This window comes from Anser anser (genome assembly GCF_964211835.1).
Source record: "Anser anser genome assembly, chromosome: 2".
NCBI lineage: Eukaryota > Metazoa > Chordata > Aves > Anseriformes > Anatidae > Anser > Anser anser.
Window position 1 is genome coordinate 118,892,565 of NC_139721.1, and position 123,034 is coordinate 119,015,598.

Sequence of the window (123,034 nt, forward strand, 5' to 3'; positions counted from 1 at the left end):
AAAATTAGTCAACCAATGCAAAATTTTAAAGAATAGATCTAAGAATAATGTGCTTTGCATTTCCCTGTCCTCTTGAGTTGTTTAGACCCACTGAGGCTGAAACATCTTTAAAAACGTATAAACAACTCAAAGAACTAAAAATAACACAAAATGATTAACTCATCCAGCCATATGTTCACAAGTGATGCTTACTTTCAAAATAATAGAATCAAGATTGTGTTTTTTTAAATCTTTGCTACATTATTTAAGTACTCCATAGACTGTGGTTAGCATACATATCTACATCCTTCAACAACTTTGCTTTCTAACTTTCACACTGATTTCTTTTTCCTCCTCATTTTTGGTTTCTGCTGTTTGGAAACTGAAATCAGCCAGGCCAAATAAGCTTTCTGGTTCTTCTGCCCTGGCACAAAGCAGTCTTCACTAGCTGGGAGTGCTGAGCAGCCCGAGAGGTAGGATGTGAGGTTCAGAAGATGCTCGTGGAGGGCAAGGACAAGGGAGCAGGGCATGGGAGCAACTCCCCTGAGTTTCACTGCTGGCTCAGCTGCAGGACTGCTGAGTGTCCTCGGGAGGTCCTGGGCCACTGTTCCAGAGCTGTAAAATGGGGGTAACGCTTTCAAAGTTTGCATGGCTATTGGGAGGATAGTGACTATTAATGGTCATGAGAAGCTCCACTACTGGGAGATGTGGGCCTTATAAGGGCTGTTGTCTCTCCCTTGAGAGAAAAAGCTTAAGTAAAATCAGCTGTCTCCACTGGTATTAGAATCGTTATCACATCTTTAAGCTGCCTGGGTGTAATCTTTCTCCTTTTAGAACTAAAACTGCATTTCAAAGCTCTAAACTGCAATTTGACCTTCACAACTTGGCCAGATTCCTTGAAAACAAGGGTTGGAGCTTGCATTTGATTTTCTTCTCACACTCCTGGCCACAGCTGGGTTTGAAAACATAAATACCAGCCATCCACATTCAAATAAAAATGACTCTGGAGTCCAAGGAAAAATGCAACCATTATTTGGAAGCTGTACCAAAAACTGCCAGTTGCCCTCCTTCAGAGTAATAAAACACAGACAGTTTTAGTGAAGAGGTAAAATTAGTTCATGAGTTTCTGGCCTGATACAGCCCGCTTCCTACCCCTGACTGCTATTCCAGACTGCAGTTTAATTCAAGTGTTTATGTGAAGATGCCCTATTGGGATAACGCAGTGAATCTCGCCAATGTTGCAGAGATGAATGCCTTTATTCTTCTTGAAATAAAAATGGTGCCATGGGATCTTTCATGCCTCCCTGCAGACAGGAGCTTGCTTTAAAATGTCATCTGAGGGATCGCATCACTAGAAGCACATATTACTTCCTAGCTCGGTGCTAGGGTGTTGACAGAAAGCAATAAAGTGTCCTCAGCCATGACATGCAGTAAGATGTTGTACTCTGGAGGCAAAGCGAACGCTCAGCACCCAGGCACCTGTGCTGTGGTGAGGGACGACCAGGCTCTCGGGTCCCTAGATGACACTGGTAGGATTGTGCCCTTCGCTGGAGATATTTTTCTACTCTGTTCAATATAAGTATGGTTTTGTAGAGAGCTAATGAACTTGAAACATCCCCACTGCAGCATTTACTCAGCTCGGCTTCTGAGAGCGTAATTTACTTTTCCCCATCCACGCTGCTATTTTCAGACCCAGTTAGTACCGGTATTTCAAGTGTAAAGATCCTTGTTAAGCAGAAAGCTCCCCATAATTTATCTATGATTTAAACCATCCCTTGAAATGTGTTTGCTCAGTGGTGTCAGCAACCTCCACCGCTAGGACCCCCATCATGCCCCCAAGAAGGGCTGGAGCCTGGGGCAGGAGCAGAGCCATGGACAAGCAAACAAAGGTCCCTGCATCATGAAGTGGCAGCAGGCACCACCATGTCTTCACCCAATACCTTCATTAAATAAGCACATGGGCACATGTGTGAGACTGTTAATCTGGGAGGGATGAAGCTGAGACGATGAGTGGCAAGACAGCATTTATCACGTGAGAGGTTTCAACGGCTGGCACCAGCTCCTCAGGCACGTGAAATCTGTTTGGGTTTCTGTGCAGCTCAAATTGCTGTGCTCACGGACATTTCTGCAGGCGATGAAACCCGCTGGAGCAGCTTTTGCTCTGGGTCTGGTCCCAGGAACACCTTCTGAGCCTAGTCCCAGAAAGAGCTACGTGCAACGCGTGCCGGCGGAGGCCGAGGTGGCAGGCTCCCCTCTTGCCCTCCTACAAGTGGTTCTGCTGAAACACAACCCTCGCATTAAATCAGCTGCAGTGAAACGGAAGGCTTTGAGAAAACAAACTCCCTCCAAACATATCCTTAACTTCATTTCCTCTGGTGGCCCTCCTTGTTTCTGTGCTAGGTTTCATGGGTCACTTTGTATTTTTTTTTCTTCTTCTTCTAATTTTAATTCTTGTCCCACCAGGGGTTGTTCTTTCATAGGATTCCAGCCATGAATTCTCAGATGGCAATGAGAACTGAGACAGGGACCTGACTGTGTTCTCTCTTCTTTTTCCTTTGCTCTGTTCTCTAGTTTTTAAGCTGAGTTCTAACATACCCCATATTTTATTCATTTAGGAGGATTCTCTTACACCACAAGAAAAGTAGATTGTCTGCTGCTCTGTAGTCATGCTAAAAAGATTAAAACCAATAATAAATATAGTTTTTCTTAAAACATTTTTTCCACCAAACCCCACTTGTATTGAAATGCAGCCATTTGAGCACCATTTATTTATCACGTTTCTAACAACACAGCCAGATCATCCTTGTCAAGAGTCTGTCCTTACAAAGACAGCAACATCCTGTGCACTAAATAGGGGTAGGGCTGAGGTCTGCTCACCCTATGAGTTCAGCAGGAATTAAAAAAGGCAGAATTTGGCAGTGTTTCTGTTGGAGCTGTCTTATGGATCAGACCCACAGAGGAAGACGAGTGATGGGCCAGATCCTGCTCTCCCTCCTGCCTGGGCTCCATGGCCCATGGGCTCCCGCGGCTGCGTTGCTCTGGCTGTTTTCCACACCTCCAGCAGATACCACCAGTGCTTGCTGCAGGCTTTGGGGCTGGTTCACGTGGACTTGCAGACCATTGCTTGCTAGGCATGATTAATGTGGTCTTTGTTACTCTAAGGCAACGGGTTACATGATTTTTGCCAAACATCTGTTCTTAAAGGCAGCAGTCTCAGCGCAGGCACTCTGACAGGATTGGCAGCTCCTGATGAGGATCAGGAGTTGGGGTGAAGTCTGACAGAGTTTCTTTGCAACTACCTCCTCTTCCATTTCTCTTGTTGGCAGACAAAATTTCGGTTTGTGTCTTGCAATCCCATGTCCCCGTCTCGCATGGGTTTCCTCAGAACAAAACCAAAGGCTGGGAAAACCTCTCTTTCTGGTGTTCGCAACGGTGGTCCCCCCTCGCCCACCGCCTGGAGAGGCTGAGGGGAAGATCAGTGTGATGGAGGAACCAGCCACTGGGTGCCACTCTTGTCCTACCAAACCCCGCCGGAACAGCTGCCGAGGAGGAGGAAAACCCCAAAAGCAGCTTCTCGAGGCCGCCATGCCCACCGGGTGTGGGTTGGCAAGGCATGGATGGAGGCACTTTCTTCTCCTTGGGCTGGCAGGGAGCGGGCGGCGGGCCTGTCCATGAGGGACGTGAGGTGCCGAGGCGTAGGCCACCAGGTGATGCTTTCCTTGAGGAGATTCCTGCGACCACCGTCCCAAAGGGCTCTCGTGTGGTCAGGGCTGTGGTGTCCGGACTGGGGAGCAGCTACGTGCTCTGTCGTAGCTAATAAATCTGCACAAATGGGTAAAAAACCTCTTTGTCTTCTCACAAGGATGCACAGACTGCAGTCTGCGATGCACCCACTGTCTGTTTTGCTGTGTGGGGTGGACATCGTCTCGTCAAGCTGAGAGCACTGTCAGGTTTGCACCTCTTGTTTTCCATACAGCACCCACAGTTCCTACTGAAAGTACATAACTGAGACTACAATATCAGAATTCACATAAAAAATGGGAAGCAAGTGCTTACTGCAACTGTCAAATAAAATGTCTTGTGGTAATTATTGTTAAGTTCTATGCCTACCAGCAGTATACACAGAAATTTCAGATTATTTAGGATATTTACACTGATGGTTGAAAAGAAAAAACAAAAAAAAAAAAAAGAAAAAGAAAAGAAACAGGACATGGGAATGACTCTGTAAGTACAGATTTCAGATTTAACATCTACTGAAAAATTCATTGGTACCTACCTACCTCTCTGTTTGACCCCAAGACTATTAATCCCAGAGTGAAAGCCCTGACAACTACCTCTTCATGCAGGCTTTCAGAGCAGTCTTTCTTCTTGTGCCGCATGATCCCCCACAAAGGAAGCCCCCATCCCACACGTGCACAGCAGCAGGGTCCCCATAGCCCGCAGCAATGTCCTCACGGCAGTGTCCCCGTGTTGCTTTTATGACTACTGGAGATGGATGGACCTAGGTCTCCACTGACTTCTAATCATTAAACTCTGAGACACCTTTCTGTGTGTCTGCGGGCTATGCTCAGTCAGATGAATCCCTCCTGGAAATGTGAATATTGAGGGAATGTGGATTGTATGGGATTTCATATGCTGTGAAATTAATCTCTAGTCAGCCCCTATGGGGGAGAGGAGGGTTTAAGCAATGCGCTGGAAAATGTTGCCTCCTGAAGACACCGATCTTTCTCCTTTTTTTCTTGCCATATTTCACTTTAAGCCTTCTTCAGGAATTTTCTTGTGATTTTAATGTGAGATCTCTGATCTACCAACAAATACATCTCACAGTGGCCAGAATCTGCACTTCACCCACAAAAAACACTTTAGCTATCTCAGGTGTTTGTCAAAGCACCAGTATGTAAACCAGGGTAAAAGAAGAGATGCAGAGAACTAAAAAAATGTGTTCCTGGAGCCAAGGCAGACGAAAGAGCCCACCTCTGGGGCTCAGCACAGAGCTCTGAAAGCCAGGACATGGCATTAGGGAAAGCACCACCAAAAACAGTTTGAAAGACCACAGAAGAAATTATTTACCTGAATAATGATAATGAGAAGAATAAAGTATATTGAAGATTAGGTATTCCTTTTCTTGAGGAAAAATGAATGCTATTGTTTGGGTTGTCTGAATTTCTGAAGACTGTATTTACCAAATAGTCCAAATAGAGCATGAGTGGGAGTTCTGCCTTTTATTGCCCTGGGACAATAAATCAGACCATGGACTACACCTAAACTGCTCGTTCTCATAGGATAAGCATGAACTTGAAATGCACTTATCTGCTTCAAAACTGCAAAACTAGCAAGGCAGGCCGAAGAGTAATAATTATCCAAACTCCTGCAAAAAGCTGTGAAGATTTCAGTCATATCCAAAACAAGTAATTAGGCCTTCTATCGATTTTTGGTAATTAGAATCTTCCCAAATATCTCTGAGCATTTTCATTACTTTGTCAATTTTCACCAAATAGTTTAGACAAATTATTTTCAGCAGATGGCTTGTTATGAATAGCTTGTGAATTTTTCACTTTGACATCTGTACTGTGTTTATTGGGAGGTTTAATCAGTTCCTGGGCTGAATGACTGAAATGTTTGCAAGGGAGGAAAAATGAACACAGGATACTAAATAAGAAACAGTGCGTTTCAAGGACAAACATATTAAGCTGACTGTAGTCACAAGCACTTTCAGAGATTTCCAGCCATCGCTGACTATATTGTGGATGCTGGATGCCATGATGTGTGTGTCCCTGCAAATCAAACTTGTGTTGCTCATTCACAAGTGTAATTGTGAACCTCTTCTGATTATTTAACAGCCGTGTTGTGTAGTCAGAACTCATTAGCAGAATTTTTGTTCCAAAGAGTTATATTTTAACCACATGCCCAATCCTTTCTGTCTCAACACTGACGGGAGGGTATTGTTAAGCAGAGCTGCGAGTCAAAATGGGCTGCATTTATCTCCTTGCTTTGTCTTTCTCAAAATAACATTGGAAGATAAGGTACACTCTTTCTTTGATCAGTAATCTCCTTCTCTTGAATGGTGACCACAAAGGATAAGTATGCATTGAACAGAAGTTGTAATGGCCAGCACATGATTACAGTTTCAAGCAAGGAGAAAACTAAAAGAGAAAGGAAGAGCCCAAAACATGGGGGAGGGTGGAAAGGGAGGAAAAAGGGCCAGTATAAAAAACTTCTAATACCTTCAACGGAGCAGAAACGTAAGACAAACATATGCATTTAAGGGTGGGAATTAGCATACTCTTGCTTTAGCGCCTCTCTTCCCTCAAGATAATTTTGGAAGAAAATCACAGTAATAGAAGCTAACTATTGAACAAGGATTGCCTCTGTGGTATATGGCACATGGTGCCATGGGCTCTTGGCTCCTAGCACTGCCATCATGTGAATATTACATAAAAATAGCATTGGGAGGAGTGGTGGGAGGTTGTGAGACTGCAGCAGAGCCTGCTGCAGCAGCGCAGGCCGCAACACGCTCCAGGCGTCAGCCATGCCTTTCCTCACGCCGACACTGCTGTGCCGACCACCTCAGGCCACCCCCGCGAGGCCTGGCAAGCCATGGCCAGCCTCAGGTTTCTTGAAAGGCTTGTGATTTTCTGGGCTGAGTTGCCATCCCAATGGTAAGTAATAAACACTTGAATAATTCATAACCAGTCAGCAACATCTTAAATAATTTAATAAACTATTTGTCATCTTTCCTTGTGATGGAAGGTGCTGGCTGAAGAGTGGCTGCGAGCAGGTTTGTGTCCACCTTACCTCCTCCCCAAAGTGTGCTTTACCCCAGCCCATTCAGCGACCTTCTGCCATCACTGCTCATCATACTCAGAGCCTTATTTCTGGGGCTGTCCTCCTGCCCACCAGCCTCGGAGGTGAGACTCTGCCCTCCCAGCTCCCTGGTGCCCACTTTGCTCCAGTTACTCATTTCACTTCTCTGCAGAGCAGCACAGACACGGGACACCCCGGGAGCTCTTGTTTTGTCACCCAAGCTGCTGTGCTGAGGGATGGCAGCAGCCCTGGGGCAGATGGCCCTTCATTCCCACACAGCCCGAGCAGCAAGTCCCAGCAGGATGGATGTTATCTTCCAAAGGCGTGGAGAAGTCCTTGGAGCGATGCTCAGTTCAGAGAGCCATGCTGGAAGATAAAGCCCCAAGAGAAGTAAGAGACCACCTACGCTCGAGTCAAAACCAGTAGTTTGACTTGGCTGGACTGTAGCATGTCAGCAGCATAACCGAGGCGTTGCGTTAAACACAAACACCACCCAGTGAAGCCAGCCAAGCTCTCCAGGTGCTTAAAATCATGCAAGTGCTTAAGATGGTAATTGAGCAAAGCGCATAAGGATCATGAGTGTTGTCAGCTTAGGCAAAAGGAACATGTAATAAGTCACAGAGAAGCATTCTTTTTATTACTGTTTGAAAGAAGACTGCTATCACTTCCAAGTAGTTCCAGTCCTGCTGATGGATACAAGCCCCGGCACACAGGCTTTTTTAGGATAAATTATTGCATTGCCTTCAGTGAAGTTATACTGACAGAAAATGTGGCTCCCTACAATGTAGCTGTTCCCCAAAACGCCCCTTTGCTAAGACATTTTCCAGGTCTAAGTATGTATTTTAACTGTAGAGGTGAACGCTGAGCTGCACACCGGGGTTGTGTCACTACATTCACAAGTGCTGCTCTGACTGCAGCTGATGCCCTTGGAGAACCAGCCACATCTCGCTGCAGCCACCCACTATTAAAAGCCTTTAAGATGCCCCCACTGCAAGCACAAGGCTCCACAGGGACAGCCTGGCAGGGCTGGTGGTGGAAGAGCTGGTTGTGGAAGCGTGAGGAGCAGTGATGAGCACCATGAGAGATGGCAAGGGGAGCAGGGCAGAGCATCAACGGGCTGCAGTGCCCCCAAACCATGCCCTTTGCTGCCACCACAACATCCCCCATGCTTTGAGGGCGAGAGCTCAGGCATTTTGCAGGAAGTTGTCTAGCCCGGAGAAGCAGGTGAAACTCCAGCAGCGTCTTTCTTACCCTGCAAACACGTCTGTGGCTAATTGGCATGGCACAGCACTTTCAAAAGCACCAAAGTGAGGCTTAGGAACTTTACCCGTACCCTGAACAGGTGTAAACTTCTAAGCATTAAATCACTTTGAAAGTTCCTCTAGGCTTAAAAGTCACTTTGGTGCTTTTGAGAATTTGACTCGTGACAGGAAGCCTCTGTTCCTGGACCCTGCTAGTGGCAGCTCAGGGAAGGAGCCTCGCCTGGCTCGGGAGGGTGCTTGTCCACCACCCGCAGGGATGTTCCCTCACACGGACACATTTCTCTTGTCCCAGGCATGCTGAGGCTCCTGGGCACAGGCTTGGCCTCAGTGGGAAAAGGTTGATGATGAGAGGATGAAGCAGCTCTGGAGGTCGCCTTGAACCATGGGACTTGGACTTTACCTCATAGAGTTGTCTTCTCTGGAACGGCTGGCATCTAAATTACCCTTTGTAGCAGCTAGTAGGTTTGTCAGCGGTGGCTTAGTGCCATCATTTGCCAACGGGAGTTTCTGCTTGATCTCATCAGTACCCTTACTCACAGGTCTGCTCAGCCACAAACACAAACAGAAGACTAATTAACTTCTCCAAAGTGCTCTTGTAGCCCTCCGTTCCTGCCGTCTCTCTCTAGACCTGCTGATGGTCTTTTGATAGATTTTACTGTGCTCAGGAGAATCCCAGCTCTGCAGATGCTGCATAACAGCAAGGCTGCCCCGAGACTCACTCCTGCTTTATAACTGCGGTAGTTTTTGACTTCTTTTTGCTGTGGTCCTCCCCCTCCATACAGGTTTTTCCCCTCAGTAATCTCAGAACCCTTTTTGACAAGATACAAGTTGACATGCTTGGTTGATGTCAGGAAAACTGCCAGTTAGTGTATGGGCAGGAACCAGCCTTCTGGGAGATGCAATACATTATTCATCATCCTCCGAAGATCATCTAAAGGTCAGGCTATTTTGGCCTCAAGGTGGATAAGATATGCATTCAGCCTCACGGGCTGGCCACGGTTCCTATACCTGAGAGCCAGGGGTATTACACAATGTGCTTTTATCAGAAACCTGTAAAGCAGAGATGGCTTCAGAACCTTGCAGATCACTGGTGCTGGGATCAGATAATTATTTACCTTATCTTGAGACAGCCCCAGTCTATCATGTCAGGAGAGAATCAGCACTTCAGGCTTTGCTAAAAGGTAGGGCTTTTCTCTTTAGCCACTGAGGAACCACCTCTTGTACTGGGGTTTCTGCTGCAGTTTGGATCCACACAGTGATAGAAGTCCAACAAAACTTCATCATAAATGACAAATATGTGAATTCAGTTCAGAGCAGCTCCATGCCACGGCCACCATGGCAAGATGCCCAAGGGCAGTCAGGACAGGGCAGAAACTGCCAGGACTCTCAGCTACTGCTGCGGGGCTTGGAAGTTTTAATTTTTCTGAGTTGCACAGGTTCCCAGGGGCACCGGGAGTTTTATTTTGACAGTCACGTAGTCAGCCATCCCCCAGCCAGGCCTTTGACCAATATTCAAAGTATCTTTGGGAGGTGCTTAACATTGCAGGAAGTTTAAAACTTAAAACATTTCCATCTTAAAAACAAAAAGTAGCTCCCCAGTTAGGTGGAAGCTCTCAGGGTGCTGTGTCAAGCAGTGTTGAGACAAAATACAAAAAGAATTTAAGTTTGTCATATCTGGGGTTTAAAATAGACAATGAAAGAAAGGTTGGTTCCCGTATTGCTATAGCTGAGTAAAAATAGTCTTTGCATCCAGGAAATACAAAGCATTCCCTGGTACCTCCAGAAATACCGCGGTGCTCTCCGTCTGCTCTGATGCTGCCTTTGTTTTGAGGGGTGAAGGTGGTCACATCCCAGGGGCTTAAACTAGACCAGCTTCTCATGTCCAAATTTGTGTCTCTCACTCTGTAATATATGTGGTGATTTTCTCAAGTGTTTGTTTGACAAATAGACTGCGGCACGGTGGATTGGTCATAGAGAGTTCCCTGCAAAGTTCTGCCATTTTAACTGCAGTCATTCGCTGTCACCATAGCTTGGAGTTAAACTGGGGAGCACTCTGCTATGTCCCAGCATCTGAAGCACACAGCAAGAGGGGGCTGGGTGCTGGGGTGAGACCCAAGCAATGAATCCCCTGGTGCCATACCAGCTTGCAGTAGGAATGCCCTCAGCCCATATATGAGACGTTTTTATTCCTCAGTAGCAGCTTTAACTACCATCTAAGAGAAAGGCAGAGTTCACCTTTCAGGCAAGAACTCCAGTGAGTTACTTTGTATTTAAATTACATCTAATTTTTTGGCTTTCATATGGAGCGAGGACCAACCCCACCAAGCTGTGATGTGTCCAGGCACATGGCTTCCTACCTAGATGCCATCTGACAATGGATTTGGAAAAAAACTAATTCAATACTTTCTTTTCCTTGCCTTTACTGGCAAGGTCTGAGCTCAGTGCCACAGACAGGGGAGAGGAGCACTCCCCACACTGGAGAATGGTCAAGCTAAGCACCAAAGAAGCAAGCTGGATGCACATATGTCCATGGGACATATGGCATGCACCTGAAATGCTGGGGAAGTTGGTCAATGTTGCTGCGAGACCACTCTCTTATATCTGGAAGGTCATGGCAACCAGGAAAGGTCCCTGATGACCAGAGAAAGATGCCTGCCTTCAAACGAAAGGCAGAAAGGAGAATGTGGGGAAGGAACAGCCGATAAGCCTCATCCCTGTGCCAAGGAAGATTATGAAGCAAGCTCTGAGGGACTCTTTCCATGTCGTGGAGGACAGGAGAGTGACTAGGAACTGCCAGCTTGGGTTCTTCAAAAGGAAAGTGTGAGGGAGCAGCCTGCCTGCCCTCATGATGGAAAATGTGACCCATCTGTGTGGTAGAGGAGGCAGTGAAGGTAGATTTCTTCAGCTTTAGCAAGGCTTTCACCATGGTCTCCCATAGCTTCCTTGTAGCCAAACCAAGGTAGTATGGGCTGCCTGGATAGACTACAAGGTGAACAAAAAACTGGGCTCCAGAGGGAGTTGTCAGTGGTTCAGAGTCCATCAGGCAGCCAGGTATGAGCCATGGGCCAGAACCACTTTATACCACCATCACCAAAAACCTGCACAATGATGAAAGCTAACTCCATACTTGGTGGATTGGCAAGCATGTCAAGGGAAGTGATCCTTTCCCTGTTTTCAGCATTAGTGAAACTGCAAGTGGGTACCATGTCCAGTTTGGGGCTCCCAGTACAAAAAAAAAAGATACAGGCTCAGGGGAGCAAGGGGTCTCTGAGGTGGTTAGAGGACTGGGGCATGATGTGTGAAGGAAAGGCAAGGGAGCTGGGTCTGCATCGCCTGAAAAGACTGGAAGGACGAGAGGCAGCGGTCACGAGCTGCAGGGAAGGAAATCACGCCTGGACATAAGGAAAAATTCTGTGTTGGTGGAGGGGAGGCAGCAGGGGGCAGAGAGGTTGGGGACTTCTGTCACGGAGATTTTCAACCCCCCCCCCGCCCCCATAGCTTTTTCTCTGCCTGCTACCAATGTAACACCACTCTTCCAGGGACTACAAGAAGCAAACATTTTTACCCAGCTTATTCTTAAACGCGTAGCCAGAGCAGAGCAACAAAAAGTGCCATTTACCGAGTGACGAGCTGAACACCTCTGGGGAATGGAGAAGCTGTGACTGGCCCAAGGGTGGCACGAGGGCAGGAAGGTGAGTGCCTAGGGCTGAGACAACACTCGGTCTCATCACCTTGGAATGGGACTTTACGAAACGATGGAGAAAGCTGCTACTGGCCACAGCATAGCTGGAATTTGGCCTGGAGTGAAGTCAACAAGAAAGAAGAAATAAAACCCCCAACATCAAAGCTTTCCTCTCAGGGTCAATTTACACCTTGGAGTCGTCTGCCGCCAATGTATGTCAATCTAACAGCTCGCTGCTGAGCAGGGAGGGGCTGCGTGGCTCAGGGACCCCAGCCCAGGACCTCAGCCCTCCACCTCCTGTCACCTCCTGCGAATCCCCAGGCAGCTGGTTTTCCTCCATCCACCTGGCATCGAGGAAACAGGATCTGCAACTACGTATTGATGCCTGGCATAGCGACTGGCCAGGGGAGATTACTGACGAACCATTTACTTTTACCTGCAGGTCAAACTGTCTTTCTGCTTCCTGCACCGCCACCTTGAAGGCTGCCTTCCTACCACCACAGAAGAGCTGCTGCAAATCAATCATTCGAAAAAGTTTCCTGGCGCAGCCTCCAAATCACTTATCTTTGATTATTTCTAGTTCCACCGTGCAGTCCATCGTGTCTTGAGGGCACGGGACAGAAGCCAGGAGCCCTCCAGTGCAACCGCTCGCTTAATTCCTTGGGTGTCTTCCCTGCTGATACATAGCAGAGATTGGCAACTAATCTATATATAGTACAGCGCCGCGGCCGAGACACAATGGCTGCATTCAGCGTGCATACATGGTGATGTCAGCAATGGATGTTTAATTGCATCATGGGAAGTGAGGGGAGAAAAGAATTGGGAGAAAAAAAAAGGAAAAAAAAAAAAAGGGGGGCCCCTCGCCCCTCCACTTTACATAATTTCCTTCGCCGCCAGATGGGAAGGCATGGGAATGCTGTCCCCGCATCTCGGGAGCTCCCTCCCCTAAGCCTGGCACGGCCACATCTGTTTCCCTGATTTCCTACGCTTCTGATCTTCTTCACCTGCCCTGCACCCCACCGCCTTGGGAGAGCTTCCTGAGATGCTGCCTCCGCCGTTTGATTTGGCTTCCTGAGGCTCGCTCCCTCCTTCCTTATTTTTACCTCTCCGCCTCGCAGTAGCATCCAGAGGCTGGTAGCTCTGAAATGCTGAGGAAGGGTAGGGTCCGCACCGCAGAGACCACACAAGCCCCTTGGCTGCTTTTATTTAAACAAATGAGCATCTGTACGGCGAGGCAGTGGCTCACAAAAGGGGCTGTCAGCCTCAACACAACTCCAGCGCTCCGTGGCGAGCAAACAGAAGACACACAAGCTTCTCTTCCCAGCAGCCATCCATCATCCTAACGTACGTGGGTTTTATTTGGAAGGAGAGACAACACCCTGCTTCAGCAGAGCAAAAAAAGGAAAAAGATACTCAGAGCTGTGGAGTTCCCCTGTGTGAGACCTTCAGCATCAGCCAAGTCCTGGCGTCCTGGCTCAACGGCTCTAAAATTTCCCCGAGTCGCCACCTTCCCTTTAAAGTTCCCGCTCTTGCAAACAGTTTCTGTGGCATCCTCTGCTTGAAGAAAGCTTCCCTTTGTCTTGTCTCCCGGCCTATTTATAGCTCCCGTGATGGAGGTATACTGGGAAGGATTTACACCAACATGCCCTTCTGTGTGCGGACACGAGGCGCACTGCAAAGGGACACCAGAGAGCCTCCAAGAAACCAAAGGCTCCTCAGGGCATGTTTTTGGGAAGGAGGGTGTAGCAAAAAAGGGACTAATCTGGATGTTTCACCATCAGCATGCAAGAAAGGCATTTATGAAGGACCGTATGAGTGCTGTCAGGGTCCCATGTAGGAGAGGAACCACCCCAAGAGCTTCCCATGGCCAGGGAGAGCTGTCTGAGCAAGAGCTTCTCCCTCCTTGGCAGCCTCACAGGGCTGTGAGGAGGGGAGCTGCCTCCCCCGGGGCGTCGGAGCCTTCCCAGTGGAATTGGGGTCTGAGACTCGAATCTCTCACACGTCCCACGGGTGCACAAGAGCCTCATCGTGTAACCTGAGTCTGGAGGAACCGCATGATGCAAGGTAGCAAAAGCTTCCTCTGAGCCCATCTTACGGCTTTCCCTACAGGAAATGCAATTATAGCCAATTACAATACTCGAGTGAAGCAGAAACTTCGATTATCACTCTGCGGGGCTGCCGGCTTGTTCATTCCCTCTGGTAAAGGAGCATGTTACCATTGCTGTACTGTCACTGACCAGTTGGTTTCAACACATAAAACCCTAAACGTTTGAGGTCTGGGTTAGCTCTAAGACTATTTTTCTGCTAAGGACACTGCAAAAATGCCTCCGCTTTTCTCTCTCAGCATCCAATTCACACCTCTGCAACATTGGTCAGAGCTCCTCCTGTGGTAGAGTGGGGTCAGGATCGGTGCCACGGGTGTTTACACAGGTCGTGGTCCACCCATGCTCCAGGAATTGTGGTCCCTGGGGAATGATGAGGAGGTGTAAGGGGATTTGCAGCACTCTATCTCAGTTATCCTGGAGATGTAGGGGACGTCTCTTTGCTGACAGCTGGAGAGACCGAAGATGGGAGCATCCCCCTGAGCAGGCTGCACAAGGGCCGCATCCTGCCCTGCACAGGGCTGGCTGTGGCAGTGCTGCGGGGTGTTTGGGGCCAAATCGGGGGCTGGTAGCAAAGAATCGAGGTGCCCAAGCATCCCAGCTCCTGCCGGCAGGTCTGGAGGGAGCAGCTGCTTGCACCCTGAGTTTACACAGCTGCGTGGAAGTGTTAGCAGCTGGCAAGCCATTCTCCCCCGAGCAGCAGTGTGTACCACCCCATGCAGCTGAAAGTGTTCCCCCAGCCCGGTAAAAGGGTCCTGGGGACATGCAGGAGAGTGAAGGTGGGGCTGAGTTGGGAGTTACAGCCGAGTTAAGCACGCAGAGAGGATAAACTCTGAGGGAGGTATCGGGGCAGCGGCGCTGTCATGAAACAGGAGACTAATAACGAAACGTTTGCAATTATTAGCCCGTAATGTTGGCACCTGCTTTCTACCCCCAGCTGCGCGGAGCTTGTGTTCCTTGACCTGCAGAGCGTGTTTACAAGACGTGTCTATTCTGCCAAGATTTTCCTGAAGGGAAAGGGGACCCAATGGGACTTTTCTTTGAAGGTGAGTTGAGAAGCCGTTTTAATACCACTTCAGCATCAGTTTCTGTGCATGTTTTATATAGTCCAACATCCAGTCACTTTCTTGTGCACCCAAACCTGGATTTAGACCATTCTTAATGGCAAGCATCACCTTTGAAAACCATGACAGGATTAGGGCAGGGCTAGGGTGAGAACAGACATTTTCATCTTCTGGCCTTGAGCCCATCCTGGAGGGCAATAGTTGTGCTGTCAGCATGAGATTAAAACCAATGCAGGTACTCAGTGGAGCAAGGGATCTGATTGAACAGATGGTGAATACAGAGAGATTTGAGAGGTCTGGAAGAGGAAACTAGTTTTTGAGACGCAGTTATTCGGAGAAAAAGGTGCTAAAAGTCCTTGGTATGTAAATCCCTTTGAGTGGTTAGAAATATATGATTTTCAGCGAGAATTTCTGAAAGGAAGAAGAAAGGAATCAGAATGCATGGGGAAAAAAAATGTTTTCAGGTTCCTACCGAGTAGCAGGAGAGCTAAGCATAAAAGGTGAGACTATCAACGCAAGTGAAAAAAACTTCTTTTATCAAATGCAAAAATGACACCTTTTCATCGGCTCTGTGCTCTCAGGCATGACAGTAGGGCCTTACTGCTCTCGGGAATGGAGAGAAGAACATCGATCCCCTAATCTGGTTGTGTCTGGGGTTAAAAGCATTGTCAGCTGCTCGAGCACAATATCCCTGCTTCCCAACAGCCCTTGAAGGGTGCAGAGACGCAAAGTTGCATGCACACCAACAAGATCTAGAGATGTCACTGGCACATGTGAACAGGGGAGGCTCTCTGTTCCCCTCTGGATCCTACCGCATCCCAACAAGCACATCCTTAAACTCAAGGTGACCCTGCTGTAGGGGAGATGGATGGGTGGAGGAGGGGGCATCAAGAGCTTGAATTAAATTGCTGCGCAAGCCAGTTCCCAGTGATTTATACCGTGGGGACAACACTTTACCGCTTCTTTACTCCCCAGCCCTCCACCCTGCTCAAGACCCAGCATACCATACAGGAAGCTCAGCAACACATGCAGAAAGTTGAACTTACTACTGTACTTACTAATGGATCCAATGACAGATATATGGTTGAGCGAGAGTCAGTGTGCAAGAGCAGGCATGGCAAATTTGGAATCTGAGGCAAATTTAGAAGTTTGTGCTTGCAAGAGGAAAAATGAGGAAAGGGGGGGAAAAAAAAGCACAAATCAGTGCTAAAGTGGCTGGATATAAGTGGCACAGTTGTCCATGGAATACCGTCATGGTGAAAGCCAAAAAAAAAGGATGGGTATTCCTCTGAGTGTAATGAAAAAGCTGCTAACAGTGAGCTAAGGAACAACAGCAAACCCTTCCCCTTTCACTTATTTGGGACTATTTGACAAATGTGAAATCCTCGAAGACGAAGGCAGCATCAAAGCCTTGCCGAAGCCTTTACTGGGATAGATCTGCTGAAAGTGACCCCCTCACACCCGGGTTGAGCGCAGGAGGCAAAGATCCATGGAGGATGCAGCACTGTGTCTCTTACCTCTTCGTCACTGTTAACAAATGAAGAAGGAAGGGGATTCTCAGGTGCACCGGGACAGGGAGTGTTTTAGGCTTTTATAATCCCTAGAAAATCTTACACAATACTTAAAGTGATGAACTACTGGCTTGGCTTTTTATGTCTGTGTACTCCTTTGGTATAGCAATATCAGGGATAGAAATGTTTTCCAGGTCCTTAGGTGCAAAAAAAGCCACAATGACAGAGAAGCTTGGTTCTATACGTTTATTATTATTACCCGTACGTGTTCAGGGACTTTCACCAGCTACTCATCCTCTTCTGTTCACATGCCATAATGAGCTTTGAGCTTGCGTGCTGCCGTAGTGCTCAACACAGCAGGGCAAAAACCGCCCGGCTGCTGGACCGTTTCACGCAGGTGGTATAGGGGAGAGCTCCTTATGTGAATGTTTGCCTCTAAAATTACAGTAAAATATCCCCAAACCCACAATTACTGTACCTGGTTCTATTTAACAAAGCTTTTAACCTTCAGACCCCTGGCTTTTCCAGCTGTATTGCTTTTGGCAGGAACACTGTTCTGTTTGTCCTGTCGTGCTGCTGGCAGAAAGCAGATGCTTTCCTTCAAGTAGACAAAGTTTCCAAGCACGGACAGTGTGGAAAGCACATCCCGACATTTGAAGCAGATGCTAGGGAATGATTCAGGTGCAGTCTTCCATCCTAAAGTCTTATTTTCTTCTGAAATAAAAGGGGAAAAGGAAAAAAAAAAAGTATTTTTAATGCATAGGTCAGCTGCAGTGGCTGGGCACTTAGTCAAAGGCAGAAAAATGTTGCCAAATAGAGATTTTCCAATTAGGCAGAAGTTGGCCAAAATCCTTAGAGCTGTTTTGAGGCTAGGTAGGTGTCTCTGAAGATCTGGCCAGCAGTCCCCAGATTTTCACATTGTCAGAACGTTTTAACATTTCATATCTTAACACAGCTCCGATGCGATCACAGCAGAGTTGTGATTTCAATGCAGTCTAAGTGATGGACTTGCCCGGAGAACAAGCTACGCCGTTTCAAATTCAGATGGCAACAGTGTATGAATGGGGGACAAAAGAAAGATGGGAGAAACGGGCGTGAAAAATACAGGAGAGAAGGGAAGAAATGCGAGAAACCTCAGCAGAGTGACACAAAGGAGAATGAGCAGAATGCCAAGAAATGCCTCAGACACTCACGTAAGCAGTAAGATTTCATTTATTTGGCACGGAGGGACAATAGCCCTGCTAACCAGGATAGCTATTGTTCTTTTGTTTTTAGGAAACAAAAAGGGTAGATGCGAAGCATGAGATTCCCAGGGAAAAATCATAAAAATAAGTTCTCATCCTGCTGTCTACCGAGGAACCAGAGGACCCTCATACTTCACCTATGGCCCTCGCGCTGTTACTCACCCCCGTGTTTGTCGGCTTAGAAAACAAATGAAATATATTGAGGCCTTGCTCTGTCTGAGGAGAGCCAAGGGTTTTTTTATAGTAGAAGAAGTTAATAGGATTGAAAAGCATCGAGTCAATGCACTAAGCAGAAAAATGCTCAGCGCTGTCTGCAGTGACGCTGAGCACACAAGTGCTCCAGCAGCTGATGTTTCAGAAGCGAGTATGAGGTGGTGTATTCCTTTATTTCAGTGCTTTTCATAACGAAAATAGAAAGGCATCCATACTCAAAAGAAGCCTCAAAACGCTGCATTCCTTCGGGGGTGGTGGAAGGAGGAGAAAAGAGGGACTTAGATCTAGAAAGACAGAGGTGCCCAAACACGAGGATGACAGTCGGGGAATAAGGACCCACTGTCTGGGGACAGGGATTTGCTTATAGATTTTTACAAGCTCGGGGAGGGTTTAAGCGGTACACGAGGTGCTGGAGCTTTGGCGCAAGCACAGTGGATCCTGTCAGCAAAAAGGACCTTCCACACGCAGGTAGCCTCGTGAACCCGCAGGAGCCATTTGAAGCATGGAGGCGCAGAATTTCCCCCTTCAGCCGGCTAGCTGAAAAGCAAACAGCTGTCACCGAGGAAGGCAGGGGTGTCAGATATGCCTGGAGACACGCATCTGGGGATTTCTGCCCAATTAAAATATTTCTGAATGCAAAAGGCGAGGATTTCAACCGAGGGGGCTAGCGGAAGGCACTATCTGGGAAACCCAAACAGACCGGCTGGGCATTTGTTGTTCGGGGACTTACTGCTCTTCGCAACTAACTGGCTTCATCTGGAAAAGGACAAGCTCCACAGCATCATAATCCTCTGCGTCAACCACAGTACAAATAAACAGAGTCGAGTCAAGGCTCAATGATTTTTTAACCTCTGCTAGTCAAAGCCGTGGTGGGTTTCACCTGCACGTTCCACTGTGAACATATGGATACGGGATACAAAGAACAGAGCCCCCGAGCCGAATCCTTTACTGATAAATAACGCAAGTTCCCAGCTGCATACACTACTGAGGGGCATGATAAATATTCATGCTTGTTTATAACCTAATGCATGGGAGTTGCCCCGTGGACTTCTTCAGCGATTCCCAGTGCACGGTCTGGCATAAGGACACTGTGCTCTTGAGTTTCTCGGGTCTCTGAAGAGCTTTTGGAGATGCTCGCAGGCATGGCTCAATGCTGTGTTTAGGACCTGTCAGTAAAAGACAAAAGGCGTTTTTATTTCTAAGTAGACAGTTTCAGTCAGTGCCTCGTTTTCTGTATGTCTAAGGCCTAAAGAGAGGAGGAACGGCATTCCGTGTAGTTTGATAGACTGTTTTCCTTTTCGCTCTTTTTTTCCTTATTTATTATCACTACTTGGCGCGCATTTGCTTTGAGTTCATTTTCCTTTTTCTCGTTTGTTTTACCACCTCTTCCATCCGCAATCCTGTGCGTACCCTTCCCACCCTCAGCTCTTCGCTCTCCAACCCTCGGCCGGTTTCACGTGCCCGAGCTTCCCCTGGCGAGGGGCGCGACGCCCCGGCAGCCAGCCGGGATGGGCGCAACTCCCCCTCGCCCCGCTGCTGTCACGGCCGGGATTTCGCGGCGGTGCAAGGGGGGTGGACGCTGATTTTTTGCTAGCTTCGTCGGGTCGGCGTCGGGAGGGGAAACGCCGCTCCCCGGCCAGCAGCAGAGCCGGGGCTGGCCGCAGCAGCGCAGAACGGGCTGGGCGCAAGGATGGACCGAGCGATGTGGCAGGTTTGAAGCCACTTTAACGCCCCGATGCCTTCGCAAAGCCCCAGACGAAAAGAAATACGTAAAATAAAAGGAAAGAGGGGAAAAAAGGGCTGGGGGGCGACCGCGGCTGGGGGTTCCCGGCTCCGAAAGGAGCGATGGCAAAGGGCGGGGGGTCCGGCAGGGCGGATGGGGGCAGGTCGGGCGGCGGCAGCAGCAGCAGCAGCAGCAGGAGGAGGAGGAGGAGGAGGAGGAGGAGGAGGAGGGCGAATGTTTCCTGCCCGCCGCCGCCGCCCCCCGGCCGCCCCCCGGAGCCGGGCGGAAGTCAGCCCGCGCCGTCGGAGCTTAAAAGGCTCCCGCACGCCGCGCCGCCCCAGTGCCGGCGGCCGCAGCGGGGCCAGAGGCAGCGCCGCCAGCCCTGCCGAGGCCGGGCCATGCGCTGCCCCCCGCCCTGAGCCGCCCCCCCCCCTCTCCCCGGACCCTTCCCCACCTCCCAGCCGCCCGCCGGGGCCGGGCTCAGCCCCGCCGCACCCCCGCCGGGCCGGGGAAGGCGCCCGGCGCGATGGCTCTCCCCGGCTGCCGGGACGGTGCCGCCGCATCAGTGAGTAATTGCTGCTAATTCGCCCCCCGGGGCCGCCGGGCTCCGGCCCGGCGTTTTGCGGGGGGAGGTGGGCTTGGGGGGGGGGGGGTTGGCTGTTTTTTTTTTTCTCCCCCTCCTCCTCTTCCCTCCCTTTGCCCGGGTTTTATATTATTTTTGTTTTCTCAATAAAACCCCACGCGAAGAGGCGAGATGACAAAGGAAACGTGATCCCAGGCGCTGCAGGGGCTCCGAGCGAGCGAGAACCGAGGAGGAGGAGGAGGGGGCGAGCGGAGCGCTCTCGGATAGCATTGCACAGCGGCTCCAATTTGTGCGAGCGAATATAATCCACCCCCCATGAATAATTCAGGGCGGCCGGCGGGGACCTGCCGCTGCTCCTCTGCCCGGCCGCGGCGTGTGCGAGCCGAGCCCAGCCCGCGGTGCTGAGCGGGGGCCGAGCACCGCGTGGGGGCTCGCCGCTGCCCTCCGCGGGGGAGCCCCGCTGGGAAGGAAGGAGGGAAGGAGGCAGGCAGGGTCCTGCGGGAGCCGGGGCTCCGAGCAGCCGCCGGATCCCGTTCCCTCGCCGTCCCCGGAGCCTTTTTTTTTCTTCCTCCCTGCCCCATCCATCTCCTCCTCCTCTGGGTCCCGCCGGTGGGGTGGGCACCGAGGCCGCCCTCCATCCCCACCCCCAGTCATGCGGTGGTGGAGCAGGCGTCGGCGGGGGAGGACTGGAGCCGGAGAAGTCTGCCCGGCCGCTCTGTTTCAGTGCCTCTCTCTCTCCTAGAGCTGCTCTGGATTGCAAAAGTGGAGGGGGGAACTGAAACGAAATTTCCCCTTCCCCCCCGCCAAGCACAGGTTTAAAGGAAAAGAGGACAAAACCCAACGCCCCAAGAAGAAAGAGCGAAACTCGCGGTAAGCCCCGCTGCCCCCAGCCCGGAGGGAGCCGCAGCGGACAGAGCAGAGCAAAGCAGAGCCAGGACAGAGCAAAGCAGAGCTGAGCCCGGGCCCCGGCGGCCGCGGGGGGACCTGGCGCCCGGCGCCCATGCACTTTCCGTTGAGGGAGAAGACGGGTAACCAAAGCGCCTTGTCAAACTGCTGACCCGAGGGGGAAATGAGAAGACTGCGTGAGGTATTGACTGCTCTGGGGATCGATACAATTTGTCTAATGCAGCGGGGGATTGGGGGTTAAGTACATGGAAGGGAAGAGAGGATCCATTTGCTGAGGGAGAGCGGGACGGCTACACCTTGATACCAAAAATACCCCCCCGGCGGCGAGGTACGAGGCGAGGATCCAGCAGCTCCCTGCGGACCGCCAGATCGATGACACCCTATTTGCAAACCCGGCCAATCGATCCCACTTGGCAAAACGACTGATCGATGCCAGCTTGCTCGTAAGCCGTTTGCAAAACTACCTTCGGCACGCCCCCCGCCTCACTTTTCCTTTTATTATTATATTTTTTTTTTTGCGTGTGTGTGAGGGGAGATAGGCTTTTCTCCCCCTTAATTCCATCCGGATCAGGCCCCTCGCAAATGGCTTCGTTCCCGGAGTCCGACTTCCAGATCTGCCCGCTGTGCAAGGAGATGTGCGGCTCGCCGGCTCCCCTCTCCTCCAACTCCTCCACGTCGTCGTCCTCCTCGCAGACCTCCAGCTCCTCCGGGGGGGGCGGCGGCGGCGGCGGCTCGTCCTGCGGGGGCCCTCCGCGGCGGCTGCACGTCCTGCCCTGCCTGCACGCCTTCTGCCGCCAGTGCCTGGAGGCGCAGCGGCACCCCGGCGCGGGGGACGCGCTCAAGCTGCGCTGCCCCATCTGCGACCAGAAGGTGGTGATCTCGGAGCCGTCGGGCATGGACGCGCTGCCCTCCTCCAACTTCCTCCTCAGCAACCTGCTGGACGTCGTGGTGGTGGCGGCGGCCGCCGACGAGCACAAGAACGGGCGCCCCGCCGGCACCGGGCCCGCCGCCGGGGCGGCACCGGGGGTGGGCGGCGGCAACAACCGGCACCACGGCCGCCCCCCGCCGCACCGAGCCGCCGCGCCGGGCTCCTCGCCTGCTGCCGCCTCCTCCTCGTCCTCCTCCTCGTCCTCCGCCGCGCCTTCCTCGACGTCCTCCTCCTCGTCGGGCGGCGGCTCCTCGGCCGCGCTCCTGCTGCGGCGGCCGCACAGCCGGCAGGGCGAGCCGCGCTGCAGCTCCTGCGACGAGGGCAACGCCGCCAGCTCCCGCTGCCTCGACTGCCAGGAGCACCTGTGCGACAACTGCGTGCTGGCGCACCAGCGGGTCCGCCTCACCAAGGACCACTTCATCGAGCGCTTCGCCGCCGGGCCGCCCCCCTCCGCCGCCGCCGCTGCCGCCGGGCCGGCCGCGCCGCTCGCCCTCAGCCCGCCCTACCCCGCCTCGCCCTACAACATCCTCTCCGTCTTCCCCGACCGGGCCAGCTACTGCCAGCACCACGACGACGAGGTGAGGCCGGCCGCAGGGGGCCCCCCCCGGGGCGCTAAGAGCCGTTAATGGACGTTACGGGGCCCGCGGGGTGTGTGGTGGGGGCACCGGGTGGGCGCGCAGGGAGGGAGGAAGGGAGGGGTGGGGAAAATGGCCGCGGAGCCTCCCCGAGCCCCTCGGGGGGCGGTGGGCACGGAGCACATCCTAACCGAGAGGGTGAAGAGGGGACGGTAACCCTTTGAGTCAAAAAAAAAAAAAAATTTCCTTGTGAAGTTAGTAAAGTCGTTCGTATTTTTTGACTCGAAGTTGTCCGTCGCTGTGCATCCCACCTCCGTCTCCCGCTGGTGGTTAACAGGAGAGTTTTCTTGTGGAAAAATGGGAGCTTGCTTTATGTGGTCGCTTCTTAAAGCGCTTTGCCTGAAAGCTGCCCTCCAAATGATTTTAAGCACTCTAATGCCGCTGCTTCTTCAAAATGTGCTGGAAGTGTGTTAAGTCTTGGGATGTGGTTTCTCGCTGCGATAATTTGCAACTTGGTTGTCTTAAAGTGGAAAATAGTGGTTTGCTGTCCCCCCCTCTGATTTGGGGGAGTGGGGGGGGTCAAGATGGGGGGCTTTGCTAGAATTTTCCAGTCGTTTCAGCGCTAGAAGTGGTTTTCCTCCTGGTACAGGATCAGCACAACAAGCTGCTTCAGAGGGGAAGCCTGGCTGAAGACAGGCTAGTATGAGAGGTATAAGAGTTTTCTGTGGGATGCTTGTTTAATAAATGCTCAAAAGCATTTAATGTAGTGAAAAGTGGTGATGTCCTTAAGGGCAAACTGAAAGCAGAGGCACTTCTAACTCCTCTAATGCTCCTGTATCTTGAACTTTCTAGAAAGCTCTGGAAGACCTCTTCTTGTTTGTTAAAGCTCCCAGTGACTGAGGAGGGAAAGTAGGATTTTACTGGAGAAAGGGGAAAAAACTTAAAATAGCACTGGGGGTAGAGGGCATGCTTGAGGGGCAAGGAAACTTTTTAGGTTTTGTTTTCAAAAACCAGCTTACTGGCCACTGGACTGCTTTTACAGCTTTTTGTGGCATCTTTCTGGCAGTGGATTTCCTAAGGAACTATATGTAATAGGGAATGCTGGAATGAAGGGACACAGGGTTCTTAATAAGCTAAAAAAAAGTTGCAGTTTACCTTCATTTTGGACTGCAGCTTTGGGCTAAAAACTTTTCGTTCTTGTGTTTGCAGAACCCAAAACTTCTTGTTGGAGTGTGTGAAGTGACATGCTGGAGCATGAGCTGTGGCTGTATCACAAGTGTGCAGCTCCTAGAGTAGATGTTGAATAGTCCTTACCACCCAACAAAAAAGTGGCAGGGGCAGGAGCTCCAAGTTATTTTGTAGACTTCTTAAGCATAAACACCAAAGGGAAGACATCCTAGGCTGGCTTCAAACTGTACAGCTTAACTAGAAGAGACTTCTAAGGAGGCTTGTTAACTTTTATGTAACTTTATTTTCAAAAGTGTGCTTGGAGAAGAGTACATGTGTCAAGACTGGTCTTGGGTGTCCTTGTGTCCTGTAGACCGAGAAATTGTTTTAAAACAAGTGAATGTTTTCAAGCCTTCAGCCCCTGTTGAGAACCTTTTATTCTGCAAATTAATGATCTATGGCTGTTCTTGATTGGTGAGTTTTGGTGGTTTCTTAATGTGGGTGTGCCTGATTAGTATTTGCCAGTATTATTAACTCAAGGGGAAACTTTTGGGAGGGACTATGAGAACAGTTTATACTGTAAATCTTTCTCACTCTTTTTTAAAAAAATCTGGGATGCAAGATGTACAACTTTTGAGAGAGGGTGGCTGCAAAACAGTGAGGGTTATTGCTTGTTTAATTCAAAGAATGCTATTTACAGCCTCATAAAAGGTATGATAAATAGAAAGGCAGCCTTCCAAGAGAGTGCTTAAGTGATGCACTAAACGCACTATTAGACAGCCAAACAAAGTAAAAGCAAACCTAAAATGCGAGGCTGGAATGGTAGCTTGAAGTGTTGGTCTCCGTAGCTATGAACTGTGGTTCTACTTGGTATGCAAGTAGAAAAAGCTGGTGACAGAGCAGGATATTCCCTCAAAGATGTGTGTCCTGCAGGTAAGTTTAGGCACAGGCAATCTAATCTGTAAGCTGCTAGAACAGTAGTTCTCAGATGTAGAGTGCTGCTTCCCTAGGATATATCCTTCTCATCCTATTTGAGATAATTTGCAAAGAGTTTGACTCTGACCCTGTTCCTGCAGCTTCTCTGGGCCAAAGCAGCTGGCTCCCTTATCTTCTTCCTCTCTTAACGTGATATTCCTCTGTCCTTCCAACATCAGTATATCACTTGTCACCTTTTGTTTCTAGTCTTCAGTGTTTTTTCCTCCCCTTCTCCTGGGAAGTTCTGTGTAGTTCCAATCCTCCCTGCTTCCCATATCCCCATTTTGAGACCCCCTCAAGTGAAAGGAGGGAAACAGCACTGTCGATGGCTGCTTGCTGGGTGTGTTCCAAGTCTCAGAACAAGGCTACCAATACACATTTACTAGACAAAATCAACATAGTTGCTTATCCTTTCAGTGCAGAAAGATGAAGATTTCAGCTCTTACTTGTCAGTAAATTCTAAGTGACTGCAGGCACTCACAGAACATGAGTTAACAGCTCAACTTCACTCACAACAATAGTAACAGTAACAACTTATTGTTAGGAGGCAAATATTTTGCTTTCCTTAAGTAAAACAAAACTCCAGGCACTGCTTTCAAGGTGGATAGTGCCTGTAAATACTAGAGATGCATGAAAGGAAAGTGAACTGTGTTCCTGGGGAAAAAGTAAAGGCCAGTCTTTCTGTGTTTGTTAACAGAGCTTCTGTTGATACCTGGTCCAGTTGGGCTAGTTAACACTTGGAACCTCATTGCCTGGTATAAAATGCTTTTGGGACAGCAAGGGGAATACTTAATTTCGGTCAGATATTTCAAGGCATTCTACAAAGGTGGCAATACTTCTGTTGCAGCCCTGAAGCTTTCTTCTGTGTGATCATGTTTGTGTGGATAAAACTGTTGCAGTAGTAACTGGATGATGTGATAAAAGCCAGTAGAATAGGACTTTACCTTGAAAAAGGTTCTACCTCAATCTAATCCATAATTAAATCAAATAAGCTGATTGGTTTTCAGTGTACCTGATTGTCTCATATCTTGGCATGAAAGATCACATCTATTTTTCTTTTTGTAGAATTATCAATGAGACTGCAAACCAAACTAGGTGCTTAGAAAATGCTGGAATTGCTATAGGACGTTTGGCTTCTTAAGATGAAAAAGTGGATTCAAATGACTTCACTATTGCAAAGAGTGAAAGACACAGCAAGTATCAAGTCCAATGATGCGGAGTTTCCTTTATGCCAGTCCTCAGCTGTGTTACATGGTTTAGTTAGTATCACTTGGTGCTTGGTCAAAAGACTGCAATAGCAGACTTCTAACACTTTCTAGGGAAAGTGCAGAGTGGCTAAATTCAGTCAACTTAATGGTCTGTGACCCCATGGTTCTCATATTGCTTTACAGGTTCAATCTCTGAAGTGGTTCAGAGACCATAGGGTAAAACCTTGTAGCACCATGGCTTACCCCTGCATCAAGAAAGGATTTCAATTTTTTTCCCCTTTTATTTAGCCATGCTGTTCCTTCTTTTTGCTTGCATCAGTTATGGTTTCGCTGTTCCTTCTTTTTGCTTGCATCAGTTATGGTTTCGGTCAGGTTCTTTAATGATTTGGATTAATTCACAAACTCATTAGCAGTTTCTTATCAGTTCAGTGAGTTGAAATGGATTCATGGGGATATCAGTGCTCTTGGGCAAGACTGGCTGAAATTAGGCAGCTATTTTGAATCCTAGAGTTGCGTATATTCAAAATTTGTCTCTTTAGACAACAAAGAATTACATTTATTGTTCTGCAGGTTGTAAAAGAAAATTTTGAGAATTTGTGTATGCCTAGGGGAAGGAATACAAACAACTGTCATCTCGGCTGAAAGTCTGGTACCTTGGTTAAAATTGCTGATTGAATTCATACCTAAGCTGCTCTTATTAGTGTACTTCTCTGATTCCACAACAAGATCGAGCTGTGTCAGAACATCTCATGGTTGCTCAAAGAGAATCTCATTTCTTCCTCTTCCCACCAGGCTTGGTTATATGTGCTCAGCAGGTGAGTCTGAGCTAGTTTAGCTGATTAACGTGGTAGAAAACTTGTCTTCCTCCTTCTAGCATTACTTCAAATTTGAATCACAGAAGAATCTGGCTAAAACTGAAACTTTACAAGGGAAAAGGAGGAAGAGTGATCCTGGGAAGGAAGTGTAGGTTAGATATGGTCCCCCTTTGTAGTGGTTTGCCATTGCTGCCAACACTACTGAGCTTTGCTCTGTGGCACTCTTTGTTGTCCACCCTCATGTCTCACCAGAATGGCTGGCATAAAGGGAAATATGCCTGTCCCCCCACTTCTCTCTCAAAGTCTATTTGTATGGAACTGCAGTATGTGATTCAAATGCAGGATCTTCCTGTCCGTTTTTTGCTGATCATTGGGATTTTTTTTACCTCCTAACAAATAATTAAACTCTTAAGAGTACATCCTGGAGGCATCAGTTTTAGTATGTACTTTATAGTAGTGCCTGCTGTACCTTTAGCTTTATAGGACAACTCCTACATGACCTAGAGAAATGTGTATTTCCACTATATAAATTGTGCACAGACTTTATATATTGCTGCACCCTTCATTTATCATATTTGCTGCATCTCTTCAAATATCAAATGCATGTGCAAGTGTCCATCTAAAGATAATAATTTAGATTAAATTCCTGACACTTGTTTTCCTATTCTTTTTTTCCTAGTAAAGAAAGCAGAACATGCCTGAGTTACTTTGTTCATACATGGCCCACGTAATGGGGACATAATATCTTCTGGATGTTGAAGGGCTTTAAAATTTCTAATTTGACACAGCTATTGACATGTACCTATTTTTTTTACTTCCAGACAGTGTTCAGATACATGGTGCTAAGCAGCTCACCTCTTAAATTGCCTTGCTTTCCTTCCAGTTGCACTTTCCCTCAGTAAGCACTCAACTTCTGTCTCTTCCCTGTATGAAAAGGTATTTTCTTCAACTGTTTTCTTTGTAAGAGAATGTAATTCCTATTTCATAGCCAGTAAAGTTAGCAATACCATATGGGACAGAATAAAACCTACCTTCTTCTCCTCTACTTTAGTACAACTGACATTCAAATACCCACAACATTTAGGGAAAATACAGTGAAGCCTTTCCTGGTGATAATCTGATACCATTATGTTCCTGGCCTAATTAAGCATGACTTCAGATGTTTTCCAGTGAGTTAACTGGAATAAATATAAATGCCTTGTCTGTTTGAGGGACTTTCATGAGCTGTTTTTACTTGGAAAACTTCTCAGAAACCAACAGTATCAGTACAGTAGAAGCTTGCATACAGACTACAGCATAGATTTATGAGGTTATAATAACTTACTTTAGAAAGTATGGCTGGATGCGTGCATATAGAATGGCATGAAACTAATCTTCTCTATACTGAGGGGAAAATTCCTTTTGTAATTTCATTTTCACCCTTGGAGACATCATGGTTACAGTATCTTGTAACTTCAAGAGCATCTGAATTTTGTATCAGTTTGGCAAACAAATCTTGTAGCATGCTTAGGAGTATCCTTTCAGCGTGTAAACATGCGTGCCAGACCATGCTTCCTTAGAGGAAAACTACCTAGTTATCTCTTTTAAAGTTAAGAAGGTATCACTCTTCTTTCCATACTGTCTTGACCCTGTTTCTTCCTAGTTCTCCTGCCATGCTCCCTTCCTTCCTGCAAAGCTGTTTGTGTCTTTCCAAAGGATCTTGATGTGTTGAGAGCACAGATCTTAATTTGTATGAATGATGTGCTGAACATAGGACTGTTACCAAAGATAAGATTTCACAGGGTTATTGTCTTTACTTGTAATCCATGTTCAACAGAGTAATTAAAAATATAATCTTGGATCATAAATATGTAGTACATAATTCTTAGAAATGCTTGTACACTGTCACTAAGTTTTAAAGTGTAGAAATACTGGATGGGAATGGAAATACTGCTTGGTAATGCAAGAACTCTTTAAATTTAAAGAATGGACATCCCTGATTCTAAAACATTTAGAGTATGTCCGTGTTGTACATGGAAGGAGCTGCAGCCAAGTGCATGTACAAATCCATTGACCTGCTCTCTAATTTCCATTCCTGTGCTTGCTGAAGGGCTATGGGGAAGGGATGGTATTGTCCTCTTGTGTAATAAGTTGTTTGTGCATCCAAATCAACTTCGCAAGTCACAGAAATAGAAGAAAGATTACTAAAGAATCAGTGATGCTGTCTGACTTCTAACTGGAGTTCAAAAGCTTCTTTACAGTGCAATATGATATTGGACAATTTTAGTTTTGTTCTTCCTTCTTCCTTTTCTCAATTTAAAGACAAATTGTATGTAGTGCGTACAGTAGTCCTTTTGCTGAGTCTAAGTTACTTCTCCCTTTTTCCTTTACCAACCTTCAAATAATTTATCAACTATGGCATCTATAGCTAATCACTTCATTTGTGAATTAAAAATGCCGAACAGTTTTGAATGCCTTAGTTCTTCAGTGTGAAAAGGAGTGAAAAACTTGGTACCCACAGATGAGGCTTATGAATGTATGTTCTGTGTTGTATTGCTGTGCTACATTTTGGCTATGTGGACAATACTGACACTTCAGAACAATTAATTCATAGTTATATGTTCAGCTGCAGGAAATAAGAGCTCCAGCCCTCTGTTTCACTTGAGTGTATAGCATGCATTTCTAAAATCTCAGATGGTGAGCATGGATAGGATGATATATCCAGTCAGCAGTCTTCAAAGTAGGTGAATTTTTTTAAAGTGACTAAGACTTCAGCTGGAAACTTTAAATGAGAAACTTCTCATTAAATGATTCTGCTTGCTTTGTGCTATGCATTTGCTTTGGTGCAACTCAGAAAACGGCTTGCTTTCCACCTACGTAGGCTTTTCCACCTACCTGAGGCAAGCTCTAAACTTGTGTCACTAGCAATAGGCAAAAATAACATTTCAGGGCTGAATACTTAAAATCTGGGGAAGGGTGAGGTATGCCATCAGTACTGTTGTGAAAATAGTCTCTTCTAACCAAAGAAATGTGGAAAAATGTGGAAAAATCTTTTCTGAAATAAGCAGCAAATGAATAGTCAAAGGCTGCTGCATTCCTGTAGCTACCTCAGTAGTCTTCCTCCTGTCGGTTACCGTGTGGTATGATCCTCACCAAGTTCACGCCATCACCACCAAGGCTGGTCCCGGTGTTGTCCAGGACTGCCAAGTAGCAACTGCCAGCCCTTGCAAGGGTCTTGGTGCTCTGGGAAGAAGAAAGTGTATGCTCTCTGGTGATAGCTCTGGTGAGCTAAAGGTAATAGATAAGCTTGTGTTGCATCACTTTCCCTTTAATGTTGGCCTGTGTGCATAACCAAAATATTTAAAGGTATTTTGTCAAGTTTGCTAAACCTTATGGTTTTCTGTTGGTCTTAAATGTTCATCCCATACATTTTGTGGGTAGGCAGTGTTGTTATAAACTATAATTCACTGTAAATATTTCCTTTCCCTGGTTAGGGTGTTGTCAACATACCTAACTACTAGAGGATGTTTGGCTGGGTTAAAGGACTGTCGGGGACTTCTGATTCAGAAACTACCATCTTATAATGCCACCAGTTTAATGTTCCAGCTTGTTGCTGTATCTTCCCTTTGTCCTGTGCCATCTTGGGTTCTGTTAGCACACTCGGGTACTTGTTGTCCAGAGTGGCAGGCATATGCTAGAAGACTTTTTTTTTTTATACAGCTTTTTCTTCAGCTGATCTTGGTGAACAAAAGGCAAACTGTTATTTAGGAGAACACACCCCTTCCCTTCATTTCATGGCTTCTTGTTACTCATGCCATCCATACCATCACTGAAGTGTACAACATAAAATCCCTAGGCCTGAATGTTCAGTGCAAGCAAAGCTTGAAAGCTGTCTGCTCTGTAGATGCCTTTAAGCTTCGGAACCCAACCCAGTGTCGCACCAAGGAGCGAGAGGATGCTGCCCTCCTAGGTGAGGGCTGGTAGCTGGACTGGGAACTAGCTGGTACCGGTCCCTGTCAGCTGACCAGGTAACTAATCCTGATCTTCCCTAACATTGAGTAATGCCACATCGGGTGATGGGGGGTGCAAGATAAAGATCAGGTAGCTTCCAGCATTTTGCTGTGTCTTTGTCGTTTGGAAGTCAACTATTGAGCTCTAAAATGTCCTAGTAAGCACGTAGGCGCACGGAGCAGAGTGCATCTGTTCCTTTGAGGAAGAACCTCAGAGAACAAAAGGACTCCTCACGCCTCCGAGCCGCCCCTTCCCTTCCCAAGGCCTGCTGGTGAAGGGTTAAGCTCCCCCAGCAGCGCCCCCGCCCCCACCGCTATATATGGTGTGCCCAAAGGCGCTGGGGATTTAATACATTGAAGTCGGAGCGTGAAGGGGGTCTGCAGCCTGCTAGACAAAGTCACTCAGATTTCAGGAATACTTGATCCATACAAGGATGTTACTTGAGAAAGGCACTTCTCTGTAAGAAACGGGTTGCCAAAGGAGCTGCCCGAGTGTGTCAGATGCAGCGTTCCTCTGGCTACGTGGGCAGCTTGGCAGCCGAGCTTTCTGTAACTGGTGACTGATAGGTAGGACCGCCAAAACTCCGGTGAGAACCATCTCTGCAGAGAGGTCATTATTTGTAGGGGTAATAAAAACTGCTTCTGCCACTGACATGTTTGCAAGTAACAGAAATTGTTACACAGAAATTCTCCTGAGTTATATTGAATCAACTGAATAAAAGACCAAAGGAATGGCAAATATAATTTCCAGTTCTTGTAGAAGAAGCTGCAACATGACAAAGGTGTCCCGACACAATGCATTTGGTGTCAACTTCTGCTACAGGGGTTTAAGTGGATGGACAAATATTTTTGGAAGAGAAGGGAGGGACTGTTATTTAAAAAAACAAACTAAAGCAGAACTGGAGATCTGGCGGTGGTCTGGAGTAGATGAATTTCTCAAAGAAATAATCAAACTAACAACAGGCAATCTTAAAATTGTAGACAATGAAATAAGAATGAACTACTGGAACAGTGAGATCCCTGTCTTTTCCAGTGCTTCTCTTTTACATAATAAAATGGCAACTGAGGATGGGTGGGGATGGACTGTAATACTTTCTTGCTTCCCTTCCTCCTCCCTTTGGAGTATTGTGGAGGTACCAAGGATTAAGCGTTAGGTCAAGGTTAAAGCAGGGGCTGTTCACAATGTCCAGAAAGGTAACTGCGTGCCCTTCCTTAGAGCTGAGGTGTCTGCTGCTTTTTACATTCTAGACGATGTATATTTTAACTAGCAATACTGTTTTGTGGTAGTTCTAGCATCACCTGTTTTCTCAAGGAGTGTGGGTCTCTTACCAGAGCGGAAATAACTGATAACTGATGTGTATGACCCTTGAGCTCTCTGGTGTGAGGCATGGCTCCTTTACTTGAGGTGTGCTGTATAGCTGTAGGTGGAAGGGCTAGTATAGATGTTAGCAGGCAGCCTAGGCAGGCTGCTGTGAATGGAAACAAGTCTGGAGGGTCTTGAACTGACTCTTTATGCACATCTGGCATGCTGCTGGATGGCCATCTGCTCCAAACCTCAGGCCGCTCTTAAGGTCTACTTTTGCCAGGGAGAAACTGCATACAGATGCCTATGAATTTGATATACTTGCTGGGATAGGTTTTGGACAACTGTCACTTGTCAAAATAAACATAATTTATCTTCATATTGTTGCCTTCCTAGTAAATGTGATATCTCATTTTTGCATCTTGTCAAAGTAGTTCAGTAAGCACCTCTGAATTTGAACTGCTAACTGTAGCAGTTGAGTCGAGCCAGCGTAAGTGATCAGACACGCAGTAGTAAGTTATGTCTTTGTACCAAGGGTAGGAAATCTCTCCTCCATGTGGGCTTGAAGGGAGGGAAGAGCTGCTTGTGGCAGGAATTGCTGCAGTCTTAAGGTGAAACAAGGTGACTAAATCCTTGGGGTTTGCTTGCAAGGTATGTCTAGCTAACTATGTCTGGCACCTGCTCTTCTCCTTACTTAGCTCTTTTTGTCCTTGCTTAGGTTGAAGGTAACCAGTCACCACAAAAACACTTAGCAGCCTGAGAATTACCAGTGCTGGCATCTTACATCTTTGTCACTCAAACAGCTGAACTAGATGGGAGGGAGTCACTTTGGTGTGAAATATTTTTCAAGGAGTGATTGTAGGTTTTAGGTTTTAACTGAGTGGTGCTGTTATAATAATTCCTGTACAATCCAAGATGATAAGCCTTCAAAGGAATGTTAGAGAATCTGCTGGAAACTGTATAGCACTGAATTAACAGTGCACACATTTGTTTTCCCTTGCATGAGCCCTTGGCATCAACTGGATATAGGTAAGGTGGGGATGTCTTTGTGAAGACTTGAGTAGTTGGGTTCTCTGGCCACTGAAGCTTGTAGTGGCATACTATACACTCAGGTTTGGATCAGATCCAAAGGCTGCTCTTCTACCTGATCACTTCCCTGTCTGTTCTCTCATTACTGCTCTGCTGTCTGAGCTAGCAAAGTCTGTAATCATAGAGTACTTCAACTCCAGATACTTACTGGTGTTCCTCATAGCTTGGTCTCCTGGCAATGATGCCAAAAAACCTTGTGACACTGAGCAGAAAGGGGAGAACCTTAGTTTTATAAGTACAGGTGTTGCAAAAGTATGCTTTTTGTCATTAGAACACAAATTCACCTTGAACCACTCTTTCAGTTAATAGTTTTGCTTTTATATCTCAGTTCATAAATGCTGCACAGTAATTGAATGTCTTGTATTGGCAGAAAGGACCATATTTTAGTTCAAGAAGTCATTATGTTAAATAACTTAATAGCTTCATTTTGTTGGTAAAAACAACGAGGATATCTTCATTCTCTAAATGACAACATTTTGGAAATCTATTCTTAGTACCAGTGTATGTATTCAGCAAAGAATAGGACTGCTGAGGCGTTCAAGCTGATGAAACCATCCGGTGAGTGGACTCCAAGAGGAGTGTGGGAAGAGGAAGCTGTGTATTTTCTGGGGAGGAAAAAGTGAATTGGTGTTTAATATGCAGGCAAAGCAAGAAGGCCAACACAGAACCAGCCAGTTGCCTCACTTGGCACAGGTATCTCCTGTCATCTAAATCTGAACTTCCTGTGCTTCAGCCTCTTTCAGTCTGTATATCCTGTATCTGATCCCTTTACCCATTCATTGGCAAAAAGCAGCAGGGTGAGCTGGCTCAAAACTAGGAGGAAGGAAGCAAACGCCAGGCTGACTGAACTCACTGGACAACAGAGGTAGGAAAACCCTGCAGCTGTAAATGTGGTATGGAAGCAGGACAAACACGTACTGAAATTGTCCCCTGTCTCTTGTCCAAACTTGCTCTTCTTCCCTGGCTCTTCCATGAGTCTAGCCACCCAAATATTGAAATTGAATTAAATAACTAATATATTTTGCATGGATTTTTGTTGAAAGCGGTAACTTGCCTTTTATTATGAAGTGTGATCAAGTATCTCACTGCTGCTTGTGCTGGGCACTGTCTAAACATGGAACACACCACTTCTATTTAGTAACATGCTTTTGTTAATCTGTCTTGATTGTATATTATCAGTATACCTATATAAATATTTTATATAGTATTTATGAGGATTTGGCTAGCATAGTAAGGCAGGCTGATTTTTCTTAAAAGATAAAATTTGATAGTTAATCAATCTAAGAGTAGCATATTGAACCAGAGTCCTGTTAGAACCATTCTTCTGTCTTAAATCTTCAATGCAGATGCTTCAGAAGAAAATATGGGAAGCTGTGAAGTATACAGTTCTAAAGTAAATAGTTCACAAGGCGTCCTTCTGTTGTAACTTATTTGTATCCTAAATTAACATTGGAAAGTCTTTTGTATCAGTTTTCTGAGCAATAGCAAAAGACATAGTCTCAACTGAAAATACCATACAGCAAACGAAACTTTATCTTCTCTAGAAGACAGCATTTTCATCTGTTTTTACTTTGAAACTTAAATTCCTTTTAATGCCACGTAAGGTGGAAACAAACTGGAACATTTCTCATAAGCTAGGGGGTAGATTGGAAAGAGGAAGTGTTGTATTTAAAAACAAACACCAAAATAAAGAATGAGTAGAGAGATGCTTCCCAGCTGAGATGACTATGTGCTATCCAAATATACTATCAGCAGGTGAGAGAGATTCACTGAAATGCTATGCTGTCTTGGAAATCATTTATTCTTCCAGGTATTCCTTAGCATATGAAAGAGCAGTTACTGCCTTCCTGAAATTCATGTGCATTTGGATATGGCTTACCTTGGCATGAAAGTCTGCCAAACTACTCATTGTAATGAAAATATACTCTGTCAGTCCTGACAACTTGGTTTATTCCTTGCTTTGAAGAAAAATTGCATTCTATGTTGTGGCTTATGATTTTCTTGAAAACTAAAGGTTTGTTTGTGTAAAGAAATAGTTGCCACCTGTATTAGTGGACTCTCATTTTAGAAATGTACTGGCAATTTTCCAGTCGGCTCCTGTGGCAGAGACTGGGTTTGATAGACAGCTATATAGTTCCTTGCCCTTAAAGAAGGGGAAATAACCAAGGTGACTACCACAGCTGTAGATCTAGTTACTTGGTTTGGGTGCATGTATTCTAGTGAAGTAGCATGTGCCTCTTGAGCAGTATGATGTGAAAAGATATAAAATACTACACATGCAATCTAAGAAAGGAAACTCCTGTCTTCAGAGACCCCTGTCTGACCCAGGCAAACTGCTGCCAACAGTTCACTAAGAGCAAATGGCTGTTGTTGAAAGATACTCTCCTAAATTGGTGAGAGTTAGAATATCATGGTGTGTGGGTTGTTTTTCCCTATTCCAGGTATCTGTTTTTCTCCAAGCAGGGGAGAAATTCCTGCCGAATATGTATGGCATGGCTTTTTTATTATGATTAGGTATGTATAAATTTTTTTTAGCATGAAATATCTTTATAAATCAAAGTTTAAACAAATAAAAAAAAAAATCAAAACCAACCAAATAAATTCTCAAAACACCCAGTGCTCATGTGGTCAAAGATGCCACTTCTTGGAGTAAGCTGACTTGTTTCATGTTTGATCCCATATGGAGTTACGGAGGGAAACCATTCCTTGAGTGCTTTTGTTAAATAAAGCTGTTGCCATGAATTAAGCAACACTGCCCTGGAATGTTTCTGATCATGGTCTTGCAGAGCTTGTGACCTTTGCACTGAACATGTGAACTGAAACTTCATCTTCCAGTGTTCAATAACCGTGTTAAAAATTCAGAGGTGAGGCAGTCTTGGGATTTCCTTAGGCTAGCTTAAATGCCGAGTGAAATTTAAGTACCGATTTATACAGTTCCTCTTTCTTTTTTGTAACCAAGTCAAAAATGAAAAAGCTAAAATCTGATTACTATAAAACAGAATTTTGTCATGTTAAAACTACACTGACAGCCTTCTGTAGCCCTAATTTATTGGTACACACAAACTTAAAATATCACTGCCATCTCTAGAAGCATCCAGTTACTATAAACCTAGATGTTTTAAGTAGTAGCAGTAGTATATCACTATGAACAATTGCTTTTAACTGACTAGTCTCTTTAAGCTCTACACCCAGTTCTTGGTTAACTGGTCTGCAGGTGAAAGAATGGGAAGAAGAGCAGTTTAAAACTCACACCTCATGTGCTCAATCACAGCATTATGTAGCTGGCCTTCCTAACCTACTAGAATGCTAACAACAATTAGTATTCTTCTTTACCAGATAGAAACACTGCCATCTCTTGGCTATTCTTTGTCCCAACCTTTTAAATATTTTTTCTAATTTCTTGCAATGTTTTCTGATATTTCTGAGTAATTGGATGAGGATGACTGTGGAAGGCTTAACATATACTACAGGCTTGAGATTTTGTATGGAAATCTTAATCACTAATCTTACCATGGAACAAAAGGAAAGAGGGAGTGTTACCTCTAGCAACTCAACTTTTGACATACCTGTTATCTCCTTTAAAAACATTAGGTGAGGATGGGCTGTGTTCTTGTTAAATTAGATGACCAAATAATTTGGGCAGTAGTGCTGGCATCTGAAAGTAATGATGTCGGGCATAAGGGGATCTGGTCTCTATTCCCTAAAAAGGGATTGGAGAAATATTTTTCAGTGATCTTGTTTTCACCAAATTCAAATAGTGTTGATCACATACTAAATTCTGAATTATTTAGAGTTGGGGAAGGAGGCACATGTTAAATTCTAATTGTTTCTTATGGCCAGCCTCACTGGAACTGCTTGAACTGTTAAGTATAGTACACTTCTAGTATTGCATGTGTTGAGTGGGGTTATAATTGGCTCTTCATTCTTGAAGTTTCCTTAAGTGAGAGGGAAGCTGCACTTCTACCCAAATGCCTTTGTTGCTGTGAGCAGCAGCATCTTTTCCTGTATGTGTCCAGTGTTGTGCTGACCCAAGTGTTTGGTTGTGGTGAGCCTTCTTCCTGAAAATGTATAGAGAAGGGTGACTTCAGGCCGATCTACCAGATCTGAAATCAGCCTTGAGGAACAGCCGACACTGGCTCTTCCTGAGTAGCCAGTCCAGCTGGGTGCTGGGAAGACTTAATGCTTGCCCAAGTGAGGGAGAAGCATGACATACCACTTCTGAGGACTCTACTATGTTAGTTCTTCTATGCAAAGAACAGTAATGCCTGTATCCAAAAGGGAATAGGCTTGAAGGCTGTTATACCAGTCAGCGCAATCCCCACCCCATGTAGGAAGTCTTAGGGGAATGCAGAAACTTGAGAAAGAGACAAGGTGCTTATAGAACATGAGAGGACAGCACTGGTGGAGTGGGATTGTCAGGTTGCTAATAACATCCTGACTTCTGTATTAGCAAATGGAATTAATTTCTTGATGTGTAACTTAAGCTCTGGGATGGGGAATAGCGGGTATGGGTTTCCAGCATCTGTTCAGAAGTTGCATCTTAAAACTCTCTCCCAAAGGTAGTCAGGTCTCCTTCTTACACTCCCACCCCCTTCAAGTGTGTGGGGCTTGTGGGTGGGAGGTCATGGTGGAGAAGTAGCTTTGTTCTGTTGTATCCCTATTGCATGCACTTGTCAAAGATGGGACAGGCATAAATCAAATTTCCTGTTCTGTGAATGAATTTTCTAGTCTAATTTCTGAGGTGGTGTCAGGGTCTCTTGTGGGAGATCTTCAGTGCTGTAGAGCAAAACCTCAGGAACTTCTCCAAGAGAGCAAGGATGAGCATGGTTTTCTATCCAGAAGGAAAGGAGGGTGTCTAGGTTGGCACTCTGCTCCAGTGGCTCTTATTTCACATCATTAAATTCTTTAACCGGAGTTAAACAAAAAGCATGTTACTACAGAAAAAACTACAAAATATGCAGGAGTTGCTATTTAAAAAACCCTATGGCCATAGCAAACTTGGTTTCACTCAAAGATGTATGCTTTTTTTGCAGATTTAGAGTGAGGAAATTGTAAAGGGTAAAAGATACCAAGTTCTACTAAGCCTTCCCTCACATCTTGACTTTTATTAAGAGCTTAGTTGTCTGTCTTCATGAGTCATAAGGTATAGGAGAGCTCTGAAATCTCATTCTTGGATTTAAATAGTAAGTCATATGATGGTCCCAATGGTTCCTAACATATTTGTATTGTGTTTAGTAACAGAATTGTTAAGTTTTGATGGCATAGAGTAAAAGTGCATTATGCAGAGTACTGTTGCCACGTCCTTAAAAACTGCTGTTCAGTGTGCATTTCCCAGCAGCATTATTGCTGAGTCAGGCATACTGTGTAAGCAGGATAGACTGATTTTTGAAATGGAGGCTTACTGGGGAGAGGATTGGCAAAAATTGCATTAAAAACTAGTTTTCTGGAAATGCTTTCCTAGTGAGAAATTCACTAGGATAAAATCTTAACTGAGTAATTCTGGTTCATTTGTGAAAGTAAGCAGACCACAGAAACTTCAGAATTGCTTGCAGCTATTCTGGTGGCAAGTCTTCTGAATGGAAGAACAAAAACCTACCTTAAGATTTCTTTGCAGTGTTCTGGCAAAGCTTGAGAGTTTTTTAACATCTCAAAACACGTTTGACCTCCCCACCCTTAAGCCATTCTGACACTCTTTACCCCACTGCATTTCAACAGGAAAGAAAGATCCTTTTTATAGCCAAATGGCTTCCTCTTCTCTTCTCCCTCTTTCCCCTTCCACCCCCCACCCCAGAGTGCCTTTCTAGTGTTTAGGCTTCAGCTGCTGCCCGGATACTGGCTACATCTGTCTTGCTTAGATGGTCATAAGGAAAAACAGCACAGACCATGACCAGAGGGCCAACAACAAGATACCTTTCTTTTCAGATCTGAAAGGAAGCCCTGCACTTGCTTCTGCCTGTTTGCCTAAACTGTTTTTAAATCAATCACAGCTAGGGCTGGTAAATGCCTTCTCTTCCCTCTCTCAAACTCCAAAACACTTAGATCCTAACGAGTTAAGTATGGTGGTGTTCACAGGGCTATTTCCCCTTGTACCACTTCACATTGGATGAAATAAACTCTTTTTAAGGGCTCTCTTTGAGACAGGCATTGGGGAAAGCTTGAAAGCGGAGTGGGGTGGGACTGGGAGGTCTGGAACTCCACAGAATGTTTGCACTTAACAGTAGGCTGGGCTTTTGTAAGGGCATCAAAAAGGGCTGGATTAAAAGATGATTTTTGGGTATGAGCACTGCTTGATGTTTTGTGGCGGGTTGTGTTGTAAGAAAGATAGTGGCTGTCAAGAAAATAACTGTAGGGGCTGATGGAGGACAGTGAGGGCTGATGGAGGACAGCGTGGTTCCTTTTTGGGGGAGTCTTCTGATTTTTGAAGCCGAGGATGAAGGCTGGGACAATGACAATCTGTGGCAGTCAAGAATGGTGTTAGATGTTGGGCTGGGGGGGGGCTGTTTTTTAAAGGTAAATGGCTGGGGTTGGGGCAGCAATGCATCTTCATGAAATGTAGTTATGTCACAAAACAAACCCATTTCAACTATATAAAATCTTGTTACATATAAAATAGGAGGTTGTCTTATAACAAGCCTCTCAGGCATTTATTTACCTCCCAACTTGCACGTTAGTCTGACTCTTCTGAGGTGCTAGCTTTTGGTTAGGGTCACTTGTTAGTGTGTTACTCATGGAGTACGAACAAATTACACAGGGTTAGGAGATACAGCCTAAATGGTTTGTGTGTTACTTGGTTCTTTAAACTTTGTGCAAACCATTGCGAGGGTGAGACTCTTCTGGGTTTCATCTGTAGTAAGTGCTTGAACTTTGGAATCCACTTTCCCTGCTTTTGTGTGGGGAGGCAGAGCAAAATGGATGTTTGCACTGAACTCAGCACGTGCACCGAGCTTCAGATAACAATTTGGCTTTTTAACATCTGTGTATTTGGCGTGTTGAACCAGCAGTGCAAGGCTGTCTTATGTATTGGCACACTAGGTGTAGGAAAAATAACCTGGTCAGCTCACAGGTGCTTTACCTTTCATTACTGTGTGTTGCTGAAAAACAGCTTGTGATTCTGTGCTGGTGCATAACCTAAATAACCTAACCTTGCTCTGAGGCTTCTTGCTTTGGTGAACAGACTCTGAAACTTGTGACTGGAATGTGTTTAAAAAGGCAGCCTCTCCTAATACATGGTGCAGAATGTTGTAAACCAGTAGTGTAGGCATAAAAATGCTTTTTAAAACGTTTTCCTAATAAAATGTGGATTAAATAGGGAATTCGATTCACAAAAAGAAAAAAAAGGATTTAATAACTGAGTCAACAGCCTTTTCACTTGAAGGGGTAAATTTCAACTTAATTCACTGATTTAATAAGAATTAGTGGCCTGACATCTAATTCTCAGCAGACCTGAGAGGCCACAAACTAGAATAGGCTGTGCCCACCAAACTGGCAGGATTCAGGTGCTGGCACAAACTGATGTGTATACTACCTGGATTTTATCATGACCAAGAGACCTGTGGAGCCCACAGAGTCACACATGCTTGTAAATAAACTGGAGCTTTGTCTTGACTGCTCTTAAGAGGAGTGGATTTCCCCATCTGAAACGACCTGTTAATCCCCAGGACCTCCCCAGTTTGAGACTTGTGCACTGTTTTACAATCTGTGGCTTTGCCCTGCAGAAATAGTGGGATGGGGTAGCGAGTGCAGATTAGAATGGTGTGTATAAATTAAAATGATTAGCACTTGCTTTCATTTTCAATTTAGTAATGTTTGCGTTTCCTGACTTAGCAAGAGGATGCTGTAAGGACTGGTCTGGCTGCAGAAATCCTGCTCTCCTTGTCCCTTAGCCCTGTGTGCCGCCTTCTTCCTCTGGTGTGGGGTGGGAGGAGGGGCTCAGCACCCAGGTTGCTGGAGAAGTGGACCTGCAGGGTGAATGTTCCCTGTGCACAGAGGCAGCGTGTGACTGGAGAGAACCCCCCTGGCAATAATGATAGCCCGTGTGGGGAAGCATGAACACGGACCTGCCATTTGTATTCCTAGCCACTGAAAGCTGATGTTTGGCCTCTCCAGGCTGCCCCCAAAGCCTCCAGCTCCTCAAAATGGAGGCTGTTTGCTGATACAAAGGCAATCAGCAATGCTGCCGGAGGGCGTTCCCTCCCCACCACTTTGCTCCTTCAGGCTGTGGTTCTGCAGTGGCCGGAGCGAAGCGCATGCTGCTGCGGGAGGAGGGGCAGGGCAGGCTGGCCCCCTGGCTCCTAGCTGCCTGTTCACACAACTTGCCTTTACTCTGGCAGCTTTTTGTACCTGTAATAGCATTCCCCAGTACTTCCAACAATCAGTACAGCAAGCCATATCAGGGAACTGAGCTGACTTGTCAGCAACTCATAGATTCAGGGCAGCTTTCAGCCAGATCAGTTCCTCGATGGCATTGCGATATGCTAATGCCTGCATGAGGGGATTCACTAAGAACTGTGGGGCTGCTCTTTAATAGGAGAGTCATACCTTGAAACAGTTGTGAAACTTCAGCTGTGTATTTGCAAGCATAAATCTGAGGTCATGCTTTCATCATGAAATAGAGTAATGTTGTTTTATAGGTTCATGATCTCTGAAATTAAAGCTGACTTCCCTGACTGCTTCTACATAGCAGCCCTAGGAACTTGCAATGCTGACGAAACTAGACAGAAGAAACTGTGGGACTGGGGTAATTGCCAGGGGGTGAGAATCACTCAGGATTGCATTGGATCTGCTTGACACCACAAAACCACAGGAGTAAAAAAATATCTCTTAGAGTAAACCTTGAACCGCATTCACCTTCATATCCAAAGCATTGCCTGCAGTGAATTTGCTTGGCCTTTTTTCTTCCACATTAAGCTGTGCAGTTAACACAAGCTCAGTCTTTATGAAGCAGCAGCATTGGTCCAGTGCATGAACAGAAGTGTTACAACTGAAATCTATACTGGTGGGTTTTCCCCCATTTGTCCATTTACATAGGCTCTCTGTAAGTAGGTCTTACAATGTCGCTATTAACGCTTAGTTGTTAAGTTGTTGTCCTTTATCTTTTAGATTTGTTGTTTGTGTCTGGCACCACAGCTTTTCACCTGTCTAAGTCAACACTTGTTTTATTTTTTTGAAACAGGCTTTAATGAACAAATGTAACTTTGGGATAAGGGAAGAATATTAATGTACAGTGTAACTGGGGCTTCTGTTCACTGTAAGGGTCTTTTGACCTGCTTTATTAGTGGGGGCATTGTTCTGGTAAGCCATTCCAGGACCCATCCTGCCAGTCTTCTGCACAGGATTAATCATTTCCTCTTGACCTCCTGCTCTCTTTTCCCAACATGTTGCATTGATCAGAATCCTTAACTCACAAGTTTGCTCCTGTTTTTTAAAAATGGGAGGAAAAGGAGGGGGGGAAGGAATGCAAAGAAATTAGATATAATGTCTGCTGTTAACATTCTTAGTAAGCTTTTTTCCTTTTTTCTTGACTCCTCCCTTCTTCCCCCAAGAAAAGAAATCCCTTCCTGGTCTGTATTAGCTCCAGATCTCAAGCATCTTGAGTGCCTCTGTTTCACTAGAATTATGTTTTCTGAGCATGCAACTTCCTGCAAGATCAGCTTTGCTTATAAAGGTCACAGTTAAACTTCACTTAGCTGAGGCTATCCACTGCTGATCTACCAGATTAGAGCACTATGTTAATGTTCTCTATCTGCAGTATTTCTACCATAGGTAAGCCAGCATCAAGAATACTGCATGTAACTCATTTCTGTTTTATTTATGCCAGCAGAGAAGGGTATTAATGAGGTCGTATAGGGTACCTCCTAACAGAAAATTCGATGTTTGTTTTTGCTGGCATCTGTTAGGCCTTTAAGGGAGCTGTTGACTTAGATACAAAGGTCTGCTGCTAGCCAGTCCCAATTACATCAGTAGCAGGAAGGAATACTTGCTCTGTTCATACTGCCCAAGGGTCCCTGTCTTCCCCTACTGCCTGTTACTGGTGGCCAAACCAAGCTCCCAGGAGCAGTCCTCTTCAGGCTTAAGACTTCTTGGCTGAGCTAGTTGTTCTGTTCTAGCTCACTGTCTGAAGTGTTAATGGCAGCTTCACGGAGAGAAAGAGGCTTGAAGAAAGCTGGTGTGGTTTAAAAACAAAGCTCTGCTTCTCATCAGAACTCTTTGTGCAGCTGTAATGTCCTAGGTAGTCTTCTACTCTTAGCCTTTGAGGTGAAAGCATCTTGGCCTTTGCTCTTCTCCAAGCAGGAAAGAAGGCAAGGTAGGATTTAACACTTCCTGGAAATAAGTCACTGTTTCTGTGAATAGTGATGCCAGCTGGTAAGCTGTTAAGTTCATGGCCTTGATAAGATCAGTGCAGTGCTAAATGCCAGTGCCACTCCCAGGACCACTTTGTGCTGCCCGGACTATGTGGGGATCAGTCTTGGCACTCCAGTTTGGCCTCCTCAGGGGAGCGGCTCCAGAAGAAAATGTGACAAAGCATATACCTGAAGATACACTTCTGAATGTTGGAAATGAGCGTGCCCGAAGTGGATCATGAGTTGAGAAGTAACTCAGTGTGGTTCTAATAAAAACAGACTGTAAACTCTGTCTCTAGTGAAACTGTTACTCCCATGGAGCAAGGGAGGTCAGTGTGACTAGAAAGCCCATCCTCTAAGGCCATGGAGTCTGCTGAGGCTGAGACAATAGCCCTGTGTTCCTGAAACTGTGGGGGTTATTAGCTTTTATTAACCATTTGTTTTGGAGGAATCTCTGAATTCCAATTTGGTTCCTGCCCTGAGGTAGGGTTATGGGATCGTCCTTCGAGTAAAAAACAAAACCCAAAAAACTGTCTTCTCCTTTCCAAACAAGCAGCGTGTTCAGACCAAGCAAAAAGACCACATTACAAAAACAAATTTTTTGTTGCTTTGTGTGCATTCACAAAGGAGTTAGAGGTAAGAGGTCCTTTCATAAAAGCACCTCTGTGGAGGAGGAAGTGGGCCTGCTGCCTGCTTGGTAGTAGCCCAAGTAAAACAAGCTACCTGCACTGAAGGGGAGTTCAGGCTGATCACTGTGCATAGGAGCTCTGGGGGAGCTGCACCTTTCCTGCTTCTTGCAGAAGCTGTTAAGAGTGTGAGTGGAGGGTGCTTTCAGCCATGCCCAAGACTTTGCGTAAATAGTTGGTTTTGGTTGCTGTTGGCCACCACACCCAAACCTCCAGGCTATTGTCCCCGGCTTCTGCTGCCTGTTGTTCTCTCCAGCAGCTCCCCGGTATCTGGCTCTAGTGATAAGAGGCATAGTAGCAAAGAGGAACATGCAGTTGCAGAAAGGGGGCCTCTTTGGTCACCCCTGGTCTAACTCCCACAGGCCTGTCTGTCTTCTCCCTTTCTTCTCCTGTAGAAGGCTACAAGGTCCTTCATTGTAATTCGGTGATAATGGACTGCTTCAGCTGAGGAGTGCATGGGGATACTGCATAACATTGTGCCCTTATCATGTGTTATCTCGATGGCCTGTATTGGCAGTCATTACTATCATCAGTCAATCTAAGAATCTCCTATTGGCTTTTCTATTTTTTTTCTTTCAGAGCAACTTCTGTAGGGGTATGCATAGATTATTTTCATCCTTCAGACTGAGTGCTTGACAAAGTCATATTACTGGTTCTCTGGGAGTTCCTTGTGGGTGGTCTTGAGTTTTAGGGTGTTTTCTCCCACTGTAAACTTGAAATGTGAACTTGAAACTATCTTGAAATACTGTCTCTGATCCCTTTGTAGAGATGAGAATGGAGGTGTAATGGAAAGCAAATCTTTCTAGTATAAGTAGAAAAGTTATCTTTCACATAGCAGCCAGAATAGGGCTGAGGTAAGGTCAGGGCAGTCAGTCACCTGGATGACTACCATCTCATTGCATTCCCATAGCACCTTCTGTTTAAGAGCAAATGGCTGCCTGTAGTGTTAGGCTGCTCCTTGTGGTCCACAAGGCATACCTGAGTCCCTGGAGAGCTCTTGGGCATAGTTTTGTCTTGTATCTAGCTCAAACAGAAGGGCCTTCTCAGGAAAGTATATTAAGTAGCTGGATTCTGTAGGTTTTCTACAGAACTGTAGAATCAGTGGTTTGGGGACTGGAAGGGACCTTAAAGATCACCTCATTACAACCTCCTGCCATGGGCAGGGACACCCCCCACCAGACCAGGTTGCCCAAAGCCCCATCCAGCCTGGCCTTGAACACCTCCAGGGATGGGGCATCCACAGCTTCTCTGGGCAGCCTGTGCCAGTGCCTCACCACCCTCTGAGTGAAGAATTTCTTCCTTATACCTAATATAAACTTGTCTCTTAATTTAAAGCCGTTACTTCTTGCCCTATGCTTACACTCACTGACAAAGTGTCCCTCCCCAGCTTTTCTGTAGCCCCCTATAGGTACTGGAAGGCTGCTCTAAGATCTCCCTGGAGCCTTCTCTTCTCCAGGCTGAACAACCCCAACTCCCTCAGCCTGTCTTCACAGGAGAGGTGCTCCAGCCCTCTGATCATCCTTGTGGTTCTCCTCTGGACTTGCTCCAACAGGTCCATGCCCTTCTTGTGCTGGGGGCCCCAGGGCTGAATGCAGTGCTCCGGGTGGGGTCTTACGGGAACAGAGCAGAGGAGGAGAATCACCTCCCTTGCCGTGTTGGCCACGCTGCTTCTGGTGCAGCCCAGGATAGTTGGCTTTCTGGGCTGCAGGTATGCATTGCTGTCTTGTGTTGAGCTTCTCATCAACCAGCACCCCCAGGTCCTTCTCCTCAGGGCTGATCAGAAGCTGCATCACAATATGGTACCCACTTCCAGAATTACAATTCTAAAATAGCTGTATTATCCAGTCCTACATTAACATAATCTGACCTCTTTATACAAGAAAACTTAACTACAAGAGGACTACAAGTTGGAAAGCTAGAAAAGTGGGGAATGGCTACTTTTAGCAAGGCCTTTTCTAGCTTTGCTTATCTTACACTCTTCTCAGGACCATGGCACAGGAAGGCAGTGCAGCAACAGCCATAGGAGTTAGCTCTTGTTTCTGCTGTAGCTTGCAGACCTGATGTAAACCTTGCTCTGTCCCTCTTAAAAGGAAAGCAGTGGTGGTAAACCTATTCTCCCTCTAGCAAACAGTGGGTGCATGTTTCACTCACTTCAAACAGCCTACCATGGTGTCTCAGGAGTGGGTTGGAGCATGTGCTAATGTGGTTAAACCGGAGTGCTGACCAAGTAAGAATCTCAGATGACCTTTCTCTGAGATGTCTTGACAAAGTTGTCCCCTCAAGCCTCTGTGTAGGAGACATCTGTTGTGGTATTCTGTTCCTTCAGTGCTACCCAAATTGGGTACCTGCAAAAAGGTTTAAAAGATAAACAGCCCATCTGTAGCTCTTTAATTTACCAGCTGGATGAACTTTGAAGTTGTTTAAGAAATTACTGGTATGGTCTTCCTGCGTTCTGTTCTGGTAGGATTTGTTACTAAAGCAGACTTAAGAAAGTTAACAGTAGGTTTGGATAGAAGTCTCATTTCCTGTGATGAGCTGTGTGACCTGCATACACAAACCTGCGTTCAGAACCAGTTATATGCATGCTGGCTGTCTGAAAGTGAACCTTTCCTAGAAATAGTGTGAGCAGAGGGGTTGATGTGCCTACCCTTAGTTGCTCAGGTGGTGTGCTTTTCCCGTTGCAATCAGTATTTTCACTGCCAAAAAGACCAAGGTAGCTAGCAGCAAAGGGTATATTTTCACTCAAGTCATTAGTGCCTACTTGCAGTTTTCTGAAAATATTTCTCCCATGCCATTAAGGGTTGTGGATATGATTCAGTCCATGCCTAGAGACACTGCTGTGACTCTTAGGTTCTCGTGGGAAGAGTTGGCAGTGGCTGATCCCCAAATGCTGGGGAGAGGGCTGTTTTGTTTGGACAACTTGCTGCTCCCTAGAACAGAGGAAAGCAATAGCTTTTATTATGACAACCGTAAGAACTAGGGTTTGGGCTGTGTGGCCTTCTAGACTAAAATTGATTGATCTTGCTTTAAAACTGTGCAATGTGTAGACATATTAACAATTGATTGCCTGCAAAGTGTTTTGTATGTGTGCACGTGCTCAGCTGCTAATGGAGAATCAAATATGCTTTTCAAATATACCTCGGGTGTGTCAGAAACCCCTTTTAATACCTGTGCTGCCCTTTGCCAAGCAGCAGTAGCACCAACCCCATTCTAGGAACTTGGAAGCTGACAGACCAGAGCTGAGCGTGCACAGCCTTGGTGTTCAGTGAGGCTGTGTGTAAGGACCAGGTTGGGACCTCTTACCAGAGGGGGCAGTAGCAGATAAAATTTAAGGTTTTGGATACTAGAGAGAGATGATAGCCTTTGTTTCTATCTTTGCTACTTTAGCTGTGTTAAATGAAGTGTTCTAGTTCTTCAGTCCAAAGAACCATGGTTGGCCACAAATGTATTTTTAAGCAATACATAGCCAAGTAAATGACTTTAATCTGTGACTTCTGAACTTAAATCATTCCAGGAAAGAAATGCGATATTCTGATATTCTCTAAAATGTATTAATTGCGGTTTTAATTTCTCCTTGCTCTCTCTCCTTGCTCTCCCTACTAGATGAATACAAGCTACTTGAATGATTCAAATGCTTGACTGTCTTTGCCTTAAAGTTTGAAAATTTTGTAATTGCTCTTACAGCTTAGCAGAGCAAATTTTGTCTGGAGAGATGGAAGGGTTTGTTTAATCTTTGCCTGCAAGATGTAAACTCCTTTCCACCCCCACCCCTCTCAAGGATAATATTCCACTGTGCCAGATTGCCCATATTGCCACCAGAAAATTGCTTGGACCACTTCTTACAAAATCAAAGGTCAACTCCATGCCTTGGTGGCAGCTGGGAAACTAATGATTTAATGCTGCTTTGACCTTTGGCTTCCTAGTCCGTTTGAGCCTGACCCAATGTTTTAATTTTCCAATACTGCTGGGCAGTTGGCTTTTGTCTGTTTCCAGATGTAACTTGCATATTGAGGCCTGTTACTGAAGTGAGAACAAAACAACAAAACATCTCAGCCTAAAAGGGGAAGGAAAAATAACAGCACCTAAGTTCTTTTAAACTACAAAATACAGCTGCCCAGTGAGGCTTGACGTTGCTGGCTGTAGAAGAGTCGGGTTTGTCATAACAAAATGTGAATATTTGTCCAGCATTTGCATCTAGACCAAAAGTATTTTAACTGCAGTCTCTAAAAAGCCACTTTTTACAGCTCTGTAAAAGGTAACAATAAAAACAGTAGCTCTTTCCCATTCTGTTCTCAATCTCTTCAAATCGTTTTTTTCTTCATGATATTTATTGGAAGAAAAATCAATGTTTGATCTGATAGTGGGAAGCACGAGAAACCAGTAGGCTCATGAAAACGTGTGTGCTGTTTTTTGATGGGGGGGAAAGTGTGAGATGGAAGGCAGTGATGACTTTGCTTTTACTGATTAGGAATTTCCTTTTTTCAAAGCACGGCAATGCTTGATCAAGTATCAGTGCTTTGTCATGGATTTCTGGTGTATATGGTGAGGTGAAAATTGCACTGTTTCTTTACAACCACCGCACCGGGCACAGTTTGAATTTGCTATTAATGGTGTGATAATGTTGGGGAAAGTACCCTGAATTGACTAGTCTTTTATTGAAAAGAGGAATTTCCATCAAGCACTCAGCAATCCTTTTTGCCTGACCCGGCTGCCCATCAGGTACCAGGACTTGCTTCTTGCCTGAGCTTACAGCACAGCTTTCAGAGGTCGGTTCGTACCCGGCCTTGTGTGTGAGAGGTTAGTTTTGCAGAGCAGATGGGCTCCTAAAACTTTTATGGTCTCCAGTCAAATCACCTCAAGCTGTAATCTCATTAAATCCTAAGTGAATCAGTGGTCTGGTTATTACTTGAAAGGGGAGTTACAGGAAGCGATGTTCCTGATGCAGTAGGTCTGTCTTGGTACTAAGCTACCAGAGGTACTTGCCTGTGTGTGTGGCTCTTAAAGTTGCTCCATTACTTTGATTACGGTGAAGGTGGTATGCAGGGTGCAGCAAGTTAACCTCTTGGTAGGGGACAAAGGTAGAGGCGCAGCGTTTCCTGAAATACCTATTGTGAGCATCTGTTAATTTACAGAGTTTAAATTCTCCCCCACACTTTTGATCACGCACCCCCATTACACTGTCCCAATAAGCCTTTTGTCTTAAATTAACCTCAGAACTGACTGAGGAATCACAGCAGAGTGCTTAATGCACAAAGTTGCTGTGAAAGAGCTGCATGAGGACCCTGTCAAAAAACCCTGGAGCTTTCCCTTCCTCCTTTCTTTCATCAGCATGCTGTCTTTAGGAGTTCCTGTGCTAGACTTGATTAAACAGATGAATAAGCTAAAGCAGAGGAAGGCAGGTAGCTTCCTTGAGTCTTTTAACCAAGCAGACTTAATTTAGTAAATTAATTTACCTGTGCTTGGAAATGTGGTTAAACACGTTTTGTTCTTCTGCCAGGATTGCAGAAAATCTTTGTACAAAATCTAATCTATCCCCTGAAATTTTCTTCTTAGCAGGCAGGGTACATGTAGGGCTAGCTTGGCAATACACTACAAAAACAGAATCCTGGCTTTTGCTTAACTTGTGTTTTACAAATTGATGCATTTGTCAAAATCTTTGTAACTGAATGCCAGCTATGCCTGGCTGTAGTGCATGATGTGTGTACGTGAGCATTTGTAAAGACTTCCCACTTGATTGTGCTCAGTCTTTAAAAATTATTCAGCATTGCCTATCTGGTTCCCCCACAGGACAAAACCCTACTTTGTGTAAACCCAGTCTTTTGGTGAAACTGGGTACCCCAAATGCAGTTGAACTCCTGGTGCTTGTCAGAAATAGTATATTTGACATAATGTGGATGTTGTGCTTCCACATCTTCCACGTCTTTGCTCAGTAGAAAAGGCCTTTTAAGAGTATGTTAGATAACATTTTCATCATAACATAGCTTTTTTTTTGAGTTAAGACTACTACCTCTGTTCTCTTCCCAGGCTTGAGCAAGGAGTTAACCGTGTCAGTTATCCCTTCTCCCCTCTTCCTTTGAGCCGCATCTGACTCTCCTCCCTAGTTCTGCCTGGATAGCTTTTCTTTTGTTTTTACTGTCGCCTATTGAACAAACCTTCTATATTTACATTCATCCTGATTTAAAGCTCAAACAAGGCTACAGTTGAAGTTTAGATAAGGTTAACTTGCCTGAACAATACAGAAGCAATCTAAAGCTAGTAAGTGTTATGTGGAACAGCCGATGTTGCTATTGAGAAGGTCGATGCTTTCACTTAAGGTTTCAAAGTATTTAAGCATTTTAGAAAACCAAAATGCTTTCAAATTCTTAGTCTGAGGTATATTGCTGAAGTATGCCAGGGTGGCCCTAAACCAATTTTAGCTTGGTTAGGCCAAAACGATAATTCTCTATAACAATTTATTTGGCAGCAGTTTGAACATATACACTACATACTACACTTACATATTTGATCCATGAGAGCCTCATGGAATGGGTTAAAAATAGTGTGTGAATCATAACTTAAACCTTGAGTGGGACAGAGGCTTGTCTTTGGTCTCCCCAGACTGAACATACTACTCAGTACCGTATCTGTGACACAATGACAAAACACAATTATTTGTTTACTGTTTGTAAGCACTTCAATTCAAATCTTCTCTGTAGTTTGAATGTGTTATTCTGCTTTCCTTCCATTGTTTAATCATATTCATCTTGGGATACGTCTCTATCCTCATTTCCCAAATTCAAAAAGAAAGCATTCTTAACCCTCTCCATGAGGGCAAATAAAAATAAAATTGCAGTACTTACTTTCTGTCCTTCTGTCATAGTTGTCTCTTTAGTCAAAGAAAAAAAAACTTGGAGGGGGGAAGGGAAGCCATAGGATTTGAACTTGTTTGTTCCTGTATTTCACCAGTTTGGAAAGAAGAGTAGGGCAGGTAAGTGATTAATTTAGAGTTCTGAAACTTCTGAGGTCTTGCTTCTGCTCTGTCACTGGAGAGACAAGCGGCTAGAGGAATATAAAGACATGCTTGAATTCTCTATCAGGGCTTGTCTGAAGCCTTCAGAAAGAAATATGTTGAATTCTGTGTTAACAGCTTGTAAGCAAAGGTTTCGGTTCTTACAGTTCTGTAATGGAGATAAAATTATTCTGAGTAAACACATCTGCCTTCTAGGAACAGATCTACTTATTCTTAGATCTGTTTTTCTTTTATGATTTACAGTACCTTTTTGGCAGCAACTGCAGAGCTGTGTCATTATATGATAGATGGACAAGAATTTACTCATTCACTCACAAGGGATTAAAGAGTAACCTGCAGTAATGTTTGTTATATGATTATTGAAATGCCCTGTGGCTGTTAAGACAGCTAGGTCTTCCAAAACAAACACTAAATACTAGAGTTCATTTGGAAGTAATAGTGCGCTAGCACCCAAAGGGTAACGCTTTTGTGAGGAGTCTTTCATAAAACGTGATTGTATAATCCTCTCTAAAATTAAGGGGAATTGTAACAAGCATGCTCATCTGATAAATTTGGTCTTGGCATTCTACTACTAGCAGCAAAGCTTTGATCCTCAAGTTCAACATCATTTCTCTGAATAAGATACACAGACATGTGCCAAGTCATATGCTGAGAGCAGATAATGATTATTTTGACGTGGATGGTACAATTAGATGGCATTAGCCGAGGAACCCCGATACGGTGCCTATATAATATGCTGTTAGAAGCTACTGCCTGGCTCTGCGACTCACCACTTTTTTCTTTCAACGCAGTCCAAATTTGTTTTTGCTTAATTAAGTTTCCTCATTTATGAGGAATCCCAACCAAAACCTCAACATGTTGTAATCTTTCTTCCTGCTCTGAAACATGTGTACGTAAGCTAGTAAAGTTTTTACACTTGCATATTTTTAGTGTGAGCGTTTGGAAGGATGATGGTAGAGAGGGAGAGACTGAATGCTTTTAAAGAAGATTTCTTCCAAATGTTCATGTTAGCAATTTTTAGGTTTCAGCGAAGAACAGTAAGTTTCTTTAAAGACCTCATCCAATAAGGACTTTTTGTATGTGGGTATACAGTTATAAAAATAGTGATTGGGACAGTGTGAGGCAAGAGGAGCAGAGAAGGCAAAGAACAGAAGAGTGGGCCAATTCAGTGCTGCCTTTGTGCTTTCCACAAAACCTGTTCCACATAAGCAGTAACTAAAAACATTGCAGTATAAAACACTTGGAATGGGTTTATATGTCAGTTTTCCCAGACAAGTCTTGCCTGTATTTCCTAATAAAAGGCTACAGTCGGTCATATTTGCTTCGACCTGAGTTTGATGTGCATATGGCACTTGGAGGTAACTGGACTTGTTTAATAGGCATGGATTGTTTCACAATTAAAGAAAAAAATTAACAGCTCCTGCTGTGTGTGAGTTCAGTACCACGGCCATTCTTGTTACAGCTTTCCTCTAAAGAGAGCCGAGCTGGAAGGCAGAAGCAGGAGGAGCAGCCAAATTGTTGTTCCCCATCAGGTGTCCAATCTGCAGTAGCAGACAATGCCTAATGCTGAGAAGAAGAGAAGGGTGAGACTTCCCCTTCCCCTGTCCACCTCAAACATGTGCACACTTGGCCAACCAGGCAGTTTCTCTCTGAGAATGTGAGAGGCAGGAGGAATTCCTTCCTAATATCCAGGTGATCAGCTTATGCCCTAAAGCATAAATCAGTAGTGCTGCTCTTTGTTTTTTACTCAGCACAGCTTAAATTGTCATAGGGTAGCAATAGGGTGTTGTTTGTAAATTTAAGCTGATGGAGGTATTTCTTTCTTGTATATGCAAAAGTGTTTGAGTCTTACCACAAGGCGTCATTGCAAGCAGCCTAATCCCTTCAGTAATTGCTATCTCTGTAGTGATATTAGCTTGCATAATGCTAGGTAAATCTGTTGGAGAGCTGATAGTGGAAAAGGGGGAAGGGACAGTGTCGTCCACAAGTATGTGGGCTGATACTGCCTACAAGGCTGTTACTCTTAGCAGAGTTTAGTAGTGGTGGTGTTAGATAGCAGAATTGCTTCATTTTGCTAAATTTATATCAGCAGTCCTCTTTGTTAAAACGGCTTTGAGGTTAGCTAGCCTAAAAGTTGACACATTTTTCCTTCCATCCTAGCAGAAATCCTCTTTTTAAAAATCCTCCTTTTAAAAAGGCACAGAGATGCTTTTTGAATTCTCTAGAGATTACATAATATTATTAAAAATATTTTTTAAGAAACTGGAACAGACAAATCTCCCTCCAATTGGGAGAGAGAAATTTCAAGATAGAAATTAAAGATGTTGATACTTAGATTATTTTTCAATGTCACTTCTATATGGAAATGTCATCTCTGAAATTTGTTACTTTGGATATCTGTTCTTAGTTGTTTTGACTCTGGGTTCTCTTGCTCGTTATTGCCATACAAGCAAAGAGGGGGGAACCACTAGACTATAAAGCCACAAAGGAGGCTAAGAATTCAACTGGAGATGGGAATTTATAGTTGCATAGTTTTCTAGTATTCCATAGCTGCTGTAGTTTGAGTTAAAGGTTAAATTCATGTGGTGTTTAAACAGTTGGATTTTTCAAATATGCACTACAATATTCTGTCTTGCAACAAATATTATATGCTGTAGTTGAAGCGTTACAGTGTGAAAGAGAAAACACAAATTTGTGTTCTAAATGCACTTCTGAATCAAGACTCCTAGTACTGCTTATTTAAAAAAATGGTGTGGATCTTTGTCAGTATTTTAGAAAATAAAAAATCTGCAAAGCCACAGTTTCTCTGGATAAATGTTCTTTTCCCTCAGCTGGTTTCCTCAACTACCTAACAATTGAGCATTATGAAATTAAGAAGTCTAGCCTGGTAGGTTCTCTGCCATGTGTGCCCACCCCCCCAGTGAAGCCCACTAAAAATATTAATGGGAATCTGTTGTGTAAATAAGACTTAGCTCACCAAAGAATTTTCTTAGGTAGCAGTGGTTTGACTACAGGCTCGCTCTGTAAGAAAACCCTGCAAAAGACCTGTTTGTGCTGGGTCTGGGAAACTGCTCTGGCAAGCTGTGCACAGTCCATCAGCTTAAGATGTTCCCCAATTGGCTTGTCTCTTGCATGAGGAAGGGCTGGCCTTTGAAGGAAAGCTGGGAACTTTGGAGTTTGTCTTCTCATCATCTCCATCAAATTAAAAGGGGTAAGGTGTTTCTCTAGTACATCGAGACAAAGCTTTCTACCTATTTGTTTGCAAGGCATATAATAGCATCCTTGCTGTCGGCCCTCCATAATGGCCAACAGCTGCCAAGGACCTGAATGGAGGTGGTGTTCTCTGTAAGGCAAGGAGCAGGACAGAGCTGAGGAACACAGATGTGAAGGGGTGAGAACTTTACTGATGTTACCCACAGGTAAGGAATTGGGAGCTCCAGCATATCTTGACTCCTATTTCTAGCTCTTCCTGGGCATGGAGGAGAACTTGAAAAGCTCTGATGTTGAGTTGTGCATGAGAAGAGGGAAGTGTGTTAAGTTCATAGGGATGTTGAGATTTGTGGGTTTTCTCTTAAAAAAAAAAAAAGCTTCATGTGTGATAGTAAAAGAATAATTGTCAATCCATTGCAACTTAAAGCATCACTGAAATCGTGGGCAAGCTTTGGCAGAGAACAAGGCTCTCTTTTTAGAGAGCTGAAGAGGCAGGGATGCTGAGTGAGTGACCTGTAGGGACTCATGACAGTGGCTTGGACAAAACAGACTTGAAGTGGAACTGGGTTCTGACCCACTCTAATATCTGCGTCCACAGCAGGCACTATTAATGTGCTTTCTTGAACTGTTGAATATTTAGATCCGCCCACTGTCCCCTGTGCCAAGACCACCCTGCTGCTACTCGTGTCATGTAGATTTGGCATAGAAGCTGCATTTAAACAGCTAATGAGTTGCATGCTGAAGCACAGGCTGGTCTACCCTATTGAAAGCTCTAAAAGAGCTGACTTATCACTGGCTGCATAATCTACTAGCTATTGATACTATTGCATTTGCCCACAGACTGGCTACTTTACCTGCTTTACTGCCGAAGCAGATGCCGTGACTTTTTTTAAGACAAAAGAAACGGAGTTTTCTTACCCCAAACAATTTCTTCAGAAGAAAATTCTGGAATGTAGATTTACTGTTACACACTGATAACCCACTGTGATAATTGTACCTGTGCCATTTCAGTATTAATATTAGAACAACTTTAAGCCTAGCTTATCCCTGTTTAGGAAGAATTGGAGCAAAGAGTTTAAGGCGGATGTGAAATGTTCTTTCCAGTCTATCGATGACCAGAATCTCAGAGGCAGTATGTTGGCTCAGATGTCCCAGTTAACCTGCACCCAAGGGCTTTAAGGAAGCTAGGTGATGAGATGTTAATCTCCAAATGCCAGACAGATACCAGGCAAGTGGTGTGGTGCTGCCCATGTTTGGAGTGGATGACCGGGGTCCTGCAGCTGGCAGAGGCGCTGCTGTGAGGTGCTTGGGATGCTGCGGTTCCAGGGCTTCAGGCGGGTGGCTGTAACTAAGTTCTAGTTGTAAGATTTTGGTCTGAAACACAGGATTAAATTTTGTAGCGTGCTGGAGCCAGCGGATCCTTAAACTGGCTTTGCCAAGGGCGTGACTTGCTGCCTCCTTGTGCAGACCGTTGTTGTGCCACTGAGGATGTGCCCTTCAAAGTGGAACTTGGTTGTTGCTTCTAACACTTTGAATTTGCAAATGCTGGTTTCCACCACAAAGACGACTTAAATGGTCTTTGTTTACTCCCAGCTGACTATTAATACCAATGGATTTTTCTGACCTTGGTTAGTGGAACTATGCATCTTCCAAAAAACCTTTTAATGTAAGTGATTTAACTACCAACATTGTCACATCGGCTCTCTCTAAAATATGCAGCTGTTTTTACTGGCTTCAAGACACAGTAGCAAGACTGGAAAAGGTAAAAATCATGACGTGTAGGGGCACGGTAATACGTTTGGTTTTAAAACCTCTTAGTTTGTCAGACTCAAATCTGGTTAGCTCGTGTTCATCTCAAGTTCACAAGGTCAGATTGAATAAACCAGTTTCTAAAACTAGTTTTCTGCCGCTTATAAAGATCCCCTCATCTCTTAACTGAGATGGAAGGCATGAGCGGTGAAGGGGGGTGGAGGTAAAGGAGAATGCAGGAGGTACGGGGCTTCCTCTTACAGCGGCTGCCAGCTACCAGGGCGGTGTAATTGTAGGGTGAAACAGCCCTGAGCTGCGGCTCCACACCGGGAGGACTGCTGGTTAGGCAGGGCTCGGTCTTCCCCCTCGTGTGCTGGGCCACAAGAGCTACCTGTGTATTTGTTCACTAATCATGCTGTTGTTCGTTCACTGGTACGCATACATAATTCTTAAAAACCTCTCTGAAAGCTAATTATCCCAAATGCAGCGGGGAAATGAGCAAGTTATTTGATACGCTAATCTTCAGTATTTATATTTAGTATTCAAATTTCAGGCGTTATTAGTGGAGAAACTAAGGTACCTAAAATGCTACTCCGACCGTGGTGTGACACAAGCTAATTTTTGCATTTGTTGCAGGTCCATTCTCCAAAGTTGCCATTAAAATGGGAACTAAGAACCAGGTTTTTGTGCAATGTGAACAATATTACCTCTTTCCACTTAAACTCCGCAACAATTGTCTGCATCAGGCTCTGATCCAGTTCTCCTGAGTGATGTATTTATGCTGTGAAAGCCTGTGTGTATTTTATATGTATGTATATATATTGCTGCTTGAATGATGTGGGGCAACAGTTTTTTTCTAGATCTTCTGAAAAAAAAATAGTGGAAGAGAAGGACTGAAATTCACTGGAAAACGAGTTTATGCTAAATTCATAATGCTCAAAGCCTCGCATAGTACCTAACAAAGCCACTGGTGTTTGAGTTATTGTCAAGGGAATTAAATAATAAAACACCTTTACTAATGGAAAATTTCAGACTGGCTACTTTTTCCAAAAGGTAAAACCAAGAGGCTACTGTTTTGTCTGTAGGGTTTTTTGTTTAAGATTACAGGGTAGTTTTCAGAGCATCAGACTTCATTTGTGCTTTAAAACATAGCCTCGTGTGTTGCTGCCTTGTGCTAATTCCTAACACTGGAGGCTTAAAGAAAATCTTGTCAGGGCTCTGAAATGTCGTGACGGCGTGTTTTTGTGCAATGCAGCCATATTCCACATGTTTTGCCGACAATTGTGTGCATACATGCTCTTAGGGGCTCTAAAATGAGAGAAATCAAGTGTTCGCAAGCAGGGGGATGAACGGCACCGGCAGGATCGCTGCGAGGCCGTTTATTTAAATGCAGGTTAAGGATAAGCCTCCTCAACTGCTGTTTTTGCTGCATTTTCTTCTGTCCCGGTGCCTACTACATTCCACTGCTTTTGTCTGGCCTTGGTATTTGGGAAATTTTGGTGAGGGCTGGAAGGTGGGGGCGGGGGGGCGCGCTGGAAGCTGGTCAGCAGCGAGGAGAGGAGCGCTGGTGTGGGAATTGTGGAGTGGGGTCAGGGTTTAACTTTAGTGGCCATTCATCAGATGATGATTGATTGCTGTGCAGTCCCAGGGGACGTTTAACAACATCTCCGCCCATCCCCCTGCCCCCTTTGAAAGCAGATGGACCAAAAAATGGGGAGAGCGACACCCAGGAATTCCTGCTGTTGTAAAATGTTTTTACGGTGCACTGTACAGCCTTTCCTGAAGCAATCACATTTATGGCCTTGCTGTTGTATTTCTTGGGCTGCTGTGGCTGTAAAAGATGAATAGCCCTGTAATATGGTTCACTGATTCTGTTTAAATTGAAGTAGGCTCCCTTTATTGTTTTGTGTCTAAAATTGTGTGCCACCAATTCAGGAAATATTTCCTGTTTGGGAAATAATCAACCCATAGCTGATTTACTTTAAAATAAATCACTTTTAACTATCTCTGAAACTATTCTGGTTTTGCTTCTGACTTTTATCTCTTCATTTAATTTTGATGAAACTCTAAAATACTATTTAATGTAACAAAACAGCTCTTTTAAAATATACTAAACTTGCTTATGCATCTTACTGGAAAGCTTTACTGAAATGAGTGTTGATAAGGTAAGTTTTCTCCTAAAAACAATTGTGGTAATTATATAGGAGAAGAAAAAAAAAAACAACTAGCACAACTCAGAAATTCTTTGAAAGCAATCCGTTTCTGCTTTCTCCTCGCTTATTTCCTTCCTATCAGAACACTCGTGTTAGAGGAAAAAAAGTACGGTTGAAGGGCTTCACTCTCAAAATGTTTTCATACATTCAGGAAAATGCTGAAATTAACAGGGCAATGGTTGCTTAGTTTAGATCTTTCTCCTTAGCTTGCTTAGTATTGTCCCTGCCTCTTCAGGTGGAGGGGGGGATTTTTCATCTTTGCTCTAAGTGCTGTTTTCCAGGCTGTGTGTCATAAGCAGATCCTGTTTTGGAGCACTTGGCTGTACTCTTCCCTTCCACTACCCCCACCCAACCACAGTTCAAGACTCTTCTCGCTGTTTTAAAGGCGGTGATCTGGGCATAGAAGGAGCTGTATGTTGCTGTATTAACAGCGCAAGTGAAATTCAGGGTGGCCTTGCTGCTGAGATAGGCAGAAGGGGAGGCTTTGCCAGCTTCTAGGTACACTGCAAATGCATTGAGGCTGAATTGAGAGCAGAGTCCTGTATTGTCCTAATACCAATATCAAGAAAATACAAAATCAGTATACCGGTTTTTGGATAGGCTGCTTGTTTGTGTTTTTGCTTTTCTCCCCGTTCTACTTTGAAGCATGCATAGAAGCTTTACCTAACAGTACCCAACCTTTGTTCCGTGACCTAGGGACTGGGATGCGAAAAGACTCGAGTGTAACAATAAATGAGTGGCTGTGGATGTGAGCATAGACAAACTGGATGCTGTGCTCCAAGCTCTGTTGGTCTGACTGGCATAGATCCCCCTTCTCCCTGCACAACTGAGTACTTCCCAATTTAACTCTGGATTGCTGAGAGTCCTTCTGCTTGGTAGAGCCGATGTGCATCCTATTGGGTGCTCCTGTTGTTGTTTTCTCATTTGGGGTTGGTGTGTCCAGAGGGGAGCTTCTGGGCAGTTCCCAGTTCATCTAGGAGTTGAGGGACTCTTCCAGTCTTTTGGTGACCAGCTTCATTCCCCACTGAGTGCCCTAGGGATATTAGGCAATTGTTTTTTCTCACATGTGTATTTAAGAACTGTTTTAAACAACAGTATACTGATGGAGATCAGTCCATCTGTCTGCTTCTTCCCCTTCTCTTTACCGAATCTTGTTAACTCCTTTGCTCCCAGACTTAAATCTAAGTAATTTCACCATTTTCTATTTACAAATTTTCTACTTACAAAGAAACAAACAGGAGGCTTTGTCAGTGACTTTGTAGTGTTTACCCAAAATACTGTAACCCACATCCTACATAGTCTGGACACTTCTGAAATGAAATTATAGCTCTTGTCACTCCTCGTTCTAAATTGAAAAAGGGATGTTCTCCACCACATGATGGTGGGTGGCAAGAGGCAACTGTAAACGTTAAATTGAGTTTCTCTTTGGCTTGAACAGCAGGATGATTCTTTGCAGTGGACGTGGTCACCTTACAGGAATGCCTGGCTGGCGGGACAGGTCTGTGGTGTTTACCCTAGCTTTTGCTTCTGGTGTTGCCTACTTTGGAGGGCTCACAACAGATTTAAATTGCTTTTGGACTTCTGTTCATATGGTCACCATTTTCCTTTCAGCTGCTCTGCTTGATTGAGGCCCCAAATCCCTCTTGTATGTTTTTAAAGTATATCGGATTCATATGACTTAACTTGATACCCTGTCTTGGTTTTCATTCTCTCTCAACTTCTCAGTTGCTTAAGTGGAGTCATTCAGCAACATGTAATAAACATTCCCTGTAATTTCAACAGCAAAATTACAGAACGGCATGAGCAAGTGAACATTGTATACAGATTTAGACAACCACAGTGTAAAGACAAGGAACCCTGTAGTTGAGGAAGATGTATATAGAAAAATGCATTCCAGAACCGAGGCGGCTTTTACATCCTTAAAGACAGAGGATCTGAGACGCTGCTTAAGGGTTTAGTATTTGAACAGAAGCAAAATGAAGTCTGTTCCAATTTCCCTACAGCAAAACTTAACTTGCAAGAAAAGGATTTTAGTAAAATCTGACACGTGCACAAATGCACACATACCCCTTTGAGAAATTAATCCATATACCACTTCAGCTGTTGCACTTACAGGAGCTTAAAATGGCAGTTCATGCAACACAGGAAATCTGAGGGAATCACCTGTCCCCCTTCCCCCTTTCTTTTGTGGGAGAAGGGAAATGGGGATGTCACGCGCTGTATCACAGGCTGTTAGCTGGAGTCAGAGGGGTTGGATGACAGCTGTGAGGAGACAGGCATATCGAATACTTGCCCAGGCTTTGTTCTACTCTTGCTGCCTTTTGTGAGGTAGACCTTAAATAGCTGGTGATGGAAAAATTATTTGTACTGTACAGTGGCAAATAAGGTTTCATAGTGGTTTTCTGACTCTTCTGTGGTAGCCTAGATTTTTCTAACACTATTCAAAGTCTTACTCCTAGCAACATACACTTTCTTAGAGACTTTCTTGTGTTGAAGTTTTGTATTTCCTTACTTGTGTCTTCGGAAACAAACCAGCTGATGTTTTCTTCTAAGAAAACAGTTCCATGGAAGATGCTATTTTTGTGTGCTGCTTCCCTCTACTGGATGGAATGGAAACTGTTATGGCTGGTGAATGGATTGACCTATTAGGCTGGGCTGATGTCCTGTGTAAGACTTTCATTGTGAATTCAAAATACTTTTTAAGTGCTTTGTGAGTAGAATGGGATTTAGTTATTACCCTGAGTTCCCCGTAACACAAAAACGCTCTGGGCACGCTACTGTCTTGTCTTGTTCTCCTCCAACTCAAGCATCTCCAAGTATCACTAGTGTAGAAATACTGTGGCAGAGCAAAGGTTTTGTTGCTTTGCAGTTGGGAGTGGCAGGAGGGAGTTCTGCCTAATACTGTCGCTGCCCTGAGTATGTATAAGTGGTTTACATGTTTTCAGAAAACAGAGGATGGTTCTTGGCATGCGTAATGTTTTTCCACTGGGAGGGGGAAAGGTGGGGATGCTCTATTTATTCTCCATCGCAGCGATTATTGTGACCACTTCAGAGAATGTAGTGTTGTGTATGCAGGAAAAGTCTTCATCTGAAACTTGCCATAGATGACATCTCCAATCTGTAAGTGTTGGCAGATGGCTTCCGTTCTTAAGAGGAGCTGATGTGGACATTCTTCCTAGTATTGTATTGCAAAGAAAACAATGACACTTCCATCTAACTGTTAAAGTACAATTTGGAGCTTACTAGGAGGGATTGCTCTTCCTCTGTGGAGAAACTATTGTGAAGTCTTTGCCCATTGCTACTGCCTTCAACCACCTTTTTTAAATTGTCTGTTTTTTTCCTGTCCCTTTTTTTTGCCTTCAAGTCTTCATCAGACAGTGATACAGGTTTTTCTCTTCTAGGTACTGCATTTCTACTGTGATACTTGCTCTGTCCCCATATGTCGGGAATGTACCATGGGACGACATGTGGGTCACAGCTTTATCTACCTCCAAGATGCTCTTCAGGACTCCAGGACTCTTACCATCCAGCTCCTGGCAGATGCTCAGCAAGGACGACAAGCTATTCAGGTAAGATACTCCCAACTGAAGTGCTTGATTTTTCTCTTCTATTCCCCCACAGCTTGTTTGTTACAGGGCAAGGTGTCAGGCAAAAAGCTCTCTGCTTCTTCTGTCAGTCTTCTCACCCCTTCTGTTCTCCCAGAACTGACAGAAGTTGCTGTGTAGGTGAAAAAAGTGCTGTTAAGAATTTTGCATTCTTGCAGCGTAATCCTGTCATGCAAATCATAACATATATGAAGATCTGTCCAAACACACTTGAGCATGAAGCATTTTGAACCAAGTTCTGATCTTACGTAGCAGTGCTGAGCGTGTTTTTGTTTTTACAGTTGAGGCTTATTTTCAGATGTCTGTCTTGTCTGTACGGCATCTGTACTGTAACTACCTGTAAGTCTGATGTGTGTTCATGTTGCCACCAAATGTAAAGTACTAATCAGCTGTTTGGATTAGTGTGGAACTTCTAATCTGCCTGGGGAAGGGGTTGGTTATCTCTATACAAGGACTGCTCTGACTACACAGGTGCATACTGCATCCTACCTTGGCTACTTTACAATGCAAATATAAATACTGAGTGAGAACCAGAAGGATCATAGCACAGTGCTTCAGTCTACAGAAGGAATTTACACAGGGAATTAACCTGCTGAGGATATGTGGATAACTAACTTGTGCTGTGTAGTATCTAGTAATTGTAATGTTATCAGTAGTTTTCTTTGCAAGAAGAGGCTTTGGACAGGGTAGGCTTAGTGTGATGCTACTCTCTGCTCTACTACCATCTAGTTCTGTCAGCCTTAAATACTTTAATTTTGGGCTGGATACTCAACACTTCTATGTGAGATTTAACCATCAAGACCTTTTCTTTGAGTAAACACTACCAGAAGGAAGTAAGCATTCTCAACTGGATGTGCTTTCCTTGCAAATACATGGTACAGGAAAAAGCTTTCCATTCATCACTGCTTATTTCCAGTAGACGAGTATTTGGGTGGGTCTTTTTAAATTTTTTTACTAAATCTGTTAAATCTCATCCTCTGAAGGGAGTGGTCACTGCTAATAGCAGTGTTCCTGAGCTCTTTTGTGGTGCTACAGAGTTCCTGCGTACTCTGGGCAGGTGTAGGACTTGTGTATCTAGAGGGCTGGCTGTTCTGAAGTTGGGATCCCTTTCTGTGATGTGAGACGATAATTTCCTGCCTCGCTGATAAGTAAGAATAAACCCGAAGTTTTATCCTGTCATATAGCTATAACCTTTTCTAGGGAAGCTTGTTCAGTGGATCAGGAGCAGCTAAATTTTCTGTAATTTGTACCTGTGGGATGAAATAAGTATTGTGATGGTATAGATTTTAAACTGTTGATACCTCCCTTCAACTTTTGGTGTTAACAGCTTACATACACCAGAACAGCAAATGCAAAAGTTTTGGAACTGAATGGCTAATTTAAAACTGCATGTCAACACAGAATCCTGCAAACCTTACCTTCCAAGACTTGTTTTAAACTGAATTGTAAGGCTCTTAAGCAGAATCCATACTGAAACATTTAGCATGTCCCCAGAATGAGCAAGAAGGAAGGGATTATACTAGTTTAAAGAACCTCAGTAGTGTAGTGTTTTAAATTTCTCCAGGCTGTCCTGGACAAGGGCTTGTCTGTTAGTAATTAAATTACTGCTTTTGACCTCCCGGGCTCTTAATCATTTAACTGGTCTGGATAAATCATCTAAGTAGTGACTGTCTCTTGGAGTACACACTAGCAGAATAACACTGAGTATCACTCTGCTAGTATTGCAGGCATGATGTTGTGCCTCCGCGCTTCCTACTGGGTTTACTCTCCTCCTTTCTTCCCAGTTCTCTTCTGGCTTTTCTGTTGGAGGCTTCTGCTATTGTGATGAGCTGACTGCTTTATGATGGCACAGGTAAAGGGTGGGTGGCCATAACACTGCTCATGTAACTCAAGCAAATAGCTCAGTTGAATTACGCTTGTCTAGTTTTGCCATGGTCCAGATGCTGTCCATGCAGGTTAAGAGGCATCTTGGAAGTGCTAACTGTGCGATTTGTATGAAAAATTCTGTGAAATAAACGATGTTTTTCAGGAACTGACTTATTAATGCAGTGGTCCTTTTAATCTGGACCACTCTGCAGGGAAAAAAAGGGGTACTGAGTGAGCATATCTGTGACAAAGTTGAGGTAGTAATCTGAGTGAATGTGGGAAGACTACAACTCTGGTATTGCTACCTAAGTGACAGCAGCAGCCACTAGAACTGTGACACAGTTAAAGGCAGAGGTGTCTGACCCAAGGGCTGGTGCAGTGAGCCTGCTACACAAGGCAATTTTACAGAGCAGAGCTTTCCTTGTTCTTGGGACAGTAGGGCTGTGAAGCTATGTGTTTATCCCAGGGAGGAGACAGCATGTCAGCATGAATTTAGGACAAACCCTGAACTAACTAGACTCTAAATTAAAATAAATTGGCTTGAATGCTTTTCTTAAAGCTTGGAAGCAGTCTGTAGAACTAAGTGCCAATATAAGCTGCAATATGAGGAACAGACTGGCGTTCTAAGGCAGGTTGAAAAGTAATATGGTACAGTAACACTTCTGAGTGGGATTGTTTCATAATGCTGTATTAGTAACTTTTCTAATAGGCTAGGAAAGTGATACCTCTTGGACATGCAGTGTTGAGGATGGATGAAGAGGGGTGGCTGGGAGGAAAGGGAAAAAGGTGGACTCTTAAGGGCCTTGCAGGAGAGGGGAAATCAAGCCAGGAGTCAACTGGCTGGAGAGTATCTGGTTAACCAAAGTTGAAGGCTTTTAGGAAGAAATGTTTATTTAAACTCTTCCTGTGGCTTTGGAGGAAAGATTGTTTTTCAGACTTGGGGGGGTGGGGTGGGGGGAATTGCTGTGAGTTAGGATACATTTCAGGACTGACTGACCAGATCAAGCTTCAGTGAATCAAGATGCTGAAAAGAACAAACCTGACTCCTCAAAGGATTCAAATTTCTCCAAAACAAGCAGTAAGCCTGGCAACATGAGGCTTGCTTTCCCCCCCCCCCCCCTTATTGATTCTGCAGCAAAGGAAAGCTGCTTGCCTGGTGCTGCCCTGGTCCTGGCTTGGAGCGTACATTTCTAAGCCCATCCGCAACACAAGAACTTGTGCATGTGTAACTGAGTGGTGAGCCGATCCAGCTGAGAGGATAACCTTTCGGTAGGATTACTCTTTTGGCTGAGTCAGCTCCCTAGGCTGGTTCACTACAGTGCTACAGGGACTGATGATGCCAGGAGTAGAGCAGAACCCCCCAGCCCTGTTGCTTGTAGGACCTCTTTCTGAGCAGGCATATCTCATCAGAAAGCTATCCGCCTTGCAGAGATAATTTTCTAGCATTTTCAGTGACTTGATTCATATAAGGGTCTGAAAGCTGAAGCTGACATCAGATTAATGGGGTGGGGGTGTCACACTGGACTGTTCCCTTTTGATACCCATCAGCTTGTCCTGCTGACTTGCTTTTACCTTATCAGAGTGCACACTTAGCTGTCTTCTTTCAGAATTTTTTCCAAGGAGTGGGCCACAAACTGAACGTAAATCTGTTATGATGATAGATAGATGGCTTCTTCAAAATGTCATGTTCTTAAAATACATCTATACATGTGTAATTGTATATACGTATGTATGTGTGTGTAATTTAATGCACTTGAGTAACAGTAAAGCATTGAGTGCTTGCTCCCATTTAGGGTTAATTTCCAGGTGAACATGTTAAAATACAGTTTGATCTTTGTATGTCAGCTGTCTTAAAAATAGCTATTTTTTTTAATTGTAGCTGAGCCTATGGCTGTGTTTGCTGGGGTATTTGGCAATGCTTTAATTTAAATGTGGAAGCCTGCCATGGGACTGGTCATTAGCAGAGCGTGGAAGGAAGTGACTTGCCTTCCAGCATCAAACGCTTGATATTTGGTAAGGAGGGCCAGCCATTAAGGCAGTGTCTCTTCTTGCAGGAATAAATTAGGGGGAGGTGGTATGAAATAGATGAAGTGGACCTTGAGCACCTTCCCTCCAGAGAAGGGGGGAGAGATGTAACTAGGAAACTTGGTCCTTCAGAGGAGGAAGCTGATCTGTTATCCTGAGTCTCTGTCCTTCAGTGGGAGCTTCCCTGTGGGTTCCCATATGGAATCTGTGCTGCTGCTGGGAGGCCGATAGCTGAGAAGGATGGCACTGCTGTGCTGCAAGGCATCCTTTTGGTGTTATCACACTGAGTAAGCTCAAACACCCCAGTGCATGGCTTTGAACTCAGGCTTGCCAGGTGGAGAATCTAAAAATGAAGCCTAGCAAACAAAACAGAAAAGCACAATTGACTCTTTCCAGCAGCCCAGATGAAAGGAAATATAGAACAGAATACAATTTCACAAATGGTCAGTTAAGTCCTTAATGTAAATCTAGCCTTTATATCAAGAGGCTGAATTTCTTTAGGTACTCGTTATTTTGCACCTTGTTTTAGTGAATTTCTTAGTTTAATATACAAGAAGAAAGTTACCAGGGAAGACAGACTTTCACGTTTTAAGTCCATGGTACTTTACATTGTAAGTCCATGCTACTGCTCTACCTTTAAAGTTTAGGCAAAAATCCCGTTACAACTGAAGTGGTTTAGTTTGTCTGCCATGAGCTAACCTCAGCAACATGAGGCTCTAGCCCTCCCTGTGTCAAAACTCTTCCAGATTCCTTAACCCCTTTAAGTGAGAATATCTTAGTTCGTTCACACTTCTCACGATGAACTTTAAAATTGGCCCAATAACTGATTTGCGCTATGGCCACACCAATATTACTTCAAAGCAACTGCAAAGCCTATTTATCTTAACATTCTTACTGTAGCTATACTTTGTATAAGATCTCCAGTTAGTTTCTGTAGTAGAGGAACACTAGGAAGCTTATATCCAGTTCTTGATGGAGAAAGCTGGCTGTTATGGCCTAAGCAATTGGAAAAATCCTGTAAAACCAGCCCTCTATCTGTTTTCACTTCCTTGTGGTAACAAAAAATATTTATGGGTGGAACACCCTTAGCGTGTGGTAGAAGAGGGCTACCCTGAGTTATGCAGAAAGACTTCCCTAGGTTTTTTTAAGTTGCTTTTAAAGTTTAGAGAGGGTTTGCCAGAGTATCTCAAAGCTTTTCTTCCCAAGAAAAAAGCCCCTCCCCCCCATCCTTTAAGTAGGATAAACTTGCTCTTAAGTTCCTTAGTGTTTAAGGTTTAAGTCTTCCATATTGAGGTGGGTATTTAAGGTTCTTTATCCACTATCTGTGAAAGGACCTTTTAAACACTCATGCAAGCTTAGCGTTGATGGTTAGCAATTCAATTACCATAAACCTCCTTTACATGTTGCATGGTGTTGCCACAGTCGTGTTCTACACAGTGCAGTGTTGTACAGCTGTGTTCAAACAGATAACTTTCTGAACTGATCAGATGCAACATCATGGCTAAGCATCTGGATTAAGAGGCTCTTCTGTTTGAGACCTAGGTTGGCCTCTTTGATTAATTGTGTACTGTGCGGACCTAATTGTGAGTGTACCCAGATAACTAGGGTAACAGGCTGCAGAAACTCATACAGTGAGGGTTCTCACTGAGTGTTGCACACTTCTGGCCATAACTTTTAAAAAGTGGCACTAGTGAAAACTTAAGCAGTGATTTCTAGAAAAATACTTCTAAATGTGTTATAGGAAAACTTAAGTTAAGCAAAGATGAAATTCCAGAAGGCTTTTCATTAACATTAGGCTCTGGTTCCTGGTGGAACCAATTCTTAATGTACAATAGAAGATAAGAAATCTGGAGAACTGCTGAAAACAGAAAATGGCAAATCCTGCTTTGGGGCCCTCCACAGTCAGCCCGGATATCCAGAAACGCAACCGAGTTCTCATACTACTTCTCTGCTTCTGACTCCTGCAGTCAGCTCCTCGTGACTTTGTGCTGCAGAACCAGTTGTCACATCAGAACCGCTGTAGCAAGATCATTACTGGAAGTTTTTTGCGGGTTGTTAGATGTAGCTAAAGGGGAGCTCGCAGAGGTGTCCTAAAGGGCACCAGGGATTCAAAACAACTGTTTTTGCCTTTTTACTCAGGACAGGTTGGAGCATATAGAAACTAGCCAGGCACATCTGGGTTTCTAGTGTTTCCAGTTTAGCCCTGAAAAGGAATGTTTGAATTAGCAGTTTGTATGCAGGTCTGGCACCCTGGCTGCCAGTGACACTTGTCACTGATGTGTTTGTGCAGAGCCAGGACTAATATGATGTAAAATGCTGTATGAATTGATAGGTATAGCTACCTTGAGGGTTCAATGGAGTTGTCTTTTTCAGCTTGTACAAAATGTCCGGAGACCAGGAGACTTGTGCACTTAATAATCCTCATTAAATGCTTTGTAATCTGAAAGTACAGGTAGTACTGCATGCCATTGTCCTATTCCGCTGAATGTGTGTTCTGTGTTGCTTTTTGGGTAGGTTTATAGAGAAGAACAAGAAATTCTGAAATGGGTTGGTAACAGCATCCAGTGATGGATGTTTGCAGGGTTGAATTGCATTCCATCGTGAAAGCATGCTTGTCTGCCCCCCTGGAACCTTGATTTGCAAGGCTTCCATTTGTTGTGGCTCTTAAACACACTCCGTCATTACTTGAATTTTAATATGACAAATTGGAAGTACTAGTTTCAGTCTGAAGTTTGCAAGATACATTGCAAAGTCCTTTCTTTAATTTTATTTTAAGCAACAAAAGGCATTGGTGACATCTGTAACAGAATGGGAAATATCTTGGTCATGTTACCTTGGCCCCTGGGTACTCACGTGAGTGCAAGCTGCAATTAGGCAACTTACTGTATCTACCAACAGCAGAAGCCATGGTAGTTGTAACTGAATTTGTGATGGGTAACTGAACTGGTGGATGGTCTCCTAAACACAGTCCTTGTCTCCAGTTTCTGAAGCATGTGAACTTGTTAACCGTTGCATTCACAAGCGCTGAAATAATTATGCTATGAAGCATGGCGTACAGGGTGCTCTTTAAAAGGATTTGTAAAAAGATCATGTGCCTGATCAGAACAAGAAATGCTGCTTCTCAGCATTGTTCCTAACAATCTGACCCCTCTGAGGACAAGTTCTGCATAAAAATGCCTGCTAAACAAAAGGAGAGATTTACTGTGACAGAGTTGTGATGCCTTACAGTAACTAGATGCCTTACAGTAACTAGAAAGTGCGAGGGATTTCCACGTAGTGAAGGCTCTCAAAAGTTATCCTTAAAGCTTCTAGTTCCTGCTTTAGGCAGGTAATTTGCCTGTTGCTCTTCTCCAACATACCACTACCTGCTGCCCTAGGCTGGTTAGCCTTCCTAGGCTGTTACAGCCTGTTTGGGTAGAGTGTTATGGGATCATGTGAATTTTCTAAAGCTTTGTTAGTGTTCCGGACAAAACTAGTGTTCTGGACAATGCTAAAGCTGTAGCATCTTTGCCATCCTTAGCTGCTTTGAACTGTTTAGGCTCAGACTAATAACAAATCCACATGCCATGAGTTGTTGGTAGACAATTTCATGCTATAGAGTGCAGTTCTTACAGAAAGCATTGTGAGGATGCTTTGCCAAACTGTAACCGGTTCCTATGGATGAAAAATCAGCATCTCCTGTTGTTCTGTTGTGATGGAGTTCTTGAATGGTAATTCAATTCTCTAATTTGGAGGGGAAAAAAAAGAAGCAGGGAACAACCCAGGTGATTCTAACCCAGAGCTGCATGAAGGCAGAACAGATGCGGCATGCTTCTCTTCCTGAGCCCTGTCCTGCAGAGGAGCTGTAGAGTAGCATTTCAGTCTTCCTCTGGCAGTTTGCAAGAGACTCCTCATTAAAGATCAGAACTGTTGTCCTCTTGTGTTGTCCTCTTGTTTTCTTAGGCTTGTCTTCATCTTCTTTTCTCTAGGGGCTAATGACCTGAAGTTAGTCTTCATTTTCCTTTCAGTTCTGTATTTCTACATGACCTGGAAACATACACTTAATTCAATAACTGAAACTTGTTCTAGAGTAATTACCTGGAATGAGGAAACACTTTTTATTTTTGTTTGACAGGTAATACTCCTGTTGTTGGCATAAATTAGATGCCGTTAATTTGCCCGTTCAGACTCTGAAAATACCAGTAACTCTGCTTTACATAAAGGATAACAAAAAGCCCTGTCTAACTTTATAGGCAAAGCTGGAACCAGGTAGTTCATGGATTATTGTATCAGTTTAATTCCGAAAGTGCATGTGTACTGATCAAACTGAAGATCTTTTCTGTAAGACCCTAGATGTGAAGCCCTTAAATTACATTTGTTCTCTTTATCAACTATCAAGACTGCATTTCAGAAGGTATCTTGAGTAACACTACACACAAAGTACAACTTAAATTTTTCTGCCAGAGCATTCCCTTGCCACCTAGTCTGAAATAGCTTAGGGAAGTTCTGAAATGTACCAGTCTTTCAAACCAAAGTGAGGAAAAGGAATCATAAAATCTATCAGAATTCCGCATTCAAAAACAAATAGTCATGGATGTTTCCATGGCTTTCAGTATGCAATGTGGAAAATGAAGTTGAGTTTTCTCATCTGCCAACAAGTAAAATTCTTCCTTGTCAAGCCATCACAGTGGTGTGTATTGTTGGTAGGGCGCTGGATTTTTTGTGTATGTCAATTTTAACATCTTTGTCAGTAACATGGACAGTGGGATTGAGTGCTACCTCAGCAACTTTGACACCAACTATGCAGTGCTGTCAACGCACTGGAGGGAAGGGCTGCCATCCAGAGGGACCTGGACAGGCTTGAGAGGTGGGCCTGTGCGAGCCTCATGAGGTTCAACAAGGCCAAGTGCAAGGTCCTGCACCTGGGTCGGGGCAATCTCAAGCACAAATACAGGCTGGGTGGAGGATGGATTTGGAGGTGTTGGTTGATGAGAAGCCCAGCATGAGCTAGTAATGTGAACTTGCAGCCCACAAAGCCAGCCGTATCCTGGGCTGCACCCAAAGAAGCATGGCCAGCAGGGCAAGGGAGGGGATTCTCCCCCTCTGCTCTGTTCCTGTGGGACCCTACCTGGAGCACTGCATTCAGCTCCGGGACCCCCAGCACAAGGAGGACATTGGAGCCTAATAAATTTATTAAAAGAAAAAGATCACATCTGTTTTCAGGCTTTGAAGTGCAAAATGGGTGAAGGCCTGGTAAAACTTTAGAAGTGTCACTTTGTGCCTTCTCCTGAAGGTGTAGTTAAATGTCAGTTCTTACAGGTTTGGTTGTTCCCTAAATGTGTCTTTTTCTTTCCAGTTGAGTATTGAACAGGCCCAGGCGGTGGCAGAGCAAGTTGAGATGAAAGCTAAGGTGGTACAGTCTGAAGTTAAAGCAGTGACAACTAGACACAAGAAGGCCTTGGAAGAGCGGGAGTGCGAGCTGCTCTGGAAGGTATGTACTTAAACATTTGTGCTTGGTACACTTGAAATTGGAAATGTGTTCTTTAACAGTACAGGGCTAGATTCAAATATCTTTCCTTGGAACACTGAATTGAAATACCACTTCAATTGAAATACTGTTTTCTAGGAAGCAGGATGCTGGATTCTGGCACTGGTTGATTTTATTTTGGAGATATCTCTTAAACTTGTTTTTTGGTAGGAACTACTATATCCTGAGGCAAGCTCAGCGTCACAAGTAAGGTGGGCACCCCCCCTGCTGGCTCAGCAGCAATACATCACATCTCCAGTGCTGAACAACAAATAGAATGTCCTTCACACTTCGTTTAATGAATGTCCCTTTAAAACATTTTAGAGGTTTCTGTATAACTAAGTACGTAGTATATGGGCGTTCTTATAGAAGGATCCACTTCTCAAACACAAAGGAAAGGAGTAAAGCTGTATATGCTGTGTCCTTAGAAACAGATTAGTATAAATTTGGCAAGACTGGCTTTCTCAACACACCCAAGAATTTGCTTTATTGTATAAAAAGTGTAGCTGCCCCTCTGATTAATGAAACTAGGTAATATGGCAGGGTTTTGTTTTTTTTACTAGCAGAATAAAAATATTTCCCAGCAACAGTATCTGCACTCAAGTACTTTGAGTAATCTCAGACTCCTGCATTCACTTCAGCTGTGATAAATGTGCAGGGTGGGACGGTGGGGGAACACAACAACGGGGGAAGTACCCAGAAAGGTAACTTAGTGGTCATGCTTTTTTAGTGTTCAGCAGTGGTCCTTTGGGTCCCAATGCAGAACTGAGCAGAAACCAAACCCGCTCTTTCTGCTGTTGGCTTAGTTCTTTTAGACCAGCCAGTCAAACAAACTTCTCTGTGACAGCAAGATTGCTAAAATTGGTACAGGGGAAGGAGCAAATATGTGTGGCAAAGAGGTGGGAAAGCTTACAAGTAAATTTCAAGTGCTAGTGTAAACCAGCAGGTGCACTGGATGAAGTATAGTTAAAAAAAAAAAAAAGTCCTGTGTGGCCACTGCCTGTATTAGCATGTGCAGGCCAGGATGGCCTGTACACATGGTTGAGGTACTGGATGTCAAGAGGCAGTGACATTCTGCTAAATTATTTCTGCCCTGCCTCTTCTCCTGCAACAGACTGGAACAGTAATTTTCTGGTTTAATCTGTTGCCTGCAAAATGACCACTCTAATGGTAAGGGTTATTTCTTGGCTGTACTGTAGGCACAGTGAGATTAATCTCCTAAAGGAGAGGTTTGTGTTTTTGTAGTTCTCTTGGTTTTAGACATTCTTATAGAAACAAACTTGATAGTTACTGTCTGAAGGCTGCTTTCTTGAGATACTTGGATTGAGGGAGATAAGTTCACTTTCCACTCTTGGCCTTTCCCAAGAAACTTGGCAGCCTTTTCTTCTGAGGTATTACTAGTACAGAAGTAAGAGATGCTCCTAGGCTGTTTGTATCCCAGCATACGTGCATTGAAAAAAAAAAAAAAAGCCTGCACTGAGAACAAGTTCTCTTTGAGTTATAAAAGCAGTGTTTTCTTTTTATGAAGGAAAAATGGGTCTTGATAGCATACTGGTGTGAGAAATGATTCTAGCAAAAAAGAAAAAGCAGAATGCATATTTAGGCTTGATGTGAAGAGTGGTAGTGAATAATTCTAGGTACCAAAGCTGAGGTCAAAGTACTTATGCTTCCTCCAATATCTCACTAAAGTCACCAGTTTCCAAAAGATTACCAGTCATATTTGATACTTTTTTGGAAGCAGTTATGTAAAAACATTTATCCCTTAATTTTAAATGAAATGGCGTGTTTGTACATCTGTTAACTGCTCATTTTGTGAAGTCTGAAGACTCATTATACACTGACTTGTCCCTCACCAAGATACACTGGTATTGTTCTGCAGCCACACAAGTATCAGGCATAAAGAAATACATTTTTGCAACAATAAAGCAATTATTTCATTAATTTTACAAGGCAGGTGTATTTGCCAGATGTCAAAAGTGATTTTGACAAGTAAAGACAAACATGAGCATGTTTTTTAAAAACAACTAACTATTGTTGGTTGAGCTTCCAGCCCAAGTGGGGGCTGGCAGCAACTGTCTGTCCTTTGAAGTGACGTTATGGCATCCTGTTGTAAAGTAGTAGCTCAGCGTGACTGCCAGTATTTGGAAGAAAATATTAAAATAATTGGATCCTAAAAATTCCTGGAGATAGGTGTCTGATATTATCCAGTCCCATGGAAACAGTTTGGGCAGGCAAGGGAATGAGGAGAGCCCATATCCATTAGCTGATGCCAACTCAGCATCAGCCTTGTGTGATAACAGCCCACACTCTGAAATTCTTCTCCATTCTCCTCTTGGAGATGCCTTGGACTCTGCTCTTTATGGAGAGCTGCAGTAACTTCAGTCTTCAGAATCTAAATAAGATGTGCCTTCTGATGATCTGTCAAGTACCTTGCAGGTAGGGGGTAGAATAGCTTTTAAGGAAGCAAGTCGTCATTAGCTACTAAAGAAGCAAATCTTTCAAATAGAACAAATAGAATACTGATGCAGCAGTTCCATAGAGCAAGAATGTATGATTTTAACTGGAGGACTGGAGAAAACAATCATCTGAATTTGGATAAATAATTGCTTTTCCTCACTTCTGTTCTTTTGCGCCATAGTTTCTAAAGGCTTGTTCTACAGTTCATCTTATCACATCCTGTGTCAGCATCCTGCAATAACTACATAACTGTTTACGTAGAAGTAACATTAGGAAGTGTTTGGGTGTCATGGGTTGTCTTTCCCTGATAAGTGTGCTTTTCTTCCCTCTTCCTCCCCTAAGGTGGAAAAGATTCGTCAAGTCAAGGCTAAGTCACTCTACCTGCAAGTTGAAAAGTTACGTCAGAACCTAAATAAGCTGGACAACACCATTAGTGCTGTTCAGCAGGTCCTGGAGGAAGGTCGTACCATGGATATTCTTCTGGCCCGGGACCGTATGCTGGCTCAGGTGCAGGAGCTGAAGAATGTGAGGGGCCTTCTCCAGCCACAGGAGGATGACAGGATCATGTTCACGCCCCCTGACCAGGCCTTGTATATGGCCATTAAATCAATGGGCTTTGTTAGCAGTGGGGCTTTTGCTCCTCTGACCAAAGCCACTGGGGAAGGCCTCAAGCGCGCACTGCAGGGCAAAGTAGCCTCTTTCACAGTGATAGGCTATGACCACGATGGTGAGCCTCGCCTTTCAGGAGGTGACATGATCTCTGCAGTGGTGATGGGTCCAGATGGAAACCTTTTTGGGGCAGATGTCAGTGATCAACAGAATGGGACCTACCTGGTCAGCTACCGTCCACAGCTAGAGGGAGAGCATCTGGTATCCGTGATGATGTGCAACCAACACATTGAGAACAGTCCCTTCAAAGTCATGGTGAAATCTGGGCGCAGCTACATAGGTATTGGGCTACCTGGGCTCTCGTTTGGCAGTGAGGGAGATAGCGATGGCAAACTCTGTCGCCCCTGGGGGGTTAGTGTAGACAAAGAAGGCTACATCATTGTGGCTGACCGCAGCAATAACCGCATCCAGGTGTTCAAACCATGCGGGACTTTTCACCACAAGTTTGGCACGCTGGGCTCCCGGCCCGGCCAGTTCGATCGGCCTGCCGGTGTGGCCTGTGACATCTCGCGTAGGATCGTCGTGGCTGACAAGGACAATCATCGCATCCAGATCTTCACATTCGAAGGGCAGTTCATTCTGAAGTTTGGGGAGAAAGGAACAAAGAACGGACAATTCAATTACCCATGGGATGTGGCTGTCAATGCAGAGGGCAAGATCCTGGTCTCTGACACAAGGAACCATCGCGTTCAGCTGTTTGGGCCTGATGGTGCATTTCTTAACAAGTATGGCTTTGAAGGGGCACTCTGGAAGCACTTTGATTCCCCCAGAGGTGTGACTTTCAATCACGAGGGCCACTTGGTCGTGACAGACTTCAACAACCATCGCCTCCTGGTCATCCACGCAGATTGCCAGTCAGCACGCTTTCTGGGCTCAGAGGGCAGCGGGAACGGCCAGTTCCTGCGCCCGCAGGGAGTGGCGGTGGATCAAGAGGGGCGCATCATTGTGGCCGATTCCAGGAACCACCGGGTGCAGATATTTGAGTCAAATGGTAGCTTTTTATGCAAGTTTGGCACTCAGGGAAGCGGCTTCGGTCAGATGGACCGTCCTTCAGGTATAGCCGTCACCCCTGATGGCATGATTGTTGTGGTCGACTTTGGAAACAATCGAATTCTCATCTTCTAATCTGTGTTTGAATTAGGAAGAAACTGTCTCAGGGAAATTCTTCTAAGAGAAAATGAAAAAATACAACGTTAATTCAAACCTACCTCATCTTTAATTTTTTTACAGATGAATGTACTTATCTTTTCTGCAGGGAGTGAGCCTGTAAAGTTAAATTCTATCTACCTCATTGTCCTCCCTTCCATCCCCAGTTTCTCTCCTCCTCCCCGTCCCAACACACTCACAGTTCAGAAAATTTTTACCTCTCCCCCCATGGGGTTTCATGCACAAACATGTTGCTGTGCACATTAGGTGGTTTGTGTGGTATATTCTGTAGGCTAAGCCAAAAAGGCGCTATAAGTTTTTTTAATGGAGAAAATGGTAGTAGGTATTTGTAGAGAATTTGTGTTCTTGACCATACTGCAGTTCTGTGGGTGGGGACACGGGAGGGGGATTTTTTTTTTTGAATTGCTGCTGCAGCAGAGAACTTTTTCCTGTTCTCCTTTTTATACCTCAGTGTGTTTGATTTACTGGTGAGCACAGTGTCTTGTTCCCAGGAGACTTTGAACTTTTTGTGAAAGTGAGTGGGATTCACTTGCCAGGAAGAGCAAGTTTGCATCTTTTTGGCATTTCTGTGTACTTTTCTGAAACACAGTAATCCAACAGCACAAAGAGAAGCTGATGAAAATGCACAAAAATTCTTTTGAGTTGAAACCAAATTGTTCATTTTAGTGGCTTAGTTCAGTTGTCAAAAAGTTTAGACAAAGCAAGGCTTCCTTTAGTGTAACTTGTCCTTGAGTATTTCTTTTTATTCTTTTCATCTGAAAGTTAAGTTAGTTTTAAAGTTTTTTCTTTTTTTCTTTTATCAGTATGTATGCCTGATCTGGATAAGAAGTTATGAGGAGCATTGAAACAGGGAAAAATCAAGCCCTTGATTTAATTTTTTGTGAAATGACTAGCTTTTTTTTTTTTGGCCCTCCCCATAGAGAGACTTTAAGGGGGAAAAAGTTCAATGGATTTGTTAGAAGTGGTACCTATTTCCAAAAGTAAGAAATAAGCACAGCTTTGGAGATTCAGGGTGAGTTTTGGAAAAATCAAGTCTCTTGTATTTAGAGGATTGCAATAACTATCAGTGATGAAACTTTTTTTCATCCTCTGGCTTTCCCAGGGAGCTGGACTGGAAAAGTCCAGAAGCTCTACTTCAGTATTTCAGGTGGGGTGAGCCTGTAGCTCCATGTAGCTCTTGCTACAGATCCAAATGAAAAGTTACCCGTTCCAGCCTAAGGCAAACTGTATCAAGATGAAACTTTTTTTTTTTCCAGGGCAGTACCAAAGAATTCTGTGTAAAAAAAAAATAAACTAATGATCCTTAAAAGCTTGGAGGCAGGGGGAAATTAGCCCTTTCAGGGATATAAAAAAATGCTTTTTTGAGAAGCAGAAACTTTCTGGGACAATAGATATCTTTCTAATAAATGAGGGACTTTGAGGCCCTGGAAGCTTTAGTTTTATTCAAATTTTTCAGTTCACATATAGCTGTTAGTGCAGGTATGGTCTCTGGAGTTGTTGCTTTATCCTCTGGATAAGGCACTTAGTGGCAATGGTTAAAGTTAGGGAGCACAGGGCTTTTCTGTCACTCAGTGACAGAAGGATTCATGTATCAGTAGTCTTTGCCTTGGAAATGCTATGGGATTTATATTACTGTTTGCAAGAGAAGATCTCTGAAGCATAAGCATGGTCAATGTCTGAAGGGCCTTTACCATCCTCTGAGGAAAGGGTTCATCCCTTTGCCAACTATCATGCACAAAAGTAACCTGAGATTGAAAGGCTCTCTATAAATTTGTGAGAAATCACAAGGTGCACTTTCCTTCTTGCTGCTTTTCCCCTCCAAGGAGTGTTAACTTTCTGGGTTTTGTAGAAATCCTGATGTGTTGCATATTGACTTCCTCCACTTAGAGGAGGCTTAAACTAAAAGACCAGAAAGAAACAGACAAATTCAATGAGATGGCAAAACCTTTTAAAAGAAGGGTGAGGAAAAACACCTAAATTAAATAACTGTGCTGCCTTTCAGCCAAAGCCTCAAGGAAGCAAACTCTTCAAGGCAGTATGTTTCAGCTGGGCTTAATCTTAGGATAGCATGTTTTAAAAACAGTCTTCAAAAGGATAATCTTTTATACAGATGTCTGTCATTAAGCTTGTGTGGCCACTCATCATATGGGTATGAGAGAAACCTAGTTTACCTTCAACTTCAAGTTCTACTTGTGTACGTGACTCCTGTCTTGGGGGTGGCCAACATTTACGGCAGATGTCAGTGTTTGCTTCATATTATTCAGTCCAAGAGTTATTTGCAATTTTGGGCTGTGAAAAGTAATATCTGCAGGATCTAGATACCAAAGAAAATTGGTTTTAAAAGCTTTAATGTTTAGTTTGCTGTGTCCTTGCATTTAACCTATCATGTCTTAATAAAAATGCCAGGTGTATTGATATCTTGACCTGAGTGGCTGTTGACGTTAGTGTGCTAGAAATGCTCTTTTGCTTTAGTGCTTACTGGGTTTCTTCTATGGGGCTGGGAGAAGGGAGTTGTTATCCAGGCCTTAAAAAAAAAAAAAGGCTAAGCGTATGTTCAGCATTGTTGAACAGAAATATTCTTGCCTTTTTCCAGCCTGCACTGTGTAGAAGGTGACACACAGAAGTTGCCCTCTGCTATTTGGTGTGGAGCCATTGCACAAACCACCAGTCCAGCTCTGTCAGGGAGAATAGCTAACTTTTAAGTTGTTGTCTACATAATTCGGTGGACTTGCTCACAAACCAAACCATTAGGCCTCAAGCGTTTGACTTCACGTGTTGGGGAGCTTTTTTTGTTTTAAAAACACTACTATTTAGCTACCCAAACTAATTCCTTATCTTTGTCATAGATAGTGCTAAGCACACTTGGTCTCACTGAAAAGCAGTAGTGTAGCTTATAAAATGGAGTGTTTTATATGCAATGAGAATGAGTAGCGATAATATACAAGTTCAATGCCAACATCAGACACTTTTTTAAAGTTCCTTATAGGGTAATATGTAGCTAATTAACAAGATTCAAACCTTGTCCTGTTTTTCCCATACATGTTCTCATGCTATGAATGTTCTAAGGTTAATGGCCCGGTATCATAATATACATGGTGAAAGTGTACAGAGGGAAAAAAAGCAAGGCTTTGAAGCTTGATTGCAAACCAAACAAGCCTAAGTGGTCAGAGTAATCTTCTGAACCAGTGGAGATGATGGCCTGGAGAAAGGGTAAGGTGAGCTTGTGCCTCTTTCTCTTAGCTCTAGCATTGGCAAATGAGATGTGGGTAACAGACCTGTCTGCTAGAACTCCCAAAGGAATTTCACTACACCAGGTTAAAACAGTGGCTCTCAAGCAAACTTTTTGCTTGACAATGTTATCAGCGGTCAGTTTGGCTGTTCCAGGTTCAGCCTATGAAACAATCTTGTCCCTTCTCAGTTAAGCAGGAAATTCAGTCCCAAACTGCAGCAGACACAGTACTTGATAATGCAGGTCCTTCAGATAATTCACTCCTTTTATTTAGTACCTTTAAGTAACTTGAAGCCCATAAACCCAAACTACAAAGAAATTTAGTGAATGAGGACAACACTTGAAAACTAATGCATATTGGGGCCAGACATAACCAAGCTGGGAGAAAGAAGAACAAGGTGACTTGGATGTGGCCTTCCTTTGTAATTGCAGGAAAATGGGCTCGGTCGTTTTGTTACAGTTAAACCAAAATTAATTTTGGAAGAGAGCAGGTTTATAGGCTTATCTGGCCATGTCTTTGATCATAAGACTTCTGTTCAGTTCTGGTTTAAAAGAAATTGTGCCAAAGTGTTTTGTTTGTTTTTTTAAAGGAGTGTAAGCCAAATGGTGCCAAAAGGTAAGAGGGTATTTAAAAATAGAGATATTTAGACACAGTTTGGAGCTGTATAAAAAATGAACACTGGTACTTGCGTTAGACAAATATTGTACCTTTGGTCTTTGTCCTTGGGAGTTTGAAACCCAGTTTGTGGTACAAAATGCACAACTAAAGATGCCACTATCTTTTTCTTGAAGTTCTACCTCACTTTGCAGAAGTTAATCATCTACCTCAATTTAGCATCAGACAGGTTTGAAAAAATACTTGAGAATCTGCCTGGGGGAAGGATTCATCCTGCTTTTCGGACAAGCATTTAACTGAAACAGATATTAAATGTGTACAATATGGTGGCTTGCTTTTGTTTTTTTTTTCTGCCTGCCCATGGAAATACTAAGCTGCCCTTGCTAGAGAATCTGTAAATAAAACCAAATGTTCATATACTCTGGCAAACAGGACTGAGATACCTGAAACACTTGAGTTTGATCCGTTTTCACTACGAAGTATGGAAATGTAACCTCCTTTCAGTATTATGACACTACTAGCTGACATACTTCACATTTATTTGCAGTGTTCTTATGTCGATAAGACCTAAAGGTCTTCTCTCTACAAGAGAAACTTTTATGCATGCCTACAAGTATGTCCTGTTCCTGTGTGGAAAGACTAATGTTATGATTGCTGTAAACACAATGCTGTACCAAATGCTTGAAGGGAATAAGATACTGATTTTTTGACTTGGTGATTGTATTAGTAGCTTTCTTGACACAATGGGATTTTTTCCACCATGACAAGGCAACCAAGTTCCTATTCCTGGAGGGCGGTTTAAGTTCAGATATTCTCAGGAGAGGCAGTTTAAAACCAGTGTGTTGGGTTTTTACGCAACTTTAATGGCAACACGCAACGTGCCCCTTGTTTTACCTGTGGAGTAAAGTTGCAGAAGCACATTTTCAGATCACTGTATTGAAAGATCTTTTTTCCTCCCCACGTTCAGGGGTGACAGAAGCGGGTACAGAGACTCCCTAATAATGATAGGCTGTGTTGGGTTTGGTAAATGTTATGGTGGAAAATGTACATTGATGTCTCTAAGTGATCTTACGGGTTAACAAGCCAGAGTGGCATCTTTTTTCCATCATTGTTTAACCAATAATGGTTCTAAAAATGCTTTGTGTACCTGCATGGTCTTAGACCTTCTATTAAATGATTGTATCAACTTACAAACTCAGGTAGATAATTTTTTAAGCTCTTTTCATGGAGCCTTACTGACTGAATGTTAAGTGTCTGTGTAGTGATGTAGTTAAGTAACTTCCTTTTGAGCTACCAGACTAGTTTAAAAAAAAAAAGTCCTTTTATAGGTTTGTAGAGTACTTTTCAGACGACGTAGTAGTTTTTTCCTTCAGAGGGAGATATGTCTGTTTCTGGGTTTTGTTTTTAGTTTCTTTTCTAAAATGACTGAAGCTTTTAACTAGGTTGTAAGGTGTGGTTAGTCACCTAAGTTGGTGGGGGTATCTTACTGTACGTGACTCTTGTTCGTGCTGTGCATTACCTGTCAAGTGCTGCTGGGTTGGCGCGCCATCCGTCGGGTGTCAAACACATGCCTGCAGTGTGAGGCGCTCTGGCCTTGGTCAAGTAGAAATTGGAAGCCTGTGACAAGATGGAGGTCGCGCACTTGAAACCGGTGCGACAAACTTGGATTTTCTCCCCTCATTTAATTGACTGTATATGTATGGCCCCATCCAATAAAACTTCATTACTAGTGTATAACTGGTGTTGCCTCAATGCAGGCTCACATCGGGATCCAGAATGATTTTGTCAGCCCTTGGATGTTGGGCATCTTGAGACAATTGGTTTTGTAGTTTCCTGTTCTGCTGCAGTTGTTTCTCTTTAGTGATTAATCATGCTGCTCTCCTAATAATAATAAAAATGTCTCAGCAGGACAGACAGTGCTTTGCTTTTAATGAGCTGCTCAGAGCTTCTATATCTAATTGATAATGAAACAGGCTGTGACAAGAACTGCCATGCTCCAGGAAGGGCATCACATTTCTACTTGGACAAAAAGCAACATTCCTGGATGTGGGATGTTGAGTACTGCAGAGAGGAAAGCACGACAGGTTATGTGCAAACTTTTATGTAGAGTAAGTGAGCAAAATGTTAGAACTCTTTTTGTGTTAATGGAGGCTTCTGAATGTATCTCTGTGGTCCATAGGGAAGGCTGAAGGATGTAGCAAGGAGATGATGTATCAGCTACTGGCAGCCTTAAAACAAAGTCAGTGTCTCTCTGGACTTTAAAATGTTCCTATGCAGTTTATTTTATTTTTGTTTAATCAAATAAATGTGATGAGTTTTTTCATGGCAAACTTGTCTATGTTTTATTCTGTATTAATCAACCAGTCTTCTCTTCTTCCAGGATGTAAAAAGTACTATTACCAACTGGAGACAGCCAGGTTCAAATTCTTAAACTAAAGGTGCCTGAGTGGAAAGGGAAGGAGAAATTAAGTGCTAAGGAGAAAGTGTGGGCTTTTTGTTTCTGTTCCTGAAACGTTCTGATGCGTTGCCAAGTTCTTATTTGTCTGGTTTATTAAAAATCAGTTTGTCATGACGGGAGGAAAGGTTCAAGAATTAAGGCCGTGGACTGAATGGCCAGTGGGGAAAGAAGTGGAAGTAGATCCTAGTCTCTAAAAGCACTGACTTGAAAACGCTTTTGAGCTGAAATGCTTTCTGCTCTGAGCTGTATACAATTGTAGGGCTGCTCAGCAGTGCCCTGTGCTCCTCGCCCTCTGCCCACACCATCCCTCTGCAGCTGGCACCATGGTAGGGGTACAGAGATCACAACAAGTTGGCAGAGGAGGAAAAGGCTGTTAGGTGAGTTTCAAGATTACCACTGTGCCAGGCTCTGTGCTTGATCCAGCTGTGGAGAAAAACATTGGGAAAGGAAAGAGGCAGCCTGTGAGGACTTTGGGCCCCCTTGAACGCAGCTGCTACTCGACAAAATCTCCACCTAAGCTCCAGGGGTCTGATACAGCACCAGGTGGGACCCATTCCTCCTGGGCTGGTGCTAGGGGTCTCTACAGGCCCTGCTTGGGCTCCTATGCCAGGTACAGGCACCCTTCAGGAAACAGTAACTTGCACTGACTTCACAAACTCAAACACAATTGGGACTGTATGCTTTCACTCCAGGCCAGCTTGCTCTTTTACTTAACCTTCACTTTTTACTTGTTGGATCTTAAAAAGAAACGGAGGGCACTACTGATTATGGCAGTGCCAGAGAAGAGAGGTCCCTGGCCACAGGTGTTTTTGATAATTTTTTTCCATCGTGGTGGTGCAGCTTCATGCTCCTAGCAGCTGAAAACTGCCCCCACTCACCCTTCTTGATGGGGGGAAAAAAATAAATCCCGAAGCCCTCCCTAGGGCAGAGGCACCGTTGCTGGTTTCTCAAGAGCAGGGGATGAATGGTTCTGCTCACATGCAAATGCAGCTGCGATAAGCGGCGCGGGGCTTGGGGCAGGACACCTCCATCCTCCTTCCCGAGCCGCAGGGCAGCGCTGCATGCCGCGGGGTGGAGCTGGGCGCTGCATTAGCATTTTTTGCATGTGAATGCCCTGCATTCCTCGGGGGGCTGGGAAGGGCAGAGAAGAATCTACTCTATTCAAGACCTGAGACCACACAGCGAGCATCTTGAACCTTTTTTGTGTTTAATCAGGCACTCTACTTGAACGATGGATCAGGTTTTGGGCTCCTGCCTTTTTAGAAAGGTGATCCTGAGATGTTCTCTTTCTTAAAAAAGAATTTAAAGAATTTTAAAAAAATTTTATACCCCTACTTGAGGCCAGTAAGGGTGCCACCGCTTATCTCAACTGATGAAAAAAGTTGCTGAAATTGCTATTGCATCAGTACTCTGAAAGCCTTAAAATGATGTTAGGGAAGGCTGTCATCTAACAGAGGAGACATGTTAACAGGGTTGCTTCAGTATTCCCGCTGAAGGGATAGCCACTGCTATACTCATTCTGCAACTAGTACATTTTTCAATAAACTTGCTGTCATGCTTGCAGCTGTGGCTTGTTTTGTTGTGGCAAAGCCTTTGCACAACTCATGTTATGGAGAGCAGGAGTTTCAGGCTCTGCTCCCTCCCCGTAGCCGCTGGTTTCTGTGACCTTCTGGAGGGGCAGGGTTAAGGGCCCTCTGAAGGGCCTGAGGACAAAGTACAATGGCAGCAGAGACACAGCACAGGGAGATACGGTGTTATCCCAGCTCTCCCTCGCTGATCACCTCAGAATAGCTGAAACAACACAAAATAGCCAGGAACGGGGGAGGGAGAGAGTGGCTACATTCCACACTGGGCCCTGATTATCTTACTGCTGGATTAAGGCTCAAGGTAGGATAGCGCATCTGCTTTCTGGTGTTCACAGTACATAAGCAAAGTTCACACTGCTGGCTGTCGTACACCTGCTTCATCTGAGCAAAAGGCAGAAAACTTTTTCTTAAGTGCAGTCCTCCAACCCCAACATTAAACAAACAAACACGAGACCCACCACGCACAAACCCCATGCTTTTTCTTACAGACAGGCACTCTTCAACTGTACTTGCACCATCGCATCTTCCACTAGGACAAAGGCACATGGACTAGCTAAAGCAACACTGTTCCGCAGCACCCCCCCCTTCCTGCTAAGTCAACTGCCATTGTTTGAAACAGATACCAACATCTCTTCCTCTATTAAACAAGCTTTGCAAACAAAAAGACATGACTAGAGGCATTTAGGTGTTTTATTAAAAATTTACAGAAACGAACACACTCCAGCAACCCCGGGTATGCAGGTGTCCTAGGTTAAAAAAATATACAAAATCCCAAGCCCTCATAGAAAGGGCAGCAGCAAGATCGATCAAACCCTCACTTCCTTTGAACAGTGGTGAAAGCTGGCATCTGAATGGGCTGGATTGAATGGACTGGCTGAAAAACAGGCTTCTTCCGCATGTCAGAGAGTGTTTTCACAGAAGGGAGAAGCTGGTTTCTCTTGATGATCTGCAATGCCAGCTGAGTGTTACCTGCAATTCAAAAATAAAGTTGTAAGAGCTTTGTATGACTTTTCAGCTCCTGTGCATCAACAGTGATGCCTGAGCCCTGGCATCATTTCCTGTCAGCCCTGTGGCCAGACCACATACACAAGCAAGCTTCCTATTCAGTGAAGGACACAGCCATTAAAAGCACTAACAGAAGTAAATCTGGAATCCTAGTACTCGATTCTACCTCTGTTTGGCTGAAGACATCAAGCTTTAACCTTGGAACTGGAAGGTGCCAGAGCCCCTTCTGAACTTCTGAAGGTACCTCTTCGCACTCCTACAGCTACAGCAGAGAGATTCTCTCACACAAAATGCCCTCACAATGTCACACTAAGGAACAGGAATGCAAGTGTCAAGAATATATATAAAAATCTGTTTTTAGAAGAAAAAAAGTGTGATTTTTCAACTGTATGCATGGCCCATCAAACAAATATGTACTTGGAGCTCTATAATTGTGGGAGGAAACCTGTTTAGTTCTGAAAAGAACATTTTTCCTCTTCCCAAATATTTTACTTTCACTAACGTTTTAGTTTCAGAAGAGAAGTGCCTTTTTGTTGCCATTCTTAGAACAAAACATAGCTTTAGCCCCTTTGGTACTCTCTTCTGTTCTTTGCTTCTTTGTTGCAAAAAGAAACGTTTCCAAAATTCCAATTTAGAAACATTTTCATAAGGAAAACTTTTTTTCAGAATAAATAAGCTCATGTCCTCTGATTCCCTGTCACGCAAGACACCTAAAGGGAAACAAGTACAGAGATTCAATCTGCTCACACTGCAGAATCCAAGTACAAGCTTTCCCATTATGCATGTTTTTTTTTTTTTTTTTTTTTTTTTTTTTTAAGTTCACTGCATTTTCATGAAAAGGATGGATTTTGGAAGAGTTACCAATAGTACAAGCTTTGTTTCATAGAGTACTTGCTGCACAGCCTTTGACATAGCTTCTTTGGGAACTTATTCTTGAGTTTTCTTTTACTGTAAAACCTTTGAAGCCCTCTTATTAGAGTATAAACCTCATCACAGGTTTTACTGGGCCTATTCAAGACTGCTAATTTCTGGACAAAGTACAGGAGATTTTGGCTCAGAAGATGCATTTGTAGAATGTCAGGTGTTTACTGCAGTCCTGCTCTTATACACGTGTGTGTTTTACAGGTTTAACAGCAGGAATTGCCAGCCAACTAAGATAAACTGCCTTCTGTCAAAACACTTAACCACTATGAAGTTATAAAACCCCCATTTGCAAGTAATTGCTCCATGGAAATGAGGGTACAGATACATAGATCCATAGCAGTGTAAAATGGAGATAGGGCCTAAAGGATATCACTCAAAATGCTGGCACAACTCTAAAGATTAGGAATGATGACAACTGTTCTTCCCAATACATCCCAAATCTACAGAACAAATTGACAGAACACTTCACAACTTTACAAATGTGTTCTAATGCTTTCCCTGTGTTAATTGTGAACTTCAGGGAAAGATCTAAAACATTATAAATAACAAATGTTACACTCAACATTACATACTAATTTTATGTATTAAATTAGGGCTTTTAATATTGGGGGAAAAAAAAAAGTAATATTTACCATTCTGTAATTCAAGATATACAGCCAGCAGAATAGCCTCTGGAGGGATCTCTTTGGGGTGGATCAATGAAGCAGCCTTATTGAAAAAGAAGGCGGGAGGGAAGAAAGAGTGCTTAAGAGAAATATCCAGCTCAAAAAATGCCTCTTGACAAAACCATTATCATCACCTTAGCTGACAAAAGCAAATAACAATCCATAAGGTAAGATTTTTCAAACTAATACACACCATTAGACTCATGCATGCAAGGAGAGGTTGAAAGATTGTCTGCCTTGCAAGATTGTTTCACACTAATTAGCAGCACCATCTGCTGTATGCTTATGTCAATACGAGTCTGTCATTCTTGGGCCAATTTACTGCGATTTCCTGCTGAGATGACGGGTGAAGGTAACCTCCATTGCTCCGAAGTTCAGAATACAAAGTTAACAAGGATCATCATAAGCAAACATACAAGTGTTTTCACCTATGAAGTCAATGATGCTGTCTTCTATATTAGCTCCAGATCTAACTCCCTACTCCTGATCTCCTGCACACTAGGTACATGCCCTTGATTTCGTTTGGCTTGCAGGTAAGTCCCTGTGCTCCAGCTGAGACGTGCCCAGAGCCACGAGCCTTCAGAATAACAGAGCCCTGCAGAACTGCCTCCAGCAGTCCCCAGACAAGTCCCTGCTTTCTGTCTCACCAGCTTCTATGCCGGGAGTCATGCCAAGCATCAGACTGCTGCTCCTTCCCTTCGGTTCAAACAGAAGGGCTCTCCGGAATCTCACCAGGAGAGGGAGGAGAATGTAAGAAGATGGAGGAGAGCTACCAGGCCTTTCAAAGGAAAATGTTATTTCTCTCCTTATCCTTTGCCTTCCCTCTTCCCAGGTCACTGGATATCATCACGTTGGTATGTAAGTACCAAGCCAACGGTTCTGCAGGGTAAAGCCCAGCCTTGAACAACAAGAAAAATGACAAATAATAAAGAATTTGTCCCCACTTCTGAAACTTACTATTTTCAGTTATTTATCAAATGTGAACACTTGATAATCCTAGTACGAGGATGACTCCTATGATGACAGTAAGGCTGAATCCTGAAAGTTTATCTTTTCTATAAGGGCCCAACCCAGAGGGCAGGAAAAACACATATTTGTCTCTATACATCTGTAGAAGTAAACTGTGTTTGAGATCAACCCCATTTCCTGAGAAAGGATGTATCTGCACAAAATGTGAAAAGCTAACAGGACTGATTCCTAATCAAAAAGAGGTGCAAGATCATTTGCTACAGGGCTACCTGGTAGTGGCACCTGGTATCTGCATCCTTCTACAAGAAGCAGATGGTGGAGATGCTCCCCAAGGAGAAACCACTTATTTAACAAGCTAAATAAAATACAGGCTGATCCAGCCATCCACTAAACCTGCTCAAGAGAAAGTGGTCTACATACTGTTTCACATCCAACAGTTCAAATTCAGCACCCAGTAGTAACCTGGGTCTATTCCACTGAAAGAAGGGGAGCGAGCAGCCCCCAACAGACCTGATCTCACCAGGAGATCAGGCAGGCAAGAACCATACCTCCAACAGATTGTAGTTGTTCTCTCAGCCCTAAAGTTCACAGCTTAGATGGTGAGTTAACTAATTAAAGACAAGGAAATTCAAGGCCCTCAAGAACCTTCTCCTCTAGAATATAACAATTACTACTGGACTGTTAAAAAATTTAGAAAAATGGCTTCGTAGTCATATTCCACTGTTTTGACACAATCTAAAAGAAATGCTTTCAAAAACAGTACTGAACTATTTACAAGTAATAACTTGGAATTCCTTTACGTTACTAATACAGGTTGGTTCATTACGACAGAACAGAGCTGCCATCTCAGCAGTCAACAAATAAATGTTGAGCTATGAAATCACTGGGATTTGCTGTGATCTAAATGGCACTTTGAAGGACGTACATTTGTCCCTAGAGCTCTCTTAAGATTTGTTTTTCATACCTGATGGAGACACTTTCGAGCTTTGTCATATTCACTCCTCAAGCAGTAAGCACTTCCGAGGTTAAACAACATCATTGTTCGTGCAGATGTGACTGAACTGGGATAACACTGTGGGGTCTGCTTGCCAGCTGCAATTGAAGAAAATATTTATTTTTTTAAGACCTTTATTCGGAGCTGCCAAATAAGTTCCTGTACTTGGCTGAATATGCTGGCTGGTACTTACAAGATTCCATTGCCTCATTCTCTCCTTTGTCAGACCCTACAAAGTAAAAACAGACACAAAGATATCATTTTCTGTGAGCTTTTTTTAAAGCTCATTACAAAAATTATAGTTACAGGTCAACAGATACAAATCTGCTTCTTCCTTCATGGTCTGACACGGCAGAGCGAAAACACATCAGTTTGCTCTACAGTTTAAGCTACATGAGGCTTCCCATAGTTATGTTTTGTTTCCCTAAGAACTTTTAGATTTGCAAATAGGAACAATGAAGTGTAAACTGCAGTCATCTGACTGAAATCAGAGCTGCTGTAGTCTTAATTATGCAGGTGGGCTCTTGAAGTATTTTTGTTACAGACTACACACTCCTAACTGGAAGCACTGCAAGATACAGATTACATTCTCCCTACTCCTATCTCTCACACAAGCCCTGGCTTAGAGACTAAAAAGCCTGAGGAGAAACTATGAAGTACAAGTTAACCACAACTGCATATTTAGCAAAAGGAGTTTTAAAACATTATGCTTAATACTACAATATACAGTTCTATTTATATTACAGAATTAGACATGCCAAAGGAAGGACGGGCATGCAAAAGACAAAACAAAATCAAAGCAGGAACAAAAGCCTGGAGGAACAAACCAACCCCAAACAATCTAGCATCTTAAAACAAGCAGTGTTAATCATCATTGTATTTATACACAGAAAGTTATAGGAAGAAAGCAGCTGAGAACATGACCAGTTCTAATCAAGTGTGGATTCATTAACCTTGATCCTGTTCATTTGAAGAGATCCCAAGGGAAACATCAGTGACGTTCTCAGGGTTCAAGTGAGTGATGGCATCAGATATTCTGTCTAGAGAGATGAGAGCTTCTGCTGCGTACAAATGCCCGAGAAACCTACAACGGAAAAGGGTCAGGTACAAATGTCAGCATAACCACCCCCAAAATTCACTGTTCTTATGCAAGACCAAATTAATTCAGTTTTTAACTTAAGCACAAGACGACTACTACTTAATGCACATGCATGAAGTAAGCTTGCTTGTGTAATACCCCATTCTGACATCTGCTGTTTACACCCTAGTGTTCCAAAAAATTCTGTACAAGAGTAACGCCAACTAATTCATGCACAGGAACAGCCATTCTAGACAGACAGTACTTCAGTATGGCTTCATCTCAAAGAATTAAAAAAGAAATGCTTACAAAAACATCCTCACAATATTGATACACCTCAAATTTGAGGTGTAAGTGACTTCACATTCAATAAAAAGTTAAACTAATTCTGTAAAATATCTGCATTGGAGGTTTTTAAGAAGACCAACTAAGCAGACCTATCCACAGGGCACAAACACCTTTCCAAGTGCAAGTCTTCACAAAAGTGCTAAACAATTCTGATGTTTTGACATTTATCATTCACCTCAGCTAATCAGCGGCTTTTCTTTTCAAATTTGGAAGAGAAAGAATCCTGTTAGTTGAGAACATCATTTGCTGATGCTTAATCTGCAACAAAAGTTGAGTATGTAGCTGCATACAGTAGATTTCAATTTAACTGTACAGTTGGTTGTACTGAATTATTAAAAAACAAGTAAAATTTCATCCAAAGTAACTTCTCTAATTTAGAACTGTTAAAACAAGCAAAACTCCCTACACGTAACTAACTTACTTCGCTTAAGAAAACAGGAATAACTCAGTATTCCCAGTCTGCACAAAAGCCTAGCTTCCTCAGACCAAGATACATGGCTCTACATCTTTGCAAACAACTGTCACCTTGAATTTCTTGCATCACATAGCAGTAACACTGCCTTTAGAAAATTACGCGTTACCTTGCAAATCCTGTAAAATCTTGCTTTTACAAAGACTGCGCAGAAAGATGAGCTTCTACTGTAGTTTGAAGCATGGGAGCCAAAGAAATTAATTGACACGGACAATTTTAGAGAATGCTGCCAGCATACATAAGCACAAGTTAGCTTGCTCTCTGTTAGTATGTGAACAGTTTTGCCAAATTTCATTACTACCATAAAAGCCTCTTGTATATTTTATTCAATTCCTGTCATACACAGGAACTGAATGCACAAACAAGATCAGAAGGATGGGGCCAGAGCTTCCTTTTTTCAAATTCGCAGAGGTGTATCAGAATTGGTGAGCAGAAACAGGAAGAGGTTTGTGTATCTTTTTGGAAAGATAACAGCCAAGTTAGAACTGAAAAACAGAAATTGAAGAACGGAACTTGTATAAGCAACAGCAAGAGGTGAAGTGACAATCCTGCACATCCAAGGCCTGGTGCCCTGCTCTCTGAGCAAACCTACCCCTCTGAGGCTGTAGCTTCGTAAGCGAGTTTTCAGCTGCATGCTGGCTCAAACAGTTGTCCGCACCTAGCTGCTTACTCCTGCCCCCTGTGCTATGCCAACACAAGTAGGTGCTGCCCCACAGCGAACCAGGACAGAGACCTGACAGTCCTGCCACTGAAGGGGAACTGCAGCTGAAGATTAACAAATAGCAACAAGAGCAGCAATAGATTCTGAATTACACGGAATTCATACACAAACAAGGGGACTCACGTTCCTGCGTGTCAATGAACATTTAGTCAGAGCTTCAGCAAGAACAGGAGCACGCCAAGCAATTCTTTGCATCAGATACAGAATGGGCAAGCAGCTACAGACATTGGAAGCTTCAACTCAGAACTCTCCAGCAAAAAGCAGGGCTGAGAAAGAAGAAACGGCCACGTCAGACTTACTTAAGAGACCCTGACAGCTTTGGTTGCTGAAGGAGTTTATCTGCGTGATTCAATGCCATAAGGTTATCACCCAAAGCCAGAGCCACGTAAGCACTACAGGCAAGTATTGAGCACCTGGAGGGGAAAAAGACAGAAAAAAAAAGGAGGGAACCAATATGTTAAACAGAAAATTCTGTGATTTCAAAGGAGAAATGTTACAGCTGCATTTATCTGGATTTGCTGGACATTTGTTAAAGACATATAACATTTCTTACACACAGTATAAAAAGAACGGAAGCAGGAATAAACAGCACAGTCTATAATCTTTAAAATGATTCTGGTCTTACTAAGAATAACTTTTGTTTTCATACTACATTTCAGATTTGATTTATACAGGATAAAAGCAATAAAGAAACTTCATATACAATACAAATAGCTTAAAATATTAACTACTCATACACAAGTGTTTAACTACATATAAATTTTAACAGCCATACAGCAACACCACATTCAGCTCTTACTTGAAGTTATTTTACATTCAAGGAAAAATATTTGGAATTATTAACTTATACCTCAAAAAAAACAAAAGACAACAACAAAAAAAAACTTACAGCATGCTCCAGAAGCCAGCAACAGCAAACATGCAAAAGATTACATTAGCTTTAACATAGTTAGTCACTAGATGGAATAGTTTTCTACTAACATAAAATGCAAAGACCTCCATTTTTCACCAACTATCCAGAAACTCAAAATGAAAGACATTTAAGTGTTGAGGAAATAAATCGTAACTCTTCAATAATATCTTCACATCAAACTACAAAGTAAAGGAGCTGCTCTTTCTTTAACTGGGGCCTCAATTTCGTTCCCTGAATGAGGAGATGCATGTGCTGTGTTCTACCCGTACAAACCAAAGATCACCACTGCGATCACCACAGTACGATTTTGAAATTTGACCATTAATAACCGATGGACTTCACCACACATGACATTTTTCTCATGGACTTTCCTGCCCTCTTCTTATTCTTTAAACCCTGGGTTTTCATTTGCGTTTCTCTGCCCTCCCCCTCTTCCAGCAACAAAGGGTAACAGATTTCTGTAGCTCTCAATCCTATAAATCACCTTGAACTACAGCTGCGTTGTTGCAGTCAATTAAGTTTTAACATATTTCACTCTTGTATTTTACAACATTTGTACACAAGGAGACAAAACTGTAGGAAATTTTGTTGTTTCCAGTTCTGTGTTACACTGAGAGTTGCAATCCTCTGCCAAGAGCCTGATTTGCTATGTGGCATTTTGTTGCCGTCACAGACTTTCATGTGTTTCCAAAAGCCCAAAAATCTGACAGTTCTTGTAACGAAATCTGAACTACTCCCATTTTCCATCTTCAAACAAGAATCCCACGTCAGGATGCCATCATTAAGCCAAGCTTTACAGTTGGTAATAACTCCCCTCCGTGTCCCTGCCCCCCTCCCTCCCCAAGCGCGGCACATGGGGCTATTTTCCACTTGGCAAGGCACCGCTGAGCGCAGGCCGCCTTGTCCTCCCTCAGGGCACAAACCTGTGCCCGCTTTGCCCTGCGACGCCTTGCTGTGAGCACGGACTCTGTTCTCCTCCGGGGAGGACGAGTGGATCCTCTTAGCGAGGTCTCACGTTGGGAGAGAAGCAAGAAGAGCCTTCGACTCTCCTGCCAGGAGGTGGGCTATTACCGCGCCAACCTTCTGGCAACTGTCAAGCCCACTTTGAGTCCAGCAGTAAGTCATGTAATTCATGGCAGGGCCTGGGGTGCCTTTATTCCTGGTTCCCAGGAGGCATGCTCTTTAATTATGCACAAGCAGGATAAGAAACTTCTCCAGTGTTTCTCCCTACCCCCCACTTCCTCTTTACCATGCCCAGATGTCACATCAAATCTGAGCACATACAAAAGCTTTCAAGAAAGAGGGGAAAGCTTCCCCAGCTCAAGTCCCCAACCTAAAATATTTCTGAAAGGTTGTGACTGTGGGGAGGGGGAGGGAAATGGGGAAAAAAAATCCCTGAAATAATGGCCTGCTTCTAACCAGCTTCTTTTCTTCTTGACCTCAAGGAAGCGCAACTTTTCAACAAGCAGAGATGCTAAATACCTTTATGCACAAGTCAAGGCCTGCAGAGTTGGTTGCTCCTACCCTTTAAGTCAATACAAGCCTTCTATTCACCACAGCATTTTAAAACTATTTTTGCTTTTGAAAGCATAAATTCCAACAAAAGGCATGCTCCAATCACACAGCAGATAGGTCCGACAAAATGGAAACCTATTCCTCTGCTCGAAGGATTCATTGCCAGCTAAGCCCTTTAAGACCTTGAAGAGATTCTTCAGCACAAGTCTTCTGAAGAAAACATTCACATTTTCTTACGTGCAATACTACTGCGCACTTGGATTCATTGTTGAACCAGCCAAACCAAACACTCAAGAGATCTGACAGCTAATCAGAGCAGAAGAATTGCACCACAAGGGAAAAGACAAACTAGTTTTTCACCCCGGTCAGGATTCTGACAAAACTCCGCAGGTCGTCTTTAAGCACTGGAGACTTCCAGCATTACTGAGCCCCTCCATTCCCTAAATAAAACTGCCTTTGCACTAGGAAAAAGAAAAATGTTTTTTTAAACTGCCAGATTATGTCAAACAACCTCCTGGGAGGTTCAGGGAACGAGATTTGTCAGCCCACACTGACTGTGAGTTTGTACAACCTAACCTACATATTCAGTGTAGCCTACTCCACAGGAAAAAAAGGCTAACCAGAGCAAATCCACTCCTCCAAAACTTACCATGAAGGCGTAAAAATGATACCTCCAAATCATTTGGAGAACATCTCTAACCTGAGAAGTCTGTTCAACTAATTTGCACACAAGTGCCAAACAATACACCCAACACTTAAGCTTTGCTTAGAGGCTATTTTTAATTTTGAAGAGTCATTTAGGGGCAAAGTCAGTCATTTTAAACCCGTATTAGGATGTGCAACTGTACAAAGTCCTGTAAATAAATCCCAAACATTTAAGTCCTCCATGTCGGTACCAGAAGCAGTGGAGATTTCTCAATTGAGTGATTGTCAGCAAGGGGAAAAACTATTCCTCAGAACAATCCTTGCCATTTCAGTATTTCTCTTTTAATTTTTCCTGACCGGACAAGGATTTTAACTTTCCCACTTAGCTGCTCAGTGAGCAAGCCAACAGTAATACATTAACATTTGAGCCTATCACATTTTCATAGCTATCTGCAGAAACCTAGGACCAGTTTTAGCACAGTCACACTCTAAGGATGTCTAGTCTCACAGATTTAACCAGCAGTCAAAGCAAGTATTGCAAAAAAAAAAAACCAGAATCAATGCTTTTCCTTTCTTTACATGACGTTCTTTACCAGAAGCAGTATAGTTCTTGCTAAACTGGTAGGTTTTTCCTGACAGGCTGTCAGGTTTCATCAGTAGATAACAGCTGATTGTGAAAGAAAAGGCTATGCATTTAAAAAAACCATGATGTGACACCGTGTAATTTTGACATGTGGCAACCACATTTTCAAGTCAGGAGAGGAAAAAAAAAAACAAAAACACACCACAACACTGTTTTTAATCCACTGCCTTCTATTTCAAGGAGTATACTCTTGCATCACTGCAGAATAAATAATCAAGGTCTCAGTAACGTCTCCTCACAGACTACTGCTAAGTTGCCTTTAAACAAACAAAAGCAGATTTGCCATACACAATGCAGCAAAGTAAAGGTTACACTGGTCATTATAAAACACAGGTTACCTGGGGTTAGGCTGGAACAGTGTTACTCAAGAGTTTAAGTGGGAAATTACTGTATGCTTTGTCCATAATGGAAACTTAAAACAGATTTCTTTAAGAGGTGGTGCGAGCGTTATAGTAAGCGATCCTCAATGGGCTAGCAGCCACCTGAACAATGTCATTAACATTTCAGCATATGATGATCTTATTGGGGAAATATAAAGAGATTTCAGATAACACAGTACTCATTTGGACAAATAGGAGTTATTGTGTTTGGTAGTCTACGTTCCTCCAAATAAGTAGTTCAAAGATCTTTGGGAATGCAAAAACACTGCAGTCAAGTTTTATTCATCTTCTTCCATGGTAAGGAAGTCAAATGCCAGGACAAAGGCAATTTTTCTTTATATTCTGGGCAAGCTATGGATTTGGTTCAGGTGGAAAAGCTACCTGATGACAGGGATTTTTCTGTTTTGCCATCACTGTCCAATGTCACCTGGGACAGAAGGAACTGTACATAACATGCAATAACAGTTTAAACTGTGAAAAGAAACTACATGACAAAATGGCTGTTTGCACTACAATGCCAAGAAATTTAAGGCTTGGAACAACGATCAAGTTGCAGCACAAATTATTGTCTATCACACGGAACAGTGGAAGCATTTACATATTACTAGCCTGCTACAAAAGCAAAGCCAAGCACACTAGCTTAGGCTTATTTTGTCTAATTAGCCCTGTAACTTGTTGTCAGGCGCACATTTGTCTTAGATCTATTTTTAGTCGTCTCTACAGTATTGCAGCAAAGAAAAAAATAGCTGTGAAGAGTCCAGAGAAGACTAGGTTATCTGAACTGAAAATTATACAATATTATAGATTATAAAATCTAGATTATAAAATAACAGCTGGCCAAATAATGTTGAATAAATTCTAGGAAGATAAAAACTCCAAACTGCAGATACTTCTGCAAATATTTAGTGCAAGATTCCTTGTTCTTAAGTATCTCTTCCAAAATGCAAAGTCAAAACTGAGACAAAGAATCCATGAGATCTGACAAGCCAAGAATCATCTTACAGTAATTCATTATCGCTCATGGAAAAACTTTATTTAGAACCAAAACATCTAAAAAAGTGTAAAAGCAACCTGAAAGCTGCCATCACTTGCTATTCAGTAACTGGGGTGGTATTAAAGTAATTCTAGAATATTTAGTACTTTAAAAGCCAAGTAACATATGAAAAAGTGATAGTAGTAAGTTAATTAAAAATAAAAAAGTTTTAGTCTAAGCCATACTCAGGAGAAGGAAGAAAGAATAAACTGATGGGAAGGGTGGATTATTAAAGATTTCATCCCTAGTCCTGATGAGAACTGTGTAGGGGAGAATAAAAAAACAACCAAACAGCAACACCCCACCCCTACATCCTATCTCTTCTCCCCACACACGGCAAAATCAAACTTAAACCCTACTCTAGAAATGGCCTTAGAAATCCTGCCTTATCTATTACAGTAAAGGAAATAAAGTCACCAACAGGATTATTTCAATAGATTTTTATTCTTTCTTCAATTAAATGCATGGTTTTGTTTAATATCTAACTTCCACAAAAAAAGTCAGCTTTTGATTCAGCTTCTTTGTGAGCACCACTCTGACTTGAAAGCAGTATAGCTGCTTTTACCACTTCGATTTTTTGTTCCATTCAGCAAGAATTTAACATTGAAGAACGTAATATTGTGGGCTGACTTCACAAACCAGCCTTACCAAGTCTTTAAAAGGTAAAGGTACTATACTGTAATTTCCCCCTCTTCTGCTAGTCAGAAGAGCCATTGTCAGATTTTTAGCTTTGTCATTTATAGACCTTGATTTTTTGGTTTTACCAAATATTTAACGGCAAGCCTATAATAGCGGGATCAAACAGACTTATTTATAATCCGATTTGAAATTCTGCAGGGTTTCTACTTGTTCTGACTCAAAGCCTTGAGGAAAGGAAGAACACACACGTAAAAAAAAAAAAGTCATCCTTACATCAACTACAATGCAATACTGCAAGTGCCACACCATTAAAAAAAACAAAAAAACTAGCAATGACTCCAGAATCATAGCACAGTTCAAGAAGGGGCTCATTTAGTTGTGAATATTTTTTGTTATTTACTTGCCTTAAATTTTCTAATTCCTGTTTCTTCAAAGGTGAAGAAGGTGGAGCTGCAATGAATTTATCCCCTTCATGACTTTTATTGCTAGAATAAAAACAGTATATTTATTAGAAGGAGTGACTGTAAATAATTTTTAAAATCTCAGCATAATAAGCATTGATATTTATTCACTTCATTTAAAAGGACTGCAAGAATTCTATACCCTAAAAAACAGGGAAATGAAGCTATGCAAAAATTGAGGCAAATGCTCTTATCCTAACCATTCTATCTGATAAGGAAAAACAGGAGCATTTACTGGGAAAGACTTGACTGACACACCAAACAACACATGCCACTTTCCACGGCCTTGAGCTATTTTTGAAGTTCCATGTAGTACGACAACTTTAAACTCCAGAGATGCAGAACTTACTGCATTTGTAACCTTCTCCTTCAACCAGTAAGAAAAGCAGTAAACTAGCTGCTGTCCTAGACACCTTAGTAATTAGATACATATTCTATAAAGAAAAAACTCACGAAGTACTACAGCTTCCATTAAATTTCTAGCTACCCTTTATTTTTATTACTTCAAAATACACACCTTAAAAAAAACCAAAACACCACTTTCTTAAAATTAGGCTTGGGGTTTGTTTGGGGAGCAAATATTCCCTCTATTTTTAAACATAAGCGATTTCACTCCCCAGGAAGCTGATAGACAACCTCCTTCCAGAATGAAAAACAGGAAAAGAAGGTTAACAGTGGCACCTTGGCAGAGAGATGGTTTACAAACAGATCAAACAATCTGAATTGAAAATGAGTTCTGTCCATTTAACAAGTACAGAGCTTTTTCCACTGAAGTACAGTTTTGTGTCTGTTACAAACAGGTAAGATAATTCCAAATTAGACCTTCAAACAACAGCACTGAAGGGAACCTATACTTGACACTGTTGTAGTGAAGGTACTTCATGTGACACCTTTGCCAAACGTAGATCTAAAAAATACCTGTAACCACTGGAAGTATTCACAGTTGTCTTGTGAATAACATAGGAATCTGCCCAAGAGTCAGCCTGTTCAATTAGTGGGATTTGCTTCAAATGCCTTATAACTTTTACTGCTCTCTCACAGAGGGTCCCTTGTCAGAGGCAACAAATCCTTTTAGAGCCTTTCAGAACGTGATACACAAATTCAAGAAGAGCCTGGATATTTTGAAATTAGCAATGACCACAGAGATGAGTGTTTTTTTTTTTTTTTTTTTAAGCTGAAGAAGCATCTGCTTTTGAAAGCAGAAGGTAGTAAGGGATTTTCCTGTACAGGGCATGCTTTTCTTTCCTTACTCCTACAAGGAGGAAGCAAAGCAAAACCAAACAAAAAGTAGGTGTTGGCTGTGTTTGGGCCACCATTTTGTTTTCATTGCTGCCCCTCACTGGCCCCTGTGAGCTTAAGTCAGAGGAGCTTTATTTCAATGGGCTGCATAAAGCTTGACAGGTAAGTTAGCTCACAATGTTCACCACCATTGGTGAGCAAAAAAATATTAACAAAAAAAAAAAAACACAAACACAAAACCAGCCCAGACTTTCATAAATCATTTGATCTCTTGGCAGGAAAGCTGGTCATTGGGAGGAAAGGTAACAGAGAAGAGCCTTCAAATATTGTTGAGCAGCAGCAGCCACTGACTCCCATTTCTAGCCTGTCATCAAGCAAGCTCAGAATACACAGGGATGCACCTTGTGCCCACACAATACAACATTCGTGCAGTAAATCCTGCCATCTGACAAAGATCTTTTAAAAGTTTAGCTGTACTCCTGACTGACAAAAAAAATCATGTTTTTTAATTATTCTCAGTTCAAGCTCTAATGTAAAGCTTCAAAGCTTTTTCCAGATTAGCGGTTTAACTTCTCATAAGGGTCATTCATGGAAGTGCAGGATATGGACAAAGATACATTGTGAACTTCCTTCTGAAGAGTATCTGTAGCTCAGGGGCAGTGAAAAAGTTAAACGCTTCCTCACTATTTAACATTTGACATATGTAAGTTACTTTTTCTGAATCTTTAAAGAAAGAGAGTTTAACTTTTTTTTTTTTGGTAAAATGCAATTTATTACTAAGGAAAATAGTGTAGAGGTGTTGCTTATCTTCTATATCTTGTTTCCTATTTCTACTCTGAAACAAAACCAAAGCATACTAGGGCTGATGAATGCCAAATCGGATCACAGGGAAACGTTTACAACTGAGTTGCTAGATGTTTATATATTAAATCATATAACATACATGCAGCACACAAAAATCAGCGTAATGTGAAACTTCACTTACGATTAGAAAAATACCAGTAGGTAATGCAGGGGTGTGTGGGAAAACAAAACAGAAAAAAAAGGATGGCCAGTGGAAAAAAAAAATTTCACTGTCTCATTTATTAAAGTGGTTTCATGGCAGGAATCAATTCAGCATTTAATTCTTAAATTAGCTACCAGTAATTAAAATAACAAGCAACTTAACTGAGCAGGCACACAGCCTACAGTTGTTTTGGACAAAAGGAAAGTTTTATATGTAATTCAAAGTATTTCAAAATTCTGATTACCTGCATGCTTCACTGCTTTCACTGTTTTCTGCATTTCCACCTAGCTGATTACTAGTTTTAGATCCATTTTCTTGCTTTGACTCCTGCTGGTCTTCTGGAAGTAACAGCAAGGCATTTCTTAGACAAATCGCTGCAAATTCCATACTGGCTACAGGTATTGCTGAAGACTGCCCATCACTTAAAGAGAGACAGAAGATAGCTCGTGAGTACCAATCCTACTAAATTTAAAAGGGAAAGCAGAGCTCCAGAAAGACCTGGATGCAGAGAAAATCTTATTTATGAAGATATATACACCCTGATATTCTTATATATGGAAAGTATACCACGACATCCAAATAAAGTACGCGGGTTCAACTACATGGCAATTACAAGAAGTTCTCTTGTTTTGCTTGAATTCACTTCTTGAAGTCTTATGACAGAGGAACTACATTCCACCTGTAATTTTCTAGAGTGGATTACCAAAAATATATATTTTAAAGTGAGAAAAAGATGACTGATTTAGCTAACTAGAAACGCAAGTTTCAGATAAATCAATTTTAAGCTTTAATGACTCTTAGTTATAATAAATACACAATTAAGCCCTCTGCTGGCCATAACAGAGGAGACATCCAAATGATGTTTAAGTAGGACTCAAGCATTTTAAATACCTCTCTCTTTTCATTACATGAGTAATTCCAAAATGAACACACAATTATTCCGTGACAGTTTAAGAGTCCTGATGAACAAATACAAATTCCTTAACAAAGCTGTGATAAAATAACGACCCATGGAAAACATACTTACTTATAAACAACATTCTGTATTGACTGGGATGCCAGGACTATCTTACGGTGGTAGCCTTGACCTACTATAGATTGCACAATTCCCTTTTTGCTTGGAAGACCTTTAGTCTCTTGTTCTGAAGTCTAAAAAAGAAGGGAAAAAAAGAAAGAAAAGGAGGACTAAAATATCATGGCTGTTGAATGAGAGCTTTGCAAAATACATGAAGACTGAAGAATTCAAATCCAGCTACAATGCAAGAATAGTTCCCCCCCCCCCCCATATGGGTACAGTTTTAAATTTAAGTACCATGAAGGATCAGATACTTTCTATTGCCCTTGTGTTGCAGAGGGATTTAAATGCACACAGTGTTTTCACAGATTAGTTCTGACAGCTTGTCTGATAGCCTACTGACCTAGTTACTCCTCTGTTTTGAGAGCAGAAGAACAATGAACTAAGTCGCATTAGAAGAATTGCTAGGATATCAAAAAAAATCATATGATCAGCCAAATAACATCAGAATTGTCACTATAATTTGCCATCTTCTGTCCCTGCTTACGCAACATTCAAAATGCTCTCAAACTGTTCCATGGGGAGTATAACGCTGAACTACAACATATGTAAAGTTACATTAAATTAACTTGTTAAACAGATTTTGGTGTATGTAGATATTCTAGGGATCAAATGAATTTAACACACTAAGTATCAGTCCCAAGAATCATCTCCACACCACACTTATTTTAAAAGAACAAACAGAAAAAAACAACTATAAGCCATCTTAACAACTTCATTGGTAAGTAGAATTAGTGACAAAGAATTGCAGTTGTAAGGAAAACTTATGCTAGTAAATAGGCATCACTTTTCAGAAAAAGTTATCAGAATCCAAAGAAGAATATTAACGTGTTAATGGCATTTACCATAAAATAATAATTTGAAAAAAAATGTTAAAAAGATGCAGTGAGGGAATCATCTATCTATATCCTATAAACTAAAATACTAAAGCAAATGAAAATCAGCTTCAGTGAAATTAGTTTTCTGTAGGATGTTCAGGGCATAAATATGAATCCACAGTTAGACATCAAGGTATATTATTGTAAATTGAGCTACAAGGTCAAATTAAACACACCATTGGTTTTAAGGCCTCACTTGTCATGTTGCAAATCTATCTTATAATTTAAGAACACTTCCCTTTTGTCTTTAAATATTAACAGCACCCAAAGTTAACTTCTTCCTCATAAGATTACAAATTTGGGAAACATCAAGCTGCTTTTGTTACCCAAATTCACTCTCTCTGGTACTCCATACAATATTACAACTGTAGGAGGAAGAACGTTAAGCTCCAGGTGCTTGACATGATCTACTGCTTTAGTTGGTCTACAGTAAGTGAAGAAGTGACCCCTAACTTTCTTTCCCTGTTCCAAACTGTTAAACACTATTCTTGTAAACAGGCTCCTAACTTTCTTTCTTTTGCCACTAAATCTACGCTAATTAAGTCTCCCATACCCAGTTTTCCACTAGAGGTGATCAGCTCTGTGTTCTTTAGGTATAATTTGTTACCAGTAAGGTAGACACAGAAAACTGCAGAATTGCTATGAAGCAAGCTGTTCTTCCTGCTTTCACTATGCTTTAATACCTGGAACTATAGGGCAACACATACACAACCAAAGGCATTTTGGACCCCACACTCTCTAAACTTCGATGTTGCGTCTGTGAAATTGGTGCATAAGTAAATCTACAAAACTGCTGTGAATAGCTTTTTTAAGTTTCAGAAAGAATCATAGAATGGCTAGGGTTGGAAGGGGGCTTAAAGTTTAATTCCTATGTTCAAAGACAAAATATATTTCATAACTACAATCTTATTGCTCTAAGATTGCTATACAATCTTACAATTTCATAACTACAAAATAAGGAATTTGCAAATCCACTTACCCCCTTATTGGCAGCAATGCAGCATTCAGCTATCCTCAGCCAAAGGCGAGGGTTTGAGTGATAAACCTGGACTGCCTCAATCAGGCATTCAAAGGCAGCTAAAGGCCTCCCAATATGCAGGAGCTGAATTCCACAGTTGTAGAGCAACTCATACCGTTTGTTGGTCAGCAGCGTACACATGGGCCTCCCTGAAAATTTTTTACCTGCAGAAAAAGATATATAATATTGGATGTGCAGCTCAGGAGAGCTGATACTGTGACCTCCTGTAGTGCAGGACAAGAGGGAAAAGTAGGAGGGAGCCTGTGGGAAACACCCAAAAAATAGAAACAAAAACACACACAAAAAAAACTTAATTACAGAATTCACTAGCCTCCCTCTGTAAAAAAAATAAATAAATCTTTCCACATCAAAGCTGATACTCAAGACAAATTCATCATATCAATAAAGGCTGAAGAAATTAAATGCTAACCACTTAGGTACCTTGTAAATTTTAGGTAATATTATTGAATTCCAGACTTATGAGAATACACGTCTTTGTTATTCTTACAAATTCCAGAAGAAATCCACTTTGCTATTAACAAACATAAAACATTTTCTGTCTTCACACTGGTATCTAAGACTGCACTAAAAAGGTAGGGGGAAACAGCAGAAATAATAAAATGTGTGATAGGAACTAGATTATAAAGTAAACAAGAAATGAGCAGGCTATCACTTCATCACAGTATCATTTGGAAGAGAAAAGATTAAGTATTACTAATCAAAGCAAGAAACTTTACAGTATTCATTTTCTATCTGCTGTTAGCGGGACCACAAGTAACGTAGTCTTTAGTGATGTATACCATGCCACAGAAACTTTGGTTTTGTCAGATCTCCGTGACTGATAGTCAAAGACTAAAAATAAGATAGAAATAATTGCCCCAGCCCCACAGCATGCTAAAGAAAACAAGAAAAATGAACACACTTCAAAAGAGATGGAACAGGAATTTTGGTGGCAATTAATGAAAGCTTTTATTTTCTTCATTTTCCCATCTCTTTTCCACCATCTGTTTTCATCTCTTACAAGTCTTACCTGGATCTGAGCTACCTGTTCCTAGCTGCGCACACGCATTATCATTTTCTTGTAAGGCTTTTTTGAAGTAAAAAATTCCTAAATTGTGCTTTCCCATTGCAAAGTGGATGCAGCCAAGATTGTTCCAGAACATGCACCTTAAGCATTCACCTGAAAGAAGAGCAAAAGACTGTTTTCATAAACTGAAAAACATCACCAAACCCACAAAACATTTCTACCACTCATGCATCGGTATTATTACGGTAGCTTATTAAATATGTTCTTCAGCAAGATGTTCAAGGATTATGCAGTTATGTCCCTGTCTCAAGTATTGTAATAACCTGCATTTCTGTGTATCATTCTACTTCTCTGGGAAAGTTCACCCAAACTGACCTACAAGTAAGCAGCCAGAGACCTTCAGATCTTATGCATCATGTTTCAGGACACCCAGGTATAAAGCCAATTTGACAAACTGCAAGTTGAAGTAAGTTTATCTGATTTTTTTCAGTGTTTAGTGTATATAAACACTTCTAGTTTTTTTTTTCCCTAACAGATGGCTCTTGTAAAAAGGAAATTCTTTAATGGCGTTATCTACCTACATTTTACAAAATAAACAAACATGTTAAGCTAACCTTACAAGCAGGAAATGCGCTCTCCTTCCTAAATAGATCATGTTGACATAACACTGTAAGAAGCTCCTTCTACACAATAAAGGACAGAAAAATAAACTTTTGACTTATCTGCTGGTAACTGAAGCTTTAGTGTGTTACTATTGTTAAAAAAAAAAAAAGAAAAGAGAAACCCACACCACTACAAATCAAAACAACGAAAACCCAGGTAATTTCCAAACAAACAAATGAACCTGACATTATTTTAACCATAATTTTGGGAGACTTAAGTGAACATTACACTGTTGCTTACACAAAATAGTAATTTTAAAATATATTTATATTTTTAATAAAATGCTGAACTATAGAAAATACTTTAAGCATAAAAATTGCCAAAAAATAAGTTACAGCGAATGTCAAAGTTTCAAAATGTAATGCCAGAATAGGCATTACTGCAAATACTTTGTATGTTTTCTAAATCATGAAACTTATCTGAAAATACAGAACTTTCTTAAAAACTTTAGTCCTATGATAAACCCAGGGCCAATTCTGCGACTTCTATCGTCTAATTGCAACCTATGCAACAACATTTCGTACATAATTTCTTGTGCTATAAGGGCTTTTAAGAGTACTATCACAAAAACAGCACTGACCCAGCAAGTGGAAGTAAAGATGTTTAGTAGCTTTATTAATAGCTTTAGGTTAAGTATTTTTTGAAACCGTCACTCTCTATTAATATAAGACAGCTTTCTCTCTATTTTTTAACAGATGACATCTAAAAATCTCAAACATATTTAAGTCAGTATACAGTGTGTGTATGCATACAATGTATGTATTTCTATTATACAAATAACTCTATATCTAAGAGCATACACATGCCTTCTGTGCATGTATACACAGACATACTTTCTAGATATAAAAGTAACTTGAAATGGCATTCAACAGAAGCCAAACCTTAACACTTCATGAAACATTTGATTTTTCCCCATGATAATCATCATAACTGCTATAATTTCATATTTGGGTACAATCTAAAAATCTCATTTCTAGATCTAGAATGTTGCCTTTTGTTTTATGTCTTGATTTACAGAACTGAATTCTGTATGTATGAACACTGAATGTCTGCCTTGCAAACATTACATTTACAGCTTCAAAAATTCTTAGATAAATAATACATGATGCATAGATACATAATCCAGTGACTAAATGAACATTTGATGAAAACCACAACAGCATTAAGTGCAGAAGCACAACAATATAGTTGAAAACATACCTAGGATATAAACCCATGACATTTAGGGTCTACCTCTAAGTAACTATTAATATGCTTAAAATTAATATCAACAAGTAGTCCTATTTGTACCACACATTTAAGTACTTGCAGAATGAAGTTTTTTTATTTTATTTTACCTGTTTTCATGAAGCCTGGATGTTCAGCAATGTTTGCACTGTTTAAAAGTTTGACTGCTTTACGGTAATTGCCCCTCAAATATTCAAAATTACTCTTAAGAAAGAGAGAAGGAGCTGACTGTGAAGGAGAAAACAATAGTTAATTATCTCATTTTATGATTTCTACTACTAATGTTAAATCACTCCACAATCAGCTTGCCCCTGCTGCCATTTTAAGGAGAGATGGGCTTAGGCCATACCGATTTCATGAAGCAGCATTTCTTTGTTGAACACTTACCTCTCCTGAACTACAAATCTATACAGATTTTTTGTTGTTACTGCTCTAAAACCAAACGTTATGCTACAGAACTCTGTCATGGCAGTGGCCAAGTGCAGAGAATCTCCCTTTTAAGAGGATCTTTCTCCAGCCTGTCTTCTAGTACACTCCTCCCCATGCTTCCCTCCCTGCGGAGTTCAACAACTTCCTCCTGGGCTGTGATTTTCCTGGCCTGCCACAGACATCATGATCCAGAAAGATTTCTGTCAAACTAGCAGCTGTTGAGACTGGCAACAAAAGGGAAGTGCTCTCCTCCTACTCCCTGCTCCTCAGTTAATGTAGAATATATCTGGGATGTTGGACGTAATTCTGAGTTAAGAACTCCTACGTAAAAAAGGAAACTGCTTTCTAGCAAGAAATAAGCCTCCAAAAAACTTCAAATACAAAAAAACAAGACACCGAGTACCCCAAAAATTAAGTTAAGTAGTTTAAATCAGTGACTTCAGATTTTATTTCCCATAGCATTTATAGTAAACTAAACCTTGTTTCCCATTGCTTAAATTATAAACCAAACTTGACCTGTTTATTATATAGTTTCACTTCTTTTCCTATCATTAAAAATAAACTGCAATTTTCTGAGCAACTGAAAACAATGCAAATAAGAAAATCCTACATTAATTACACTTATAGAAATGATTACAAGCCCAACTGACTATATACACTATTATTTCAGACATCCATCCTCAATACGACTTTCCTTGTAAAACAAGTTAGTAAACTCAGCTTTAAAAGAGGGAACAGACCTAGATTACAGAAACAAGAACTTTAAGAATACTTACATTTCCAGCTGTATTCATAACAGACTTGATCTCCCTTTTGCATGCTTTTAGTGATTTCATCTGGATATAGGCTCTCACCTTATACTGTTAAAAAAAATAATTTTGTTAATTAAAAACAGTAACTTATACAGGTTCGCAAGATGAACCATAGCTAGAGATCTGTTACAAAACATTCTATATACATTTTAAAATTAGGCAGTAAAAAGCTGTTCAAAAAGCCCTTCCAAGGAAGAAATTCTATTCAGAGTACCAACAAGTTTATAGGCTTCACATTTACAAGAAGCAGAAGTGTGTTTTGTTCAATGGTCAACAGCAACTCTATATTCAAATGCCAAGATACTAGCAGTTAAAATGAGACTGATTAAAATAACTGAGCTTTTTAATTCCAGATATTTACCTGCTCAACTGACAATGCCAGTAAGCAAAATTTGATAGAGAAGCATTTTGTTTCTTCACATATTTCTCCACAGAACAGTACCATGAAATAAAACCTCAGCTGTTTTAGACTGTTTGCAAACTGATACAAAAATCAGCAGAGCTAATTGCAGTTTAACAAAACTATGATTAAGATGCAGGAACTAAAGTCGGGATTTTTGAGGTTAAGTCAGTTTCTCCTGTACATGGATCTTACTACAGGAGAGTTAGATAAATCTATTCTTTTGTTTTACAAGATGAAATTCAAGGATGGTATCACAATTCATGCTTAACTAGATTTTATGCAGGTGGTACTCAATTTTAAGAAAGACTGAACTGATACTCTTGTATAAATCACATGTAGACACCTACCTGATGTATCTTAGATTTAGCAACTTCTATTAAAGCTCCACTTTCAGCTTTTTGATTAGAGGAGTCTTTATTTGTATTATTACCTGACTGAGCATCAAACAAACAAAAAAAAAGAGAAAGTGTTAATATTAATCACTCTTAACATTCAGTCTACAGATTCCTTCTTCAGCTATTTTTATCACTCATGAGGCAAAAAAGTTATTTAATAATAAAAAACACATATCCCACCAAATATTGAAACATGAGCTTTGTGATCAAAATCACAGAATGACCACACCAGCCTATGAAGCACGTAGTTCCATGTTAACAATAGTGTTATGCTGCTATGGCATTCAGACATTTTAAGAATTCTCCTACCCAAAAGGACAATACGTACATTCTAGATTCTCTCTTTCATATTATCTCCAATAGAATTTTTATGTACTTTGAAATAAAATATAAGTATGACATCAATAGGAAAAGACAAAAAATGTCCTCTTTTCACTTCTAAGCCACTACTCATTCTATTATTTTTTCCAAAAGACACATACCAAAGATTTCATTTGAAATTTTACCTCATCCTTTCAGGAACTACATCAAACAGATGCTTGATTTCACATACTATGACACACTATGTCAATTCCTTTGACATTGATTTTCCTTTCAAACTTGGGGGTTTTGCATGGTCATAATCCAAGACACACGAAAAACTAAGTATAGTTGACACCAAAGACAACCATCTTGCTATTGCAAGTCTCTGACTTCAGAGATGCCTCTTAGCTCCTTAACGGTAAGAGAAAACGGTGGAATGGAAGGAATAGGCAGCTGCTGTACACACCTAACTCCACTACTAAAACGTGGAAGTTGTCTGAAGTTACAGATGTTCTACCAGTTCTAAAATTCTGAACTACTTTAAAAGACTAATTTTGGATTCAGTAAAAACATACCTCTGATAAACAGGCAGCAGCATTCATGTGATTGTAAGCTTACCTCATTTTTTCCATTCTTGCTGTTATTATTGCCCTGTGAAATCATTTTTTCCAGAACAGCAAGCAGATGCAAGGCTTTCTCAGCTTGGTAAGTTAGCAGGTACAAGTCCACAAGCAAGAAGCACACAGCTTGTGCAAACTTCTCTTCTGTGCAAAGCAAAGAAGTAGAAATGACTTTACAATTATATAAGAAAAATGAAATGCAGACACCAACATACTGTGGATGTGCACATAAACACAAAAAAGGAATTCATTCAAATGACATTAGTATGGAAGCAAAGGCTATAGACAGCTTAACATGTATTTAACATTTATAGACTTTGAGAATTGGTCTAAGTAAATCAGCACCAAAGATCCAATGTCTAAACAGATGAAGCCATATGCCTACACAGAATCCCATATTACTTAAGAGGATTCCATACATCTCTGCATTTCAGGCTTCACTGAGTAAGTTCCAAATAGGTATCCCAAGAACTGGCAGGAATCCAAAGAAAAACACCATCACTTACTAGATTTATTGAGATCCACACACAACATATACTTCAGACTTGTCACTTCATAAATACCTCTTAAAGTTGTCAAATATCCATTTCAGTTTCACTATTGCCCGCTAAATATCTCTGAAATACCTTCTGAACCCCAAACTCAAATGTTGCCCTTGATGTAAGTAAATCATATTCTTCATTCCTAAGTTTATCTTTTTTTTTTTTTTTAAATTAGGCAGATTTACAAATCACTTTTCTGATAACTACAGAAAGATCATTTACTCGTTCTTGTTACTGCGTGAAGAAAACTCTTCTGTCTACACACCGAAAGGCTCTATAAACTGGTACAGCTTCTCTCCAACTGATATAGCTTCAGTATACTGACGCAGATGGTACAAAATAACAGCTTGATTGTAATAAAGCATACTATTTTCAACATCATCTAAACCATCCATTTCTTCAACAGCAGAGTGAACCTGTAAAAAAAAACAAAAAAACACTTGTTTCATTGAACTTTCCATATTTATGATTTTAAAGTGTCAAATATTTTACTTAAAAGAATCCAAAGGTATTAATTCATCTGAAGATAGGTTAGAGTTACAAGCTAATAAACTTCACTGTTGTTCAACATATATGCAGTGAAAAATTTATATTGAAATAGAAAACCATCAGTTGAGTAGTAAAGTAACATTTCCACTTTTTATGTTATATGAGAGTAGTTAGACTTTCCGGCTAAAAAACTATCTATTCAAAGAACGTAGCAGTTCTTTCTACAGTTAACCTCTGAAACGCTTAAGGTCCAAATCAATTTCAACAGTATCTGAAAACTATAAAAGCAGTGTCCTAAATGATTAAAGAGACTCAAAGGTTTAAAAGTAATGTTACTTTTCTATTCATTTATCAAGTCAAGGGGAGAAGGGGCAGAACTTTTCTTTCTATTTCAATTGTGAAGATCCCATCACCATTAATAGTACTCAAATATCACCTTTCACATCAATATGTTTGCATTACCTGGTTCTTCAGCTGGTTAAGGGTTTGCCTCAAATTGTCTGTTGTAGTCTGGTTACTTTTACAGAACTCTGCAACAGCAGTATTCAGTGTTATTTTGTAGTCATCTTTGTTAATGTCTTGAAGGGTATTTAGGTGTTGCAAACAAGCATCATAATTTCCAGCCTAGAAATGGCACATATCAGAAAGGTATTAGAAGACAGTTTAGACTTTGTAAGTTTTAATGAAAGTATCCTCTGTATAAGTCTACAAATGTATTTCCTTCATCAACAGGGAGTGAACTAAAGCTAAACAGCTACACACATACTTCATTTTTATTCAGGTTAATAGGTATGAGAAGCAAGGCAAAAAGTTGAGGTCGTAACAAAGCCTTAAAAAGAATTTTGTAGAGGAAAACAATGGATTAGTTAACGGTTATAAACAGATGTTTCTATGAAAATCATTATTCTGATACTTCATCATAGTAAGTTTCAAGATCATTTACTCTGTTTTCTTAATCTTTCCCCATCACATGTACATTGAACAGCTGCAGCTCTTATCTAAGTCTCAACACATCCTTTTTACATTCATTCCAGAGGAAGTGAGGAAAATTATGATTTAGTCTGTTGAAGTCTGCTTAAGACAGGTTGGCAAAAGAGGGGAGGGTCACTTTCCCAGGACAGGTTTATATATATATAAACATGTACACATTTTAGCTGTTCAATGAATTATTCAAACATTTGGGGACCTACACATGCTTAAGAGAAACCATGACCCAAGCATAACGCTCCTGAGATGTGATTTAATGAAGACATTCCTTTCTTTGACCTCAGGAATAGGCAAATTATTTTTAAGGGCTTCAGAAACACCTGATCTATTTCAGTTTTAGTCTTTTCTGTCTTTTAAGTCTCCTTTGGGCAGTAAGAGTTTAGTCATATTGAGTAGTGAAAGAACTCCAGATTCTTTCAACTAAGTCAAGCCTAAATAATTCTTTGCTTTCTAACGTTTGACTGATATGCACAAATAATCCCCTTCACCTCTTCCAGATCAGGTCAGCTTCCAATCTGGTCAGTCAGATACATAGAATCATTTCCAGCTGTCAACATTTCACAACCCAAAACTGTCTTTTGATTACCACCACCACTCCCCACTGACACGTTCTCCTCCTTTTCTAAGTGCTGTTACACTGAGCTTCTTCCGTGCACCTAACTCCTTCTGCTGAGGAAACCTACACTGCAGAGAAATCCTCCGTGGGCCTTCAGGAGGAGCCCAGCCTTTTGTTCTTCCTGAGAAAGCGGCCGTTCTGCAGCTACCCTTAAGAGACGTACCCCGTCCCTTCACTCTACTATGACAGCAATTATACAATTTGTGGAGAGATGTAGCAGGACATTGACACAAAGTATTTCCACAACTCTGTATCAACACCATGGACTTCCTATTGAGGAGATACATAAACATAGGAATTTACAACTCAACTGCTGGCATGCTCTGTAAGTGGGACAGTCACCTCCCAACGGTTTTCTTCATGTGTTCACACTCAAAGCTTCAACAGGAGTTGCTTTCAGATCACAGCCACAAGGCTTCTAAACATGCTTTGACTAAACACCTTGAACCTTTAAATGCTCAGCTTATTTTGTGGTGTTTTTTTCTCAGCCACTAGTCCTTTTACTCTACTCCATTAGATAGGATCTAGAATATACTATACATGTATTTTATAGTAATTCTCTCAAGACAGAAATTGCAAGTGCAACATGATAACGTAGCATGCAAGACAGTCCACAAGGGTATGTAGAGCAACTCAATACAAAGGAAAACTGACAAACAAGGCACGTTATTAATTCTGCTCCCATCTGCCACCTCCTCAGAGCATTGCAGACTTAGAGAGCTCTTAAAGCAAGAGAAAGATCATGAGATAAACAAGGTGCATTGGACCAGTATAAGACTAAAGATGAAGCTGTCAACAGATCAAGAGTATTTTAGGTATCTGTAGTTAAGCTGGAAAACAGGAAACCCTTTCCTATACCTTCAGTTCTCAGGATCAAAAGTCAAACAGCAAAAAAGTATTGAAAAAGAAAAACTGAGCAAGAAACTCAAGACACCAGCTGTAGCCAGTTTAAGGACCAACTACATGCACTTGATGAAGCAAAAAAAAAAAAGGAAAAATAAAAGTAATAATGAATAAAACATACAAGCAGGAATCTCAGAAAGCAGTATTTAACTTTTTACCTGAAATCTATTTAAAATATCCAAAACTAAACTATGTAAGTCAATGTAGAGATAAAGACACAACAATTACGAGAAAAAGCAATTACTCTTCCTGTCACCTGCTACACTAAATAAAATCAGGAGGCAACACAAAGAAAGAAGCAAAATGAAAGACCTGGTACCTGAATTTTAACACACAAAAGAAATCTTCCAAAAGGCACAAGTCACATATTTAATACTGCCTAGAGGTATCACGTGTTGAATGTTTTAATGTAAAGAGAGGAAATAGCATGCAACCTTTTTAGAATGTAGCAAGATGCCTAAAATGACCCAGATTTGTTTGGTTGTTGTTTTTTAAATACACTTGGTTCCTTTAAATCCTTTAACAACATTTTTAGCTTGAAGTCATTAATTCTTCCTGTATGTCCAATGCTGATACAGGGTAGCAGCCTGCTTCTAATTAACTCATCATATATCTTTTGTGGCTACTAAATTTTGAGAATCAAGATTAAACATGCACTTGCACACTTCATTCAAGTGTCCCCCCCGCCTGTTTTACATTGTAACAGAACAAGAACTGGCTTATAACACATCAATGCCGCTTTTGTTATAATAGCTTGTTAATACATTTGCAGCTGTGCTAAAAAAAAAAGGAACAACAATTATATAAGCCAGTTTAGCAGTTATGTGGTAAGTTAGAAGGATGGGTTTGACTTTGTCTTACCAGAAAAGCTTGTAGTGCACTGCTCGACAGCTCCTTTTCCTGATCAGTAATCCCTGAAGTACCCGCTCCTTCATGTTTCTCAGTACCTTGATCTGTAAAGTGGACAGATGATTACAGAAAAGTTTGCAAATGTGATAAAAGCTATTCAGCCTACAAACATTGTTTCTGCCAGTTCTCAAGATCCACCTGCCAGCAGGAATAATATTCCAAATAACCGCAGCACTCTGTCCCTACTTCACTAAAACATCTCCAGTTATCCAATGATCCTAAGTACATTACCGCGCTCTCAATCAATAACCAAAGTCCTGCAAGCTAACTTGATATGCACACATTTTAGATTTATCTTAAAAGCTGCAACCAGACACTAGAAACAGACTGTATTTACATAAAAGTTTGCAGGGAAGATTACATACCATAAAATAAGTACCCCACTGCATTAGTCAAAAAACCCATGCATCCCGTATACCGCCTCCTACATAGCAAGGAAGGGATGTTTTCTGGGAAGAACATTAAAAAATAAAGGAACACGCAGCATCATTTACCCAGCTCCCTGCTTTTGAACAACGTCTCCTTAAAAGAAAGGCTGCAATCAAACCACCATGGTTAATATTCATCAACAGACCTAGTATTTATTTTTTAAACTTTTTATACTTTTGCACTCTTCAATAAGCCCACCCTATCAAATGCTATCCAGTGATTATACAGCAAGATGCCATAAGCAAATGCTGCCCATATGCTTCATCAGCTTCAGTCCTGATCTCGCAGGTCTTTCACTGACCCATGTCTCTTCCAAGGTGAGCAGCAATAGTTTAATTTGCATCTTCCTCACACTTTTTTTCCCCCAGCACCTTCTCCAGTTCTACTATATCTTTTCCGGATCAAGACGAGAAGAACAGCATGTAGCATTTATGATGGTGGCCTCTCTGAGCACTTACATAATAAAGTTTTCATTTTATATGGTCTTCAATTTCTTTTATACAGAATTTCTAACGTGTTTTTACCTTTTGGTCACTGCTGAGCTTACTGTTCAGGAAGGAGTCTCGCTGAACTCTTTTGACATCATGTAATTAAGAGTTCAGTGAAGTTGCACTGAACTACAGCACAGATGTTCCATGTTAGAGCAGCTGAAAATAACAGCCAATCCCTGCCTTTTACTGAACATAAACTGCTGGTGGAAAAAAAATAAAACAATCACCAGCACCACACCAGAGCAGCTTGTATCTAGAAGCAATACTTCTAGAAGTATTTCCTATGTTTCAGCACGAGTTAAGTAATTTAATGTTTTTGAAGCAAAGATTATAAACCTGCAATGGTTTCCACTTTTGCAGACAATTCTTGAATTTCACAGCAGGAGCTTTGCTCTAACCTACATTTTCCATTTTAGTAGGGTAGGTGGGCACTGTATATTCAACGTCTTCTTTCTCTCCCTAGATTTAAAGGGGGTAATGCAAACTCTGCTAACTTTATTCTTACATCAAACAAATGATGCTCACTTCCCTGTGAGCTCCACTGCAAAATCCATTCCCCCTCATCACCAGTGTACCTAGATCATCTGCTACTGACCAACCATGAAACCGTAAATGTTTATGGACAACGACAGTAAGGGTTAACCAGACCTCCGAATATTCATCAGGTGACATCCAGGGTAGGAATAAAACAGAGTTAAAAATTGATTCATGGTTTGTGCTTGCTGCTGGGAGGACAGCAAGATCCCTTCCATTGTCCCATACAACAACACATTTCCGCAAGAACCGTGTCCCTCATCCTGCATCAAGATGCCAGAGAAGATATTAAAATCTCAACAATCTTTCACCAGCTGGTTACAAAGCAACCTACCATGACTTGGACAAAATTTGGGGTTCAGCAATTTCAGCACTCAGGAGGGATGGATCCTTAGGGTGTTACAGAACTATACACACCTGCTACAAAATCAACTGCACATTATGCAGCTATCGGTGCCACTTGTGCTGCCTCTTCCTTAGAAAGGAAAGGCAGAACAGAAAATAGAAAGTCAGAAAAGCCCAGGAAACTTTTGGCATGCCATGGTTTTCCCACAGCAAAAGAGAAAAGGAACAAGAAGCACTTCTCCTCAAGCTAAACATCTAAAGATCTAAACCCTTACAGCTGCGCAGCTGAACAAAAACCTATCGCCTTCCAAGGACCTTTAGAACAGCAGTGAATAAACAAACAGGTTTTACCCTCCAACTTTCATGCTAACAGATAGGTTATCTGCTTTACTTGCTCAGCAGGCCTTTAAGATTACGCTAGTACAAGTAACGACAATGCAGAGACTTGAGAAGCCAGAAGCTTTGAAGTTGATGAGACTCAGTCTGGTCAAGAGGTTCCTCACGTACAGGTTCACCTCTCAGGAGCGCCATCCAAACCAGCATTGCCCACTGCTACCATCCTATAAAAGCTCATCGAACAAAGATTTCCAGTGATAGTGGTCTTACAGAGGCCTGAATCCTTAAGTAAAATGTCTGAAGTGAAAGATAAACCACAGAGACCGCTAGCTGCCCAAGCTCCACTTACTATGTTAGATGCTGCTTGGCACATCTCCTAGTGAAAAATCAGGACGGATCTACAAACGCATTTTACCATGCCTCTAAATCTGCTCATAGGTTAAAAAAAAAAAAAATAGAGAAAGAAAGAAAAGAAAGCAGAGACTATTCTCAACGAAAGCGGGGCTGTTCCTTCTAAAAAGTCACTTTTACAGATGTTTAGATGTAGAGCTTAGAGATATGGTTTAGTGGAGGACTTGTTAGTGTTAGATCAGAGGTTGGAGTCGGTGATCTTGGAGGTCTCTTCCAACCTAGGTGATTCTGTGATTTATGGCCATAAACTGATGAAGCGCATCTACTACAACGCATTAAGGAAAGCAAGTTTGTGAAATCTGAACTGGAAGCTTATCGAGAAGGTCCAATACTGAAGTCCAGCCGGAGCAATTCACAGCACGGCTTTTTTATTTGAGAACACCACTTTGGCCACTCTTCACCCCTTTTGCCCAAATGCATTTAACACCCATTAAAGGGCTGGAGGCCCCTCTAACCCACTGCAACCCTACCGCCCCTGGTTAAAGAAGAATCTGTTACTCCAGCTGAGCACCACCAGAGGTACCTCGCCTAAAACCTGACTGGTGCAAGATACTAAAGCCCGCTACCCAACGAGGGAGGGAATAAAGCACTCCTGCTCTCAAGGGTTGCAAGTGGCCACCGAGTGCTTGTGAATAGCAGCATTCGCGTGGCACTGCTCGAGGCGCGTGAGGAGCACGCAGGCCGGTGACGGGCGCACCTCACGGCCTGCCCCCCCCCGCCCGGCTCCTGCCCCCTCAGGCACCCTCGGAAGGACACCTGCCGCCCCGGCCGCAGCACCGCGCCGACCGTATCCCTCCGCCGCGGCGGCCCGGGCTCCCCCCGCACCCGCTCACCCGCGGCCTTGTCCGCCGCCATCCCCGCCGCCGCCGTGCGGTCCGTGGGGGGTTACCGGGCCGGGGCTGCCGAGGATGCCGCCGCTTCCCGCCGGGCGCCGCGCTGCCCCCGGGACTACTTTCCGCCGCCTGCGCCGCTCGGACCCTGCCCGCCCGCCGCCGCCGCCGCCGCCGCTTCCGGGTTCCCGGCGAGCTCGCGACGTGCGGCCGTTGCTGGGGACCGTGCGTCTGACGTCAGGGCGCCGAAACGCTCCGCCTCGGGAGGGGCGGGGGAGCGGGGCGCGGTGATGGTGGCAGGGCGGCTCCCCGCCTCCGCGCCGCCGCCATCTTGTGGGGGGCTGCGGGGATCGGGGGGTCCCGGCAGACAGTCATAGAGCCATGAAGGTTGGAAAAGACCTCCGAGATCAGCTGGTCCAACCACCCCACTACCACAAATGTCACCACTAAACAATGTCCCCAAGCACCACGTCCAACCTTTACTTGAACACCCCCAGGGACGGCGACTCCACCACCTCCCTGGGCAACCCGTCCCAATGCCTGGCTGCTCTTTCTGAGAAGAAATGTTTCCTCATTGCCAACCTGAACCTCCCCTGGTGCAACTTGAGGCCATTCCCTCCAGGCCTATCACTAGTTCACATCCATGAGAAGAGGCCGACCCCCATCTCCCAAGGAGTTTTATACACACTTTTCGCACCTTTTATGACCTGGTTCCTGATGTTTACTCTCTCTCTTGGTTCCTCGTTGGCCAAGTACTACTGGTTCACAACCTGTCCGACACTTGCTGCTAGCGTACCTTGAATTTCAGTTTGGTTTTGCATTAATCACTTCAAAATATTTACTAGTTTGTGTGGATTATCCACCTGGCTACCTGAAGTGCTGTTGGTTTGCTTATCGCCGTATCAAATGCACATAAAATAAAATGAAAGGTTGTGGGTTGAGATAGAGACAGTTTATTATGACAGAAAGGAAAACAACAATAATAATAATAATAATAGTACTACTAATAATAATGTGTACAAATCAAGTGATGTACGATGCAATTGCTCACCACCTGCTGACCGATGCCCAGCCTATCCCCGAGCAGCCAGTCCCCCCACTCCAGCCAGACCCCCATATAATTGTTCAGCATGACCCCATATGGTATGGAATACCCCTTTGGCCGGTTTGGGTCAGCTGTCCCGGGTCTGTCCCCTCCCAGCTCCTGCTGCACCCCCTGCCTGCCCGCTGGCAGGATAGTGTGAGAAGTCCTTGGCTTAGTGTTAAGCGCGCTCTGCAACAATTAAAACATCAGCATGTTATCAACACTCTTCTCATCCTAAATCCAAAACACAGCACCCTACCAGCTACTAGGAGGAAAATTAACTGTATCCTAGCCAAAACCAGGACCGAGGGCTACATAGATGATCAGAGGGCTGGAGCGCCTCTCATATGAAGAAAGTCTGAAAGAGCTGGAAATGTTCAGCCTGGAGAAGAGAAGGCTCTGGGGAGACCTCACTGTGGCCTTACAATACTTAAAGAGATCTTATAAAAAGGATGGAGAAGGACTCTTTACTTGGGTACATAATGATAGGACAAGGGGGAATGGTCTTAAACTAAAAGAGGATAGATTTAGATTAGACATTAGGAGGAAATCCTTCACACAGAGGGTGGTGAGGCACTGGAACAGGCTGCCCAGAGAAGCTGTGGATGCCCCATCCTTGGAGGTGTTCAAGGACAGGTTGGATGAGCCTTGGCCAACCTGATCTACTGGGTGGCATCCCTGCCTATGGCAGTCGGGTTGGAGTTAGATATCTTTAAGGTCCTTGCCAACCCAAGCCATTCTGTGATTTCTATGATACAGGTCTCATTTCCCCAGGCAGTCCTCTCTTGGTACAATGCAATCATACATTGCATCCCCTGGGAATCCTTGGTCCACCCCAATGGAAAGGGCACTATCTGGGCAGTCAGTCATCCTGAGGTGCAAGCATAGCAATTGCTACGGTTGAGACTCTGGATGGAATATTTGACCCATTCTATCCAGGCATTCACATCCCCATACCCTGTTTCAATTTCAAATGTTTGCCTGAGATCCTTTTTTATTTCTTTAACTGTGACAACTGCAGGACTTTGAAGAGGACCTCCGGTTTCCTTCTAGAGTCTCTGCCCATCTTGGGTGACTTTAGGGGACGATTCCCATAGAGCTATCCTAAACCTGACTGTTGGGTCTTTCCCAGTCACATCTGCTCCAAGACCAAAGGTACAGTTAATAAGGTCATCAGCCTTATTAATTGTTATAGTTGTTGGATTACATTGTAGAGGCTGGCAGGTGGGCTGAGCAGTTCCTTTAAATATGCTAATTTGGCTCTTTAACCCTTCTAGGCTATTAAGTGAGCTGGTTGTATACGTCCACCCTTTGTAAGTGGTCGTCCACCATACATTACTCCATCCTGGGCAAGGGAGGCCTTTAAACAATCCACTAGTCTTAGGTTCATGACAAAGATATTTGTTCTCACTGCTCAATCGCCGTTGGGCATTTAAGTTCCCACAAGTCAACACCTCACAAGCATCAAACGTGATGTTTTGTGGTAATTCATTCTTTGTCACATTTACCCATATCTTGACGGGATAACCCACTGCTCCTATTTCCCGATCACCTCTTTGCCAAGTGGTTATTTGGCAGAAGTTCTCTCTAAGGCATATAGCCACCAGGATCAAGGCTAATAATTGGCCTTCCCCTATTGACATTTTTAAGCTATAAGTCTCAAATAATTATGCGTTGATTTACAGTTATGAGCTTCTACCCAGAGTCTATCATGAAGCCTTCCTTCTGATTTTGATCTTCAATGAGGCTTCTGTAGGCACAACTTCCCAGGTATTGGGATTGATGGGTGCCTTTACTCGTGTGTAATGAGTCCAGCCTTTCTCCACCATTCTTACAGCTGTTTCAGTAGTAAGTAGTATTTGGAATGGTCCTTCCCCTTCAGGCTGGAGCTCTGATTCCTTCCAGGTGTGTATCAGGACCCAGTCTCCTGCAATGAATGGGTATACTGGGAATTCCAAGGGCGGTGTTTCAGCCAACAGTCCGTGAATCCTAAGAGAAGTCAAAGAAGAAGACAGCCTGAATACACAGTTTCTGAGAAAAATATCCTTGGTTTCAGGAGTAGGTATTTCACTGCTCCTACCCAGGTATGGTCATCCAAACATCTCATATGGTGAGACTCCTCTGTTCTTTCCTACAAGCAGTTCGAATTCTGAGAAGAGCTAAAGGTAAGCATTTTGTCCAGGGAAGTTTAGTTTCTAAAACCAGTTTTGACAGGTGTTTCGTTAATATCTGATTCATTTGTTCCACTTTCCCAGAGGAGGAAGGGTGCCATGCAGTACGAAACTCCCATTTTATTCCCAAAGTTCTCATTAATCCTTGTAAAATATATGAAGTAAAATGGCTTCTTTGATCTATTTGATTCAAAATAGATTCAGTAAATCATCTTTTTCAATCAGTATAGCTTCATATTTTAGTATTCTAGAGTCTGTCCACCATCTTCCTGCTTTTTGAGTAAGGGTAGTCTTCACTTGGTGAGGGCTAACAACAATCAATTGTCCCCCAGAGCTCAATTTCCTGCTCTCTTCTACCAGTAAGGCAGTTGCTGCTACTGCCTGAACACACTGGCCATCCCTGGGATACAAGATCTAATAATTTAGACATATATGCTACAGGCTTTCTGGTATCTCCCCATTCTTGGGTTAAAACCCTCAAAGCAGCACCCTCATTTACAGTTATAAAAAGATAAAATTATTTATTTAGGGCAGGAAGAGCTATGACTGGTGCTGTAATCAGATCCTGTTTTAGTTTTTCCACTATTTCTTTTTCTTCTTCTGTCCAATTCAATATATTGGGTTTCTCCTCCAATAATTTGAGATATAATACCTTTGTTTTCTGTGCATATGCCTCTATCCATAATCTGCAATATCCAGTTAAACCTAAAAATTCTCTTAATTCTTTCTTTGTGCAAGGGAGAGGAAGTTGCACAATTCCTTGAATCCTTTCAGGGTTTATTCTCCATCTGCCCTCAGAGACTAAATATCTGACTTCTTTTTCCACATATTGTAATTTATTCTTAGATACCCTTAGCCCAAGTTCTCCTAAAATAAATAAATAAATAAATAAATAAATAAATAAATAAATAAATAAATAAATAAATCAGGAGTTCATTTGTGGCTTCTTTTACCTTTGTTTTTTTCTACCACAGATATCAAAAAATCACCTACATTTGTAACAACATCCACCCCTTCTGGTATCTGAAATGTTTCTAAAATCTTCTCCAATACTTGCCAGAACAAATTGGTGGGATTCAGTGAATCCCTGAGGCAAAACAGTCCATCTACATTGTGGTTTATGGACTATTTCTAGGTCTTCCCATTCCAAAGGTTTTCTAATAGTTGTTAATTCCACCCTTCTGTTTTCTGAAGTTTCCTTTGTATATCTGGCCATGCTTTCATCATGAAATTAACCTTTAAAAGCCACTGTGCTACAGGGTCATCAGGATTAGTTCCTGAATACCTTCGCATCCTGTCTCTAAGCCTTTCCAAGAAATCACTCGGAGTTTCATCTTTACTCTGCTGAACCTCAAAGGCTTTAATAAAATTCTGAGACTTAAGTACTGCTTCTCTAATTTCTCTAAATACCATTTCTCGCAAGTCTGTCATATTAACCCTATGCTGAGCATTATTGTTGTCCCAATTAGGGTCCACATTTGGAAATTTTTGCTCTGCTGGAATCACCCCATCTCCTGGAGGATGATCCCTTTCCCATTCCTGCATTCCTGCTCTTCTAATCATTCTTCGTTCTTCGCCTGAGAATAGCAGATTCAGAATTGCCATCGTTTCTCCCCAGGAATATAAATTGTGTCCCAGAAATTGATGTAATTGATGTAATTGATGAAATGGCTCTGCTAATCCAATGGGGTCCTCAATGAGGGACTTCATTTCCTTATTAAAATTTTGTACTTCTCCACTAGTAAGAGGAGCATTTACATACTCTATTTGTCCAGGTCCTAGTGGAACTTCCCTGAGAGGATACATAGCAGCTTCAGTAGCTTCGGTAGTGTTAATAGTGTTAGTATTAGGGAATGGAAAATTCTCAAGATCTTTTCTACATTGTTCTCATTCTTTTACAAGCCTGGGGTACCTCCTGCCTCTGGAGCTAACTTTGTTCACAGTTACTGCCTCTTCTTCCGGAGCAGCTACTACAGCAGCCGCTGCTGCTGCTGCAGCTTGGGGGTTACAAGGAAGATAAATTCTCTAAGGGGTCCCATTCATTACTTCTCTATTCTTCTTTCTCTTCTTCTTTATTCTGATCTTTGCTCAAAAACAAATGTGTTTCTTGTATCCAAAAAGCAGCATAATCTGATTCTTCTTCTGAAAGTGGAGATTTGTTATTAACGTATAAATTTAAGGCCTGACATACCCAATATTCATTGGACCCATATTTTGGCCAAAATACTGCAGTTCCTTTGTTTGGTTCTTTTGTCCAGACTAAAACAATATTTTGTCATTTTCTTCCTATCTTTTCCCTTAGTTTTGTGGTTATTCTTCCAATTTCTTAGCATTCTTCCTAGAGGACTGTCAGTAGGCTCTACCTTAGGGGTATCTCCCTGTTCCCTGGAATCTTTATTGCCATTTCTCCTAGTCCCCTTTAGGGTGCTGCTACAGAAATTCTCCTCCTGCAGGGTACCACACACTAACTTTCTGGTTCTAAAAAATGGGGGTGTACTGCCGAGCACTTTACCATGCAAGGGGTACTGTACATCTATGGATTTACCAGATTCCCTGGTGTACTGCCAAGCACTTTACTGTGCAAGGGGTATATACACCAGATTTCCCAAACTCTTCCCTTCTCTCTCTTATCTCACACTTTGTCTGTCTCTGGCCGTGCCCCTCATGGAGCTACAGAACCACAGATCAGGACTCCACACTCGCTTCGTACAAAAGTACGTCTCAATCACGTCACACAAGAGTCTCACCCAATTCCCAAAGCAATACTTAATATTTCTTACCTTGGTCTGTGCACAGAGTTACTGGGTCAATTCTCAAACCCAGAGTGCCTCCTTTCCCCAGTACTTCATGGATCTTGCTTCTTTAACCAGTCTCGGGCCCTCTGTCAGCTCTCCCTAGAACCACTGCTGTCGATGCACAGGATCACTGAAATCAGCGGGGTGCACCTTCCTGCTGCTGCGGTGATGGGGTCCACGGTAGGCCACTGGATCCCAGATGAGCTCCCAAGTTGTGAGAAACACTCGTTGGCCAATAACGCAGGCTCAGGCAAGGATCTCAGTGAAGTAACCTTTTATTCGCGATTGCAGTGGTGGGCATCACGCAAGCAGGAGAGCGCTTATGGACTCAATTTTCACACCTTTTATGCCCTGGTTCCCAACTCCCCTGGTTCCCCATTGGCCAAGTACTACAGGTTCACAACCTATCCGACGCTTGTTACTAGTGTCATACAAACATTATCAACCTTTAATTCTTCCCTTTGTTTTTCTTATCTTTTGCAACCTCCTTACTGTTTTCAACAGCTTTTCAGCCTTTTGGTCACGTACACCCAGCCAGTGCTTTTCCGCTCCATATCAATCTAGTACTTGTTTCCCCCCATACATTGTGCAATCCCAGGAAGCAACATGCCTTGCATTTCCTATGCTTATGTTACCAATTCCGATGCAAAAAAAAAAAACACAACATTTTTGTTCCCACATCGCACAGGAGAAGGGTTTTCCCCTCAGCACTCCAGCACAAAATTCAATTATTTACCTACTGCTCACGCTGCTGTTTCATTCTTTGCCTAAGAGTGCAACAAATAAGCGGGTTTTCCTGGAAGAATCCATCTTGAGTTTCAGTTTGGTTTTGCATTAATCACTTCAAAATATTTATTAGTTTGTGTGGATTATCTGCCTGGCTACCTGAAGTGCTGTTGGGGTTCTTATCGCCATAGCCATTAGGGCGGATGAGGCAGCATTGCGCCTGCGGCCTGCATTCCTTGTTGGATGGCTGCTTGGGCAGCAGCTTAACCCTGCTGGGAGCCCCTCCTGCTGCAAGGCCACTGTCCTCTGGTGTAAAGGACTCCAATTAACATTTGCTATCATTGCCATTATCCTTGTAATTAAAGTACAAGGTGTACAAGACAACAAGAGGTAAAAGACATGAGGTAAATGTGATTTGCAGTG

At 42.8% G+C, this 123,034-nt stretch overlaps 2 protein-coding genes across 4 annotated transcripts; one reads left to right on the forward strand and one right to left on the reverse strand.

Moving 5' to 3' along the window:
* The first annotated feature begins 19,887 nt into the window (after positions 1 to 19,887).
* On the forward strand, positions 19,888 to 81,654 carry TRIM71 (tripartite motif containing 71). 3 transcript variants are annotated; one of them, XM_083823166.1, is made up of 5 exons: positions 19,888 to 20,149; positions 20,910 to 22,579; positions 61,731 to 61,898; positions 71,161 to 71,295; positions 74,131 to 81,654. In XM_083823166.1, exons 2-5 carry the CDS (start codon positions 21,656 to 21,658, stop codon positions 75,580 to 75,582), a joined length of 2,679 nt encoding a protein of 892 aa, XP_083679292.1. In that variant the 5' UTR covers positions 19,888 to 20,149; positions 20,910 to 21,655; the 3' UTR covers positions 75,583 to 81,654. The 3 variants fall into 3 exon arrangements, with proteins under 3 accessions (XP_083679292.1, XP_083679294.1, XP_083679293.1); XM_083823168.1 differs by having other exon boundaries at positions 19,911 to 20,149; positions 20,976 to 22,579; XM_083823167.1 differs by having other exon boundaries at positions 19,912 to 20,149; positions 20,981 to 22,579.
* A 2,531-nt stretch (positions 81,655 to 84,185) lies between these two features.
* On the reverse strand, positions 84,186 to 116,083 carry CNOT10 (CCR4-NOT transcription complex subunit 10). Its single transcript, XM_083823169.1, has 19 exons — positions 115,839 to 116,083; positions 112,412 to 112,503; positions 109,507 to 109,668; positions 108,821 to 108,971; positions 108,012 to 108,157; positions 107,043 to 107,129; positions 106,257 to 106,340; positions 105,162 to 105,279; positions 103,165 to 103,314; positions 102,096 to 102,298; positions 100,191 to 100,312; positions 99,408 to 99,584; positions 96,862 to 96,942; positions 90,989 to 91,102; positions 89,024 to 89,154; positions 88,264 to 88,299; positions 88,041 to 88,168; positions 86,075 to 86,150; positions 84,186 to 84,482 (listed from the first exon to the last, which is right to left on the reverse strand). Exons 1-19 carry the CDS (start codon positions 115,858 to 115,860, stop codon positions 84,328 to 84,330), a joined length of 2,235 nt encoding a protein of 744 aa, XP_083679295.1. The 5' UTR covers positions 115,861 to 116,083; the 3' UTR covers positions 84,186 to 84,327.
* Positions 116,084 to 123,034: the final 6,951 nt, after the last annotated feature.

Coding starts and splice junctions, on each gene's coding strand:
- CNOT10 (XM_083823169.1), bottom strand. CDS start 115,860: ATGGCGGCGGACAAGGCCGCGG. Junction 100,313..102,095: donor GCATTGCTGCCAATAAGGGG/GTAAGTGGATTT, acceptor CTTCTTTTTTAG/ACTTCAGAACAAGAGACTAA. Junction 84,483..86,074: donor ATATCTTGAATTACAGAATG/GTAAATATTACT, acceptor TTTGAATTGCAG/GTAACACTCAGCTGGCATTG.
- TRIM71 (XM_083823166.1), top strand. CDS start 21,656: ATGGCTTCGTTCCCGGAGTCCGACTTCCAGATCTGCCCGCTGTGCAAG. Junction 22,580..61,730: donor GCCAGCACCACGACGACGAG/GTGAGGCCGGCC, acceptor TTTCTCTTCTAG/GTACTGCATTTCTACTGTGA. Junction 61,899..71,160: donor AAGGACGACAAGCTATTCAG/GTAAGATACTCC, acceptor TTTTCTTTCCAG/TTGAGTATTGAACAGGCCCA.